Source organism: Ostrea edulis, chromosome 5, assembly GCF_947568905.1.
Source record: "Ostrea edulis chromosome 5, xbOstEdul1.1, whole genome shotgun sequence".
NCBI classification, from domain to species: Eukaryota; Metazoa; Mollusca; class Bivalvia; order Ostreida; family Ostreidae; genus Ostrea; species Ostrea edulis.
Genome location: NC_079168.1, coordinates 52309759 through 52453937, shown reverse-complemented (window position 1 = coordinate 52453937; position 144179 = coordinate 52309759). Strand labels below are relative to the sequence as shown.

General features: G+C 35.4%; 4 protein-coding genes and 2 long non-coding RNA genes across 9 annotated transcripts in view; 3 read left to right on the top strand and 3 right to left on the bottom strand.

The window, feature by feature from the left end:
* The window catches only part of LOC125652853 (uncharacterized), a 79342-nt gene extending 62074 nt beyond the window's left edge, over positions 1-17268 (top strand). The window contains exons 13-15 of the mRNA XM_048882293.2: positions 57-176; positions 3204-3293; positions 14973-17268. Coding sequence (XP_048738250.2) covers positions 57-176; positions 3204-3293; positions 14973-15072 — 310 coding nt within the window. The 3' untranslated portion in view covers positions 15073-17268. The remainder of the gene's footprint in view (positions 1-56; positions 177-3203; positions 3294-14972) is intronic.
* On the top strand, positions 8615-9946 carry LOC125646272 (uncharacterized). Its single transcript, XR_008802868.1, has 2 exons — positions 8615-8705; positions 9615-9946. It is a non-coding gene; the product is annotated as an uncharacterized LOC125646272 (long non-coding RNA).
* LOC125673368 (uncharacterized) lies at positions 9943-11087 on the bottom strand. The gene is made up of 2 exons (XR_008802869.1): positions 10862-11087; positions 9943-10301 (listed from the first exon to the last, which is right to left on the bottom strand). It is a non-coding gene; the product is annotated as an uncharacterized LOC125673368 (long non-coding RNA).
* Positions 17269-26842: 9574 nt separating the features above from the next.
* Positions 26843-94348, top strand: LOC125652850 (alpha-mannosidase 2-like). Of its 4 annotated transcripts, none has more exons than XM_056164779.1 (6): positions 26843-26879; positions 34595-34642; positions 37159-37294; positions 76973-79146; positions 89655-90265; positions 90725-94348. In XM_056164779.1, the coding sequence occupies exons 4-6, from the start codon at positions 79071-79073 to the stop codon at positions 93488-93490; spliced, it is 3453 nt and encodes a 1150-aa protein (XP_056020754.1). In that variant the 5' UTR covers positions 26843-26879; positions 34595-34642; positions 37159-37294; positions 76973-79070; the 3' UTR covers positions 93491-94348. The 4 variants fall into 4 exon arrangements, with proteins under 4 accessions (XP_056020754.1, XP_048738240.1, XP_048738238.1 ...); XM_048882283.2 differs by having other exon boundaries at positions 26845-26879; positions 76973-77033; XM_048882281.2 differs by having other exon boundaries at positions 26845-26879; positions 76973-77090.
* Positions 94349-96685: 2337 nt separating this feature from the next.
* Positions 96686-101367, bottom strand: LOC130054569 (uncharacterized). The gene has a single exon (XM_056164778.1). It carries the CDS (start codon positions 100169-100171, stop codon positions 99332-99334), a length of 840 nt encoding a protein of 279 aa, XP_056020753.1. The 5' UTR covers positions 100172-101367; the 3' UTR covers positions 96686-99331.
* Positions 101368-122802: 21435 nt separating this feature from the next.
* On the bottom strand, positions 122803-136078 carry LOC125651856 (aldehyde dehydrogenase 1A1-like). The gene is made up of 14 exons (XM_048880666.2): positions 135936-136078; positions 132444-132548; positions 129449-129589; positions 129187-129313; positions 129016-129077; positions 128662-128790; positions 128159-128272; positions 127878-127980; positions 127226-127410; positions 125845-126009; positions 125188-125345; positions 124185-124259; positions 123740-123779; positions 122803-122990 (listed from the first exon to the last, which is right to left on the bottom strand). Exons 1-14 carry the CDS (start codon positions 135984-135986, stop codon positions 122958-122960), a joined length of 1488 nt encoding a protein of 495 aa, XP_048736623.2. The 5' UTR covers positions 135987-136078; the 3' UTR covers positions 122803-122957.
* Positions 136079-144179: the final 8101 nt, after the last annotated feature.

Sequence of the window (144179 nt, the reverse complement as noted above, 5' to 3'; positions counted from 1 at the left end):
TACATGTATGTATGTTTTTTCAAAGACTGGTAATATGTATCACAAATCTTTTGCAGAGGTTCAACAGATGAAAACAAGAACAATGCTAGTAAACCAGAAAAAATAGATCACAGGAAGACAACCTGGATGAATGGATTTATGATGTTTAGCAGATACAATCGCAAGAAATTCATTGAGTGAGTACAATCACAAGAAATTCATTGAGTGAGTACAATCACAAGAAATTCATTGAGTGAGTACAATCGCAAGAAATTCATTGAGTGAGTACAATCGCAAGAAATTCATTGAGAGTTGATTGTGAAAAGGATATTGTTGTGAAAGTGCTTTTATATGGTATTCAATTTAGTGATAAAGCTAAGGTGATTTGATAACTAGAAAGATCCAGTTTGTAATTTAAAATAAATATGGTATTCAAACAAGGAATGTGGCTGTTTTTGCATTTTCATCAGAATTATTGATTTATGTGCATCCTGTCCGAGAATTTTATACTCCTTTAAAAATATCAGTTTTAGGTGAAGTGCCACTAGTGATGAAACGATTGTCGCCGATGATCGATTGTCGGTCATTGAGAGACCTACGATGCTACTAATCGATTACAAAATAAAAGTCACCGACATCGTTGACCAAAAAAAATCCGCAAAATCACTTCAACTTTGTTCAAATTTTATTTTCTGTATGTCAAAACCCGATCAAAAATAAGCAAACAAAATGGCGGGAGCTATGGAGGACGGCAACAAGAACGACATTCAACAGTCAAATAAGGAGCCTATCTCTGATATCTTTGATACATTGAGATTATAGATAAATTCCATTACTTGATATATTGAAATTCTGATTTATTTACCTGTGAACAAATGAAACAAAGAAGAATTCAAATGTTGTTTCCATACATTTAATGATTCTGTTCGGGAAACACTTAAATGCCAATTCCGATTATAATCGATTATTAATCGATTACATGTGTCCGATTATTGCCAATAATCGATTATGGTTTTTGGTCCGATTGCCCATCACTAAGTGCCACAAATTTTGACCTTTGCATGGCACTCAATGTTTTGGTGGTGAGAGAGAGTTCTTGTACTGGCACCTACTGTGACACAAAAACTATACTCACTTTTGCTTTTGTCCTTTCTGAGTTGTGTACCTTGATAATGTGAAAACAGAAAAAGTTGATAACTTAGTTCAGCTGCCATTTTCAAAGAAAATCATTTGGAATTTTTCGTCATTTTAGAGTTGTGTCCCTTGATAATTTGGTATTATTTGTGATACTAATAGAATCCTTCATTAGTACAAGTGTGGGATCGGGAAATTCCATCAAGGGGACAAGATCAGGGTTTTCAATTAACTTGGAAGTAGCAGGTGAAATCAGAAAAAGTAGGAGGAGAAATATATGAGCACCAAAGGTGCAATCTGCTAGGGTACGGGGGCATTCTCCCCTCCCCCAGAAAAAAATTAAAGCTTAGGAGGCATTTCCTTGTTTTTAGGCATTTGAATATAGCATTGATGTCAGCAAAATGTGTTAATTTACATGAAAAGAAAGAAAGAAGCAGAACTTGCTCATCCTAACACATTCATGCCTTCCTCTTGCTAGATAGTATCCCCTTAAGCCTAGTTACTGCAGAGGAAAAATGACGAAAAGAGGCAAGTAGTTTATAAAAGTAATGACCAACGGTTCACTTCTATTCATGTATGATGTAACAATGCTAGTATTAATTCACTGTTTTCAATGATAAATCTAACAATTCAAAAGTTCAACATAATATTATGATAGAAATTTTATCGTAAATTTGAACAAGATTCAACATCATGATACAGACGCTACTTTCGTTTTGCTTAAAAGAATATTGGGATTGCTGAAAGCAAAACTGGAAAATGGTATTTGTGAAGTGTTTTTGTAAGAATGCCTTACTCACCAACCACAACCGAACAACAATACGTGTTTCATTGAATTAATCTGATAGAGCACTACCTTTTTTGCCTTGACTATAGAAAGAAGGTGTCAAGAAATCGTTGGGTGCTGGCTCTTAATGAAAACTCTGAAGATTTGCTGTCTAGGATGGGGATTTGCTGAGTCCTAGATAGCAAGTCTCGTTCCAAAGGTGGAATTTCCCTATCCAATGCAAGTAGATTATGAAGGATTATTATACCCCCCCCCCCCCTGCAACAAGTTGGGGGAGGGTATACTGGAATCGGGCTGTCCGTCCGTCCGTCTGTAGACACAATGGTTTCCGGGCTCTAAAGCATTATCCTTTCCACCTACCGTCACCAATCATATATATGGACTACCCATGGGATGAAGATGTTCCCTATTGATTTTGGGGTCCAAAGGTCAAGCGCACTGGACATCGAAGTAGCAATATGGTTTCCGGGCTCTAAAGCGTTATCCTTTCCACCTACCGTCACCATATCATATATATGGACTGCCCATGGGATGAAGATGTTCCCTATCGATTTTGGGGTCAAAGGTCAAGCGCACTGGACATTGAAGTAGCAATATGGTTTCCGGGCTCTAAAGCGTTATCCTTTCCACCTACAGTCACCATATCATACATATGGACTACCCATGGGATGAAGATGTTCCCTATCGATTTTGGGGTCAAAAGGTCAAAGGTCACGTGCACTGGACATCGAAGTAGCAATATGGTTTCCATTTAAATTCTTTAATGGCTTTTTTCATCGCATGGAGATGCTGTGTTCCTAGATACCTTTTGGATCATAATACTGAAGTTTTACCTATTACCAACACCTTTTGGGAGATTGGGGTAAGCGGGGAGTATTCTTAGTGAGCATTGCTCACAGTACCTCTTGTTTTTCTCTGCATTCTATCTAGAGTTTAGTGCAATAGTGCAGGAGCTTTGAGAAGATTTAGAATTATCAAAATCCTCATTTGAACTTCAGTGCCAAAACTAATGAAACCGTCAGAAAGAGCATACCCCAAAATGGTTTACGCTTTATGTGCAACCAAGACTGCCCCTCAGAAAGCTATATATATCAAATTGAAATATGTAGAATTTTACTTCTAAATGTAACATAAATCAAAGAAAATACATGACATCATAATCAACATTACATCGTAATCTCACATGGGTAATGCTGGTCTCGCATTGGTGATATGACAAATTTGTATATGGGTAATGCTGGTCTCGCACCTGTGATATGACAAACTTGTATCTGATGCCCCATTTGATTTCTCTTTGTTTTAGAGCTAACCCTGGTGTTCACACCTCCCACATCAGCAAGATTCTGGGACACACTTGGAGGAATATGTCTGCTGAGGACCAAAAACCTTACAAGTAAGATCAAATACCAAGATTTTTAGGTCACATGAGTAAACTCGGGTGACCTATTGCAATTGGTTGTCGTCAGTCGTGCGTTAAACAATTGAACATTTTTAACTTCTTAATAACTACCAGTCCAATTCTTTTCAAATTTGGTATGAAGCATCATTTGGACAAGGGGGACATATATTGTAAATTTCAGGACTCCTGGGGCCCTAGGGGTGGGGCAAAAACTGCCCAAAAATGACAAATTGTCAAAAATCTTCTTCTCAAGAACCACATATATGTAAGAAAAACTAAATGCATCATGATGTAGAGCAGGAAGGCCTCTACCAAAATTGTAAATTTCATGATCCCCGGGGTAGGGGTTTTGACCCCAGGGTGGGGCCAATCTTGTTATATAGTGTATATGTGTAAAACACTTTATATAAAAATAACATTTTCTTTAGTGCTTTTGATACTAAATTGAAACTAAATGGATAGAGCTGGTAGTCTTTTACAGGCTTTCAAGCGGGCCCTTATTTTTCTACAACAGCCCTTATTTTCCTTATTTGAGCTTTAGAATCCTAAAAAAAAAAATCCCTAATTTTTTGTTGAAATTCCTACATTTTCAAATTTTGAAAGTTTAAATAAATTTGACATAAAGTAAGTGTAGGAATTTATTAAATTTAGTCTTAGTATACTTTCAGAAAATGAATATGTTGATTAAATGTACATCTCGGAAGACATCTTGATGGTTATCAGCTATATTCAGCATTGATTGTGAGCCATAGGAGTCCACCTGAATTATATCATGGTTTGCGCTGAATGCTGAATATGGCTGTTGATGACCACTGGTATGATCTGAGTGGGTAATTAGATTTTGTATTATTGCTCTTGCAAATGGTGAATAAAAACATTTTTTCTTTCCTATTGATTTGTAAATTTAACCCTTATTTTTGTCTAGAAAGCCCTTTAAAATCCTTAAAACGGCCCTTGTTTTTCAATAATTTTGCCCTAAAAATGGCCCTTATTTTTTGCAAAATGTCACTTGAAAGCCTGTTTCCACCAAAACTTGATGTTTCCAAAAATACTCTATAATATCACATCTGTAAGGGGAAAAAATTGCATCGTCATATAGAGCATTTCATGATCCAGGGTGGGGGCCGGAGCGTAGCGGATCAGAAACCCTTGATTTGGGAAGATGGGTGGGGGCCAAACTGGGTATAAAGTGTTTATGTCTAAAATATTTGAATAGCATAGCCTTTAATGCTATTGATTAATTGTATCTTGTTAAATGTCTCGATAATTTTTAATTCATATGGAAACGTAACCAAGACCGGTGAAGGGCTGCAAAAATTTAGGCCTTTGTTTGACGTATACTGGCCATTGAGCAGTGAGGGTTCTTTAGTGTGCCACACCTACTGTGACACCCGTTTTTAAGGCCATCTCCAAGGACCCGTGACATTCACACCTGATGCCGAGGGTTTGGCGATGGAATTGTCACTACCTGTTTTAGCGACCTAGGTCTGTCGCGGCCGGGATTCGAACCCCGACTGTCCGCATGCAGGGCGAACACTCTACCTCTAGACCACCACAGAGGTGGTAATGCTACTGATACTAAATTCTGATTATAGATATTTTTGAAAAAGAGCAGGTGTCCTTTACCAAAATTGTAAATTTCTTGATCCAAGGACAGGGTTTTTAAAAACATCATATAAAGTTTATATTTGAATAAGTTGAAAAGTTTCAGGACATTGTTTCCAATCCAATCCATATTTGTTATTTCCTTACAGGAAATGTATTATCTAGTTGTGCAAAAATAAAGAGTAACGCATGAACTGGTGGGTTGTTTTTTTTTACTATTGTTCCTGCTCATTAATATTACAGACGGAATTCATGAAGTCAGCTTAGCGCTTTTCAGTACTTTGATTTTCTCTTGCATTTTCTATATTCTTTTTATGTGGCAATTGGTGATTAGCCCTTCAGCTTTCACAAGTGGGATAAACCCCTTGAATTTGCTCAACTGTGTTATCTGCACAGTAAAAGCATATTTGAGGGAACATATACGATATATACCAGTTTGCTCAGATTGTGTCAAAACCCAGTGAATCAGATAATGCATTGTAATTTCTGTTACATGTGTATGTTTACAAAATGGAGTTGACAGATGAAAACAATAATATTGTTTTTTATTTAAGTGTGCTTAATTGCTGTAAGCCTATGTCATCTTTGTGTTTAAAGCGTAAATCACGTATCAAAACATGTCGTTCAGATTTCAGCGCTTCTACTTTCATTTTGATACAGCACTCAATTTTGCCGAGTTTGTTCAGTTTATTCCTGCACATACCATCCTTTATCGTCATTTGGGCGAGGTACATTATCGATTATCTCTAGAAGTTGATCGTAAACCCAAAAACGTTCTCCTAAAATCGTCCGTCTTTGTTTTTTAGACAAAATGTCGTTGCAAAGGCAGACCTGATTTTCTTATGCTTTTTAGCGGAATTCCACTCTTTAAATTTGTGAAATACGCTTATAAATTTGTATTCCGCTTTTTAAAAATAGTTATACATAACCATTTTTGTCCAATGAATCTATTTTAGATCCTTTTATACTATCTTTCATCATTGGATGTAACACAATTTCATTGGTTCATACATGCCAACTTTTGAAAATCCCCATGGGGGATTTTGCGCGCGACGACCTTTTTTCAATGCTCAAAATTCACGACATTTTACCATGAAAATAAATATTTGTCTTTTCAAATAAAATATCAATCTAATCATTGTACATGTATCATATATTAACACAACATCAAGTGTGTTTGGCCATTAACTTTAACAAAACTATTAAAAAAAAAAAAAAAAAAAAAAAAAAGAACTTTGAAAGATATACATAAATATTTTATTAAAATCATCTATATTCTGTGCAAAAAAATCCTCTCCAACAACAAGTCACATACATATTATCAAATAATACTTAAAGTTGCATCCTTTTACACCATATAAATATTGGCTGGTCTATATATCAAAATTTTAATTAAAGCACATGCATTTAGGTACGACTTCAAAGGCGATCTTGCTTGTCTGTAAACATGGGCTTGCAGAGTCTGGTGGAACAATCTGCATTGCAACCAGAAAAGGAGTGATCTGCCCTGCTATGAAGTTTGCGAACAAAACCATTGCACCCATGACATCTGAAATAATTACCAGAAAAAAAACCTCATCAAAATATACGTTTTTACTTGTAAATTACTACTTGCTAATATAAAATTCAGTACAGACTTGTGCGAATTACGCATCACAAAGTTTATTGAATACTACACTATATAATACATCGCGATAGACAGATAGATTCGGATAGCCTATATTATTATAGTTGGAAAAAAATTATATCTGACGTACCTTATTGCATATTTTGGGTGCTATCAGCGAGAGGCAAAATTCGGGAATGTCCGATTGTTTGGTGGTGACACTAGGCCTATCATCGTTGTCATTCACGTTTGTGTAAAGGATATGTCAAATTGAAATCCGTCTTCCCGATTGATTACTATCAAAACTTGCTTCACACTGTCCAATAAGCACCCCGACTATTGTCCCGATTTCTGATTGGCCAGTTCAGAAATGACACGGAATTTCAAATTCCGGTTGGAAATGGGGGCTTGTTGTCGTAAAATGGGAGATATTTTTAGAAAATCGGGATTTCAGGGTATTTTTGCAATCCCGATCGGGATATCGGGATTTGCCTTTTCAACTGCTTCAAATCGGGAGAATCCCGCACAAATCGGAAAAGTTGGCATGTATGTTGGTTCTTGGAAGCTAGTAGTGTATTGTTTAACCAATTGTTGTTAGTTTAATTGAGAATGTTGGTCGCGGTAAAAATCCGTAATGGATGCCAAAATTCTACGACCTGGGTTGGAGAATAAAAGTGTTCAAGAAGTCTATAAAGGTATCAAAACCCCATGGAGATGGGAGTGGTTGGAGAAAAGGTGAACGTTGATTAATGTTAGCGGGAAGGGCTTTTGCTAATTATGCCATGAAGATATCAATTACTCGTCACGTAGATGGTTGGCACTGGAACAGTACATCAACAAGAAAATTGCATGAAATCTGGTAGAGCCAATCAAAGCTTTTCTGGTAACTACAAAATAATATAAATCCATTGACTTACGATAATAATAAACAGGGATTTATCAGTACCTTCTCGCGGGAACCGAAATTCGTCTCCCTAATATTTTTTTTTTAGTCTTACCTTCGATAAGTGTACAGTACCTTTCATGAGAAAACAAAGTAAACCGGTCATGTCATCCGTAATTCCCCCTTATTCGCCTCATTTAGCAATACTTCATGATTAATATGTTATAAAGGCACTATGTAAAAATCTCCCAACTCTTATAACCCAAATTTTCTTAATTTCCTCTGTTATGGTAATGGCTATGAAGATAGCAAAAGTTTTGTATAAGAAATAGACAATTTGAAAGTGAAAAAGAAGTGCCAGGAAATGCTCAGAATGCAGGATTTTGCACCATTTACCCCAAAGCTTCTGGGGGCCTAGGCAGCCCCCAGCCTATTAGGGGTGATCTTTAAATCAGCTTTTTTTATTTGCATGCAAAATCAGGTCTGCGAAAGCGACAACATGGGTTAGATATGGGGGCCGCCATTACTCAAACCAAACTATTATGTATGGCGTGATTTGATTGCATGTGTCTGTATCATCCAGATGTTTGTCAAACATTTTACTGATGGGAGTCAAAAATGCGGTCGTGGTTTCCGTATATTTTTAGCACCTTACGAGCGCATGAGAGAAATTTTATTTTATTCATTTAATGATAAAAATGGGTAATGCACATTGTTAAAAGAGATGCGGGCAGGCCTGAGAACCAAGTAATTAATTTTTTTTTTTTTAGGCCTAACTGTCCAAAGTTATAACACCATGTGTCCAAAATAACGCCATTGTCCATAGTTACAACATTCTACCTGATTTGTTTAAGTGTTAATATGGGGCATAAATAGTAGAAAAAATCTGATGAAACCTGAGTATTTGTCAAATCAACCATTATACATATACGATATATATCTATGTTCAGTGGATATTGAACATTTCCGAAATACATGGAGTACTGTCTGAAATATCAACACCTTCCCTTAATTGCTAAATGTGGCAATCGAAGCAGAACTTTCCGCATGTACCGACTTTACAAGTTTGACTAGGAAACATGGAATGATGTGCTTCATGACGTTTTGTTATCAGGCTTTTTTGATGGTCATGGGAATTTCATACTATAGGGGCTGTAAGCTCGAAAACGAGATGACGCGATATTTGAGTATTTCCGGTGACAAACAAACCTTTATGGTTTGCATGAAATCATACAAGTTGGAAATATCCTGCAGTTTTTATCGTTGTTTTGGACGATGGAAAGAATTGGACGTTATGGGGAAAGTTTTGCAGGTCAGTATAAATGCATTCTAATACCGGTAGTAAACTTGATTTCCATTAGATAAATATAAATATCTTGGTTTTGTTTGTTACCACATCTAGGGCCTTCATACCGATCATCAGCCTTTAGTTACATATACGCTCAAGTAAATATAAATAGATTTACATGTATTTATTTACAATCCACAAATCAAAATGTATACAGTTATACGTCACATGCAGTCACGCTTGAAATTGTATAAATGAAATGTTTATAGGGGGAGGGAGCATGATTTTACGATCAATAGAGAAAATTTTTACAAAAAAACATTCCTAGACACAGCAGCTGTAGCACTACTAAATAGTACTCTTTCCATGACATATACAACAAAATTTCATCACTGATTTCTTATCGGTGTCGTGCGTGCATGACCTTGATTAGCTGCAATAATATCCTCTCCTTTAAAAAAAAGGGGGGGGGGGTCAGATTAATAAACTCGGAGAGGGCTACATTATTGCAGCTAAACCTTGATAAATGTAATATTTACACAATTTTCAAAAAGAAGTGATAGTATTTAATATTATAAAACAATAAATTATTGTTTTTAGAAAGTGGATTCATTGAGATTCGGTTGGTACTTGTGGAAAAAAAGGGGGGGGGGTTATAATTTGATAACATTCATGTAATATGTTATGTTTTAAGGTTCGTACAACTGTATTCACTGTTTACTGGGAATATTATTATTAAACAAACTTTCTCCATCTGCATTGAATTTTTCTATCCTCTCTCCCTAAACCAGTTTCGAATTGTATAAACACAGTTTTATGTATAGAAAAATATTAGTTTCAACTAAATTCAAGAATTAAGGCTTACAATAACTTCCTTGAGATAAAGAGAAACGTATTGCATGAAAATGATTTCTATTTCATTTTTTTATTTAGGTTAGATGCCATTGAAACCAGTCTCTTGAAATATTCCCGGACACCTTGATACCCACGGCATGACATACAGTTCCTGTAAGTGCTGACTTACCGTCAAAGCAGTGACTTGTGTAACACCTAATGGTGCAATCACTTATTTTTCAACTTTGAATACAGGATCAACATGTGCTCCACAGCAGAATTCCCGCAAAACCCACGACTGGAATTAAGCACTGTTTTTCTTTTAAAATTTGATATAATTTTCTTCATTTATTATTTTTTGCAAATCCTTTATGAATAAAATAATTCGTGTGTGTCAAATAGTTTAGTATAAATAAAAATGCACTGCTGATTGTTATTGTTTTATTAAGTATATTTTATCATACATGTTGATTTTAAATCCATCCAGGAATGAAAATATTGAAAGTATAATTCTGTTAATGGTATGTGTCCATTCAGAGTCCTTTATGATCCCAGATAATTCTGCAGTCAGCTGTTCTCCAAATAATCAAGTTGCAGCAATAAAATTCTATCACTTTGCAATGTTCTTTGTCCACTAAGAGTCCTTCATGATCCGGAGAATTTGCATGCAGTCGGCTGTAGTCCAAACAATCGAAACACAATAATGCATATTGCACAAAAGCTAGTCCTGTATCAGGTGATAGTAAGGATGGCTGGACTTGAGGGAGAAAATACTCTTCCTGAATTCTAAATGTAAGAAAAAGTTTATATATAATGTACAATGAAGACTATAAAAAGAGAATCCACAATAAAGAGGCGTCAGTTATTCTCGTACAGAAGATACACATTCTACAAATTCTCTACCACTGAAATTACTATCTCCGGCATTTGCCTCCTTATATCTTTAGACAAGAAGTGCCGCCGCCCCCCCCCCCCCCCCCCCCCCCCCCCCCCCCCCCCCCCCCCCCCCCTGTAATTTCTTGCTAAATATTTACAAACATAATCAAGTTATCTTAATATTACTATTTTCTCCAAATTGCTTAAATAATAATAATAAAAACCAGTGAAGTAAAGGGCAATAATATAACCATAAACCTCCCCCCCCACCCCACCCCCCAAAATTAGCCACATCATAAAATTATCTACTTGAGTTACATTGTACATTTGTATGTCTAATTATTAACGATAATAGGCCTAGTTGTTTGAATTAAAAGAGAAAAAGTCAGTTGAATTAAAAGTACAAATGAATTGCGTAATTATCGAATAATCATTCATGAAGGTGGAAATGAACGTATACATGCAGTTACCTGGTTGTTCTCCATCGACACTTGAACCACTGCATTGACAATATACGTCAACTTGTTAAACAGGAACATAACAAATGGTTGTGGTACACAGCGTTCTCTGATTTACGCATAAGCATTGGTTTTTCGGACGTGTAGTTGGCCCAATTCTATACTCGTATATACTGAATCCGATTTGTTTGTCACCGGAAACGCTTCACCGGAAGTGACGAGAAACGAGACTTACAGCCCCTATTCATACTAAATTCTGCTGGCTAAAAAAAAACTTTTTATCTACCTACTTACCCTCCTGAAATTAAGGTCGGGAGAGGGGAAACAAACATATTTTTATGCCCCCCTTTGAAAAAGAGGGGGCATATTGTTTTGCACCTGTCGGTCGGTCTGTAGACCATGTGTTGTCCGCTCAATATCTTGAGAACCATTCACTTGATGATAATGATATTTCATATGTGGGTTAGTTATGAGTAGAAGAGGATCCCTATTGTTTTTCAGGTCAAAAGGTCAAGGGTCAATCTACTCTGGACATAGGAATATAATGTCCGCTCAATATCTTGAGAACCCTTTGCTTGAAAGACATCAAACTTGGCACACTGGTACATCCTAAGGAGTAGATGACCCCTATTGATTTTGAGGTCATATGGTCAAGGGTCAAACTGGGCATAGGAATATACTGACCATTCAATGTCTAGAGAACCCTTTGCTTGACAGACATCAAACTTGGTACGCCAATACATCTTCAGAAGAAGATGACCCCCATTGATTTTGAGGTCACATGGTCAAAGGTCAAGGGTCAAACTGGACATAGGAATATACTGTCCGTTAAATATCTCGAGAACCCTTTGCTTGACAGACATCAAACTTCATACACTGGTACATCTTCAAGAGAAGATGACCCCTATTGATTTTGAGGTCACATGGTCAAAGGTCAAGGGTCACACCAGACAGGAATATACTGTCCGTTCAATATTTTGAGAACCCTTCGCTTGGCAGACATCAAACTTGGTCCACTGTACATCTTCAGGAGAAAATTATCCCTATTTATTTTGAGGTCACATGTTTAAAGGTCAAGGGTCAAACTGGACATAGGAATATACTGTCCGTTCAATATCTTGAGAACCCTTTGCTTGACAAACATCAAACGTGGTACACTGGTACGTCTTCAGGAGAAGACGAGCCCTATTGATTTTCAGATCACATGGTCAAAGGTCAAGGGTCAAACTGGTCATTGTAATATACTGTCTGCTCCATATCTTGAGAACCCTTTGCTTGACAGACATTAAACTTGGTACACTGGTACATCTTCAGGAGAAGATGACACCTATTGATTTTGAGGTCGCGTGGTCAAAGGTCAAGGGTTAAACTGTACATAGGAATATACTGTCCGCTCAATATCTTGAGAACCCTTTGCTTGACAGACATCAAACTTGGTACACTGGTACATCTTCAGGAGAAGATGACTACTAATTATTTTAAGGTCACATGGTCAAAAGTCAAGGGTCAAATTGGACATAGGAATATACTGTCCGTTCAATATCTTGAGAACCCTTTGCTTGACAGACATCAAACTTGGTACACTGGTACATCTTCAGGAGTTGATGACCCCTATTGATTTTTAGGTCACATGGTCAATCCACTCTTGACATAGAAAGATATTGTCTGCTCAATATTTTGAATTGATAATACTACTCTCAATCAAATGATGTGTGTGTGTATAACCCTTTTCAATTTTGCACCATGGGGGGCATATGTGTTTTACAAACATCTCTTGTTAAATATGGCCTGAGTTATATTGGTTGAGGCATCTCTGTGTTATGTGAATCCATTTATGATGTGATCCTTTTGGGACACAATATGGGGTCAACAAATTTCATGGGAATATTGATTTAAAAAAAATCTTTTAAAAATCACAACAGCTGAACAATGGCAGGGCCAGGGTGACTCAGGTGAGTGATGTGGCCCATTGGCGCCTTGTTTCAGTTTTTGGTCAGCCATTTGGTGAGTTTGTTTGCCATACACAAATGGAGACACCATGTGATAAAACATTTACACAGGACTCTCCTGCTGAACAAATGTGACTAGCAATGTGTGTCAATTGAAACAAAAGTAGTACTGTGGGTGGAATCGCTAGAATTCATGGGTACCCCTATATCTAAGAATGTCAAACCACAACAGAAGGGTTATGGTTAACAACTGAAACCTTGTTGGTCCCTGAACTCTTCAACTTCACAGGCCCACATTGTGATCCATGGGCCCACATTTCATATAATTTTGATCTTTAAAAAGTAATAAAATGTTCTTTGATATTTTAATGATTTTGACACCACAAACAAACCACTTTGAAGCATCTGATAGCCATGGCTGATACGGAACTTTCGGGATATGCCGGAACGACCAATTATATTTGACGTTTATACACCACGGTCACGTGATAATAGCCAATTGTAGGGCAAAGTTGACATCGATACATATGGTGTTTCGCTAACAGACGGTCCGTAAAGAGCTATGCGCAGTCCCACGATGACGATCCAAGTCATTATTGGTGCTTAGTACCTGGGTGTAAATTAGATGGAAGGGAAAAGGCGCATTTAGACGCGTACCATTGGATGCAAGGCGTGAAGTTTTACCGATATCCTCAAGATATTCCCTAAATTTATTTCCCGCGCCGACTCGCATAATTTAATCAATTGTATTTTCCTATAAAATGGTTGTAGTGATTCCTTTCTTTCAAAGATAGCATTTAAATGCAGGAAATTGATAGCAATTGAAATATTCCATGTTTGTTTACTTAGTTGTTATTGTAATCTGGAAGTGACATGCCCTACAACTACATTCCACGCGCGATAAAAGTCAGAGTGGATCCGTATCTCGAAAGTCCCGTATTGTAACACCATATCTGTGTGAATGACCTCAATCCCTGGTAATCGCTGAAATTCTAGCCTGGGGTTTTGAGACCCCTTCAAAATAAATGCCATGAGCTGCTCTGAGGCTCACTGAGAATAAATCACATACCGGTACATGTAAACAATACGAATTTTAGTTAATATAACATTTTATTAATACTGGATGCAAGATTATGAAATACAAAGAAAACATAACAATGTTTGGGAAAATATCGCTCACCGTGTGGATTACCCACAGAAAATATTGTTTAGATTGGTGAGTGCTTATCCACAACCCTGCTACATCTATCTATATGATGTTTTGAAGAAAAGATATTGTATCCCAACGAAACTGAAATCTCAACAATCCATGATAATGGGCTTCCATGAATTTAAATAATTCCACAGTAATTGTTATACCCCCCGAACAAAGTTCTGGGAGGTATATAGGAATCACTCTGTCTGCCTGTGCAGATTCGTGTCCAGGCCATAACTTCTTTGTTCTTTGACATAGGCATACCATATTTGACACACAGGTGGATCACCATGAGACAATGTGTCGAGTACCTTCATGACCTCTATATAACCTTGACCCTTGACCTCAAGGTCAAAATTAAAGGATTTTTACAATGGATTCGTGTCCGGGCCATAACTTCTTTGTTCTTTGACATAGGCATACCATATTTGACACATGAGTGTATCACCATGAGACGATGTGTCAGGTACCTTCATGACCTTTATATGACCTTGAACTTTGACCTCAAGGTCTTAATTGATTATAGGGTTTTGACAGTCGTACCATAAGACATGGGTGTATCACCATGAGACTATGTGTCATGTACATTCATGACCTCTTTATGACCTTTGATCTCAAGGTCAAAATTATAGGTTTATACCATGGGTTTGTGTTCGGACTATATCTTCCATTTTCTTCTACAAAGGCATACCATATTTTTACACTCAGGAAAGAGGTAATTTATACCTATTAACAACACCCTTTGGGAGATTGGGGTAAGCGGGGGGTATTCTTAGTGAGCATTGCTTACAGTACCTCTTGTTTAATTAGAAACTGACATTTATACATTGCAAGACTAAAGTGATTATTCTTGCGAATTATTAACAATGCATGAAAGTGGAAAAAATAACTGTCGGCTTTTTGAAATGGCTTATGTTACAAAGTTTGTCATGTGTATTTCAGAATATGCAATCTGTTGTCAATTTTACTAACTTTTTAGGGATGAAGCCAAAATATATGCAAAGGAGATGAGAAATGATCGTCTATTGTGCCAAGAAAGTAGTGAAACAGCATTTTCCAGTCCTGTGATACCTGAGTAAGAGCAACGCACTGTCAGAGAAAGTGAGATCCAATAGATTCATAAACACTAGCTTAAAGTGTGATATAATGTGAATTAATGAAGTATATACATTAATGTTTTGGCTCAAGTGAGATTTTCTGATCAATATTTGTCTGTCTGTATATACACTATGTATGCCTATTGTTATCTTTAAACATTTTTAGCTCAAGTGAGCTTTTCTGATCACTTGTCCATCGTCTGTCTGTGAACTTTTCATACTTTTGACTTCTTCTCTAGAACTATTGGGCCAATTTCAACCAAATTTAGTACAAATCATCCTTGGGTGAAGGGGATTCAGGTTTATTCAATTGAAGGGTCATTCCCCATTCAAAGGGGAGATAATCGCAAAAATAAGGTGAGATCATTTAAGAATCTTCTTCTCAAGAACCACTGGGCCTGGAGAGCTGAAATTTATGTGCAAGCTTCTTGACTTAGTGGAAATTCAAGTTTCCTAAAATCATGAACACAGGAGTAGGGTGGGGCCACAATAGTGGATCAAAGTTTTGCATAAAATTTTATAGGGAAAATCTTAAAAAATCTTCTCAAGAACCATTGGGCCAGAGAAGTTTACATTTACATAAAAGCTTCCTGACATGGTGCCAATTCAACTTTGTTAACATTATGGCTCCCGGGGGAAGGTAGGGGCCACAATAGGGGATCAAAGTTTTACATGCAAATATGTACGGAAAATCTTTAAATATGGGCCAAGGTGACTCAGGTGAGTGATGTGGCCCATGGGCCTCTTATTTTACTTTTCGGGTCATCCGAGTGACTTAGGTGTCCTGTTGTAATTGGTTCGCATTCATCATTATGTGTTAATGATTGAACATATTTTATTTCTTCTTGATAATTGCCATTCCAATTCTTTTCAAATTTAGTATGAAGCATCTTTGGGACAAGGGGGACAGAAATTGTGCATTTCAGGACTCCTGTTCCTCTGGGTGGGGCAAAAATTTGACCAATTTTCAAAAAATCTTCTCTTGCACATCTGTTAGAAAAACTAAATGCATAACCATGTAGAGCAGGAAGGCCTCTACAAAAATGGTAAATTTCATGATCATAGGGTAGAGGTTCTGTTTTGAGAGTGAGGCCAAACTTGGTATATATTGTTTATGTGTGAAACATTTACATAACATCTTTAATGTTATTGATACTAAATTGAAACAAAATTGATATTTAGAGTGAGCAGGTATCCTTTTGCCAAAATGATAAATTTCATGATTCCAGAAATAGGGGTTTTCACACAAGGGTGGGGCCAAAGTATCATAGTGATTATTGTCTTTATCATTTGAAAGACTTCTCTAATTTTACTGACACTGTATTAAAGCTAATTGCAAATTTAGGAAATGCAGAAAAGGATGTTCTAAATTTGTGAATTTCACAACCCCAGGGTTCTCGCTCTAGGGTGGGTCCAAAATAGTAATGTCTTAGTGTTAACATGTATTATGTAAAGTCTTTCATCAGGATGGGCACTTTTGGGGGCATTTGTGTTTTACATTGCTGCTGCATATTAGAATTTAGCTTTATAGATATGCAGAACAGGAAAATTAGTATCCATTTCATAGCTTTGGTTTGTCAAATTAAAATTTAGAATGCAAGCATCCCCATGTTCCGTAGATTCAAGTTTGTTCACACCTTAAGCCCTAGGGCTAGGGTTGGACCACAGAAAGGCCTTAAAATTCACACTCAGGTTAGGAATATGGCCTATGTGTCTCTTGCATTAACACATTTTCTCAACATACCATGTAGTTTATAAAAATGATAATTGTAATCTCTCTGAATACAGTGTGACAGCATCTCTTGTATCGGTTTTATGAAAATGCTACAAAAAGTCATTGTTATTGTTTTTAAAATATCTCAAAGGAGAATAGAGCTGTATTAGAATTAATGCTATATCAGTATTTTCATTCAAAAGCATATTGTGAAACATACATTGTATTTCATTTGAAGATATGTACTTACATGTTGTATATCTAATCCATGTTTATTAGATATTATGTTTACCCAGGTGGGCAGATTTATTTTTATACCTGATATTTTATGCAAGTTATGTAGACATTGTTTCTTATTATTTTGTTGTCATTGTTTTCCATTTCTGTTGTTATACTTTAATCATGTTGTCACAATATGCAAATATGTTTGGACATTGAATAAAAGATTATTTTGTTGTCATGTATATATGGCTTTGCTCATTGTATTTATTAGGTCACCTGAGTTGTTAGGTGGCCTATTGCTATCTGTTTTCTTCCGTAGTTGTGCATTTTTATGCCCCCGAGATCGAAGGGCACATTGTTTTTGTCCATTCTGTAATTCCGTCATTCTGTCTGAAACTTTAACCTTGCTAATAACTTTTGAACGGCAAGTGCTAGAGCTTTGATATTTCACGTTAGTATTCCTTGTGACAAAACCTTTCCATGGGTACCAAGATTTTTTTACCCTTGACCTTGGAGTTTGACCTACATTTTGAAAACTTTAACCTTGCTAATAACTCTTGAACGATAATTGTAAGAGCTTTGATATTTCACATGAGTATTCCTTGTGACAAGACCTTTCCGTGGGTGCCAAAATGTTTGACCCTTGACCTTGGAATTTGACCTACTTTTAAAAAATCTGACATTGGTCATAACTTCTAAATGGTAAATATTAGAGCTTTCATATTGCACCTGATCATTTCTTGTGACAAGATCTTTCTACTGGTACCAAGATATTTGTCCTTGTGGCATTGGCCATCTTTGGAATTGGCCATTATCGGAGGCAATTTGTGTTTCACAAACACATGTCAGTTTCTTCTTTTGAACGGCTGAACCAATTCTAAATAATTTTGGTATATAGCATATGTTGGTAAAAGGGAAGAAAAATTGTGAATTTCATGGTTTCTGCCTCCCTGAGGAGTGGGACCAAAACCATAAAATTGCAGTCTTCAAAAAATTTTATTCCTGGACATCAAGGTAGCACTTGAGCCTCTGCTAAAATTTGGAATTTCACTACCCCCATGATTTAGGGTTCATGCCCTAGAGTGGGTCCATGTTGGTCATATATTGAAGTGTATTGTATCACTATCCTAGAAAAACTTCTTTACTTCTGGACATGATGGCAAAATGTTTGTATGACTATAATGAACATTGAATCGTTTACTAATATTTAGTGAAGAGGAGCGGGTCGGGAACCCTTTGGGGAGATGGACCTCAGGTTTACAACTAGTATCCTTAGGACAGTGGATAACCCTTTAGCTTGGATTCAACCAGTGAATGTGTTTGAGGTAATAATTCAGTCCCTAGCAGAAGGACAGTAATGCTTAGTGTATTACGTTGGTCACATCAGGTAAACTGCATGGTACCCACGGAGCAGGTATGATGGAATGGTAGGTAATTGCAGGTAGTGAGGATGGCTGTGTGCACTTTAATTGTTTCATGTCTGACATTACATCAGAACAGCGACTTTCTCCATAATTAGGGCCACTTACTCTGTCATCAGTTTTGTGACGTGAAATTTTGAATAGTTTGCAACATGGATTTTTTCATATTTTATACAATGGTAGTTGACTATTTAAACAAAATCGTCTATAGATTTTGGTGTCAAAGTCACAACAGCTTCAGTCTTGCAAGTTAACGATGCTTACATTGTGACAGCGGAAAGGCATCAATAGATTATGTGGTCCATGGACACCGCCAACCTTGAAGGTAACTCCACTTTCTTGTTATGTCATGAAAAATTTTATATTTTCTATAAGCAAATTCAATGTTATGGAATTATTGCTCGCAAAATTCAATTTGAAGCTCTGTATGAATGATTTTATCTCTTTAATTCGATTGAAGATACCAATTCATTTGATGCACACAACAATTTAATACGCAACTTCCGATTTGCCCAATAGTTCTTTCCCTTTGTGGAACTTTTATGCACAGTGAGACGCAAAACATACTATTGTCCACATGCGGTGGGTACAAATGCTTATCGCTGCCTTCATATATTGCGTAAGGCCGAATATCGGACATCATGCAACCACCCAAACTGCAGGAACGCACAATATTAGTAAGTTAATTGATATTTGATAATAAAATAGCTCAAACAAAAATTGATAATCACAATTTTTCTTTGATTAAAATATCGCTCATGCAGAGGAGGAAATAAAAAATAATTTCATATTTAATTTAATGACCTAATTCAAACAAACATTGTTCTTGATATGGTCAGTTAAATGTATACCAATGGCTGATAAAACAAAATTTACACTTTCATTACTTTTATCCGTATTTACATAGCTAGCCTATAGTATATGTATTCATCTTGTACCCACCCAAGCATTCAACAGAACACTGAACATACCTCCATCACAGAAGAGCTGATATCTCGGAAGTTGCGTATTAGAGATCTTCAAATCTGAATGACTTCACGCATTATTCTGCTGAATTGATGAATGCTTTAATTGAACTGTTGCTCTTCGATTGAATTGTGGCACACTTCAATTAATGCGCACAATAATTGAATTATTGTTCTCTTAAAATGAATTAATAATATCATTAATTAAATTGATGCATGCAAAAATTCGTTTAGAGAGGGAGAGAGCAATTATTAGCTCTTCTGAGCCAAAGGCTCAAAAAGCTAATCATATGTCTGGCGTGCGGTGTGCGTCAACTTTTTGGAAAAAGGACTATATCTCAAGAACCCCTTGGCCAATTTTTGTCAAATTTGTCACAGGGTATCCTTGGCCCAAGGGCTTTCATTTGTACTAAAACTAGGGGAGATAACTAGGAAAATGCAAACAAAAGTAGTGGTTGCTTAAAAATCTTCTCAAGAACCACTGGGCAAATTATCACCAAACTTATGCATAAGGATGAGGATAGGTTGTAGATAAAAAATTGTTCAAGACATCATCCTAGGGCAAAGGGTGTGGTCTCGAGGTCACTTCAAAGTTGACCTTAAATTTTGTTTTGTTAAAACTTTGATATTTTGCTTAGTATAAAGACTAGGATCATCAAATTTTGTCAGTTGATGCATCTTAGGACCTAATATCATGTTGTCTCAAAAGTAGGTCATGGTGACCTACTTTTTGAATTTCGCAGGTAATTATTATTAAATGGATTTTGATGCATATCTTGGACACTTTTGAGCCTATGATCATCAAAAGTTGTCAGTTGATGGATCATGGGACCTTGAACTGCGTCATGTGAAAAGTATGTCACCATGACCTACTTTCTGAATTTAATAGCTAATCATTTATGAATACATTTTAGGTTGTTATTTCAGATACCGAGAGGTTTAGAATCATCAAACCTTGTAAGTTGATGCGTCTAGAGGCCTTGAAACATTTATATTTTTAAAAAGTAGGTCACAGTGACCTACTTTTTGAATTTTGTAGACATTCGAATTTCACATTTTCAATTTTAGATGCATATTTTGGACACTACGAAAGCTAGGATCATCAAGCTTTGTCAGTTGATGCATCTTGAGTCATCATAGTTTGTTGATCAAAAAGTAGGTCACCGTGACCTACTTTTGGAATTTGAGGGCTATATTTCAGATACTATTTGACTTACAATTATCAAACTTTGTCAGTTGATGCATGTTGAGTCTTCAGAGTGTGTTGACTAAAAAGTAGGTCACCGTGACCTAGTTTTGGATTTTAACAGCTATATTTGAATATTTCAGATACTATTTGACTTACAATCATCAAACTTTGTCAGTTGATGGGTCTTGAGTCTTCAGAGTGTTTCGACCAAAAAGTAGGTCACTGTGACTTACTTTTGGAATTTGACGTTCATATCTGAATATTTCAGATACTATTTGACTTCAATTATCAAACTTTGTCAGTTGATGCATCTTGAGTCTTTGGAGTGTGTTGACCAAAAAGTAGGTCACTGTGGCCTTCTTTTGGAATTTGACGGCTATATTTGAATACTATTTGACTTGTCAGCTGATGCATCTTGAGTCTTCAGTGTGTCGACCAAAAGTAGGTCACCGTGACCTACTTTTGGACAGTTACATTTAAATTTTCAGGTACTATTTGACTTAACATCATCAAACTTTGTTAATTGATGAATCTTGGTTAGTGAGAATTTTTGCCTGTTCTACAATGTATCAGAAGAGCGATTCTAGGCCCATGGGCCTCTTGTCTAATTAGAGATATCTTCAATTCAAGATATCCACAATTAAATTATTGATCTCTTTAATTGAATTGTTGCTATCTTTAGAATAATTGATACATGCATTAAATGATTAATTATATCATTGATGCGAGCAATAATTCTTTTAAAGAGAGCAACTATATAATTAGAAGTATCTTCAATATATCCACAATTGAATTGCACACAATTGAATGCATCAATTCAATTTTGAATTAATCATATCTTAAATAATTAAAGATATCTTCAATTATTTGAGTTTATGTTAATTTGGCACCCCATACATCAATATGATGGCATTGTTGCTTGTAAAATTTAATTTGGAGGCTGAGCTCATAGAAATGATGTTATGATCTCTTTAGATTCAAGATATCTTAAATATTTACAACGCTTTTGTATCAGGAATAAATGCTTGCATCGATTCTTTTAAAAGGACAATAATATTGAATTGAAGATAACTCTAATTAGATAGTTACTCTCTCAAAAAGAATTATTGTGTGCATCAATTGAATTAACGATATTAATTCGTTTCAGAAGAGCAATAATTCAATTACTGTAGAATCATTTAAATTCGAGGGGACCAATTTTCGTGGATTGCTGAATTTTTACGGTTCGTGGGGACATAATTTCGTGGATTTATATATTTGTAAGAAAGATAACTCTGGGATGTATAGTTGTCTTTATTCGTTGAGGATGTAAATTCGTGGGTGTGGGGTACCCACGAATTCCACGAAAATTGAGCCACCACGAAATCTAATGATTCTACAGTATTGTGAGTGTTAATTCAATTATTTTTCTCTTCAATTGAATTGTAATGAGCATCAATTCAATTGTTGATATCATTAATTCAGCAGAACAATTAATGCTATCACCAATTCATTTATGCACACAATAATTCAGAATGGAAGAATCATTTATTATTTGAAAATATTTTTAATTGAATTGTTGCATGCATCATATGAATTAATATCTTCAAATAATTAAAAATATCTCCCACCCTTCTAGAATTGTAGGTTCAATCTTATATTTGATTGTTGATTCATCAAATAATATATCTTGTTAACAAATAAAAATGATAAAATAAGTATGTTGCAGTATTAATAAAAGAATTTATCAATTAGCACAATATACCTGTTATCAACGTCAGAAAATTGCAATTTCCTTAAACAGCATCATCAAAATTTCACAAAAACTTGTTGTAACGATGTAATAGTATTCATAACAATACCATGAAACTTTCTTTAAAATAAAATAAATTACACAAAATATTTGTGAAAAATAAAGGAAATCCATTACTAATAATGTATTGAAAATAGAGTTATTGCCCTTGGATTCCATATTTTGAAACGTATAATTGATTATTCATACAAAACTATTTTATGGTTAACAAGATTTTTCACAATAACTATCGAAAAAGATTCCAACAAAATTTACTTTCCTGTCGTGCATAAATCTTATTAAATCATTGACTTTTACGGACGAGTTCATTGCTACATTGTAGTTAGCACTTCTATGGCATTCTGACAATAGAACATACAGCACTACATAAAATACTAGCATTTTTAATTAATTCTAAGCAGTAGCACTTCATAAAATGCTCCAAACTGATTTGGTGCCAGAACATCTTGCATGTCTGCTCGGGCATCACCCAATTATTCGGGAAACTTCGTATTTCATATATTTTGTAAACAAGAAGTCTTTTTTCTTTGTCATTTGCGTATTGTTGCTGGTGCTGTCCGGGATATGATGCAAGTTGTTGGGAGTTTTTGCAATACGTCCGTGTATGTATTTGGGTGTTTAGAATTGAAATGGGCATGAGAAGACTCGGGGCCCATTTGTGGTGCGCTTTCTCCCAGTATCCGGAGTTGCTGGAAAGCTAATATCAGATTCTGCAGACATATAAGACCTTATATATACTACTCAAAATTTGATAAGGATCACTAGGGTATATGTGTGTAATTTACCACTAACATAACAGAAGACATGAATTTGACTCAGAAACGTGTTTACTCAGGTTATGAATGAAAATTCATGAACTTTTATCAATACGGAATGCTTGAAATCTGATAACAACACCAAAAGGCATTTCATTACAAAAAGTTAACAGCAAACCAGAGAAAGAATTACACAGTTTGGGGGGATAGTCCATCATTACACTTAGTCGATGAAGTGTCAATACCGGGTATGGCCCCCAACGTCGAGCCATGCTGTCAATAAGCACCCGGATGTTTCCAATGGGAAGGTTGTTCCACTCTTCCACGAGGGCGTTTCCGAGCTCTGCCCAAGTCGTGGGTTGTGCTCTACGGCGTGAAAGGGCAACCTGCAGCATGTTCCATACATGCTCAATCGGGTTCAAGTCCGGCGAGCGCGCTGGCCAGTCCATACGGACAATTGTCTCCTGCTAAAGGTACTGCTCCACCACCCTGGCGCGATGAGGACGGGCGTTATCATCCATCAGGATGAACTCAGGGCTAACAGCACCAGCGTAGGGTCTGACGTAAACATCGAGGATCTCATCCCGGTACCGCACCCCCGTCATTGTTCCTCTCTCCAGGACATGAAGATCTGTTCTTCCATCCCTGCTGATTCCACCCCAGACCATGATGGAACCACCACCATAACGGTCATGTTCACTGATGTTGGCATCATGGAAACGTTCACGTTGTCGTCGCCACACTCGGTGCCTCCTGTCTGTAAAGTCCAAACAATACCTGGACTCATCGGTGAACAGAACTTGAACCCAATCGTTCTGTGTCCAAGTGACATGATCTTCAGCCCAGTCCAATCGCTCCCGCCGGTGTCGAACAGTCAAAGGGACTCGAACACATGCCTTCTCGAGTTGAGACCTGCATTGTGAAGCCGATTCCGTATCGTCTGAGTGGACACATTCACCCCCGAGGCGTTCAGGAGGTCGTTACGTAGGCTGGTTGCTGTCCAGAAGGGATGGCGTCGTGCCAGAAGAGCCACAAAATGGTCTTGGCGTTGGGTTGTCGACCTCTGACGACCACCCCCATGTCGTGTGCTGCTGTACCAAAAGTTTGCTGTCGGTTCCAGGCCCTGTTTACAACGCTCTGGCTGACGTTTAGTGCATTTGCAACGTCACGTTGTGAATAGCCAGCGTCAAGCATTCCAATACATCTGCCCAGTTCTGTCGTCAGGCGACGCCTTACACGTTGAGGGGGCATTGTGTTGATAAATGTAGCGTAAACACTCAAGTGAATTTGAAATTTTAAAAAGAATCAAATACCGATGCCTGAGTGAAAATCGTGCAATGGTAGCAAAAGCATAAACTGTGATGAGAAACGCATTTCCCATGGCATGAAATGCACGTGCAAGTTTGTTGAAGACGTTTTTGATTTCACTTGGACACAATATTACCAGTTATGTAGTTATTAATTTTTTAAACAGAAAAATATCTATGATCCTTATCAAATTTTGAGTAGTATATAAGCACCTGACTTAGAATTGTCACCACAGGTAAACGTGTGTACATATATGATAAATACGCGGGTTGCGTCGAAAATATGAGTTGAATAATCAACAGTGACGTGGCCTTTTTAGTGCTTTTATAAATTTCTTTTCTGCCTTTGTATCTTTTTAGATCCGACACTTTTAAGAAAGTAGGGTGTTGTTGGGTTTTTGTGCTTATATATATCGCATGCATGCATTTGACGTTTTGAATATCTATAATTAAAAAGATTGTCTTCCTGTAAACAATATCACGACACAAGTAGGGGGCCTATATATATAATATTTGTGATATTGTGTTTACAGGAAAACAATTTTTTTTTTAAATTATAAATATTTAAAACGTCAAATGCCTGTGATATAGATATATATATACAACACTGCGGAAAAGTAAAACGAACATTTTTTTCTTCAAAATTTGCGGAAAAGTAATACGTCCGTTACTTGGAGTACGGGTAAGGCTCTTAGCGTAAAGCAGCTCTCTCTCTCTCTCTCTCTCTCTCTCGCTCTCTCTCTCTCTCCGATACTATGACCAAAAACTTTGGTACCATAGTTTAAGAGAGAGATTCACTATGGTACATGCATGGCACTAAGAAAGCAAAACAAATGCACGTGCATTTTAAGCATCTTGGTGGTTTCTTAAAACAATTATATTTTCATACTAAACATGTTAAATCGAAATTTATCTGTATGCTATGAAACGAATATCTTTTTGCATTCCATTTCCACATAAAACACGCAACTATGAAATAAACAGAAGGGTTTGAAACAAACTTGTAATCATTTGATGCACAGGGACTAAGCCCGTTTTGGGCCTGAACTCTGTGATACCCTAAAGCCCCTTTGACAAGATGTGATTAAAACAAAAAAGCAACCACGGCCTCCATTATAAATGGTATTGAAATCTCACAAGAATTGCAAATATTCATTCGTATTAAACAAATCAGCATCTATTCTAACCACTGTTATTTGACAGTTGAATATTCCTATATAACTAAATCTGTGCATTCCCCCTTTTCCATCTATCGCGGCCGGTGACAATATATATATATTCCAATAGATGACAATATATACAATGACAGTAGGTATATATTGTCGCCAACGACAATTTATATCGCAATGCAGAAATATGCCTTGTATCTTGATGGTTCAATGAAGTTTTGTCACATGCAAAGACTCGGGCATGTTATGGAGTCCTCTGTGACGGTACACAGTCTCTGTCAATCTCTACCCAGAGTTGTCGTTCCTTGCTCTCACTTACACCTCTGTAAACGTCTCAAGGGTTTTACAAGATTTTTGCAAAATGGCACGTATGCTCAAATAAAGTATGGTTTTGACTTCAGTTACAAAAATATACGTAAATAAATAAATATTGAGCAGATGTCAAGTCTTTTTGTGACACAAGAAGCATTGATTTGGGTTGAAACGTAGATATTGGGTAGTTCTATTGCACCAGGCCTATAGATAGGTACATGAAGAATATATAGTAATGGGAAAAAAAATATATAAATAGTTGCTTGTCCTACATTTTTCAGATATTTTATAACATAGTTCTTAGTTTTATTAGCCGTAAAAAAGGTGGATTTACATGTGGAATAACATTGCTTATTTTGAGTGTAAGGAACGATAACTCTGGGTAGAGATTGAGTCTCTGCATATAGTAAAAACAAAAAATGAATACATGTACCCCGTATATAAATTAATTGTTGAACCTGAAATTTAGTGAAAATCAATCTATATAAAAAAAAAAAAATTAAAAACCGGTGGAATTACTTTAATAAATGTACAGTAATCACCCCCACCCCCACCCCGAATGTTACATATGTACGTTCCCTTACATTTGTTTTGCCTTTACACTAACGTGTATGTATTCTTTCCTAGACCTCACTTGACGAGTAGAGAGAGATCTTGCAGTTATCAGTGGCGCATCTAGGTTTGTGTGTGTGTGGGGGGGGGGGGGGGGGGGGAGGGGGGGTTACAAACTCCTCCCGATTGAATTTTAGATATATTCTTTTTACTATTTTAGATCCTACAGTACGATCCCTTCTTTGGGCGGAAAAGGTACATACTTGGGTCCTAACTCCACCCACCCCTACCACCATCCCGAAAATGCCTTGGTATATTACACCTTTCTTTTACCTTTCATTAGAATTCGGGATCGAGATTCAATTTTGTTTTGATGACAGTCAACTCTCAGGTGAGCTGATATTTCAAAAATGTTTTGTACTGAAATTAAAATTCTAATCATTTAAATCATACGACAGTCAAAACACAATTACGAAATCATAAGTAATATCTGCTAGTTCCGAATAAGTACTAAGTACTCGCATCTTCTGTCAGTGTAGCTTAGACTGGTAGGAGCACACCTGTCCATACCAGGCACAGGTGTGCAAGTTAATGTACATGATTCACGGGGAATAAAAGGGCCACTTGAACCAAATACTTGACATTGATGCCGGATATTTTTCAATTGTAGAAGGAGGCACAGGAACTGTTAATTTTGTCTGTATCAATGATAGTAAGGATCTATACCACACCACCCCCTAAATAAAAAAAACAAACTAAAACACACTACACTAGAGACGGTATGGTATAGACCTGTACTCAGTGTACTGTTATTATTACAGACAAAATTACCGGTTCCTGTGACTGGGGTAAAATATTTAGAGACATTTTATCAGAAATATTGATATATTAACATTTCAATATACATCACTAAGAATGTACATTACTAATAATACATTATGTTTATATGGGTAAGCAATGCAGTCATGTTAAAAAAGAAAGCAAAAATAGATATTTATTTTATTGTCCCAATGAAGATGTATAGAAATAATTTTGTAGCCAGGGTTGGGGAGTCCTGGGATCTACAAATTACAAAGTTCTGTCATAAATTTCTGTTATGCAGTCATATACACTCATTCACATAGTGTGCGAATATAAATATTGGAAAAAAAATGATTAGAAATATGTAAATATTATTAATGATTAGTCTAGGGATTTAAACATTTCCCATCCACTGTCAAATAGTACTTCTGAATTTTATTTTATTTTTTCTTCTAGATCCAATTTGTATAGAAATGAATTTGTGCATATTATTCTGTATAGTATTCTGAATTGGACCTCCCCTACTTGTATGTCAGTGGTATTCTGAATTGGACCTCCCTTACTTGTATGTCAGTGGTATTCTGAATTGGACCTCCCTTACTTGTATGTCAGTGGTATTCTGAATTGGACCTCCTCTACTTGTATGTCAGTGGTATTCTGAATTGGACCTCCTCTACTTGTATGTCAGTGGTAATCTGTGTAGTATTCTGAATTGGACCTCCTCTACTTGTATGTCAGTGGTATTCTGAATTGGACCTCCTCTACTTGTATGTCAGTGGTATTCTGAATTGGACCTCCTCTACTTGTATGTCAGTGGTAATCTGTGTAGTATTCTGAATTGGACCTCCCCTACTTGTATGTCAGTGGTATTCTGAATTGGACCTCCTCTACTTGTATGTCAGTGGTATTCTGAAATATCAGTTAATGACACTTTTCCACTAGTCATCACCAATATTTAACTGAAGAATATGGATTCTCATTTTGTTTCACTCTTTGGTTCACACTGAACTGAATTTGAATAAAATTAATGTTGTACAATTACCAGTAGAACTTTCCTTGTTTTCACATACATGTATAATGCTCATAAATGATGATGCTTAATAAGGTGATTTCTACATTTATAATGTAAATGATTTACATGATTTTTTTTATGCCCCCAACATCGAAGATTTTTCGGGGGGGGGGGGGGGGGGGGGTAGTGTTTAGCTTGTCTGCCTGTCTGTGACAAAAAACTTTACACTTTGTCGTGTTTTACAACATAAGAAGTACAGCTTTCATATTTGGCATGTGTATTCCTTGTCACTTGTTGTGGCAAGACCTAATTTTCATTGACAGCAAAATCTTTGGCATTGACCTTTGACCTACTTTCAGAAAATTTGAATATAAGCCACATCTTTCAAATCGTAAGAGGTACTGTTTTTATATTAAGCATGTGCATTTCTTGTGAGAAGACCTTTCCATTGGTACCAATTTGTTGACATTGTGACCTTGAAATTGACCTCTGATCTACTTTGAATATTTGCATACTTCTAATGGCAGGTGCCTTTACAGAAGTAACTTTCAGAAGTTATCAATGTTTGCAACCAGGTTCATCATTGTTCAAGATATTTTACAAACAAAAGTAAAAACTTAGCGAATCAAGTTGCATCATAAAGTCCATAGATTATATTCAATAAACACCATTACATAACTCAGTTACATAAATGACAACTCCACTATGTAGACATTATTCAATCAAACTAGGCACAAATTATTCTTGAGTTAAGGGAATTCAAGTTGTTCAAATGATGGGTCATGTGCCCTCCAAAGGGGAGATAATCAAGAAATGGCAAAACAGGTGGTTTCATTTAAAAATCTTCTTAAGAGCTACCGTGCCAGAAATTTACATGAAAGCTTCCTGATATATTATCCCATAGGGATCCGGGTTAGAATAGGTCCTCAGTATCCCCTTGCTTGTCGTAAGAGGCAACTAAATGGGGCGGTCCTTCAGATGAGACTGGGAAAAAAACGAGGTCCTGTGTCACAGCAGGTGTGGCACGATAAAGATCCCTCCCTGCTCAAAGGCCATAAACACCAAGCACAGGCCTAAATTTTGCAGCCCTTCACCGGCAGTGGTGATATCTCCATATGAGTGAAATATTCTCAAGAGGGACGTTGAACAATATTCAGTCAATCAACTTCCTGATATAATGCAGATTCAAGTTTTTTCAAATCATGACCCTCAGGGGCCACAATAGGGGATCAAAGTTTAACAAGAATTTATAAGGAAACAACAGCACAGCCATGATTAGTCCTATCAATATGCAAGCATACCCAGATAGTGCAGATTTAAGTTTGTTCAAATTGTAGTTCTGGAAGTCAGGTGGGACCACAATAGGAAATCAAAGTTTCATACAGGAAATTGATTAAAACAAAGTCTTTTCAAGAGAATCAGGGCCACTTATAAATCATATCAAAATGCAGATGTTCCCATGCTGTGTGGATTCAATTTTTTTCAAGCCCCCATGATTATAAGTCAGGAGAGAGAAGAGGGGGGCATATTGTATTTTGTCCTGTCTGTCTGTTTGTCAAAAACATCAAGCTTCCTCATAACTTTTGAATGGTGAGTAATAGGGTTATCATATATCTTAAGTGTGTTCCTTGTGACAAGATCTATTTTATGGCACCATAGTATTTAACCCAGTAACTTGGAGTTTGACCTACTTTTAAGAAAATCCAATTTATTCAATGTCTCCTGAACTATTTAAGGTAGAGTTTTCATATTTTGTGTATAGATTTCTTATGGCAAGACCTTTCATTTCATACTTTGTGTGACCTTAACCTCCAGAACAGCAAGGTGGTGTTAGTTATATTGGTGTTCAGGCATCCCCTTGCTGAGTGAATTCAAGTTCCGTTATGTCGTGACGCTTTGAGGCTAGGTTGAGGCAACAGTATTAGGTCAACATCTTTTATGGGAATAAAGTTTATGTAAACATCTTTTGAAAATCACAAGAGCTGAACAACAGTAGGGCCAAGGTGGCTCTGGCATGAACAAAGTCCTTTATATTAATTCCTAATGTCTGAAACATTTGCTTATCCTTCTGGTAGGCAATGAGGAAAGCCAGTTTGGGCAATGACCATGATTTATTATGTTGTGAAGGTATAACAAAAGATAGAAGAATTGATAATCTGTGTAACCTCTCACACATATTTAGCAAATAATAAATCATATATACTAAACTAAAACTACATTGCACATATGAATAAATATACACTCACACTCTTCATATATACTCTCACACACAAAAAAATTGGAAATTCAACAAAATCTGTGTCCGAGAGAATATCATGGACCTTGCCTCAAGCTAATTTTTTTTTTTTAAGTGATACTATTATGATCAGACCTATAGGGAAGTACCCCTAGAAATGAAATGATTGGCTACAACCATTTGTTATTTTTTAATGGACTAACTAGGGCATTTGATTGGTTATGGTTGGGGGACCTCACAAATAGTAATATCAGAAGTATCCTATGGGGTGCCCCTCCAATATTTTGACAGCTGATCGGCCAATCCATATCTCACTAGAGGGTATGCCTAATGGGCTATGGTCAATGACCACAATAGTGTAGGACCCAAAGTCAGTAATTAACAACCATTAAATCTTCATTTAATTTTTCAAGACATTAACAAAGTCTTTTATGAATACTATAGCTGTAGTATTGTCTTGAGATAATTTGAGGATATTCCTCAGATAGTTCTACTAGGATGCAAAGCCATCTTTTGATCTTTCTTTTTTCTTCTTCCTTTGGCTTAAGACTAATCTTGGTTAAAGTTTCATGAACATGTCAGCTGGACACTTATACAATTAGAATGTGTGGGTACATGTGTAGCAGTTATTTTGTTGAAGAGGTTTTTCAAAATTTTGCAGTAAAAAATAAGGCAAATATCAACATACAATTGCATGCTGATTACCCATATAAATAGCATTTAATACTGCAAATATTAAGAGACGAAAGCGTGCTGATTATCTAGGTGCTAAATCCACATATACAAAAAAGCCATGACAATAATTTATCGTTTTTATAAAAACCGCAAAAATTTACACCAGCAAAAAGAAAAAATTTATGCCATCAGATAAGAAAAATTTACACCTGCAGAAAAGTCGTAGTAATATAGGGTTATCTGTGTCTGTGTGTAGTATGATGTTATAATGTCTTGGAATTGGATTCAAATTCCCTCTCTCTTCCGCTGCTTTGAGTTGTAAGTAAAAAAAAAAAATGAACATTATCATAAATGGATATTTGAGTAAACTTTGTCAGTATATATAAAAAGAAATCAATATAACATAATATACTGTGCAAATCTAGATCCAATTTTCAATGGAGTTAGATTTCATATAGATAACTATTTGCAAACATTTATAAATTCGATCTTTAGAATTAAAAGACAAATTGACATTACAAGAACTCTCTAAAACTCTTAGAAACTTGAAATCTAACAAATTGCCAGGTTCTGATGGTTTCTCAGCTCAGTTTTTTAAAGTATTTTGGAAACTTTGTAGTGAGGTCCCTTAACTATGCTTATGAGAATAAACTTATATCTATTACGCAGAGACATATGGTATCATAACTTTGCTTCCTAAAGGTGAAAAACCAAGAGAGTATCTTAAAAACTGGCATCCAATAAAATTGTTAAACACAGTATATAAATTAGCTTCAGGTTCTATTGCCAATACCATATATGCTCGCCTATAAGTCGGTTCACCTGTAAGTCGGTTGTATAGTTTTTAGATTATTTTGGAGGGAATTGTCATTGACCCATTTATAAGTCGGTCTAACTTTTTTTCAAAAATCGGTTGATAATTTCAAATCAATGCTCTAATGTTTTTACCTGTGTTTCAAATAATATTTTGAAAAATGAGCTGATATTTGATATTTTTTTTCTCGACAAATCAATTTTATATCAATACTCTTATGTATTTATCTGTGTTCCAATAATATTTTGGGATATGACATCGATATTTCATTTTTTATTCTCAACAAATTAAACAGTTACTATTTTGTCCATGTGTTTGTTGTTTAGAAAATACTAGACTATACATTACGCCGTCCAGAAAAATACTAATGTTCTTAGGACACTCCTATAAGTCGGACATAGAGTTTTGGACCAAAATTTAACTCCAAAAAATCAGACTTATGGGCGAGTAAATACGGTAGATTAAAAACACATATTAGTAAACTTATAAATACTGAGACCAAACTGGTTTCATTAGCAATAGATATATCATTTGGTGAAAATACACAGTTACATTTGTAATATATGACATTATGCAGTTTACTGAAGAAGACATTCGTGGGCTTTTGACATGATATCATGGGATATTTATTTGGTGTTGACCTATAGACATATGACCATTCATGCATATCCTTTCAAGGGCTGGATATTTAGAAGAATGTTCCTCTGAAGGTGTGGGGGGGGGGGGGGGGGGGATGGTGGTAGGACAATAATTTTAAAAATAGTGAATTACTGTATTATTACACACTCTATTTACTATTCTACAAAATTGACCATTGGGGTTGGGTTTCTAGTGCCTAAAGTTGACAGCGTAGGGGTCACTGCGACAAGAAGTATGCGCAAAGACTTTTTTCAAGGTGTAATTTTCATCACCTTACTTTCTTCCATTCTTTTTTTACCTTCTGTTGAGTTTCTCTTTCTTCTGACACCTAGACTATGTGAGTGCCTATTAAGCAGAACCTATACCTGCTCAGTTTTGAAGGGTATGGAAATCTGCAAAAAAGTTTTCATGAAACTCCAATGCTTGTCACATATTTGAGGATCTATAGAATTAGACAGAATAAAGACAGAGCTTTATCATTTTAACAGCCATTCCTCTTACAATCCATTCTAAATATGTTATGATATCCTCTCCTGCGGCCTAGCGCAGGAGGTCTCAATCTATTTTTGGCCAATATTACACACTTTTGCATTGATATATATAGCCATCCTATCACTTCTATAATCTCTCAGTTAATTACTGGGTAAGCATGAAGTCTTTATCTTTGTAATTCAAAAGTTTATTATGAGCAGATTTAAAAAAAAAAATGGACAGGGCATAAAAAGGAAATTCATTCAATGGATAGAAGGAAGTGGCTCTCTCTCTCTCTCTCTCTCTCTCTCTCTCTCTCTCTCTCTCTCTCTCTCTCTCTCTCTCTCTCTCTGAAAGTTACTTCCCTTTGTGCACAACATAATGGACAAATAAGTTTTTTGGATTATTTTTTTTACTATGCCATTGCTGGCATCCGCTAATTCAACTTTTCTCAAGGACAGGTGCTTTACTTCAAGGAATACTGGTATACATACATTATGAGGTTCTGATACAGAAATCGCATTATCTTGTGTCCGTCTAATGTATTCCATTAATAAAAGGATAATTAAACTGAACGTTAATGTGGTAATTACAGCTTGTTCAGTGTTCCTTTTTATGAAGATAACACACTACCTGTAGATTCAGGAGGAAAAAATGTCAGCAGGCCTGCTATTAAGAGATAAAAGCCTCAAAGTATTTGGAAAATGAAGGACTTGTCATTTTCATTTACCACTTCCATTTCAATGTCAACTTTCATTATTGAAATATTTTTCTCAGAATGGAATATGATATAACCAGCATATTGAAAAACTGATATATGGAATAAATTTTCAACTGTGTTCTATAAAAAGTAGTCTGTTAATGGGAATATCGTGCATGGATATATTGTTAATCAATCATCCACATTTCTAGATATTATTATCAACAAGAAATTCAGTTTTATTCAATTTCTGATAACAATTATGTGATTGGCCACTTAGATTTTCATTGAAGTCATATTTAGTCCTGTGGGGAGGCTTGTAGTGAATGTGCAGTAAGAAACAAATTTCTTACACCTGTCAATAAATCTACTCATTATTTTCTTTACGGTCATCTTGATGTCCTTGTTTAAAGTACAGCAACACTTTTATTCATTGATAAGAAATATATTTTAATATATCATGGGAAATTATTTCAAAAAACCTTATTATCGACACTTTTAACTTTTGGGCATTAATTGAAAACTAAAGAGGTAATGTATTTTTTTTTGTAATTCATATTATAGATCTATATATCTGTAGACATTAAGAACATCTAAGTTATAAATCTTCAGCTTGGTGAGAACAAGTATTGTGTACCATACATTTTATATCAATCACTTCCCATTTTTGCATCAGATAAGTATGATCCTTCATAAATTCAACTTTTTTATCAGACAGAGAAGGGTAAAAATCATATTTTCTTGTATCGTTCTCTCAGATGATGTTGCACTAAATCATCCAAGGCAAAGACTGCAGAGTTCTACAGGTTTGTACGTTTGGCTTTTCACAGATAGATCCCGAATATTGGCATGGATAATGGTGAAAGAAAACCTATCAATTTCATTATTTCAGCAGATTGACAGAGATGGTTGGGTATTAGTTGATTATTCTTCAGCACAATTGTAACAACACAAATCATTACTGTTGTCTGTATACCCAATTAGATTCTCTGCATGGGGGTTCTAATCCTGTTGTATTCACCGACTTCATGTGAATACTATCTAAATGATTAAAACAGTTCCTTTTGTGATGAGTACAGTTTCCAAATTGATGCAGTCTATAATCCAGGGTGTTTTTTTTTAGAGCTTTGAACAAAATGCTAAGTTTATGTAAACCCAGAGCCCAGTAAGAAGTTCATCTACTGTTATCATCGAGTTCCTCCAAAAAGCCTTCCTATTACATTGTGTGTGTATGAGTAATGTTTTATAATCTCTTAAGGTAGCCCACTACACTAAAGCTTATGCTCTTTATGACACTATGTCACAAGATGGCGATTTAAATAAGCTATTTGTATCGATAGATTTATTTGTCTATCATCGTAGCTCAGTGGTTAAAGCATTAGGCTGGTAAGCCGCAGATCTCGAGTTCAAATCCGCCAGTCTTTTGTTCATATGTGTTGAAATAATTTTTTGGAAAATCATGTTTTTTATACAAATTTGCATATTTCCTGCCTTTTTGGCATATATACTTAATTACCATATATCATCATATCTTTTATGGTTAAATCAATTCATACTGATTTGAGGAATTATTTCAGGGTGTAGTGAGCCACCTTAATGTATTCTGGGACTTTGAAAATTTCAAACACATTTTGTCAAGATTCAACAATCCTTATATTGAATGCCCTTTATCGCTGAATTTTTTACAGACTGGACAAAATGCTCTGGTTGTGGTAGCCTAGTGGTAGGGTGTTCGCTTCCATTAGGTCCAGGATCAATCCTCAGAGTGAAGTGTTAACCATAAGACATTTAACATTGGTCACATTAACATCCTTTGCCAAGCACCTGGCATTAGAAGTGAAAGTCTCAGATCTTTCAAATGTGACCTTAAAAACAAAGGCCCCTTGTAGGTGTTGGCATAATAAAGAACCCTCAATGCTACAGCCCTGAGTGCCATGCATCAGTGATTATTTGTGGCACTTCAGTGAAAAGCTAGTGATGTCTCTTCATGAATGAAAAATTCTGAAATGGGATGTAAAACAATAAACATCTGTTATCTTGTCTAATTAATCAATTTAGTTTTCCACTTCTGATTGGTCATATTCAAATACTTCTCAGTACACTATCAGAATATTTGCACAGAATTTATTTTCAGTGCCACAGTTGAGGATAAAAAATCCAGTGTTGAACAGACTAAGATTTTGTAAATTGTAATATGAGATATTTTATACAATTACTGACATTTCTTGAAGTCAATACGATGCTTTAGCCCAAAGTGTGAGATGAATATAGTACTTCAAGGGTATCTAAACAACTGTACTGACCTAAAAATGTCAATAATATTTTTATCATATAATTGAATTATTCAAAACATCAAAACTGGCTACTAGAGCCTGATACCTGGTTGGCCATCTTTGTATACAGCTAGACTGCCAGACCTAAGTTTAAAGTGATGTGAGGTGCAAGTTTTTGGTTATTGTATTACTCAGCATCATTTTTCAGAGGGAGGGGGGGGGGGGGCAGCTGGAGAAGTAGATGACCTAACAACTATCTGAAAATTCTTGACAAGCAAAATATTAATAGTTTCTACAAGGAATATGTCCTACTGCAGAGCGATTAATGCAGGGAAAAAATGTTTGTTTTACATCCTGCTTGTCGTCTAATCAAATCATGAAATGCCTACATTACACAAACACAGAACATAAATCAGATACTTCAACACAAACCTCAAAATCCTAAATTGGGGGAGTTAGTTGTTCATCCTTCAGAACATGGAATTTTGAGTGAAACATTAGCTTCACTACGTTTTGCTCTTTATATCTTTCATTTGTTTGGAAGGGGGGGGGGGGTAATATACAAAAGAAATTTTGCAAGCTTCATGTATTGTGTGAATTTAGAAGAGGAAACCTTTCTTTGGAGAAAAGCTGGTGACTATTGCAAGAGTTGTGGAACCTGTATGTACATGTAGACTAACACTAGAGAAGTCAGTTTGCATTAATGAACTCTTTAACAAAGGCCGATTGAGATGTGAACATTTTCACACTCAGAACAAATTAGAATACTGAATTCTTGGTGTTATTTTGTGACATCAACAAAAATATTCAAGTTATGCAGATGAAAATCATGGTGCAGGTGTTGGATAAGAATATTGAATATCTGCGTGGGTAATTATACAGACACACCATCTTTGTATGGGGAATTTGGAGAGAATTACTCGTCTCAGGAAATCTCTAAATCTCCCAGACAAAGATAGTATACATATTTGTATATAATCCACTCTCCAATATTTCCTGTTATCAATTTTCCATTCTCTGAATCAAATCATTTTCTGTGATAATATTAGCAGGTACAAGTTGGGATGGTAGTGGAGATCTTGATAGCTCAGAAGACCACCAATATCTTCGAAAGATGGTTTTGTTAGAAACTGTTGAGAGCCTAAAACTTTGTATGACATACACAGAGACGCAAAGAAACTGAAGGTAAGAGGAATGTCCATGGATTGCAGAGAAATCCGCATGTACAGATACGCTGGATATGAAATGACAAATTAACATTCTCTCATATAATTGTAGTCCTCCTATAATTACAGTTGAACTTTGACATCTCGAATATCATGGATATGTTTAAGTGATTCGGAAGTCCCAACCACTTAATCTTTAAGTAATTTACTCTCAATATCACGAATCCTCGGATATCTCGAAGTAATACTTACTCATGTCTTCTACATTTTCAAAAAGTTTAATGCTGGAAGATTGGAAATGAATAATGACCTTTTTGCACTTAAAATAAAGACTTTGAGAAAAAAAGCATACTAGGAGTATTGTCAGTTTTTGAAATTGCACAAAAGTTTCAATGCCTTACCTCTGAATTTAAGATGGAACTTTAAAAAAGATGGGGTGGTGGATATAGAATATTTGAATTTTGGAAAAATATATCAACCAAATTAATGAATTTACAACATTTGATTTAGTTCAAAGTCTCTACTACTTAATGTATCATAAATTACAATACTAAAATACATATGTCTACAAGGGTATAATCACTGACAATATGTTACATGAAACAGAAATGTTAAAATTGTGCAGATGTAGAAATTTTTGATTAAACAATCCTTCCACCACTAAATGCAGGGCCTTTCCAAACCCTTTCAAAATTTGAATTGATATAAAAAAAATTCTAATTGATAGGTTGAAAAACTGTAAATGTGGAAATTAATTCATGAGATTATTTACACTGAATATGCGATTCCACGATTTTTGTATTATTCCCAAAGTTATGCAGTTTATTAATTTATGATACTGTCATCGAGTAATTAAACCCTATGAGTATAGTTTGCTAAAGAATGTGTAATTAACAATACGCAGACATATGGATATGTTTACAGGAATAGATATATATTTGGACCAATTGAATAAGTTTGAACCAGTAACTATGCAGTTATGGCATCCTTTGTAGTTTTGTTCAAAAGCTGAGGTGCTAATTTCCTTAAAAGGTGTTTTTTTTTTTAATCTATTGTGCTAAGCAATGGGTGTGCAGAAACATTGAAGAACACATCATAGCGTGTCGTGAAAATTGTCTGCAAACCTGTTTTGTTTTTCAGCACAATAATCATATGATGCATATGTTTACACTTCATGTGATATGTTTGAAATCCATGTAAATTTAGATTTCCTACAACTGTTTACCCTTGTGATTCAAGAAGATGCAACTGTGCACTACCGTGGCATAGCCAGGGCAGCATTCTGGAGTGTAATTTGTTAGATTTGCGATGTCAACACGATTGGTTGTTAGGCATTGTGATGTCATGCTGATGTTGTCCCATATTGTCATTGTGATTTTGAAGATTTTCAATTGGTAAACACACACCGGAATATCCATAGTGTAGAAAATTAATATAGCTCCAGGATCTGCAGACATTTTTTATTTAGTTGAATGTGCAAAAGTTGGAATTTGACCAAAAATAATTTGACACAGCTACTTACAAAAATGGTTGCTTTCGATGAATGTATAATTGGAGAAATAGAATGAGACTACTTTATGACATGATAATGCCGAGTTTTCACTAACTCCTGGGTTATGCAGAAAATATTCAGAATTTTAGCCTCTAGATGTCAAGGAAATCAATAGGGAATGGTGATCAAATACATCTGAGACTTTATTCATTTATCTATTTTGGAGAGAAATATACCATCTTTTTTATGTATACATACTCTCTGGAGGTATGCTCTGTAATTGATTTTCTTATGAAACCAATGAGGCCTCTGCTAATAAAATTATTTGTGTTCGCTACTTTTTTTCTCTTTGGATGAAATAAAGACTGCTTGTTGCTGCCATGGCACTGTACAGTGTATAGGTCATTATAGTGAAATAAGGCCCTGAAACCCATCATTGGAAATTATATGACCTGACCACAGGTGACAGGTCAAGCAATGATGACCATAAAGGGAGTTGTTGTTTTATTGCAGCAAGAAAAAAATCAAACCTAAACAACTTACTTTGTATATGAGTATTTAAAAATTTCATGAAAATTTTAATTCAGCATTATATTACAATTTATTCATTGAAACTGTCTGACTGACTTAATCCTTACAATTTGGAGACATTGTGATTGATTGAATAGGATATATTAGCAGTTTGCTAGAATCTCTTTACAGTTATCCCTCACTATAATGCCCTTCGTTATAATGCCAACCCTGCATATTGCCAATAATATTCAAAGTCCCATTTTCCTTGCTATTCAAAAGCCCGGTATATATCACGATGGTGAATTACGTGACTTTGGCATGACCTATTACTCAAAAAAATGACGACAAAAGTCAACACAAGGGGAAAATTCAAACGAAGAAGTAACACCTTTATCAATAACGAATTGTCACATAACTTATTGCAATATTTGAAGGATTTTCTCAAGAATAAATCTGTAATAGAATGGTAGTTCTACGTGCAATAGAAGCGGAGAATATTGACACCGTTTTTTGGCGCTCGGAAAGTTTTGGACTGAAAACAAATGCTGTTTTTTGTGTTAAACCCCAAATAATTATAATTTGACAAAAACTTTTCATGGCGTTGGCTTTTAGTCCATGATATCATTTGCTGTTTGAATCTATTGTTTCTTCATCATCAGGTGCCATAAAAAAAAATAATGAAACAACCAAGCTAACCATTGCTCATACAAGTTGTTAACAAATACTTGTAAGGACAGGAAGTTCATTAATTCACAAGTTTTAAGTTGTTGGAGTCATTGAACTGAATGAGGATCCATGCTTTTGATAAGGATAATTAATGAGTGTTGATGATTAATAAAATTGATTTGTTTATTGACATAGACAGGATTAAAGTATCTCATCAGAAGTGTGGTTATTAGATAAATTATTGCTATATCTGCATACCTATAACCTCAGCTGATATATTTAGACAAGATATAGTCTGTAGTCAGCTATTTCAGTATGGGGATTATTTGCTATTATGGATTAGGTCTGCCTAAGATCCCCCACCCCCACCCCCAAAGCTCTGATTTTATGGAAGCAGAATAGCATTCTGACAATTCCAGAGAAATGTTTAATCATGTTAATATACAGAATTTTAATTGTTCTTGATGAATTGTTTCCCTAAGACTCTTCTAATTACTTTATTAGATATCTGGATTTTGATTCGGAACCCACAGGTTTTCTCTCCATTACACTGCATTTAATTGTTTAAAAATGAAATGTAACAGAAAGAAAACCTGTGGGTTCTGATGTTGGATTTTAATTATTTTCAAAGGGGTATTTTAACCACTTGAACCCCCCCCCCCCTAACCCCCCAAGGCTATGAGTACACAGGTATGTTATGCATGAAATCACAAAACATAAGTTTAATGTAAGAAAATTAATCAAGTATGTTTTTTTTTTCCCCTGATATTTATATACATATTTGATAATTATCAAGATGCCATGCTAATGGAAAGACAATGTCATGTACCTGTAATTTTAAAATGTAGCTTTGTTAAAGGAAATAGTGCAATAGATAAGAATATACATTTTTGAAACTATTTATTACCAATGCTGTTATGCAATGCTATAGTTCGCCATGTACATGCATACAAAACGTGGTTTATATTGTTTGCAAACTTCTTTTTAAGGGGATTAGGATCCTGGCTGTTGAATGTGTACAACCTGATACTAATTTGATCCACAGTTTGACAACAATATAAATTGATGTTATATTGGGAATGTTTTTGGTAATGACTTGGCTAGCACATCTACAGAATCTTGGGATCGTGTAAAGCTTATTTCATTCTTGATGCATCACAGTCAAATCTTACATTTGATGAATTTTCAAAAACAGGAAGAAAGGTTTTGTGATTAAGTATTCATGACACAAGGATCAAGAATTTGTTCTTTTCATCAATCCAAGAAAGTCTGATAAAATCAAGTAAGCTGTTTGTGTATTTCAGAAAATTACTTTAAAGTTTAGGATTATGCGAGAAAGGTTGCATTGATTAGTTCAATGTTAAAGTCATATGACAATCTCTTTTATACACTGGCAACATGAATTTCTATATTATGTTATGGCATGTACTTGTATGTACAGATTTTGACCAATAAGGTTCATTGGCTGATGCAATTCTCATGAATTAATTGTTTATCATGCCAATAACATGCTGGTGTTTCAAGTCCCATTGGCATCATCCCTAGCTCTTAGTAAATGTGAATATGGGCGTGATAATTGATTTAACTTTAATGAGAGGATTGTTCTTTTCACACATTGAGTCAGTAAAAGTATTTGGAAGTAGAATAATTGATTAAATTCATTCCATTCAGGCATAGAAAATCCTTTCTGAGCAGAATTTCTTGAATACTCTGGTATATGCTACAGCAGAAAACTATCAGTGGACATTGAGACTAAGTAAATCTCAAGATGGAATGGCACATTATTGAACTTAAGCTGTTAGGTTGATACTCAAACTCTAGATGTTAAAAAGAAGATCAAATGCAGTGTGAATTCCCCAACCTGACCTGACTGATGATGAGTAAATAACTTACACTGAATATGTACGTACTTCAGCATCTATACTACAGTAGAAACCTCATCTTTGCTAGGCATGGCCATGATGGGTTCTGAACCACTCAAATGAAAGAAGCACATTGGACAGAACCCTTGGCTTGCCACGATGTTGTAACCTTAAACTATTTGACACGCTCATTAATTAGCACTGTAATCTGCAGTGTTGTGATATACATGTATCAAGTACTCAGTTATTCTTATTTAGGTTGATCATTTTTAAAAGTAGTACTCTATCAATTGTGTAGAAAGTGCCAAAATATACATAATCAATAATCACTACACAGATAAAAATAAGTACTGTATAACAGTAATCTCTACACAGATACTAATAAGTACTGTATAACAGTAATCACTACACAGATACTAATAAGTACTGTATAACAGAAGTAATCACTACACAGATACTAATAAGTACTGTATAACAGAAGTAATCACTACACAGATACTAATAAGTACTGTACAACAGAAGTAATCACTACACAGATACTAATAAGTATGTACAACAGAAGTAATCACTACACAGATACTAATAAGTATGTATAACAGAAGTAATCACTACACAGATACTAATAAGTACTGTATAACAGAAGTAATCACTACACAGATACTAATAAGTACTGTATAACAGAAGTAATCACTACACAGATACTAATAAGTACTGTATAACAGTAATCACTACACAGATACAGATAAGTACTGTATAACAGTAATCACTACACACAGATACTAATAAGTACTGTATAACAGTAATCACTACACAGATACTAATAAGTACTGTGTAACAGTAATCACTACACAGATACTAATAAGTACTGTATAACAGTAATCACTACACACAGATACTAATAAGTACGTATAACAGTAATCACTACACAGATACTAATAAGTACTGTATAACAGAAGTAATCACTACACAGATACTAATAAGTACTGTATAACAGAAGTAATCACTACACAGATACTAATAAGTACTGTATAACAGAAGTAATCACTACACAGATACTAATAAGTACTGTATAACAGAAGTAATCACTACACAGATACTAATAAGTATGTATAACAGAAGTAATCACTACACAGATACTAATAAGTACTGTATAACAGAAGTAATCACTACACAGATACTAATAAGTACTGTATAACAGTAATCACTACACAGATACTAATAAGTACTGTATAACAGAAGTAATCACTACACAGATACTAATAAGTACTGTATAACAGTAATCACTACACAGATACTAATAAGTACTGTATAACAGAAGTAATCACTACACAGATACTAATAAGTACTGTATAACAGTAATCACTACACAGATACTAATAAGTACTGTATAACAGAAGTAATCACTACACAGATACTAATAAGTACTGTATAACAGAAGTAATCACTACACAGATACTAATAAGTACTGTACAACAGAAGTAATCACTACACAGATACTAATAAGTACGTATAACAGAAGTAATCAGTGTCGCACAGTTGACTCATTCCAGTACTATGGATTCTTTATTTTACCCGAGTATTTAATATCGCGAAATATTCGCCCCCTGGGCCCCCACCAGGGCTTCGTCCCCACACCCCCTGCCTCATAAAGTGGCACCCCCCGTAACCGCAATTCCTGGATCCGCCCCTGATAAGCAACACGATCATGAGTCCCATGAACTTTTTTGATAATCGTCTACGCGGTGAGCAGTGCACTCGTGTCATCACTACAACCCGACATCAATATGACAATAAATTAATGTAGATGTACATTCTGATAAAAATGACTACCGGAAGACCAGGTAAAACATAATTTCTGATTTTCTTTAAATAAATGAATTACAAGAACCTCATACTTGTAATTTAATTTAATCACACCTATAAGGGAACAGGACTTGTGGCACATGCTTATATTTTTCATCATAATGCAATGTCCGACCTCTAAGCGTTTGTTTGACTTCAATGTCTTGTTTCTCTGGACTTTTCTGATCTTTCCATCGTCATCATAGTCGTTGTTATTTTAAAGGTTTTGACTTCTTTTTCAGAACCACTGAGCCAATTTCATTCAAACTGGCCACAAAGCATCATTGGGTAAAAAGGATTTTTATTAGGTCACCTGAATTCATTCAGGTGACCTATTGCTATCTGTTTTTGTCCGTCGTCATTCGTCGTGCGTTAACATTTGAACATTTTCAGCTTCTTCTCTGAAACCCCTGAACCAATTTCAATCAATTTTGGCTTATAGCATCTGTGGGTGGAGGGGAACAAAAATTGTGAAATTCATGGTCCCTGCCCCCCTGGGGCCTGAGGGGTGGGGCAAAAACCATCAAAATGAGTGTAATTTTAAAAAATCTTCTTCTTTACTCCTGGACATCAAGAAGCCAAACTGGGGGCATAATTATAATGAGCGTTGAGCCCTCTACCAAAATTGTGAAATTCATGGCCCCTGGGGCAGGGGTTCTTGTGTTAGGGTGGGGCTCTATTGGTCATATAGTGAAAATGTAGAAATTCTTTGAAAATCTTCTTCTCTGTCTCTGGGTATTAAGTAGACAAACTAATAGCATGGTAATGATGAGCAAGGATGCCTCTTTATACCCCCCACAACAAGTTGTGGGGGTGATATACTGGAATCGGGTTGTCCTTCTGTCCGTCCGTCCGTCTGTAGACGCAATGGTTTCCGGGCTCTAAAGCATTATCCTTTCCACCTACCATCACCATATCATATATATGGACTACCCATGAGATGAAGATGTTCCCTATCGATTTTGGGGTCAAAAGGTCAAAGGTCAAGCACACTGGACATCGAAGTAGCAATATGGTTTCCGGGCTCTAAAGTGTTATCCTTTCCACCTACAGTCACCATATCATACATATGGACTACCCATAGGATGAAGATGTTCCCTATCGATTTTGGGGTCAAAAGGTCAAAGGTCAAGCGCACTGGACATTGAAGTAGCAATATGGTTTCCGGGCTCTAAAGTGTTATCCTTTCCACCTACAGTCACCATATCATACATATGGACTACCCATGGGATGAAGATGTTCCCTATCAATTTTGGGGTCAAAAGGTCAAAGGTCATGCACACTGGACATCGAAGTAGCAACACTCAGAAAAGAGGTAGTTTATACCTATTACCAACACCCTTTGGGAGATTGGGGTAAGCGGGGGGTATTCTTAGTGAGCATTGCTCACAGTACCTCTTGTTAAAAATTGTGAAATTCATGGCCCCTGGATCAGGGGTTCTGGTGCTAGGGTGGGGCTCTATAAGTCATATAGTGAAAATGCATTATTTCTTTGAAAATCTTCTTCTCTGTCCTTGGGTATTAAGTAGACAAACCAATAGCATGGTTATGATGAGCAAGGATGCCTCTTTCAAAATTGTGAAATTCATGGCCCCTGGGTCAGGGGTTCTGGTATTAGGGTGGGGCCCTATTGATCATATAGTGAAAATGCATTTTATTTCTTTGAAAATCTTCTCCTCTGCTGCTGGGTATTAAGTAGACAAACTAATAGTATGATAATGATGATCAAGGATGCTTCCTTCAAAACTGAAATTTATGGCCCCTGGGTCAGGGGTTCTGGTGCAAAGGTGGGGCTGACCACATAGCTATTCAATGTTTCTTCCATCCAAAAGTAAAATTCTTATATTTAAACACAAACCTAATTCAAACATTGGAAGGTTGTTACATGATACTCAGGTGACCTATAAGGCCCCTGGGCCTCTTGTTTCTTAAAAAGAAGGATTATGTCCTCATTAAAGCATCATCGCTATAGCCGCACATACTGAGTGCAGGAGTACCTACCCTATCTCAACGTGTGGACGGAGACAATAGGCAAGGTTTGCGATGATGCATTTTAAGGGGATATACGTATGATTAAAAATAATTAAAATAGGATAGAGTGTTTATAAAATCCTCCCAAGAACTATTGAAAAACCAAGACTTGTGTGGAAGCGTCTTTATTCTAAATTTTTTTTTTTTTTATCTATGTCATTTCTGTCAGAAATTCCCAACCATTAGAATAGATCTTGTTTATTATAATGAAGATTCAAGTTTGTAATTCCCAACCATTAGAATAGATCTTGTTTATTATAATGAAGATTCAAGTTTGTTCAGACCATGAGCTCCAGGGCTAATTGATGGGGCCTCAGTAAGAATATAAAGTTTACCTTGGAATGTATGGGGAATATATTTATGAATTTTCTTCTTAAGAACAATGGTACAATTCATCAACAAATATGCAAACATACTCATGTAGTGTAAGAAGAGATCTAAAAATTCTGAATTGTTTTGGCAAACTTTCCTACAGCAATATGATACATGTTAGTATTACTGTCTATGAAATTATAGTAGGCAATCATCTGGAGACATATTAGTAATATAGTGATTGAATTGCAAGACTTGGCTTATTATTGATGTTCCAGTAAGTTCTCTGTATTAGCGTAAAGGTGGCTCAGGTGAGCATGGTGATTCCTTGGCCTCTTGTTGAATTTATGAATATTTCAGCGTATTAAATTACTATGCTTGCAAATAATTCAAATTCGTACAAATAAGTTAGATTCCTTGAACAGTGCTCTATAATGCTACAGTGTACATGTATAGTTTATTGTGATACTTAATTCTGAGGTTTTAGATTTTTGTTGTTCATTATCAAAGTGTCAGTGCTCTTTTTTCAAGTGTTGAATGGAGCAGTGATATGAAGATACTGAGAACGATTCTCTGGACTACTTAAGTGCTAGAAAACTTATTTATTTCTGTCAGAATTTGATACTATAATCTGAAATTTTTTCTTACCAGATAATATTTTGTTGCAAAATCTATTTAGCTTGCAATCTTGGGATTGCTCAGTGCATATAGAGTAGGTATTGCATGCTATAAGCTAAGGCCAGCGATTGTATCTAGGTAATGCTCATCGACAGGAAATAAGATTAATTGATATGATTGTCAATTTTTTCTGCAGAATTGTCTGTAGTAAAACGCATCGAGGATTGTTGATTAGCTGAATTCATACAGATATGCACATCAAATATATATGAACCTTCAACTATATTACATTAAATTAGATGAAAAAGTAAGAATTTTGTGTAAACCATTCTGGGATCTTATATGATTACTCTAATTTCCTCTTCAGACAGTTTGGTTTCTTTGGATCTCATCTAATTTATACTGATCTTGAGTGCTTCCAAACAACTGCTTTCCTTTCATTTTGGCTACATATATTTTATCCTCCCCATTCCTTTGATCTGTCCTGTTGGGCAAATTAACTTCAAGCTGATCTACCTCCAAATCTTGTAGGATGAAGTGTGGTCAAGGGAGATAACCACTGGTCACCTCCCCTGCCTCTTTAAGATAAGGCTAAGCCAGTAAATCTGAGTACAGCATTAGTTTAATTGAAACAGATAGCAACAGATTCAAGAGTCATTAGATTCAATGGCCATGAGGCAAAATTTCCTGGAAGATTTATTCTTAGCGATTAGAGATTTTTAAGCTAGCAATCATATTTTGTTGTGATGATGGAGGCATTCATTTTTTCTTGTCTCTAGCAATTTATGGTTAAACTTTATCCACAGGAGTGTATGATTTGAATCAGCAATTTCAACAAGAAAGAGGCATTTTGTACAGTATATACACTAGGGTCAGAGATGGATTTGTAATTGAAATTAATTGCCCATTTGTTCTCTTTCATCAGTGATGGTAATACCTCCCTCTTTAATGAATTAACTGTTTTAATTTTCCCTGTGAATTGTTAGATTTTGTGTAACTCTTTATTGGCCTGTCTATTTGTCTGACATCTTTTAAAATGCCAAAATTTGAACAGGTTTTTTGTGTGTGTTTATTAGGTTGTAGGGAAATTCTAGAATAGTGTATACAGATACAGTGGGCTCTACATGGAAACATCCATCTCTGTATGAGTATTAGCTAGACTACACTGTGTTAGTCTCACTCATCCTCAGTGGAATCAAACTTAACACTCCGATTCAGAATCACAATATAACAATTGTACGTTGATGCTGCGTTGTACCTATATATAAAACGTGCATGTAAAGAACATATGGCCTTTGTTATTTGAATGTTGCACAAAGCTATGTATTAAATTGGACTGTGTGTCAGTGAGTTGTACAAAGCTTTGTGATTTGAATGTTTGTTGATTGAGCTAAACACAGATCTATACGATTTTAGAGTGTGTCTGTGAGTTGTACAGAGTTATGTGTAATTTGAGTGTGTGTGTCTGAGTTGTACAGAGTTATGTAATTTGAGTGTGTCTGTGAGTTGTACAGATCTGTGTAATTTGAGTGTGTGTCTGTGAGTTGTACAGAGCTGTGTGTAATTTGAGTGTGTGTCTGTGAGTTGTACAGAGTTATGTAATTTGAGTGTGTGTCTGTGAGTTGTACAGAGTTACGTAATTTGAGTGTGTCTGTGAGTTGTACAGAGCTGTGTAATTTGAGTGTGTGTCTCTGAGATGCACAAAGCTATGTAATTTGAGTGTGTCTGTGAGTTGTACAGAGTTATATAATTTGAGTGTGTGTGTGAGTTGTACAGAGCTGTGTAATTTGAGTGTGTGTCTGTGAGTTGTACAGAGTTATGTGTAATTTGAGTGTATTTGTGAGTTGTACAGAGTTACGTAATTTGAGTATGTGTCTGTGAGTTGTACAGAGTTATGTAATTTGAGTGTGTGTCTGTGAGTTGAACAGAGTTATGTGTAATTTGAGTGTGTGTCTGTGAGTTGTACAGAGTTATGTGTAATTTGAGTATGTGTCTGTGAGTTGTACAGAGTTATATAATTTGAGTGTGTCTGTGAGTTGTACAGATCTGTGTAATTTGAGTGTGTGTCTGTGAGTTGTACAGAGCTGTGTAATTTGAGTATGTGTCTGTGAGTTGTACAGAGTTATGTAATTTGAGTGTGTGTCTGTGAGTTGAACAGAGTTATGTGTAATTTGAGTGTGTGTCTGTGAGTTGTACAGAGTTATGTGTAATTTGAGTATGTGTCTGTGAGTTGTACAGAGTTATATAATTTGAGTGTGTCTGTGAGTTGTACAGATCTGTGTAATTTGAGTGTGTGTCTGTGAGTTGTACAGAGCTGTGTAATTTGAGTATGTGTCTGAGTTGTACAGAGTTATATAATTTGAGTGTGTGTCTGTGAGTTGTACAAAGTTATATGTAATTTGAGTGTGTCTGTGAGTTGTACAGAGCTGTGTAATTTGAGTGTGTCTGTGAGTTGTACAGAGCTGTGTAATTTGAGTGTGTGTCTGTGAGTTGTACAGAGTTATGTGTAATTTGAGTGTGTGTCTGTGAGTTGTACAGAGTTATGTGTAATTTGAGTGTGTGTCTGTGAGTTGTACAGAGCTGTGTAATTTGAGTATGTGTCTGTGAGTTGTACAGAGCTGTGTAATTTGAGTATGTGTCTGTGAGTTGTACAGAGCTGTGTAATTTGAGTGTGTGTCTGTGAGTTGTACAGAGCTGTGTAATTTGAGTGTGTAATTTGAGTGTGTGTCTGTGAGTTGTACAGAGCTGTGTAATTTGAGTATGTGTCTGTGAGTTGTACAGAGTTATGTGTAATTTGAGTGTGTGTCTGTGAGTTGTACAGAGTTATGTGTAATTTGAGTGTGTGTCTGTGAGTTGTACAGAGTTATGTGTAATTTGAGTGTGTGTCTGCGAGTTGTACAGAGCTGTGTAATTTGAGTGTGTGTCTGTGAGTTGTACAGAGCTGTGTGTAATTTGAGTGTGTGTCTGTGAGTTGTACAGAGTTATGTAATTTGACTGTGTACTAGTGAGCTATATGGCTTTAAGTACATTTGTATTTTGATGTATTAAAGATTTATACATAAGAAGAATAGAAACTTAATTTGGTCTATTGTTATTTTGACATTTACCGGATAATCAGCATTAAATGCCTTTACAATGAAGAAGGAAGGGTTAGAACACATGTAATATGTACATTTGTAAAGCTTACCTAATACTGTGTATCACTTTACCTGTTGTCTGTTTGAGGAAGTCATGGTATGGTAAAAGCATTATAGTCTCCAGAATAGTCATTGTCAGTTGAAATAATCTATTGTTTATTGAATGTGTTATATTGTGATGTCATGTAAATTTTCAGACACAATTAATAAACGATTATGTGCTTTTAATTTCTAGTTTTTGACCAGATTACAATTTCAATTCAAAATACTGCAGCTGTCTGTCATCACTGAATTAACAGATTTCAAACTGCATCATTGAGGTAAATTGAATCAGGGTTCATTCTTTGTGTAAGAAGTCATGAAAACAGGACAAGAAGGTGGTGAACTTTAGAAGATTTTTCCCAAATTTTGCTTCTGGAAAAATCAGTGACTTTTAAGAACATTTCTGATCATTTCTCCAGGATGAGTACAATCAGCATTAAGTGACATTTTCTTCTGGTAAAGACAACTGCATTTCCCAGACACTGCTCCTGATCAAGTCATCATTCCCTTTCTTCTGGTAAAGTCGGCAACATTTAGTTACATCTCTCTCAAACAATACTACTGGTAAAGTTGGCAACATTTAGTTACATCTCTCTCAAACAATACTTCTGGTAAAGTCGGCAACATTTAGTTACATCTCTCTCAAACAATACTTCTGGTAAAGTCGGCAACATTTAGTTACATCTATCTCAAACAATAGTCTACTGGTAAAGTCGGCAACATTTAGTTGTCTCTCTCAAACAGTACTTCTGGTAAAGTCAGCAACACTTAGTTCCATCTCTCTCTCAAACAGTACTTCTGGTAAAGTCAGTCATACTTTATGAATAATACACCAGGAAAAAACTGATGTGGATGGAAAGTGGAGGATATGTAAAATAATATTTTGAAATTGAAAACTTGAATTTACCTAATTAAATAAAAAAAAAATGCAATTTTTAGTATAAAGTTACCCAATCATACACAAGAAAATCACAGCCCCTGCTAGACTCAAAACCCGCGATCTACTGCCTAACATGTGAACAACTGAGTTATCAGGCTACTCGAATTTATAGTCATAGTTTTACAGAAAGAAATACAGGTTTCATATATTGATGATATGAAGAACATCCAGTACAAGAGAATAGAGACATTTACAAGCAGAAGGTATTTATTTGTAAAATCCAAGATTGCCAGTGTAAATTCTTTGATTTATCATTGCTTTTGTGTCAGTGTAAATTCTTTGATTTATCATTACTTTTGTGTCCCATTTGATGCTTTATTGTTGTTGGGAACATTGTTTACATCACATTTTTCATGTTGCCATGAATGTACGATCTACGGTAAGAAGTTGAATCTCAAACATAAATCACTAATGGCATCGGGTTTAAAATGATTGGTCAATCAATATGAATTGAATCCAATCAAAACTCTGGGATATTGGAATTCCTTGGATAGCGAAGATGCATTTTGAGTGAAAACAAAGAAACTACTGGGAATGGTTTTTTGACAATAAACTAATGTCTGACATGTCACTCAAGTAATAATAAAATGATACAACCAAACTAAAGATAAGTATCTATAATAATATATACAGGTTTTCAAGAACAAATATCTTTTAAAATTTAGATTTTGCAGAGAAAATATTGGCTTCAAACCCACTCAAACTAGCTAAGATTCTCTGTCATTACCGACTTCTGGTTGGTAGGCCATTTTGACTACCATGTTTATACCATGTTAATACCCACTTGGCATTTAAGGAGGTAAACTACATCATCATAATTACTGACTTCCTTTAAAATAAGAATGAAAATATAGATATCAGCAATATTTGTCTCTTTCTTTTAGATTTAATTGCCTAGCTGGGTGGCTCAGTAGGTTAGCATGTCGACTGCAAATCTGTAGATCATTGAGGTTCAAGTCCAGCAGGGGTTTTTTAAAAAAAAAATTCAGATTACTTTCTACTAAAACTACATTTTTTTTTTACTAAATTTTGAAAGTTTTCAATTTCAAAATAGTGTTGTACATATCCTCCACTTTTCATCCATATCAAATTTCTCAGGTGTATTATGTACATGTGTAAACACTATCAGATGTAAATCAGGGCAAATCACTCTGCTAAACACACCTCTGCATTTCCTGTGTATTGTGTAGGATTCTTTAAGGTATTCCATGTATAATGAAAGGATAATGAACAATTTTGAAGGATTTAGATCAACATAAAACTTTATTGTTAAATAATGATGGAAGTGAAGCGGATGAAATTCACATGATTGGTAAATGATTAGAAGCTGACCTTTTTGCACTTAAGACTTTTTGGAAGAGTTGTCTGCCCTTTGTAAAAATAAGAAAAATCTAATTTTCTAAAAATGTGTGTGGTCAATGATTAATTTTATTTCATATTTTCATAAAAAGAAAGTGTATGTAACTTTCTACCAAGAGATTAGTATGAATATATAATTTGTTTTTAAAATATTGTAATAAAAGATGCTTTTCCCATATACTTCAATGTTAAATTCTAGGTGAAATATATCAAGCAGTAAACAAAATTTAGAAAATTCCTACCGTGGGTTATTTTTATTTGATGAACCCTTCAAAATGATACCATGATTACAAATATTCCACCATCCATTTATTAGATATGAAATATGGTCATTACACATTGAATACCTTAAATGACAGTAAATAAATCTATTTCTGATTCTTCTTTGATCCACCACAGAAATTATTAATGTTGAATCCCCATCACCATTAAAAATCATTACAGTACATAAGTGGAAACAAAGTAGCTGGGTTAAAGGCTGAGGTTTAATCTCATAAAATATAGCATAAACATTATACTGAGAATCCTTTGAAGTCTTGACAAAGCTGCATCTTTCTCAGTGTTGAAATACTGTAAGGTAATTCTGAAAAATTAAGTTTTAAATAACTTCAAAGTTATTTATCAAAGGTCAATGTCTTGGGATTAATAGAATCCTTCATCAGTACTAGTGTGGGATAGGGAAATTCCACCAAAAGGACAAGATTTGCAGTCCAGAAGTGGAATTTCCCTATCCACATAAGCAGATAATGAAGGATTATTTTTCTCACATTTTACCCACAGTTTAGTACATGAATTCAAGAGCTTCGAGAAAATTAAAAATTATTAAGATTCTTATTTCAACTTTAATGCAAAAACTAATTAGACAGCTAGAAAGAGCATACCCGAAAATGGTTTACACTTTAAGTGTAAACTAAAAAGCCCAAGGCTGTCCACCAGAAATCTAATATATCAAAATGAAATTTAAAGAAAACAGTACAAAATATTTTACTTCACTGTGTAACATAAATCATACAAAATATATGACATCACAATCAAATGATGTCGAAGCAGTGTGAGACAGAAAAATCACACATGGGTAAAGTCGATCTCACACTGGTGGTATTCTTCTGACCCATATCTTTTTATTAGATTTTAGAATTTCAAACATTTAAATGTACATTTCCATTGTTTTTTGCCTTTGATATATCTACAAATTGTAATGATAACCATTTCCTTATGAATACACAGCAGTTGTAAACAATGCGCATATTCTAATGACTCAGGGAATTTTGACAAAAATGAAAGTAATATGCAAATATATGAAATAAATTTTGAATTTTGAAAATACATGAGGGTATTTTAACTGTGCAACACTTCATTGCCAGCATATTTTTCTGATGTGCTAGCTTCATGAAGTATGCCAGCATGAACTTTCACAACTCATACCATCATGTATTTTCAAAAATGAAATTTATTTTTAAATGACTTCAAAATATGCAGTTTTTCATATATGAACTTGTTTGAATGTGCTTTGTGTGGCATATTCAAATCCCATTACGAGAGCTCTGGTTTTAAAATTCTACCAGGTAATTGACTTTTTCAGCCACTGACATTTTAATGATATACATTTCTCTTCCTCCATCTGTGTTTTCAACTACATTTCCTAATTAGAACAAATGAGATTGTTATTAGCTTAAGTACTCATTCAATTGAAGTTCTTAGTATCGTACTTTCAGCTAACATTGGGATTTTTTAAACAATATATATATGGAAATTGCAAAACCACTCCGTAAAATCAATCAGTTCCCTTTATTACTCTTTTTTAAAGAGATTGAATTCCGAAATTGGTTTTGAATAATAAGAGTGGCATTTCTCATCTACCTTCTTAGCCAGCAAGGAGCAAATGCAATATGGTTTTAAAAATCTGTCCTCAAAAATACTGAAAATGCTTTCAGTAAATGAGTGACTCCACTGTGAAATAAATGTTATGGACACAATATTTTACATATCGTAGTCATAGTAATCTAATTATGATGTCATAATCATGAATAATTTTTTGGAATTCTAAAGTTGTACAGATATTAGGAGAATTTTAACTGCATGGTGACCAAAAAAGTACTGCACCATATAATACTTTACACTTTGAATATAGGATCTCCCATGGATTGTAGTTTGAGATGATTTATATTCAACGAGTTGTGCATTTTCTATCCCTGAACCTTGGCGAGGGGATAGAAAACACACGAGTCGGATATAAATCATATCAAACCACAAACCATAGGAGATTCTTTTTATCACATGTTAACTCACCCCTCCGATTATTCATTTACGTTACTGTATTGTTGGGAATTTTGCTTCCTGACATTTTATAAACAAACTACAAAAATTTAACATTTGTTTGTGACGTCACAAATGAGGTAGGAAAACAGTGTAATAATTAAAATTTATGTAATAGGTGAAATCCACTGGATAAAGGAGTAAACGTGATAAAAGCAATATTTAACAGGATAAATGGATACAATCCTATCTTAGAATATGCAATTTGTAGGGGAAATGTTCTTTCTTTTCAAAGTGCAAAAATTCATTCAAGATTTACAGAGTAACACTGCATGAACTGCCAGAATATTTTGTGTAGAATTAAAAAAAATTTATTACAAAATTCAAAGTGAAACAAAACGTAAGCGAAGTTCAAAACCTAACTTTGAGAGGAAATCAGTGGAAGCTTTACATGAAGCTTGATTTGTTCCTTTGGAAGCCAGCCCAGTACATCATGTAAACAACTGGGTCAAGTTGACACTGAGCAGATAGCCAGCTAAACAGTCATAAAACAGTGAAGGATTAACACCTTAAGCATAGGAAACCAATAAAATCATTAAAGAAAACACCACAGAAACCAGTAAAATAATTAAAGAAAACACCACAGAAACCAGTAAAATCATTAAAGAATATTCCCTATATATTATACATGTATATAGGATGATAAATACTTAGAGGAAGCAATGTTTGCTATTAGTGTAAGGTAAACACAATAATGAATGATGTTTCTCACTCATGCTCTCTTAATATTACTAACTCCCTAGATTACTGATGTTCTCTTAATATTACTAACTCCCTAGATTACTGCAGTTCTCTTAATATTACTAACTCCCTAGATTGCTGTTGCTCTCTTAATAATACTAACTCCCTGGATTACTGATATTCTCTTAACATTACTAACTCCCTATATTACTGCTGTTCTCTTAATATTACTAACTCCCTAGATTGCTGATGCTCTCTTAATATTACTAACTCCCTAGATTACTGCAGTTCTCTTAATATTACTAACTCCCTAGATTACTGATGTTCTCTTAATATTACTAACTCCCTGTAGATTACTGATATTTTCTTAATATTACTAACTCCCTGGATTACTGCTGTTCTCTTAATATTACTAACTCCCTAGATTACTGCTGTTCTCTTAATATTACTAACTCCCTAGATTACAGATGTTCTCTTAATATTACTAACTCCCTAGATTACTGCTGTTCTCTTAATATTACTAACTCCCTAGATTACTGCTGTTCTCTTAATATTACTAACTCCCTAGATTGCTGATGCTCTTTTAATATTACTAACTCCCTAGATTACAGATGTTCTCTTAATATTACTAACTCCCTAGATTACTGCTGTTCTCTTAATATTACTAACTCCCTAGATTACTGCAGTTCTCTTAATATTACTAACTCCCTAGATTGCTGATGCTCTTTTAATATTACTAACTCCCTAGATTACTGATGAGATGTTAGTTAGGTCATTTGAAAACACTGCTGTATGTAATGGAAGTAAGTAGTGGTTAAAGCACAAGATCCTCATGACTGCTACCTAAATTTATGTGAAAGCTGGGTTTCCTCTAAATCAACTGGTTGTATGTGAGAGGGTATTTTCTAAATTGACTGGTTGTATGTGAGAGTGTTTGTTCATTTGTTCAAATCATGGCCACTGGGAGGGTGGTGGTGGTAGGGAATCTACAAGAGGGGAACAAAGTTTTAAATGGGAATATATCGGGGGGAAACCTTTAAAACTCTTTCTCTAGCAACTGGGTCATGATTAGTCATATTAGTATGCAAGCATCATAGCGGCTAGCCTACCTAGGGGCTAAGTATGGTGGTTGATGTGTACCAATTTACAATTTGTCATCTTTTCATGATTTTGAGGTGAAAAGTAGCTAATAGAATATTTTGTTGTCTTTTCGCCTTGAAATAATAGAAAGACGATATAGTGTAAAATGGCACAAATCAGCCACCATACAAAAAGATGATATAGTGTAAAATGGCACAAATCAGCCACCATACCCAGCCCCTATGCTAGTCGCTACAATCTTGAATGCAGCCCTGGTATTACAGATTCATGTTTGTTCGAATCATGACCACTGGGGTAGGGTGGGCCCACAATATGGGATTAAAGTTTTATATACAAGTATATAGAGAAAATCTTTAAAAATCTTCTTCTCAAGAACCATTGGGTCATAGAAGTTTACATTTACATGAAAGCTTCCTGACACACTACGGTGACTTTAAGAATTAAAAGCAACAAGACCATGGTTAGTAATATTAATATACAAGGCTTGTCAGAAGTACAGATCCAAATTTGTTCAATATTGTGGCCTTGGTGGATAGGGTAGGGCCACAATAGGGGATCAAAGTTTTACATGTGAATATATGATAAAAGGTCTTTAAAAATCATCTCATGAACTGCTAGGCTATGGTTAGTCATGTTGATAGGCAAGCATCCCTCTTCCACTTTATTCAAATCATGACACTGGAGGGTAAGGTGGTACCACAACAGTGGATCAAATTTTCACATGGCAATACATGGAGAAATCTTTTTTTAGCCACCTGAGCTGCAAGCTCAAGTGAGCTTTTCTGATCGCTTTTTGTCCGTCTGTCTGTCTGTCCGTCTATCTGTTAAACTTTTCACATTTTCGACTTCTTCTCCAGAACCACTGGGCCAATTTCAACCAAACATGGCCAAAAGCGTCCTTGGGTGAAGGGCTTTCAAGTTTGTTCAAAAGAAGGGCCATGTCCCTTTCAAAGGGGAGATAATCACAAAAATGCAAAAATAGGGTGGGGTCATTTAAAAATCTTCTTCTCAAGAACCACTGGGCCAGAAGAGCTGAAATTTACCTGAAAGCTTCCTGACATGTTGCAAATTCAAGTTTGTTCAAATCATGGCCCCCGGTGGTAGGATGGGGCCACAAGGGGGGATCAAAGTTTTACATACAAATATATAGGGAAAAACTTTAAAAATCTTCTTCTCAAGAACCACTAAGCCAGAAAAGCTGATTTTTACATGAAAACTTTCTTACATAGTGCAGATTCAAGTTTGTTCAAATCATGGCCCCCGGGGATAAGATGGGGCCCCAAGGGGGGATCAAAGTTTTACACACGAATATATAGGGAAAAACTTTAAAAATCTTCTCAAGAACCACTAAGCCATAAAAGCTGAGATTTACATGAAAGTTTCCTGACAAAATGCTGATTCAAGTTTGTTCAAATCATGGGCTCCGGGGGTTGGATGGGGCCACAATAGGGGATCAAAGTTTTACATACAAATATATATAGGAAAAATCATCTTCTCAAGAACCATTGAGCCAGAAAAGCTGATTTTTACATGAAAACTTTCTGACATAGTGCAGATTCAAGTTTGTTCAAATCATGGCCCCCGGGGATAGGATGGGACCACAAGGGGGATCAGAGTTTTACATACAAATATATAGTTAAAATCTTTTTCTCAATAACCACTGAGTCAGAAAAGCTGATATTTACAAGAAAACTTTCTGACATAGTGCAGATTCAAGTTTGTTCAAATCATGGCCCCCGGGGGTAGGATGGGACCACAAGGGGGATCAAAGTTTTACATACAAATATATAGTTAAAATCTTTTTCTCAATAACCACTGAGTCAGAAAAGCTGATATTTACAAGAAAACTTTCTGACATAGTGCGGATTCAAGTTTGTTCAAATCATGGCCCCCGGGGGGTAGGATGGGGCCACAAGTGGGGGGGGGGGTCAAAGTTTTACTTACAAATATAGGAAAAAGCTTTAAAAATCTTCTCAAGAACCATTGGGCCAAAGAAATTGACATTTACATGAAAGCTTTCTGACATAGTGTAGATTCAAGTTTGCAAAGGGTAGTTTGGGCCATAATAGGGACTAAGGTTTTACATGCAAATATATATGGAAAGTCTTCAGATATGGGCCAAGGTGACTCAGGTGAGCGATGTGGCCCATGGGCCTCTTGTTAAATCTTCTCAAGAACAGCAGGACCATGGTTAGTCCTAATAATATGCAAGTATCCTCAGGTACTGCAGATTCAAGTCCCTTCTGGGGATTGGGTTGGATTAGGTCTCAATAAGGGATCAAAATTTACATAACAGTATTTAGGAGAAAATCTTACTCTCAAGAGAAGCAGAATAAGATTGTGTAGGTTTACGCACATTACAAAAGTACGTGATGTAAAAATTCGTGGACGCCACCCAATGACTGTTTACGCATATGTTCATTAGATATTTATGTCTGCATGCTCATCACCCGTTTATGTATCTTGATTTCAGAGTTATATGGATTATATGGTGAGAAACCGTTTATCTTGATTTTATTGTCCTTATTATTTGCAAAATAACACTGTTGTGCATATAAAATCATTTGCAGTGTATTAAGTGGTTTGTCTTGATTTTGTATATTATTCGTTTTTGCAAAGATAATAATTCGTTTTGCAATTATGTCTGTTCGTTATGTACCAGGTTGTTAATTTTGCTTTTATGTATATTTGCTTTTCAAAAAGGTCCGTTGATTAAGCTTTTAATGTCATTTATTAAGTTTTCATGGTCATTGAAATTATATTAAGTGATTATTTTCTCTCATATGGTATTTTTTGCCCTTTCCACTGCCCATAGTACTCTTCTTAAACTAAAAGCAGAATTAGTTCAATATTAGAGCAATTAAATTTTACACTGCCCAACTGTTACTGATGCTGTTCATAGTCGTACAGAAATGGATGATTTTGGAGATCCAAGCACTGTCCTTGGTTTTATGCTCTGGTACACACATTTTTAAATGATTTGGAAGGAAACAAAATGCTTTTTGATTTAGATGTAACAATTGGTAGAATTTTTTAGCTCTTTGAGTTAAGTTTGTCCATCAGCATATCTTCAGAACTTCTTTCATATGTAATACACTCTATTAAAAGTACCTTATTGCCAAATTAACATTATCAGGGTATAATGTACGTTTATTGGTACAAGACCAAACTGCCTTGCAATGCCCAGGTTGCAGATTTCATTGTCATACTGTACTTGTTTCTTTGCTTAGAAAATTTTCTTTTAAACCCAAGTGACTCAAGTAAGCGCTGTAGTGGCCGAGGAATCTCACCTATTTGTCACCAGCCCCTCTGTGAGGGACCACTGATAGATGATGTCAACAGTTGCCCAATTTGTCTAAACAGTCAACACCCTTCTGTAGCACAGCTGATTTCTGTTTTATGTCAACACAAGCTATTTCTGATATGCCTTCTCTCAGTAACCTTCATTTGACAAGCTGATTTGTTCTGGTAAAGTGATTTTCTTGATTGATAGTCGGTCTCTCACATCAGCTTTGTATGTTTACATTTACATGTCTATCTGTAGAATTCCAGATGCTAATAGATGTAAACAATTTTCCAGTTTTCTTCTGAGATGATTTTTGTGCCATGCACATAGTGTATTAAGGCTTAATGTCAGAATGTAATCAGAATTAAGGGGAGGGGGAACTAGTTAGTCTTATAATACTTTCTTCATCATGTAATCAAATACTCTTCTCTCTTTTTCTTTTTTTTTAATGAAAATCCTTTAATTGTCATTATTTCAAAATGTTTATTTATATGCTCTATTTTTAAAAGGTGCATTTTTTAAAAATTTCACTCTGTGAAAGTCCTGGAAATCTGGTCCCAATGGGTTGTTTCTAGTACTAAAGTGGACTGCTGGATGTCAATATAATTCTTGTTGTAAAATATTAAGGAATTATTCATGTAGTTTGCAGTGTTTCTATTAACATGTATACTCTTCATTAATAAGTAAACTAGTCCTTGTTAATGCTTTTCTGTCTTTTTTTTTTTTTTCTTCACAGTTCATAAATTAGCACCTCCAATGGTTAAAAAAAATAATAATTTCACTAATTGACAAATATGTAGTAAATAAATCATAAGTTTAACTCTAAAAGATTTATTGATCAATTTTCAAAAGCAAAAAAGTGTATAAACTAGTGCTATCATTGTAACTATGTAACTGTCCTTGTAACGGGACCGTAAGGAATGTTCCCCAAACACCCCCTCCTCCAATTAAGCACCACTTGTTTGTGTCAGATATGATATGTTGTAACACAATAATCTCAAATAAGGATTTACAAAAAAGCTACTTGCATGGCATACCGAGGTGAGAGAGAGAGAGAGAAGGAGAGAGAGATATTCTAGAAAGATGAAAATTTTGACGTCTCTGATCTTGGGTAATAATTGAGAAAGACATTAATTCCCTTGCCAGACAGATTTCCTTGCAGGAAGATAGCAATATCATTGCACAAAATGGTAAATTGTGGCAAGGTATTGATTTTATTACCAAAGGTGGCAACCCCCTTAACAGAGCTTAGATATATTGTCCTTAAAATGTTCATACTTAAGCATCTGAGAGTCAGCTATTAGAAACTAGAGGGTTTTTTCCGTGGACAAGAAAAGCCTCCAGATCAAAATTGGCTAATTATGATAAATCTACTTTTCTTTGGTATTTTTCAGTCACAGAGAAACAATGAGTCTCTAAAACTATCACTATGCTTTCAAGTTGCTAGGGGTTGGGATATTAAATTTGTTTGTAAGCAGTGTTGCCATTTTATGATCATAAAGGGGATTTTTGGATCATCATTGTACCAGAGTTTTCAATCAAATATTGCAGAGGGAAGGAAATCTAATTTTTGGCTTGATCTATCCTACAAGTTCGCATTTACTCTTCATTTATTGATGTTTCCAGCAATGTCAGGCTTTTGTTCATGAAAGAATTATATAGCTTTATGATTAATGTGCATATTTCATGTATATTTCAGAAAAGGAGGGAGAAAAATGAACAAGAAATCTATTTGGGTTTTGTAAGATAATACCCCCAACACCCATTTTATAGATAATAACACTTCTATGACAGAATTCGGGCATAGAAATATATATATCTGCATGCAAAACAAGCATTCTGGGATGTTTGTCAAGATTTTTGGTCATTCTTGAGTCGGGTAAGTACCAACGGAATCAAAAGAGTGTGGGTTTGTCCTAGAGAATACTGCCTGATATTATATAGGATTGATATATAGGATTGGTGTTGGCTATATTTATAGCCATAATCAACATTACTGGATGGAAAGTGTTATACTAATAATGTGAAGTACATTTATTTTAGATTTACATCTACCTATATACATAAAATTGTTTTGCAGCACATTCATGAGGAAATGACTATCATTACATTTTGAAATAATTGTATAATTGATTGATTGAATGTTGTTTAACATCCCTCTCGAGAATTTCACTCATATGGAGATGTCACTATTGCCAGTGAAGGGCTGCAAAATTTAGGCCTATGCTCAGCACTCATGGCTTTTGAGCAGGGAGGGATCTTTATCATGCCACACTTGCTGTGACACAGGATCTCGGTTTTTGCGGTCTCATCCAAAGGACCACCCCATTTAGTCACCTCTTATGACAAGCAAGGGGTACAGAGGACGATTCTAACCCGGATCCCCACGGGATTAATTTGAAATGATGATCATTACAATTTGTAAAGATATCAAAGGCAAAAACATTGGAGATGTAAATATTTTTTCTGTCTGTTTTTACTGCCAATCTGTTTGTAACCTTTACTATTTAACTGTAAGAGAGAGATGAGAGACTTTGTATTTGCAACATGGATCTTACCGTGACTGCATATTTTAAAACTAGTATATGGTGGGTTAGGTCCATTCTTAAATTTAAATTCATATTTATAGGATACTAGTATATATCAAGCAAAATAGATTACAGAAAACTAAAAATCTACATCATGCATTGAAAAAAATGTTATGATCATAGTTTGAATTTTCTCCACAATCTTTATTTACATTATCCATGACCCGAGCACCTATGCTCCAGGTCACAAAGGGAATGATGCTCTTAAAGCACTGAGTACTATTGGATTCTTACAATTAAAAGTTTGTCTGCAATTACCTCTCGGGTTACTGGGTCAAAGGATGTGGCCTCTGTTACTAAAAATAAATATTTGGTTTCTCAGCATTAACTTGAGAAGGGTTTGGATTTGGGTGTTCATATTTCCACAGATGGTTGGTGCAATAAGCTTGTCTGGAATTTCCTCTAGATTAATCAGTCGAAGGATGTGGCCTGTATTTGGATTTTCAGTAACAACTTCAGCTAGAAGGGTTTGGGCTTTGATCTTCATATCTGCACCATGGGTTGGTCTGTCTGATATCTGCACCATGGGTTGGTCTGTCTGATATCTGCACCATGGGTTGGTCTGTCTGATATCTGCACCATGGGTTGGTCTGTCTGTGATATCTGCACCATGGGTTGGTCTGTCTGTGATATCTGCACCATGGGTTGATCTGTCTGTGATATCTGCACCATGGGTTGGTCTGTCTGTGATTTCCTCTAGGACTACTGTTACTTAAATTAGATATTGCAAATAGCAATTTTTTCAGTGAATCTTAAGTAAATAGGTCTACATTAGAACTAAATGCCCATGACCTGAGGGGCATTTGTGTGTAACAAAAACATCTTGTTCTTTTCTATAATTTCCACCCTATCCCTACACTGTTTTGCAAAAAAAAATTGCAGATACACTTAGAAATACTGCAGTCTCTTTCTAATTCATCGATGACAGTCTTCTGTGTGCAAATAAAAATAATGGAGAAAGAAAGTTTTTATCTTAAATGTAAGATTTGTTGTGAAAATGTCCTCTGGCAGATTGAGAAATTCTCAGTTCTTGCTTTACTCTTAGAGTTGCTGCACAAGGAGGACATGATCCGAGGTTTGGTGGCTTGAGATCTACTGTGGGATGTTGAAACGGGTCACTTTTGGATGTATAAGCTGGAATATGAAGGAAAATTCAAATACAAAATCCACTCCATCAAAGTCAGTCTTCAGGACTTTGAAATATGGTAGATAACAACGATAATCAAAGGCCTTTTTGATGTTTGATGCTCTCTCTTTCTCTTTCTGTGTCTCTCTCAGTGACCCTAAAACTCTTTATATTACTTTGAGCCAGGATCAGGACACATGCTTGTAGTGTAAGTATGAGCATTTGATCTTTCTCTTTGTAAGATATGACACTGAACAAGAATCCTCAAGTAACCTTGGGATAGTAAGACACTAGACACATCTCTCTCAGAATCCCCTTTCCCTCTTTCTCTCTCTCTCTCTCTCATATAACTAAAACTGTATTCAGATTGCATAAACAGGAATACCTGTAGGTCAGGCAATATATACCTAGCATTTATGTTGCAGTGCCTGTTTCAGCTATTCATCTATGATTCTGGTACAAGATGTGTTTGTCATGATGTGTTATCTTTGTGCTCTGTACTAATTGCTCAGCAGTAGTTGACGAATATTTACTTCATTTATCTGTCATTGTCAAGCAGCCCCCCTGGAGACAAACTATTGTTTGCATTTGATTAGAAGTGATTGACAAAAATGTGATGTGTTTGGTTTTAATTTTTTCCTTCTAATTTGCAAACTATCAAGAGAATGGCGAAACTCGGTGCAGATACGATTCAGACCGAATCCAATGGCTTCAGCAGCATGTCCCATACAGGGCAATGCTTGTCCCAATGCTACAGATATAGTAGTGAAAGGATGAGACTGGAAAATACTGGTGGGATACCTGTTCAGAAAGAAGGCTAACTGCTGTAGATTCTGTACATTAGGCGAGTACATGTACTCCTATATGTACTTCATTTGGCAAAATTGCCACCTGGTATCAATTGATGAGAATATGAAATCAGATTCACTATACTCAAATGGACTTAAATCAGTTTGAATTAGTGATGAATAAAAGTGAGAATCCTTATGCAAATAATTTTGTTTCATAAAGAATCTATATCTTTGGGATTTCGGGGGGGGGGGGGGGGGGGGGGGGGATCTGGTTGAATGAAAGACAAACACATATAGGTATATATGGGACACCTGGATGGGGGGATGAGGATGAAAATTGCACAGATGTTTCTTTATTAATTAGCATGCATCCTGCCTGAACAGATAGAGCTTTAATCAGTGTAAATGAGTTGCAGCCAGGAGACTAAAGATAAGAACTGTAACAGACAGCCATATATTACAGAGACTCAGTGTGCACCAATAAAACTGTTAGGCCTCCTCCTTGTGGAACCAATTGCATTTTTGCATCTCTTGATTGCATTTAATGTTGAAGTCAGCTTTGGGCATTATCACTCTATGGATTCCCAGTGATGGAATGATGCAGTGTGTCAATTCATTAATTTACCTTAATCATGAAAATTCTCTGTTCCTGCTTGATTTCCTGTCTTTGACTGCTTTCATGTGTTATGTACTGTAAATCTCCTACAAATTGTCAACACTCTCTGGAAAGTTTACAACTAGGGATATTTGTCCAATTTATTAAAGAATTAACAAAAAAATTTAATTAGCATATTTGACCCAATAACCACCCCCAAGAATAGTTCTATATCAAGTGGAATGGGGTAGGGAGAACCACTTTAGACAGTCAGGCAGGAAATGGGGTAGGGCCGGAGAACCACTTTAGACAGTCGGGCAGGGAATGGGGTAGGGAGAACCACTTTAGACAGTCAGGCAGGGAATGGGGTAGGGAGAACCACTTTAGACAGTCAGGCAGGAAATGGGGTAGGGAGAATCACTTTGAGCAATGGACGTGTGAAGAGGTCTGCAGTTAACATAAAATGATGTTTTTAACATAAAATCACTTTTAATGCGACTATATATGGTAAACGAGATCATTTACCTATGTGATATTTCTAATAATACTTTTCTCGTGCCATCAATCCTTCATAAATATGCATCAGAAAATCATTTTGACTGTGCAAAAAAAAAATAAGTCAATAATTTTTTGAAATTGCCAGATATTATTTTATTTAGTTTATCATACTGACTTTCAATAAAATACTGATCAATACGTCACATATCCCTGTAATCTAAAATTCACTTCTTCAGTTGTTTCCCTTACTCATCAATATCACCATGTGATCAAACACTGCCATGACATCACACAAATCCTAAAAATAAACAACAGACAGCTTCTTTGTAAAATAATCAAAAGCTCAACTTGTTCCTGTACCGTTCTGGAATATCTAATGTGACTTCAGAAAAGAATGTTTTATGTGAAAACTGCTCTGAGCCTAATATATAAGCAATGAAACTGAAAATAATGGCATTTAAATCATCACCTTTCACAAAAATTTAAGCTTTCTTGCGTAAACATTGGCTTTGTAGTCAGTAATATCTTAAACAATGTCAATGCTCCAAGCAGTTGAAAAATCTGTAGGCTTTTTTTTTTTTGGACTGATTGATATTAAGAATGATTGGAATCACTGCGAGGATTCAGTTTTAACTTTTTCTTCTTTTCACACCATCACACATAATAACTGCAAAGTTAGCACTCATGGTGATGTCATGCACAAGCTGAACATTGCATTGTGAGCATAGTGTATCCACTCAAACTCAATAAATAGGTTCAATTAATGTCGCCATGAAATTATAAACGTGATAATCAGCAGAATTGGAATTAATATAGTAATATAAAGTTGATACATGTGCCTTTAAAAAAATTGATGAAGGTTAAAAAAATTTGTTTATTTCAGTGAAAAAATTCATTGGACCTACCAGTAGCTCAAAATGTAATGTTCGTTACTGTCACCATTTTCATATTAGCATTTACAGAAGGGATATTTGCTTAAATAACTAGATCATGCATGCTGTATGTACCCATATGATATTTTTAAGTTTGAAGACGTCATGATTTCAAAGAAAATAGGAATTAGTTTACAAGTTTAAGAATTTTTTACATCGAGTTGAAGCCTGTCGCCAGTTTCAAAGTAAACTGTTGTTCATTACACTAGAAATACCTTACCACAAGAGTTGTAAGCTTTTTCTTTAAAATGTAGAAAAACTGAATTAGACACCATTTGGCTGTTTTGTATCGATAAATGTCAAAATATTGAACATGATTACTTTCATATAGTCGTATCACTATGCAAACCAAAAAAAAAAGTCTTGAGCGTAGATTTAAGATTGTAATTGTTTGTTACTGCCAAATATGAGAAATTATATACATTCACTTTTTAAAATCCTCTACGAATATATGAGCGTACTTGCTGCTATCAAAAATTGCCATTGATATATATTCCCATTTAATTTTTAAGCAAACTAGGAGAATGATTGTATGATTTCATAATGTTTGTTACCATAATGTTCGTTACCGCAATAAACGAAACTCTCTGTGAATTTAATCCTAGCTCGAGCCACAGCCTTCAGAAATGTTCAGAAGATTGTTTGTCATCAATAACGAGTATTGGAAAAGCTTGATGAATTTTAGTTAAATATGTACTCCAGGTAATGGACATTTCCTGAAATCGCATACTCTGAAGCGAGTACAACTTTTAGTATGTTTCTAATCAGGTATATGTGATGTTTTTTATGGCTATTTGTTTTAAATGTTTAAAGGGTTTCGATAAAATAAAGAGGTTTCAAATAAATGTTTAAATTCAACACTTTATGTGTCTCATAACGTACATTTCCCATCTATAAAGAAAATTACAGTATCATATGTTTTTAAAGTAATTTGTATATTTAGGATGTTTTATATGAAAGTACATGTACATTAAATCTCCATACTAGTATATTTATTAAAATGAATAATAATTGAAAATATAAATATAAGTATCAATCACGGTGTTGATGAACTGAATGTTGATTTTACATGAGAGATCCATTATCACCTGCATATGTTATTGTTGTATATCTCTCAGCTGATTAGATACGCAAGACCTTGTTCTGCGTTTGATCAGATTTTTACACTGATTTTGACTACAGGTTACTCAGTTTATGTGATCAAGAAATAGGACTACAGCGGGTGTGACTAGTCAACAGGGGATGCTTACTCCTCCTAGGCACCTGACCCCACCTCTGGTATATCTAGGGGTCTGTGTTTGCCCAATTCTTAATTTTGTATTCCTTATAGGAGTTGTGAGGTTGATCACTGTTCGTTATCTTCACCTTTTCATCTTTTAAGTATGTCCATAATCTTGAAATAAAAGTTGTTGAATTCTGTTAAATGTTTATTACGATAGGGACAGTATTTCAAGAGATATATTTGAAAGATTCATCAATGTGTTTTATTTCATTTACAAGGTGTTTTAGCTCACCTGAGCCAAAGGCTCAAGTGAGCTTTTCTAATTGAAATTTGTCCAATGTCTGACATTGATGTCGTAAACTTTTCACATTTTCATTTTCTTCAGAACCACTTGGCCAATTTCAACCAAACTTGGCAAAAAGCATCCTTTTAGGTGAAGGGGATTCAAGTTTGTTCAAATGAAGGGTCATGCTCCCTTCAAATGGGAGATAATTACAAAAATGCAAAGATAGGGTGGGGTCATTTAAAAATCTTCCCAAGAACCACTGGGCCAGAACAGCTGAAATTTACATGACAGCTTCCTGACATGGTGGAGATTCAAGTTTGTTAAAATCATGACCCCTAGGGGTATGTTGGGGCCACAATAGGGGATCGAAAATACATGTGAATATATAAAGAAAATCTTTAAAAATCTTCTTCTCAAGAACCACTGGTCAAGAATAGTGGAGATTTACCTGAAAGATTCCTGATATAGATTAGATTCAAATTTGTTCAGATCATGGTCACCGGGGGTAGGGTAGAACCACTATAGGGGATCAAATTGTTATATATGCTGATATATAGGAAACTTTTCTTCTCCAGAACCAATGGGCCTATTTCAATCAACCTTGATACAAATCATCTTTAGGTAAAATGGGTTCAAATGAAGGGCCATGCCCCCTTCAAAGAGGAGATAATCACAAAAATTCAAAAATAGGGTGGAGTCTTAAAAATCTTCTCAAGAACTACTGGGTCAGAAGAGCTGAAATTTATATGAAAGCTTCTTAACAAAGAGGAGGTTCTAGTTTGTGAAAATTGCGTCCCTTGGGGTATTTGGGGCCACAATTGGGGATCAAAGTTTTACATGCGAATGTATAGGTACCAAACTTGGCACAAAGCATCCTTAGATAAAATTAGTATGAAAGGCATTACCTGTCAACAAGGGCATATGACAATTAATGAATTTGTAGTCAAGTGTAATAATTAAGTTTGGTAATTAATTAATTATTAGTCGATGCCTTTGAAAAGTTTTCTAAACCAAGTTGCTTGTTTAATGAGCTTGTTTATTGCTATACTGCTGCTCAGGGGAGCGAAGTGGCCCATGGGCCTCTTGTTCTGTTTGGCATTGTGTAAATAAATAAAATTTGGGTAAAATTCAGCTTTAGTCTTTGTCTATCAAATATAACATGTATCTTAGAAGTATGCTCAGATCAGTTGAATTATAGTGTTGTGAACATATGCTTGAGATGTATATATTTCAACTGTCAGTAGAAATTAAATAATTGAAGTTTGGGTAATAGCTACTATGGGGTACAGCCAATTTATGTAAGTCACATGTAAAATAAAATATATCAAGCGCAGTTTCTGTATTATAATGTCTCTTTGTAGCATTTTTAAGTCATGGATAGATTGGTAATGGAGATTTAATTGCCCTTCAGTCACAGAAAAATAATCAATGTTTGAAATGAGCTCACAGATGTATGCTTTCTTTGATGTTAAAGAAAATTGAGAACAATAAACCTCACATATTAATCTATAGATAATATGTTACAAGTCCTGACACTGTTTCATTTCTCTTCCCATTTCCTCCATTGTTTGCACCCAATTGCTGAGTTCGGGTGATCATGCTTGCAGTACTTAACTGAATTAAGTAAGAAATGTCAGTGTCATTCACTATTTGAATTAATGATATTTATGTTGATTGTTTTCATTTAGTTATGTAAATATTTTAATAATATTCAAAAATTTATAAAATGTTTAAGAATTGATAAGAGATTGTGAGTGATGTCATACAGTCAGTGCACTATATATGTACTCAGTGGCATAGCTAGGTTTGAAATATTTGTAAGCAGGGGGTCTAGGGGGCAGTAGCCCCCCAGAAGCTGAGGACATTTTTCGTAATATGTAATAAAAATTTAATGAAAATATTTGTAAGCACGTGCATACAGTGCTACTGTGTAGCTTACGCCACTGGTACTGATTCAGAATTGTCTAGATTGATCACATCCAAGCATCTGGTAGTAGCTTTAACTCCCTGACATAAATGTATATGTACATGTTACATTACACATTGTGATGTTAATGCTATACAAGACAAGGGAAGATTACGTCCGTGTTTAAATTCTCACTATTAGGCCAAGTAAAATTAATTAGTAGATTATCATTCCTGCCCGCCCCTCGAAAATCGCCCTGCCCCGATTTTTTTGATTTTTCAAAATTACGATTTCCGGATATTTTTATGTCCGGTCCGGTATTGTAAACGTACTTTGTTTCACTTTGCCTTTTAGAAACCCAAATACACATGTAATTATGATTTATAAAGCCTTTTCTCAATGAGAGAAGGCATTTTCGAGGTCAAGAATACCATGGCGAAAAATAAAAAATAAAATCCTCCCACCCGCCCCATTTTACTTGGCCTTAAAGTACCGGTATGTATACACATTGGTTTGCTAAACTTCACGGTGGTTACATAATTATGGAAGCCTCCTCCTTGTTGCCAGTGGTAAATCTTGATTGTCATTGAAAGTGGTTGTCTTGACACTGTTTAAGAAAATACCTTTCTCAATTTTTCAAAAATAAGGTTACCATTGTTTCCTTTCATGGTAAAATCAGCATTTTTGCCAATGGGAGAATCGTAGATGGGGTACCATTGATCATGATAATGTAATCCAATGTAGTGTTGTTCAGTGTTATATGATCACAAAATGAAATATGTGACTCCCAAGTACATGTATCTTTAATGTTCTATCAATAAGTTAAATTGGATTAACCTACTAACTCATGCTAGCAACAAATGCTGGTATCCTATCAGTTACACTACATTCCCCCTCCTTTTGAGGGAAGACCAAGACTTTATTGACTTGTCAGGCTTTAATTGAAACAACTGTTGCAGCATCAAAGATGTAATGTCTAATGCTAGGTATCAAACCTGTAACTTCAGGATAGTATTATCATAATGTACATTATTACATTGCATTAATATTAAATATTTAATCATCATTACATCAGTAGTCTCAGCTCCATCAATTTATTGATATTCAATTTACCAATGTTTTGTCAGTATTAAACCTTTGATGTTTTATTGTTTATAATTCTTGATATGAATTGTGATACACAAGTGACTTTTCAACTCAACATAAAAAGCAAGATTATAAGTATAAAGAATGAATGTCCACTGGTAATTTGTGTGTACGTGTATTATATAGCGATATGAAAACAGTGAAACATGGGATTATTTCTGCATGTTCAGCTTCACATGTTATAAACAAACTTAATAGTATGCAAGGCTGGAGACATATTATGTCTGCACCAGGTCTGTTGTCTGCAACTTTATCCTTGGATTACATGTCAAGATTGACACTTCATACCTTGTGAACAGAAAGGTCAAAGTGAAAGCTATGTGACTGATATGGTCAAGGTCATTCTTTAAGGTTAAATTTGCACAAATATTGAATTAGGCTATGTTTTGGTCATATTTTTTGTATGTGAGGTGTACATATAGATTGAATGAATTTGTATGTGAGGTGTACATATAGATTGAATGAATTTGTATGGACATACTGTAAGGCAAATTTTATTCGCATGTGAGGAAATTTCGCAAGAACCTCTTCGCGAATATATCTCGCCATGAACCAGTCCTTGTATGTCTGTAATAAGCTCGAAAAATGCTTGATCACGAAAATTACTCCCCACGAACTAGTTTATCACAGGTGAATTGCAAAATAAAGTAGCCGCGAATAAAAGTTGGTTTACAGAAGCTTAATTAGCAATAGAGCCCCAATATAACAGTAAGGTGATGTGGCCCATGAGCCTGCTGTTATAAGTCTAATTAGTGTATTATAAATATTCCAAGTAGCCCACTAATTCCTTTCTCTGTACTGTCCCTTTTGATATGCAAGTTTATCTCCCCCATCAAAACTATTTATCTTCATCTGTCAGGTGGAAAATAACAAAAATGTAATGGGAAATGTCAATTGACAAACTGAAAAGACTCAAACCCCAGAAGAAAGGTGATTTGTGTTACAAGATAAGTGATTGTTCTTTTAGAGCTTTCAGGTCAAGGGTTGTTGTGAGGAGCCATGAAAATATTACTTTTTGTATCCTGTACATGGACATTATCAGCTGTTTTCCAAAACATTTGACATTTTCAATTAAATATGTGCAATATGCAGCCTGTTATACACTCCTCCTTTGAAAATCCATTCATCAAAGACTGAGAATTATTCAGGCATTGAGTTTTATTTTTATTAACATGTAGGTAAGTTGCCTTTTATCCTGAATGAAGGTTGAAGATTAGAGGAGCAGATCAGAGCCCTTGGCTGGCAAAAGATGGCCTTAAAAATAAAAGGTTTCAACGTAAAAAGTGATCAGATATTGCTTTATGGCGCATTTTGTCTTGATCATACTTGGATCAAAGTTCTACCATTACAAACACTTCTAATGACATGGAGGTCATTTTATAATCCTATCACAAAGACTCAGAACTCTTATACTGGTTTGAAAGGCCAGTTATAACAACTTACTTCGGGGGGGGGGGGGGGGGGGGGGGGGGGGGGCTTTTTCCTGTCTCCAGGGAAGCTTAGCAACACTGTCGTCTCTGTCACACCCTAGAACTTTGTAGAAGATGGGAATGTGATATTTGACATGTTTATTTCTAGTGTGGATTTGATATACACCAGTGATTAATGATATTGCAGGCAAGACACGTGCTCCTGGGAACATTTTAGCTGAAGTATTTTGTGGAAAACTTGCATTACAGCTAATAAAGGATATTGAACATGTGTTATCATAATGTGATTTATAGAACTGCAGTTTTATGTATCAGTCATTAAGAATGCTTCAACACAAGTAAAAATAATTTCATGTTGTGCATGTTTTTAAAAAGGAATGCTGTCACATTTGATTGCTCTATGCATTATTGAAGAGACAGTCAAGCTGAACAATGAAAATATCTCTATCAAATATGATGGAATCAAAAATATTTCTGTCAGTAAGAGTTTCACAAATAATTTGCTTCATTGCAACGTAACATTGAAATCTCGGCTAAGAAAAATGTATGATTATGGCATGAGAGCCTTAAGCGATGTTGATCTAAATACATGTATGGTTTCTGAACCTCTTGCTGCCAGTATCATCTCTGGCATTGGCATATTTATGTTTTTCTCACAAATCAAAAAAGGGATGTACATCAAATATTCTGTTAACAGGCAAAGAAATTTATTCAGACCAAAAAAATACAAAGAAATTGGGTCATCTCTGTTAAATTAATGTTGATCCTTGTAATCAGTAAGTCTTCAAAACATTGAAAAACCTGTCTTAAATTCTCAATTAAAGCATTTTATTAAGTCTGATGCAGAGATAAAACCCCAAATTTTTTTGGGATGTTTGATGTGTAATAAGCCTAATTGAGTGGGATGAGTGAGAATGGAGAATCATGCATTTCTAAGTAATCTTTATGTTTTTTGTTTATCTCACACTAGGTTTCTAGTGAACCAAGAATTAACGAAGTTTGAATTTTCCATGAAGTAGCTTAATTTTCTGTGGAAGCCATGATGCATTAGTTTGGAATCATCCAAACAGTAGTATAGAAAGGTTGTGGTGTTGAAATATTAATTATTCTTTTCCTTTATATATGTGGTTGATGATTCCACAGTGTTCCTCCTCCTAAAGATATGAAAAAGCTGTTCAGAATGTGTTAGCAGGCACAGTGTAATGGTTTTATCCTCAGAGAACAAGTTTATTTTTAAAATCCGAACTTGGTTGGTGAGGGTTTCCATGCAGTCAGCTTATCAAACTCTATACAAAGCACCGTAAAAATTGTAATTTAAAATTTATAGATTCATTAGATAATAGGCCAAAAAATATGTGGCTATTAAATATTAAGATTGGAGCATTTTAAAATATAAAAGAAATTTTTTTTATAAAATACTAATCTAAAAACATCAGAAGTGAAATAATCTAGAATATTTTTGCAGATGCTAATATTTACATTGTAAACTTACAGTAAATTTGAAATTCCTTGACATTCTAGACATGAAACCAAAACAAACACAACTTTCTCAAATGTACACAGTTTTAAATAAAACCAGATATGCTCTCTTTTTATATAAATTGGGCAGCTGTTTTTCCTCAGTTGCTGTTGTATTTTTATAGAACTGTTTCAGCACCTTGCATTTCTTATGATTCACGGTGATTTTAAAAAAAGCAGCCATATGTAACATATTGTGCAGTTTTTGGTTGCAAAAGATTTACTCGCCCTTTTGTTTATGTAATACCAACAGGGCAGAATTCGTCATTAATTCAAAATACACCTTCAGTTTTTAAAACTTGATAAATTTCAGAAATGATACACACACATACACACAAATTGATATGAAAAAATGTCTCATACATTTTTAATCTAATACAAATAGGAGTTAACATTAATTATAACTTTCACTTTCTGGGCTATTGGTTTTGTATTTCAGATTTTGAAGTAACAAACAAGAGAAAAAGGACACATTGTTCTAGTCTCTACAAATAGGTTCATTTGCTCCCTAAAATATCAAAAGAATGCTTTTGATACAAAAGAGAGCATCTAGAGGCATGACACATTATTTTTCCAATAATGAGTCGCCAGCCTCTAATTCTTCGTTCTTTCCATTGTGCTTCACTTTGAGAGAGAGAGACATGAAACAGTGACTTTGATCACCTTTGGGTATCTCATGCATTTCAATTATTAATGAAGCAACTGTCATTTGTTGCTGTTCTTGATGATTCTATACAAGAATCTGGATAATTAATCAGGATGAAAAACCCTCATTCAGTTGTCCATTGTTTTCAAAAGGTAAGGAAATAATTCGTTTGCAGAATTTCTTACTTTGGCAATTGCGCCAAGCTGTTGTCCATCTCTGTAAGTAAAGCTTAATTTAAATTTAAATCCATCCTGTGTACATTATCATCTTAAGAAGTTGTAAAATGATGAGGCAATACACACCCCAGTGCTAATTTTCACAGGATAAAGCAATCAGACCCCATGAATCTAAATGAGGGAAGCATGAAACTGTGAATGATACTGTCATTTTTATGAAGGCAGATGTTCTTGAAGAACATATTTATGAAATATTAGCTTGAATTGAGAGTATTTTCTTTATAGTCAATTCATTTGATAGTCTTTGATAGTAAAAAAAAAATTAAGAGGATTTGATTCATACATAGTTCAAGGAAAGTGGAAACAGATGTTTCAATTGCTATTTCTCACACAACTTTAAAGTTTTCTTCAGTAGCAAACTACTTGACTTGGATAAGTTAGATCCTATCTAATGGCCGCTTGTTATATGCTCTAAATTTTCCTAAACCTTTGTGAAAACAGTATTTCTAGCAATTTGTCTGCAATGTGTTTTACCTCAAAACTGAAGCTTCAAAAAGAAAGGTCAAAATTTGTTCAGATAACCTGACTACAATGTTGTTTTTTTGTTTTTTGTTTTTTAATTCCATTGGGGGGGGGGGGGGGGGGGGGCTTTTTAACGTAGCATAAATAACATTAGTCCCTATCATATTAAAAAAAATAATTATCAATTCTCTTTGGTTTGATGATTTTAAATTTTTGAACAGAAATTAAAAACTATTTTTTTTTTATTATCATGATGAATTAATTGTTAAATCATAAAAAGGCATTTTTGTAAAATTTTGCAGTGTTTTGCTTTTCCTATACTGACCAATTTTAATGCCTCTTGTCAATTCTTTTTTACCTTATGTACCAGTGTCTAGGTTTGAATGAATAAAAGAATAGAAAAGATCTTGATCAAACCAAACCCTGTGTTTTTGGTTTATTACTGCTGTGTCTTAATAACTATCTAAAGGAGAATAAACCTTATCACCCAATTATTATCAATTATGTTGGTCTGCTATGTCTAAGACCAGATTAGTACGTCTAACTACCATCACTAATTAGGCTTTAGAATTGCCCTCAACACCATTCCACTAATCATCCTTGGGTATGATGTTAGTTACGGTCTGTTCCAGTGAAGATTACAAATATTTCAAAAGATCATTGATTTATTCTTTTTTCCTTCCCTTTGTTGCTATATATCTTGGTAATCCATGGGGATTTTCAGACAGCCTTGCATGTCATCATTAATTTCATAATCTAAGACTTTTTTGATGAACGTATACAGCTATTTTCCTACATCATTTTTATAATTCTATTTATTTACATGAGGCCACACTGTCTGAGCCTTGGGCTTCCAATTTCATTAAGTATATATTAAAGGGATTTCTACCCCATAGCAAGAAAAAATTAAACAGCTACCAGATGGTTATATTAAGGCCCACTCTGTTTTTCTTGCAAAGTCCATGGAAGAAATTGACACCATGTTAGCAATGTACCATGGAATTCAAATAGGTGTTTCATCACCAAAACAGATTAACATATCAATTCATGTATTGTATGGCATGAAAAAAATATGTTGGACTTTAATATATTCAGCATGTTCAATTAGAACCTACAACATTAACACCAAACCAATCATCACAGAATATCCCTTCATCTTACATGATCTTGGGAGTTGGTATTTTGGTATTTTTTCTTCTTTTTTTTTTACTTTTTTTTTTTTTGGTTGAATTACGAAGTGTTGATGTATGTAATCAGAGATAGAAATGGTGTAGAGAAAGATATACATTTTCTTTGTTTCACCAAGCTAATACCATCTTTCACAGACATTGCAAAAAAGAAACAAAGTTTATTATTCTAAGAGAAGATGATAGATGCAAGAAAGAGGTCTGATCAGTTGGAAGATGACATGGCGGCTAAACAAGAAAAAACATAATTTTACGCTGCCTTACAACATGTATTTCTCTCGATGTATATGTGTTAGAAGTAATTAAAGGGTGGTCCTAAGTTAGAAAAACAGATGCACTGGCAGGGTTCTCAAAGAAAGAAAAACAGCTTCTGTTGAGAAAAAATGGATCTTGAAACAAATATGAATAATGTAGATCAGCATACCTATCAAAGAAACTGTCATTTTGAGAGTCATGGTTATGTTTTTCTAAGCAGTGGAAAATGTAGCCAATTGGGCAGATGTGAAATTAGAATACAGGGCAGGATTATCTCTTAACGGTCGAGATTGTAATGCCAAGTATTTTGAGCAATATAAGTAACACAGATACTGCAGAGATCACCTTGTTTTTAGGTAATAAAATGTCACTTTTCCTGAACTTCGGGTCCTGCCAAAAGAGCTAATGAACAATGAAAGACCTGTTTGGATTTATGTCGTGTCTGTCTGCAGTAGAACTTTTTTTTTATTGAAACATGTATTTCCATGTCATTCTGACAGTTCCCATTGCAGAACTCTGTTGATCAGAGAGCAGTAATGGCCATGGACGTGTTTATTTCAGCCATTTACTCATTAAATCATAAAATCCCCCTCTACACTTTACCTCTGATGATAACCACATGCCTAGCATATTGTTTGATGCACTATTGGTGAATAGGTTTATTTTCATTTTCAGACAATATAATAGCAGGCAGCAGGGTGACTCCCAGGTTCATGGCTGCCCCGGGTGATATATGGTCAGTTGCTAGACCTTCAGATTGCTGATTTTTAGAAGATACTGGTACATGTAGCAGGTCAGTGCTACTGACTTCCAATATCCACATTAAAATCTCCACTAAGATCATGAGTTTGAGAGGAAGAAATTAATGGCCTCTGTTGTATATATACCGTATACGAAAAGATTTTTCAGTTTATTAATTTATTTTTGGATTCTTACCCTTTTAACATTCGTAATTAGACTTCTTTTTTTTTAAATGACTGGATATGTGACACAGGACAAATTTAGCTGATACTAGGAGAAACCGTTTTCAATTTGTCAGACCAAAATTAACATGGGACAAAAAAAGTATATCCAGTGAAGCTGCAATTGACTTCTGTTGTTGACTTGTATGCAGTCATTTGCAAACTCTATTGAACATAGTATTAAAGGTTTATTATTAACAAAATGTTCTCTCATTGGGTGTATAACACTATATCCTGCATCAGACATGATTTAATATATTTATCAAGGAAATGATAGTGATAAAACTTGGACAGAAAACATACATGAATAATACTAATAAACATCCTATAGAGAAACAATGGAGTGTCATAAAATTGTCGGGATACTACCAGAGGGAACAACACAGTTTGATGCTGTTTTTTAGTGCATTAGGAAATGTGAGTTTTTATTATTTCCAGTGTTGGGTATTAGAGAACATATTGCACTCTGACATGGGAAAAGAATAGAGCATAAAACGTTGACATAGCTGGATGTACTTTGATGTGTTCTGAGAATTGGTTTTGTCAGTTGATATGGAGATTTGTTGTTTTTCATTTATTTCGTTTTGTTTAAGTTATTGCTGCTTAATGCCATTAATTCCATCTTGCTGACAAATTTGTCCAAATCAATGCCTTTAGAAGAAATATAAGGAAGTCTTCTATCAATTGTAAATGAGATGGTTTTTTTCTTCATTGAATGAGACATGAAAAAGACTCTGTAATGAAAGTTTTCTTGTTTATGAATTATTAAGTACACAAATTACAAATAGATATCATATTTTAGGTATTGACAATCATGGCAGAACCATTATTTGTGTGAACATTTTGTTTCAAATTGTTTCAAATGGAAAAGTACAAATGTGAACTATGATAAATATCTATGGTATATTTATGAATCTTTTGTCCTTGAAATCTAACATATGGTTGGCATTTGTGTTTGGAGATGGTAGCCATCTTCTCTCTGTTTTTAAGAACAAAGCATCACTTCTGGATTATATTGTAAATTTTATCACATGCTGTTATTTTATTTTTGGTCTTTTATTGGCTGTTATCCACTTTATGATAACACTTGCACATTTCCCCCTTACTTTAAAAATAGGTTTAAATTTATCGTTTTGCACATACAACCTGTGGCATTTTGTATTAAACAATATTATAATGTAAGTAAATTAGTTCACGGTGAGAATTGTTGCATCAGTATGATAATATCGGAGCTAAAACACACATAAAGCCTCATTTTCAGAGCAGAAAATCTGAGAGGGCCAATCAGAGGCCTGACATGGCAACTGGCTTATCTCTCCTTCCAATCCTAGAGAGCCAGAGATATAAATATTGAGGGGTTTTTTTTTTCAGGAAGAAAAAATATCCCACTCCAAGAAGAGTTTAAGAGGGAAAATTTTATATTTTCTAACATAGAGCAGATGTGCATCTATAGGAGCAAAATACAAGTTTCCAGATGAATATCAGTCTCAGACTTCTGATTGTTTTCTTATGTGGAAGTGGGTCTGTTTGTAACTCTATCTTGGTCAAATAAATAAGAATAGAAGAGTGGTATGTATATATATTGGGAATAGGAAATATATGATTTCATTGGCTGGCTTACTTTTGAGGTTGAATCAGGACACAATACCCCCAGTTGCTGGATCAGAAATGACATTTATGTGAAGAAAATTGCACTTTGAGGGCCACTGTGAATTCAGAATAATGTCTGATGTGGAGCATTTTTACATTTCTTCTATGATTTACTCTTAAAGATTCCAAGCTACTTTTTGCTTCCCTTGAGGGAATGACAAATGTGTGAAGAGCATGATAAGAAATTTCAAGGAATTTTGTTAAAAAGGATTGCTCCAGACACCATGAAATTATCAGGTTGGTTTTACACTTATTTTATCATTCTTTCTTGAACAATAAATTATTCATTTGCAGCAACCTTGTAAACTTCTATTTTTTCCATTAGATTTCAACAAGAATTGATTTTCTTTTAGGTAACTTAAAACTCAGGAGGGTGTTGTGCTAAAATTGATACTGGGTTTTCATAATTTTGATTTTTTAAATATTAACTCGCTACTTAAAATATGTCAATTGAAAAACAGAAAATACTTCCAGTATAATGGATATTTGTTTTATAAAATTGGAAATTTATTGACAACACCTCGACTGCATTAAAAGCTCCAGATAATCTGGTACTTTAGTTTTGAGATTGAGGTCACCAGCCTTTAAATTAAAGCTCACTTGAGATGATGTTTGTAAGTAATTGATCCACAGTTATCCTGTGGGGGTGAATTGGATTTACAATTAAGGAGCCATGTAACTTCACTTTGCATTCATCATTGTTGATTGTGTGAGTAGACTCATCCAAGTAGGCTAGACTTCCAACAAGATGCTGCCATTTAAACTTTAGCAACATCATCTTTTTTGCACCAAGTAAATCAGAAGAAGTCAGAAAAATCAGTAAATTAGGTTGAAATTCACAATGTAGCAAAAGATTAAATTGATAAAACTTTTTTTGGTCAATGTTTGCTTAATTAACTCTGGTAGGAATGAACCACAAAATTTATTATTTTAGTAATAGGGTGAAACTGTCTAATTCCCAAGTTGATATATCTGTAGAATTCTGTTTGCAGTGTTTAAGCTAATCTGCTGGAGATCCATGGAAAAACGTTCTTATCTAGTATCCTGTCTTTTCTTCAAGAAATGGTATTGAATCATTTTCGAATGGATTGCTTTGTTCTGACAAAAATAAATAAAGGTGTCTCATTTGAAACTAATCAGGTGTTTAGATATAACATAATTATAGTTTTCACAGGGTTTTTTATTTATAACACTGCTATCTATCTGGAAGAGAACATTGTCAATTACAATTTTCAAAAAAAATGAAAAAGTGTGTAAGAAAATCTTGTGAAACTAAAAAAGATGCAGATTTTTTTTCATAAAAAAAAAAAACAATGTTGAAATTTTTAAAGATCCACTTGTCAGTTTGTGGCCATTGATTGTTGCCAGGTAAACATGTTCATTCTCAGTAATTATCTGCTTCCCTATCTCCCAAGAGTTATCTCCTATTTATATAACTTTTTAGCAGGGCTTGTGTTTATCGCCACCTCCCCAGGGGGCATTATTTCTAATGGAAGGGACCATCCTTCCTCTATAATCTCACAATAAGCCCCAGTATTCATGTGCACTATATAATATCGCTCTATCTTCTTCGACTTGCACATGTCTGGTATAATTTCATATTCAAAATCTCATTCACCTTCTATCTATCTTTTTTTTTCTTCAGAAATTTCAAAACGTGATTTATATTTGGAAGCCTGCATCCCAGATCCTGCTGAGCTAACAACAGAATATTTAAATCTGAACATGCACATTATGTAATGATATTGAAGGTCCTATAGTGGTTCCATTCATTCAACTGCACTGTATCAGATACCAGCCCTTAAATCGTGTTCAGGATTATAATCAAAGGGTTAATAATAACATTTTCCATGAGTAAGAGGGCGTGTTAAGTAAGAAGGGGACCACAGTATTGTACTAGTCCTTGAAGTTGGGTGAAACAATATTCACTACATACTATCATTTCAATACTAGTCCTTGAAGTTGGATGAAACAATATTCACTACATTGTATCATTTCAATGGGAAAAAAGAGACATGTTTTCCCACTGTTGCCTGTTGTAGAAATTTAATTAATTTGATGAAAGGACACTTGGTATCAGAGAGCTGGTAGTATATCTGAAGCTAGGTGCAATATTAATGATGCAGCACAGGAATGGAGATAGCATTCACATGTTAAGACTTTAGTCTAATTAGCTCTGGTATGTGGAGAAAGAGCAACTCTGTGATGAGTATGGAAAAGTAAATGTCTTATAGATTAATTAATTAATGTTGGTAGTGGCCTTAAAATGCCAAATGCTTTGAATGAGTGAGTCTTTATCCTTCAATGAATTGAGTATCCTTATAAATGTTACCTAATGCAGATTTTTGGGTATTTTGCACATTTAATGTAATTACTTGATATTTTGTTGGATTTCATTCTCTTGTAGTTATGATTCTCAAACATGCCATTTACCGTATACACTCGCCTATAAGTCAGATTTTTGGGAGTTAAAAATTGGTCCAAAACTCTACATCCGACTCATAGGCGAGTCCTATAAAGATTAGCATTTCTCTGGACAGCGTAATATATAGCATTTTTCAAACAACTTTGTACTCCAACGATTACCGTGATTAAAATTGACTGGACATACATGTATTATATTATTCATGTATTCTAGGATTATATACATAAAGTACAAGTATTTACATATTTTAATGATTTTATATTATTGAAATTGATTTGTTGAGAAAATGAATAAATATCAGCGCATTTCACAAAAATATTATTTGAAACAGAGTTGAAAACGTTAGAGCATTGATTTGAAATTGTCAACCGATTCTTGAAAAAAAGTTATACCGACTTATAAGCGGGTCAATGGCAAATCCCTCCAAAATAGCCTACAAAATATACAACCGACTTATAGGCGAACCGACCTATAGTCGCGTATACATGGTACGCTATAACTGTACGTAAGCTCTTCTTCTTAGGTCACCAGAGTCACTCAGATGACCTATTGCAATATGGTCTGCCTCCTCCTCCTCTGTCATGTGTTGTGTGTTAACTTTTAACTTCTTTTCAAATTTGGTATGAAGCATCTTTAGGACAATGGGGAGCATAAATTGTAAATTTCAAGACTCCTGCACCCCTGAGGCAAAAACAATTGTAAAAAATTCACCAATTTTCTAAAACCTTCTCTACAATCCCACATTTTAAGAAAAACTAAATGCATAGTCAGGATATGGGGCTCACGGCGGGTGTGACCGGTCAACAGGGGATGCTTACTCCTCCTAGGCACCTGATCCCACCTCTGGTGTGTCCAGGGGTCCGTGTTTGCCCAACTATCTATTTTGTATTGCTTATAGGAGTTATGAGATTGATCACTGTTCGTTATCTTCACCTTGCATAGTCATGTAGAGCAGGAAGGCCTCTAGCTACCAATATAAAATGTCAAAAAATATTATTGTTTAATTATCATTTGAAGGGCTGATATTGCATAAAAACTAAATGCGTATTTAGGAAAAGCAGAAAGGGATGTACCAAAATTGTGAATTTTGCAACATTCTAACTCTAGGGCAGGTCCAAGACAGTCATTTAGTGTTGATATAACATATATATTATATTATGTTAAGTCTTTCATTAATATGGACACTTTCAGGGGCATTTTTATGTTAAAAAAACATCTTGTTTTATACTGCTGCTGAATATTAGAATGCAGAACAGGAAAATTATTTAAGATTTCATAGCCCTTGGGGCTAGTGATAGTTTGACCAATAAGGCCTTTGGGTCTCTTGTTTTAAAATCAAACTCAGCTCTACTGTATCTTTTTTTTTTTTCAATCAAACCATGTCTCTGGACCATTAAGTTTCCTCTTTGCGATCCACCGTTTTAGCCAGTGGGTCAGTACGTTTCAGAAACCCTTTCATACTTAGATATGATTAAAAATGAAAATTCTTTCCAGAAAAGACAAGAAAATGTTTTAAGTCAAGAGATTTTTTCTGAGGTCAGTGGGACAGGGGAAACAAACTAGATTTTTATTAAGCTTTATTAACCTTTAGCATTTGAGACTCCATGCTCTCCTGAGTCATAATGGGCCTCCCAAGGTGCATTACGGCTACCATATGCCACCAAATGTTCTCACTGCCTTTGGTTGGCCTTTTAATTAGTTTGTGAAGGGTGTTGCTTATCCTAGATTAAGCCAAGTGTGCTTTAGGACAAACGGGCAAATTAGTGCAGCATCCTATATATCATTGAAAGAGAAAGCTAATTGGGTTTTTAAAATTAATTTTAAAGTACTTAAATCAAAAATACCAAGGGAAAGGTCCTTAACTTGTATCATTTTTGTTTTTGTTTTATAATCCTTCAAGAATTTATTTGGAGATGTCACCAGCTGTAGGTGAAGTGCCACAAATTTAGACCTATGCAACCCATTGGCCCCAAGGGTTCTTCAACATGCCAGTGCTTGCTGCAACACAGGACCTCAGTTTTTAGGTCTCTTCAAGAAGACCCACAATTCTCACCTCTAAATGCAGAGGCAAAGAAGCAATCACTACATACTTTTACATCTTAAGTTTGACATGGCCAAGGTTCAACATGGCCAGGGCATGAACTGGCTCAAACCTATGACCTTCCAGTTTCAAAGTGACCGCTCTAACCACTGATCCGCTGGGACCAGTGCCTTATATGCAGTTCGCATCTGGACTTTCAAAAATATAAACATATTCATTTTTTATGATCAATCAATATTCAAAGTTACATCTATTTCTTGCAATCTTTATTTTTTCATTTATAGAGAACTAAATCATAAGCAGGAATACATGTGAATGTTTGCTATCAAAGAAATTGTGTTCTTTCTATTTTGTTCATGTTTTGTAGATACAAAAGATCATGCATGTCTTTAATTCATTCACTTCTCAGCATTTTCCATGTAATAGATATTTCAAAGATTATAATTTCATAAACTTCTAAGAATTACTTAATTAATACCATTAGACTAATTTGATGAGCAAGACCACCAGAAATAAGGAATTGCCTTGATAACTCACTTGATAATCACACACATCAGAGCAGGCAGCATTTATCTGATTATGTTTTAAGATTCAGGCATTTAGAGTTCAACATTGGTATCAGAAAATTTTCATACCATTTTTTCCTTTGGTCGAGATAAAAAATACACACATGCTCACCCATAGAAACAGCAGTGATCTGTATTTTTGAGGGGCATCTAGCTTTATCTTTATACGATATGCATCATTTCAAACTGAAACGATGTGAATCAATGCTCAAGCATTTTATTAAGTTCATTTAAAAGTCTTGTTTCTGGTGAATTTCACTTCCTACTTACTCTGTCAGTGGTTGTAAGGAAATAGTGATTACTTTGAGAGGGGACACAGAGGGCTATGGGGTTGTTTTTCTTTTATATGTGTTTTAAATCATATGCTTGCTGATAAAATGGGTATTTAGAAGGTAGAATTAAGGAATGACCAAAAGTTTGGTCAATTATATATCAATCAAAATACTAATGATTCGGAAACAGGAAATGTAAGTGATACACATGTACATTATTGACGAGAATAAAGGAACTGTTTGAATCCAGTTAATTCGGGGGGTGGGGCGGGGGACTTCATATGTCTTGTAAATTGCGGAAACTTACTAAAGTGAAATAAGTGAAATCTGAACTCGGTGAACAGCCTGAGCCTGTGTAATAGCCGAGATCCACCTGACAAGGTCCTAGGAATTATTCCTTAATTTGTGGACTACAGCTACCCATGACAGGAAGGACTGATTTAATCATATAATTCATGGGGACCTCGCTCCAAGTAAACCCACACATGAAGTGGATCACCTTGTAACAATCTCATTTCGTGCCCTATATTTCACAAGAGACTTCTTTCAATGATCTAAAAAGGTGTGATAAAGAACCAATTTTTTGTTTTAAAAAGTTTTTTTAAAAGAAAAAAAATGAGGAAAATATTCTATAAAAACTAGAGAAGACGTGTGAATGACTACAGAATGCCAAGTGAAGGGGAAACCCCAGGTACCTAAGGGTTTAATGGTTCTGTTCATCCACCATTATGCCAGCAGGCTCAGATGTAAAACTGTTCTCCCTAGATAAGTTTTCAGAGACTCGACTGTTTATATAATGGTCGAGTATCATGATTTATAGAGTGCTTACTGAGTTTTGTACAACCGGATGTAACACTGCTATCTTTTATGTCAATTAAATGAAGTTTTACACAAGGTGAACTGCTTATAAGCTTTTCTGAACAGTGATCTCATCACAGCCATTAATCAGTGGAAACAACTACTGATGACCTTGGATAGGGACTGTCTGATGCGTATAGGAATCCGAAGTACATAGGCATTCACTCCTCCACCCCCCAAAAAAGAATTTCTGAATTGAAATGTATATCATGGCAGTTGTACTGGCATGTAATTAAAAACTTCACATAATTTAGTCATGATAACTGAAAATTGTTGGTGTGAGCTGTAACAATGACAAGCTGATGAATTTTAATGGGTGAATTGACTTTCTTGCAATTTGATTGATGGCAAAGTCTCCAGAGAGGGATTATTTTTTGGAACTGAAATGAGGATCATCATTATTTTGTACAATAAACTGACCTTTCTCTTTAAATTTTCATGTAGAAAAGCACAACAACAATAAGCTGACAAAAATAAAGAATAAGCCATTAAGCTGCACAATTGTAGCCAGAGAAAAAATTGTGCTGCCACTTTGAAAAAATGTTTTTGTTTAGTCTAATATCCATCTGATAGAAATATTCCCAGTCCTCATGGTTTTTTAGGTCATAGCCTACTTGGCTAATAATTGAATTTATGAACTCGCTATTTTGTCTATAAACAGTACATCTATTGCCCCCTGGATAGTTGCCGAAATGACAGTTTTTGGAGGAAGTTGTCAAATTGGAATGTCATTTTCTTGACGGTGTTGGCAAATTGTGTTTTATTCTTTTGCTTTCAACTAAATATTCTAGACAAATAAAACAAACATCATAAAGAAAAACTGAACAAGATAATGTCCCTTTCGCATGTTGTGATTGTAGAAAGGTTCCATAATAATTACAGTACTGTGCATTTTATGGACAATTACTCATATTTGACTTTAATAATTGTCACATAAACCCAATGTTTTGTAATTATCTTAGATAATTGGAAGCAAACCATCAGCAAAAACTTCCAGAGAAATCTTTCGGATAACGTACTATGAACCTTGTGATAGTTATTTTGTACCTTTAGATATGCCATTGTATTTATACCAGTAATCATGATGATGACTGTGATGAGAAAGACTAGTAAACACTTGGACCCCAATAATCTCCCCATGGAAAGGAGGATCTCAGCCCCTTCATTTGAAAAGCCTTGAGTCCCCTTTATGCAAGGATATACTTTGTGTCTAGTTTGGTTGAAATTTCACATCTGGCATTCATATAACATCACATCTAGCACCCTTACATACTTGGCATATTCAGGGGCCTTGTAGGCACAAATGAAATTAGCTTTGTAAAAAAGTTGAAAATTACCTGTCTATCTGCAATGCATGCAATGTATGTAAAATTGTGTTTTTTACTAAGGGAAAGATGATAATAAAACATTTGTTAACAGAATTACAGCATATACATGTATGATCCAACTTTATGGATCACCTCACTGGTTTTCTGAATCTATAAAGTTTTCAATATCACAATAATTCATTACCATCTAAGCAACTGAGGATGTATAAAACCTCAGGGTGTATGGAATACAACACAGGATAATTCCCTGGACACCCATATGTTACCAAAGATATTACATGTAGTTATTTTAAGTGATTAAAAATAGGGACATTCATGTTGAATATTTTACAAGCCATGCCAGGTGTGAAGAACATGACATCACAATACATTCAGTGAGTTGTATGGAAATTTACACAATTAAGGCTTGTTGACCAATCAAAACTTATGAGTTACATAGGAAATTTTAAAAATATGCACTTCAGGTATGTAATAAATTGATCTTTACTATAGAATCTTGATCCACAGAGTTGAATAGCATACACGAAGAATTTGTGATTCTTTGGCTGCATTTGACCTACGTTTTCCAGATGAGTGACAAAGTTATAGGTCTTAGTTGTGTTTGCAGAAGGTCCAATCTTCGGGTGCTGCATTTCTCTATGTGATTCATGCTTGCACGGGCGATGCACTTATGGATACACTCAACCAGATATATGTCTCAGATGCTGCATTTTCTGGATGAGTGACCAGGTTATAGTGTTTGCAGTAGGTCCATTCCTTGAATAGTGTAAATTCTGTGTGGTTCAAAATTGAATTTTGGATATATCTATTGATGGTCACAACAACCATTCATGATTTTCAAGACAAGTGACTAGATTATATGTCGAAGTGAGTTGGAAGTCCCAATTACATTTTCTTTATGTATTTTAACCTCAATATTTCGAACACTCAAATATCTGGATTTTTTTCTTGATTCCATTGAGTTCAAGATAATGAGGTTTGACTATTTATTTGAAATTTTTCTAAAGTCCTAACACCAAACAACTAGACTGATCGTAAAAGCACAGAAAGTGACTGTAAATAAATAAAGAGTTGGAAACATCTGAAAATTTAAATGTGTGGTCCCTCGGGCAAGATTCTACACCCAAGGATAGGGAAAAAGAAAAACCACTGAATATATAAGAATCTTCTCCTTTACCCCTGAAAATAGAGCAAACAAATTAAGTTCAAAGCAATGATCCCTGCAAACAAGGTTTAGGTATACAGGAATCACTATGTCTGTCGATTTACATGTCCATCTTCAGTCCATTCCTCCTACTTCACATTTATTTGCCAACAGTGTAATACAGACAGGATCATACTTGGCACAGAAGTGGCCTATGAGTAGATACTGTGCGATATTGATCACTAAATCTGAAGCCCATTCCATTCTCTGGGTTGAAAGATGCACTCGTTGCACCATCAACATGCAACATTTCCTATATATATATGTAAAGGTTTTTGTGAGTGTTACTCGGGTGATAGACTTGCTCAAGTCTCCATGTTAAAGTTTAATAATCAGTGCTCTCTTTAATACTTTTTAATAATGCCAAACCTATGTTTGGTGACATTTGAGTATGGTAGAGAGCAGATATTTAGATTTCTGAAACACAGTAAAATTTGGATGAAATGATTAAGTAATAAAAACAACATAGAGACTTGAGCAAGTCTACTCGGGTTACTGTTAAGGCATATGGGCCTCTTATGAAATAAAATGTATATATGTCATTGATAACGTTCATTCATGGAAGTTCTTTGCATTCATCATAAATATCAACCCCCCTTCATCTTCTGATGTCTGATTATATATATATTTAAAAGGAACAAAATTTGAGGACTTTCAGTCTCCTGTGAAACATATTTCATAAAAGGAATATGAAATTTTACCAACCTGCAAAATATAATTTTTGAATAGTCATGATTTATGTAAAAGCACTTGTATGCGAGCAACTTTTCTTGTAAATTTATTTCTGCAAGCAATCCTGTATTTGCTTCGTTTTCACTTTAAAATTTATTTTCAAAATTATCCTTTTAAAATTGGAGGAAAAATCTTAAGGTAGTCATGACATAAGGCATTAGCTTGGCTCATTGCGTACCATAAAACTCACAAAGAAATTGGATGGCTTACAAGTCAGTTGTGTTCTATTTTCAAAATATTTTAGAGAAATTTGTCATAATGACCCATATTACTTCTTTGCCCAGTGATATTGTATGCTCTCAATTCAGCAACAATACAAAAAGATATAGAAACACTTCTCTCATCATCTTGTATTAATTAAATAAGAATTATATATTCCTGTTTTATACATTTTTGAATCTTATAAACTCTTACTACAATTTGTTGGCATGAAAAATTCCCTTGGCAGTAGGAAGTGCCTATATGTCTGACATGGAGTTTGTCAGAAAATTTAAATCCCATATATCCAACTAATAAATGAGTATATATGATAATGGCTATATATTTGGTTTTTGGTAAAATTTATTGACACTGGTGAAAGAAAATAAATTAGTTGACACAAATACTCAGTAGTTTCAGTCAGTCATACAAAAAAATCTGTCCTGGGAGTGAAATTGTGCAATTATAGACCAATCCATTACATGGGTAGGGGGCTTTAGAAAGAAAACCTATGAATTATTTCCTCCATTATCAAAATGTGTTTTTCACAGATGCACACTGCATGGCAATTTACATGTGGTTTATATATCACAAAGTATAAGGTGAACAAGCTTTTGGAAAATGTATCTAATCAATATTTCTTGTTCATGTAATCTACAATTGTTACTTAACATACTTAGGGCTTGAGTTCCTCTTCTTTCTGGTGCCAGTGTTGTTCTGGGTATTTTATCTAATAAAGTGTTACACCATAGTTGATTTCAGAGATGGATGTGTTTAAGGCTGTAATTTATTGCACATTTTATAACAATGTCTCACCACTTGCCAGCCAGATGTTTTTTCTCTTGATGATTAAGAATGGAAACAAAATTTACAAAAAAATTCTTATCCTTTCAGCTAGCTACTGTCATGGAGAATGCTCACTTTACAATTGCAAAACTGTAATCCCTGTATTCATTATACAATTCTCAACCACTTTAAATTTCCCAAATGATTTCATTTCTTTATAAAATGTTGAATTTTACGTGACACTGTGTAAATGTTAGAAGTATTGATTTGGATAAATTGTTTTACATACGCAACAGCACTGATATAAATTCATCCCACTTTGTCTTTCATTCCAGAGCAGGAATTGTCTGATGCCAGTGCTGCAAATGTCCCTTGGTTCCAATGGAAAGAAAATGACGACAGGATGAAATTTCATCAAAGACTTGTAGCCATTAGTGTTTTTCTGTTCCTGATAGCTACATGTTTATTGTTCTTGGGAGATGTGTTCAAACCCTTCCAGGGTAACCATGCCACCCATCATTTGACATATCGAGAATCTCCACTGAGGGGACTGAAATATGTCAGGGATGACCACTTGAATATTGACACTAGAAAATGTTTCCAATATGAACACTTAAAATCAGAATCTAACATTTCTTTGGTGGATTTGCGATTGAAGAACAAATATGATTTGGGGGCAGGAGGTGACTACATTCTGCCGACCTTGATCCCAGGAAGGGAATATGGTTCAAATATTCAACCTTTGAAAGTCATTATAATGCCACATTCCCATAACGATGCAGGATGGTTACGGACTCTGGAAGAATATTATGTGTACACAACCAAAAATATCCTCAACAATATGGTAGATAAATTAAGGTTATATCCCAACATGACCTTCGTGTGGGCTGAGGCAGTGTTCCTCAACATCTGGTGGAATGAACTAGAAGATGACATGAAAGTTCAGGTGCAGTACATGTACACTTTTGTTATTTTGAAATATTTGTGTGAAAGGTGTGTAAGGAATTTTGTATGATGGATGTTTATAACAATGGGTGAATCTTTTTAATCATTACTACTAAATTTTTCGATTTCTGAGTATGTATAAAATCGTTTCAAGTATTTCTTAGGAAGCCTTTATTTTGAGAATTTTAAACAATTGTAAAATGCTTCAAAAATGAAAACTTTTATGTTTCAAATTTTGTAACATGATATGAATATATACAGAGCAAACTGTCTAACTTTGACATTGTCTGGGAGAAATCTTTTGTTTTGAATTAGACAAAATGTCAAGATTGAACAGTTTAAAGGCTATGGAAAAAAAGGAATATTGAGAATGAAAATTAGGTTTGAAATATACAGTGTAAAGGATTACACAGGAGTCAGATTAGTTAGATTGACTTGTACATGGATATTTATATTTCAGGTGAGGAGATTGGTAAAGAATGGACAGTTAGAGATAGTCAGTGGTGGGTGGGTGATGCCAGATGAGGCCTCCACCTCCTACTACTCCATCATAGACCAACTTATGGAAGGTCACCAGTGGATTATGGAAAACCTGAAGGTCAAACCTAAAAACAGTTGGGCCATTGATCCATTCGGCCACTCAGGCACTGTGCCATATCTGTGGAAGAAGGCAGGACTGGAGAACATGGTCATTCAAAGGATTCACCAGGCTACCAAAGGTTCTCTGGCCCAGAAAAAGAGCCTGGAGTTTCTATGGCGACAACCTTGGGACAATAATGGATCATTGGATATCCTTTGTCATGTAATGCCATACATGTTGTATACTGTTAAACACACATGTGGGCCTAATCCATATGTCTGTATGATGTTTGACTTTCAAGTTCATAAAAGGAAATATAGGAAAACTTTCGCTGAACCAATTTCATTGAGTAATGTCCAAGAGCAAGCAAAACAGTTGTATGAACAATATCGTAGAAAAGCCAGTCTCTATAACTATGACGCCATTCTAGTTCCATTAGGTGATGATTTTAGATATGATTCTGCCCAAGAGTGGGACCAGCAATATCAAAATTACAACATGCTTATAAATTACATGAATGCTAGAGATGACTGGAAGATAGACGTACAGTTTGGAACACTCAAAGACTATTTTGAAATCCTCAGAAAGTCAGAGAAGCAGAAAAAACAGCAGCACAATGATAAGAACTTCCCTACAGTCTCTGGAGATTTTTTCCCTTATTCTGACAAAAGCAATGCATATTGGAGTGGATATTTTACTACAAGGCCTCATGCCAAGAAATTCAGCCGTGAAGTGGAAAGAAACTTGCATGCAGCTGATGTCCTCAATACCTTGGTAACAGGCTTTAGTCAAAAATGGAATGTGAAGTATCATAACTATCATGACATTTCTAATTTCCTGCAACAGTCAAGGAGAAACCTTGCATTATTTTTGCATCATGATGCAATTACAGGAACCTCAAAAGAATATGTTATGCAGGACTATGAAAATAAACTTTTCCACTCATTCAATGCTACACAAAAGGTTATTACAGATTCAGCCCAATTTCTCCTGACTGGAGGAAATTTGGATGCACCTATGATTCTGGAGCCAGAGGAAGTGAAAACATCCTATGATTCTGTCACTGAAAAGCGTGTTATACATGTCACAAAAACAGGAGTTCCCGTCATTTTATTTAACACTCTTGCTAAAGCCAGGGTGGAACTGACATCTCTGCTTGTGGATACTGATAAAGTCATTGTGAAAACACTAGATCACCAAGAGATTTCTTATCAACTTAACCCTGTTTGGCAAACTAGTGCATCGGTCCATCAGAGTCAATTTGAGATCATCTTTCTGAAAAAATTAGCTGCCTTATCATTGGATGTTGTGTACTTGTTTAGAGCTGATGAAGAAATAAAATCTGTTTATCCTGCAAAAATTTCTATTTTCAATTCCATGGAATTGAATATTGCTTCAGAATTGATGTTTGAGAGAGAAAAGCCAAAGTATTCTGGAAGTTATCATTCGAATATCCCACTTGAAAATGAATATCTGAGAGCAGAATTTGATCCCAAGACAGGTTTACTGAAATACTTGAAAGATAAAAGAACAGGAAACATCACCAGAGTTGATTTGACTTTCATGCACTACAAATCTCAAGGAAGTGGAGCATACTTGTTCTATCCGAGCGGAGATGCGAAACCTCTTCATTTAGGGATTCCCATCATTCATGTGACAGAAGGGCCCTTCATGTCTCAGATAGAAGTTGTTCATCCAAATCTGAGACACAGCATGAAACTCTTCAGTTTAGCTTCAGAACAAGCTCATGGCCTCCATGTGCAAAACTTCCTCAACATGCATGCAAACAAAGTGAGAAATCTTCAAGACACGGAGATTATCATGAGATTAAATACTGACATAAAAAATACAATCTTCTTCACTGACCAAAATGGATTTCAGATGATAGCTCGTAAAAATAATCCTAATCGGTATGTGGAGTCCAATTATTTCCCTTTGACCAGTATGGGCATCATGGAAGATGCTCATAAGAGACTGACCATTCATAGTGCCCAGCCACATGGAGTTGCTGGACTTGCTCCTGGGCAGTTTGAGGTCATGTTGGATAGAGAACTAATGTACGATGATGACCGAGGACTGGGAGAAGGTGTTCAAGACAACAGAGAAACAAAAAATGAATTTGTAATACAGATAGAATATCTAGAAGATGTTTCTACGGAAACATTTGTTCAAAACCAACAACAGCAGATCTCAAACGTAGATAGCAATTTAGAAACCTTTACATTCCCAACTATTCTAAGTATGCAAATTAATGACCTACTGCAGAAACCTATTATTAAAATGTTTACGTCCGTTTCCACAGACATTTTCAGGAATCGGTTCCTTCCGGTGGCTTCCCCATTACCATGTGATATAAGTTTAGTGCATTTGAGAAATCTTGTCAATTCAGAACTAGACTACACAAATTCCAGTATAGTTCTGCACCGCAGAGGGTTCAAATGTGGCTTCCCTACATCAGACGTGCAGTGTTCACTGGACTCATCAGTATCATTAATTTCCATTTTCAAAGACTTGCCTGTGCACAGTGTAAAAGAGGTCTCCCTCACACACATGTATGAAAAAAGAAAACTTTTACCCAGTTCAGACTTAAACATTCCACCCATGGAACTCACAACTGTGCAATTTTCACTAGAAAACAATAGGTAGCAGGTTATTATTGGGATAGATCATAACAAATCATTTTGAAGGCCTTCGAATTTTTGTGGTTTTTAAAAATGTATTGCAAATTTGTTTATATGATATGCCAATATTCATTTAGAATTAATGAGTGATTAAATAAGAATCTATGGGAACTTAGATTTTAAAAAAATAACGTATAAGCAGTCCTATATCAGAATTAAAGACAGATTTATATTTTATGCTAGTCAGATTACAACTTTTTTTTAATTTGTGCATCGTTCATTGTTCAACCATCTTTATATAGTAATAGACATGTGCATAGTGTCTGTCCATTACATTTTTTTGCCATTAAGATGCTAGTGTATATGTATTTATGATGTAGCCTCTAAGGTGGATGGTAAACATGTCAATAGTATATAATTTTCATCATTGTATTGATTTCTAGTGCTATTGTATGTTAAGGAAAGACAATTTTATTGTCTATACTTTAAGAGTATAAAATTCTCGTCTTTATGATCAGTTGTCACTGAAGTTACAAATCAAATTTTAATAAAATTGTCTTCTTTTATACTTGCACTTTTAAGTTCATAAATATTTGGACTGTTCACTTCTTGAATTCCAAACATTTGGAAACTCTAATTTCATCTCATGCTCTTTATTATGAATACGTGATTTTTATATCAACATGTGCTGTGTACATAGTACAACAATATGAGTGTCACAGTTTTTATTCGAAACATTCCACTCCCCCATATCTCTCAAGTTTAAACATGAAGGAAATTGTTCATGTATGCAGTGTTAATGAAATTTCATGTGTGATATTGCTACATATTTCATATTCTCTTTTGTATGAATGTCATTAAAATAAAGTAATCGGGAAAAAAATGTTTTTTGTGCTATGATTTTCTGTGCTGTACAAAGTTCCATAACTCTTACTAGGTCTGATGGGGATTCTCATCAGCAGATCCAGAGAGACGGTCCGGAGGTCCACCCCCTTTTTTGTCAAGGACACCAATATAGTTTTTTGTAATGGCATATCAGATATGGAGCTACAAAACTTGCAAACCTCTCCCCTTTTAATTACTACATTTTAGCAAAAATAGCTCTTTTGTGTTGGGAGGGGTGCAATCCCCTTTGTTTGGGCTAAAAAAGTAAAATCTTGGGTCACACTCCCTGTAAAAATTTACTGGATCCGCCCTTGTATTGAATCATCCTCATTTGATTTTGTTTTGTCAAATTTGTCGAAGTTAAGTCTCAGGTCAGGTGCTCTACCAATTGGAACTACATGTATCTGGTCACCTTCGATCGAACCTGTCTGACCATCACATTCCTCCCTCCTTAACTGTCTTCACATTGATGATTTCAACCCAAGATCTTTATTCCCTGGCAGGCATTTTCACCTGTCAGTTCCAGGGGCTGGTCTACGTCATCTAATGTAACGGGAAGGGAGAAAATGCAATGGACCAGACTGAGATTTGAACCTGGGCCCCCTGAATCTCTAGTCAGGTTCTTTACCAACTTAGCTATTTGGCCACCAGCAATCACCACACAGGTAACGTACATTTTAAGAACAAAACGTGATGTCTGATTCGTACTTAAATGCACCAACAAATAAATGTAACATGTTAAGTGAATAAAGAACAAGAGAATAACTTTTCCTAGTCATTGATTTATCCTGGACATTAAAGCTGACATAAATTCATGATACGTACACATTTCTCATCTTATCTGCCATACTTCTTTCAGATAGTCTATTTTACTCTACGCGTATATACCACAAATGTGATTGTCACACTGGAATTATTTTTCTAGCTGGACTTGACCAGTGCACATCTCCAGTAGTAATGTAAAGGGAATGAGAATCGAATAAAATGACATCTTAAAACATCATGCATTGCTAAAAATACATATCGTATATTAGTGAGACATTCTGAAAGTTTAACTTATTTGGACGAAAATGTGAAAAAAAAAACCAACTTTTCATGCATACTTGCAGGTATTTGCAGTTTATCATGAAATAAATGCAGAGAAAATTGCCAATTACACACTGAAATAATGGAATAAGCAAAGAGCAAAAGAATATCTATTATTCAAATCAATTTTTGCAAAATACAGGTGCATATGTATAAAACGTAATGCACATGTATGACAAGCCGTTTTACTATTTATTCGAAAAAGAGAGATCTCTTTCAACTTTGAGAGATATCTCTTTAACTTTGAGAGATATCTCTAAAAGGCATGGGGTTTAAGATATTGGTGAAATTTTGCATGTTCCAAAAAGGTGGCGAAATTTAAGATCATAACTAAAAAAACACAAAGTTCTTCAGAATGTTTACAAACACATTGGATACGATAGTACTACAAAATAATTCCCTGTTCTCATTTGCCTAAACTGGTACCCTGTTGACTTCGCATCTCTTATGTTTGTGTGTAGCCACCAATCAGCGGAGTACCAGTTTATTATATTGTCCTCCAGACAAAAATTTTATAAAGGGCTAAAACGTCAAAATGACTTCAATTTCAAAGCCCTGCAATTATAGATAACTCATAATTAATACTACAAATTTGTTTTTTGGAGTTCTTTTTGCAAAATATTGTGATGCCATTTTTGAGATAAAAGATAGACCCTATCCCTGGGATATCTCTCTCTAAGTGAAAGATATATCTCAAAGTCAAAGGGCCGTAACTCAGCAAAAACTCAGAGAATTAAAACGTGATCTGTAACATGTTATGAAAAATCAACGGACCGAGGTATTTCCACCCTCCTGTGATGTCATAAGATTTATGCATGACAGGAACATTAATTTTGTTGGAGTCTTTTTCAATAGTTATTGTAAAAAAAAATTCTTAACCATAAAATATTTCATAAAAACTCTAAGTTATAAATGAATAATGAATTATATGTTTCAAAATATTGAATCCAAGGGCAATAATTCTGTTTTCATTAAATTATTTATCAAGTTCATTATGCGATAGGTTTCCTTTATTTTTCACAAACATTTTGTATATTTTTTAAAGAAACCGTTTCACGAAATTGTTATGAATACTATTACATCGTTACAACCAGTTTTTGTGAAACATTGATAATGCTGTTTAAGGAAAATTGCAATTTTCTGACGTTGATAACAGGTATATTGTGCTAATTGATAAAAATTTTATTAAAACCGCAGTATACTTATTTTATCATTTTTATTTGTTACTAAGATGCATTATCCGAAGAATCATATAAGATTGAGCCTATAATTCTAGAAGGGTGGAGTTACCTTAAACTTGATTTGTAGCTTGTTATGCCAAAGCAATGTACTATATAGAAAATAAATATCTGCAAGAACATAAAAAAAACAAGTGTGAAAACTGATAATTCATACTACTCTTCCAAGTCCAAGGGCCTTAATTTAGTGAACAATCAATGGATGGAAACCAAATTCGAACTTGATCTGTAATTTGTTATGGCAGAGCAATGTACTAAATATGAAATAAATATCTGCAAGAAAAGAGAGAGAAAAAGTGTGGAAAACTGTTAATTCTTGCTATTTTTCTAAACCCAAGGGCCATAACTTGGTGAAAATCAAGGGACCGAAACCCAATTCGAACTTCATCTGTAACTTAAAATTTTCAACACTGCATGGTGTTCTAAATCGTGATTTCATTTCTTTTTGATGTCCTATACCTTAGTATTGTAGATGAACATGTTACCTTTAAGTAAATTTAGATTGTCCTTTCATAAGCTGGAAATCGAAAGAGAGATATTTTGATATACGGTTACCTGAGTGTAACAGAACGTGTAAATTATGTACAATTAGAGATATTGAAGACGAATATCATTTTATATTTATTTGTCTTTTATATGAAAAACTAAGAAAATTATATATTGATAAATATTATTATGAAAATTGGTCAATGTATAAATTATTACAGTAGTACTCAAATACAAATACAAGTGTTATGAATAATTTGGGGAATTTTTTGTATAAAGCTTGTAAACTGAAATCAGAGGCCACAACATAAAGAGGTTTATCCTCAATGTATCAATAAATATGTCCTTTATATTTGAGACACGTGCTCTATTTTATGCTTAAAAATTTTTATTATAACTTATTGATGTCTTTTTCATTGATGTTAGTATTGTAATATAATTATGTTACATGTATTTTCAGTACTGCTTTTGGAAATAAACAATACAGTACAATACCTGTCGAGGCTACCCGCACAGCTAAATCGGAACAACTGATGTGAAATAAAGCGAAGAAAAACTTATATACCATGCAAACCCTGATACATATAACAATATTGGCGGATAAGCGGACATAAACAATTTTACTATACAAGTATTGATGAATTCATGACAGCTTTAACAGATCTTAATGACAAGTCGACATATCATATTGACTAGGAAATGAATTTAGCTACCCCAACATTGAATCATAGTTTGGGAAGTTTCACTTTCACTTCTTCATCCCTCTGCGTGTCAAATAAAGGGGCTCTGGCACGGTTCTCCAGTATGTCGCGATCATATCTAGCGCTGGATTTCCTTCGAACACTTGACTTACGTCGGGAATAGGCCATTCCACTATGTGCAGACTGGTCCTGGTATTGTGATCGTCTGTTGAAAGTCTCCAATGACTTCTCTTTTGCCAACATATTTTGAGCCTCAATAGTGTAATTTTTTTCTTTTGAGCTTGTTCGCATAGGAATTTTTGTAATTACAAAATTGTTTAATTCTATCGGTGGAAGGCACAGTTCTTTTGTTCCTTGAGCGTGCGGCTTTTTATCTTTTGCATAACGGAGCTGTTTACTTAAAGGTTCTGTAGATTCAACACCAACAATTTTGGGTAGAGCGAAGGCGCTTTCCTTGGATGATACGAGTTCCTTGGGTCCCGGAGGAACTTTTGTGCGATGAGACTTTTCAGCATATGATTTCTTCTTTCCCACAGCATGGCCTCTTTTGGGGTTTTTGTATTTGAAGACGACGGAATGGTAATATTTCTGATACCCGCCTGCTTAGCGTTGCTCATGGATGATTTAATCTCATCGTCGCTTTCAAAATCATCTTCATACTCGTAGCTGAAGTTTTCCTTTGGGTGTTCTACAATCCTGGCTTGATCTTTTTCCGAGCACAAATCACTCGCTTCAGATTCCATTCTCACATGTAGCGTTTTACGAGCATTGCTATAGGTTACTATAGACTTCCTTTGTCCTCTGCAGACTGCTTTTTCATCTTCTTTTTTATGTTTGTTTCAGTGATAATCTCAGAGGAAGTTTTCCTATCCTTTTCAATGTTGTTTTTGATCTTTTTCCGCTGCGTCTCTTTAATTCGGCGCGTTGTTGCTCATCGTAAGCGTTTCGCCCAGCTAGGGATTTGACTGCAGCAGTTTCAGTTTCTCTTTTGGTTTCATTTTCTTTCTTTGATTTGTGGCTATTTTTTTTACCCCCATGATTCTTAACTACAGGTACACAGGAAATAGTTGTCTCTTTTGTTTTGGCCTGTTTCTGTTCCCCGCTCTTTATCTCTTCGACCATGGGTATTTGCAATTCTTCGCAAATATTAACATGATACCTCTCGTTTTTACTGTCTTCATGATGCCGCATTGCTAGTTTTGTTTCACTAACATCTAACATATGGGCAAAGTTTCCATTAAATTCGGCCGGCTTATATATGTTTTCTATGTTTGGGGCCACGTGGTGAGAATTATCTGGGGTTGCATCCTCATCGCTCTCGAAACACTCTTTTGATTGGAGATCTCCGGGATCGTCAGAACTTTTCGGCACTCTGAGATTCACAGTGCTTCTTGCATTGAAATCATTATTTGTGTTGATTTCACATGCGTATTCGTCTTCCTCTTCTGTGATCTGACTTCCAATTTTGACTCACGAGCGGTAGGGTTTTTGCTTTACAACATTGCTATAGATTGCAGAAGTGGTTCTTGGCTTTTTGGGTACAGCATGCATAGAAATATTGATGGTGGATGGTGTAGGGTCTTTTAGAAAGCCAAACTCTTGACCATTAACACGTCTTTCGCTGAAGGAATCCATGCTCGTTGAACTTGAAGATTTCAAGTCGAAATTTTCTGTATTGGACTGACAGTTGTGAACCAGAGTCTCATCGCTCAGCTTGGACAAGACTTCCATTTTGGAGTTTTCAGAAAAGTTTCGATCCTCTGGAGAAATCGGGCTTGTCTCCTTATTTTCACTCTCACTCCAAATGCCCTTTTTTGTTGCATCCAAAGAACAGCTATTTCTCTCTGAACTTTGATGAGGACCACCATTCACTAGTTTAGGCTTGTTCAGAATATCAATACCTTCGTTAACATCTGCTCTAATGTGGCTCAAACTCGGGTTTTGAGAATCGAAGATTCTGGAGTTCGACATTTTCGATGATAGACTTGGCTGAATCTCCTGACTTGTGTCAGACGCATTGTCAGATCCAGTCTGTGGACGACAGCAGGAAACCTTGGATCTTTCGGGTGACATTAAATGTGAACGTGTGCCCTTGGAGAGTGGTCTCTTCACGTGATCTATTTGATGATTTGTGGCATCACTGTGGTAAGCAGGGGGTTTAGGAGTCATGCGCTCGTACCCATATACAGACCTGTCCTTTGAAGACGAAGGCCTAGAAATTTGCTCTTCCTCATCACCCAGCGGCGACGGCGAGGGCAATACAAAATCGTTAAAACTGTACACACCTTCTTCTTCTAATGGGAATTCCATTTTTGAATACTGAAAATCCTGAAAACAAAATAAATAGTATGATTTTATTTATTATCACCATTTATTAGAATTATCCCGCCTTGTCCCAATGTGTGTTGGGTATGATGTAGATACAAGTCTATATGTATTATCATTCTTATCAATATTTTCAGAAATAGATAACACCTTTTCAACATCCCATACCAGCAAGGGTAACACCGAGAGCAACTTTTGATCTTGTATGAATGAAAACTGGATCATATACATATAGGCACTTGAAATCAAAATGAGATATATTTAAAACTTAGTTATACATCTTCTTTAGTCATAGAGACATAAGTACTTCATTGGTTTCCAAGTTGATTCGACCGATGCGATGTAAACATTATTCCAACCAAGTCCCTACCTGTCTGTCCTCAAATCCAACCCAGGAATTTTCTTTAGATACTTTTCAAAATTTAATTCTACTTCAATATTGAGAAAAACCCTTAAGACTCCACATAACCGCTAGTGATATCCTGGGTCCATCACGATAACTATGTTATGTACAGTATACGAATACTGCTTTACATATTTTCTTTTGTTCACTGTGATTAATTATCAATATGTATCCCCACTTAATTAATACAGTGTGTAAGACAAATAAACATCATGTGGTAATCAATAAAGTGAATTAACCTTCAAACTTTCAGTATAGATGTAATGTTTAAGCCAGACAACCATATGTATATTTTATTTCATCTCGGGCGAGAGTTTCTGATACACGGTACTCTTCCCTAAAACTGTTGGTACATATTTGCCATTAATAGGTTTTTGATCCCAAGATTCCAATTATGGGACCACAGAATTCTATGCAAGTGTCATATCCTGAACCAAGCAAGTTTTCTTACTCAACTGGTACAGACACCTTTCTATGTATTTAAAGGTTTTTAATTTCGCATTTTAATGCCGAGAGAAACTCTAAGACTAAGCCTTCAACGCGATCTTATTTTTTATTTTTGGGGTGAATTGTCATGTTGTCATCTGTCCGTTGTCATCTGTCTGTGATCCTCTAAATCTCTCAGAAATACGCCTTGACTTAGGAACATGTGATGTGGTAAACAATGGATGGAATAGAACAAAATTTGAGAGATGAATATATTCTTCTACCCTTTCTGCGCATATGCACAAGTTGTCAAAGCTAAAATGTGGTATTTAGGCCTAAACTAAAAAAAAAAAAAAAACACAAAAGAAAAAACAACTAATGCATGTGAGGCTTTTAGAATACCATCTGGGAAAGATGAAATGATTCCAAGGGAGGTTATGATACTTTGTATACAGATCTTGGCCAAAACTATGGTGTGTAAAACGTTGCTATATTCGATAATCTTGTGATGTATATTCTATATCTTGTAATGTATATTCAATATCTTGTAATGTATATTCAATATCTTGTGGTGTATGTTCTATATCTTGTGATGTATGTTCTATATCTTGTGTTTCCCGTGAGGATCCGGGTTAGAATAGGTCCTCAGTACCCCTTGCTTGTCATAAGAGGCGACTAAATGGGGTGGTCGCAAAACCGAGGTCCCGTGTCACAGCAGGTGTGGCACGATAAAGATTCCTCCCTCCTCAATGGCCATAAGCGCCGAGCATAGGCCTAAATTTTGCAGCCATTCACCGGCAGTGGTGACGTCTTCATATGAGTGAAATATTCTCGAGAGGGACGTTAAACAATAATCAATCAATCTATCTATCTATATCTTGTGATGTATGTTCAATATCTTGTGATGTATATTCTATATCTTGTGATGTATGTTCTATATCTTGTGATATATGTTCGATATTCTTGTGATGTATGTTCTATATCTTGTGATGCATTTTCGATAATCTTGTGATGTATGTTCAATATCTTGCGATGTATATTCGATAAAATTGTGATGTATATTCTATATCTTGTGATGCATATTCTATAATCTTGTGATGTATGTTCGATAATCATGTGATGTATGTGCATTAATTGCATTGTGGGTAATATGACACAACAGCGTTCTATTACAGTAAGGACAATTTCCATTGGTTGCAAATAACAAAAGTATCCGGTGATGCAAGAATAACGTCTTCTTTAATTCCAATGATATGAAATTGAAACTGAATGAAGCAGGGAACCCTTTGCCAAAATTGTAAATTTCATGATCCTAGAGTAGGGGTTTTAAAATTGCTACCTTGGTGGGACTAAAATTGTCCTAGTGATTAAATGTCTTTATCGTTTGATGGACTTCTATAATTATTCTGATACTATATAAAATGAAGCAGAGACATATGTAAGTCTGACAAAAGCTAAATTTATGCATATATAGGAAAACAGAAGTATGGATGCTACCCCCCCCCCCCCTTTTTTTATAATTTTGAAATGTGTATACTGGTTGAAGGCCAATCTCTATAGCTTACAAAAAGCGTGAAACGATTACATAAATCGAAAGAGGGATGAGATAAACAGGGAATCGACACATTTCGGAGAAATTATTGCTGCAAAAAATATCAGGGGGGGGGGGGGGTAAGCAGTATCCATACTTCAGGTGCCTGTGTCTAGGACAGGTCCTAAGAAGTCATACAGTGTTACAGTGTATATTTAACATACCAGTGTATCATATTTTGCATCACCGGATACTTTCGTTATTTCCAACCAATGAAAATTGTCCTTACTTTAATAGTACGCTGTTACATGATATTACCCATAATGCAATTATTGCACATACATCACAAGATTATCGAATATACATCACAAGATAATGAACATACATCACAAGATTATCGGAAATACATCACAAGATATTGAACATACATCACAAGATTATCGAACATACATCACAAGATATAGAACATACATCACAAGATTATCGATATAGCAACGTTTTACACGCCATACAAAACTGTTAGATAAAATATAAACTTGTTCATGCTTCGAAGTTTCCGATAGTTTGTACAAAAAAAATCTGCTTCCTATTATATGAATAGAGTACTGTAGCATGGCAAATTAAATAATCGGAGATAAAAGAAACCCTATCGTTGTATGTGTAACACTTACCGCACACTTGGAGATAGAAAATGGCTTTCCTAACAGTATTCGATGCAATCAACTTCCTGGAATGATTATGAAGTCACAACAGAGAAGTGATTATGACGTCACAACAATGAAATCATTATGACGTCACAACAGCGACATAATTATGCCACCATCCCCATTCTATTCTATAAACATGACCTTTTCTAATGGGGAGAGTCTATACGCCCGTGAACTCAAATGCCGAAAAGCCCGTGACTCCGATTGTAAACACATAATTTGAATACGTAAGCCGTTTATGTGTACTTTTTCTAAATGTATTGATAAATAGTAAAAACGTTAACATTCTTTCATTTTAAAGAATTTTTAAGTTGTAAAATATACTATACAACAAAACTATTAATTTTATCGACCTATTTAAACTTAAATTGAGCTTATAAAAGCATGATAAGAAGCCCAAAGTTTAGAGTATTTAGTACGAAGCCCGTGACTTTATCTACACCGTATAGTTTACAATTTATGAGGCCCGTGACTTCATGTACACCTTTTACAGTACTAAGTATGAAACCCGTGACTTCATCTACACCATATACGGTACTATGCATGAGACCCGTGACTCCATCTACACTCTATACAGTACTATGTACGAGGCCCCTGACTTCATCTACACTCCATACAGTACTAAGTATGAGGCCCGTGACTTCATCTACACTCTATTCAGTACTATGTATGAGGCCCGTGACTCCATCTACATGCACCCTAAAACGTACTACATGTATGTACGAGGCCCCTGACTTCATCTACACCCTATACAGTACTATGTACGAGGCCCGTGACTTCATCTACACTTCATACAGTACTATGTATGAGGCCCGTGATTTCATCTACACTCTATACAGTACTATGTATGAAGCCTGTGACTTCATCAACACCCTATACAGTACTATATATGAGGCCCGTGATTTAATCTATACTCTATACAGTACTATGTATGAAGCCTGTGACTTCATCTACACCCTATACAGTACTATGTATGAAGCCTGTGACTTCATCTACACCCTATACAGTACTATGTATGAAGCCTGTGACTTCATCTACACCCTATACAGTACTATGTATGAAGCCTGTGACTTCATCTACACCCTATACAGTACTATGTATGAAGCCTGTGACTTCATCTACACTCTATACAGTACTATGTATGAAGCCTGTGACTTCATCTACACCCTATACAGTACTATGTATGAAGCCCGTGATTTAATCTACACTCTATTCAGTAGTAAGTATGAGGCCCGTGACTTCATCAAAATTCTCGGTCATTTTATGATCAGTTGTCATTGATGTTTAAAAATTGTCTTCTTTTATACTTGCACTTTTAAGTTCATAAATATTTGGACTGTTCACTTCTTGAATTCCAAACATTTGAAAACTCTAATTTCATCTCGTGCTTTTTATTATGAATACGTGATTTTTATATCAACATGTGCTGTGTACATAGTACAACAATATGAGTCACAGTTTTTATTCAAAACATTCCACTCCCCCATATCTCTCAAGTTTAAACATGAAGGAAATTGTTCATGTATGCAGTGCTAATGAAATTGCTACGAATTTCATATTCTCTTTTGTATGAATGTCATTAAAATAAAGTAATCGGGGAAAAAATGTTTTTAGCTCACCTGAGCCAAAGGCTCACGTGAGCTTTTCTAATCAAAATTTGTCCGTCGTCTGTCCGAGTCGGTGTCGTAAACTTTTCACATTTTCAACTTCTTCTCAAGAACCGCTGGGCCAGTTTCAACCAACCTTACCACACAGCATCCTTGGGTGAAGGGCTTTCTAGTTTGTTCAAATGAAGGTCCATGTCCCTTTCGAAGGGGAGATAATCACAAAAATGCAAAAAGAGGGTGAGGTCATTAAAAAATCTTTTTCTCAAGAACCACTGGGCCAAAAAAGCTGATATTTACATGAAACCTTCCTGACATAGTACAAATTCAAGTTTGTTCAAATCATGGCCCCCAGGGGTTGGATGGGGCCACAATAGGGGATCAAAGTTTTACATACTAATATATAGGATAAATCTTTAAAAATTTTCTCAAAAACCACTGAGCGAGAAAAGCTGATATTTACATGAAAGCTTCCTAACATAATGCACATTCAAGTGTGTTCAAATCATGGCCCCCGGGGGTTGGATGGGGCCACAAAAGGGGATCAAAGTTTTACATACAAATATATAGGAAAAATCTTTAAAAATCTTCTTCTCAAGAACCACTGAGCCAGAAAAGCTGATATTTACATGAAAGCTTCCTAACATAGTGCAGATTTAAGTTTGTTCAAATCATGGCCCCTGGGGGTAGGATGGGGCCACAATGGGGATCAAAGTTTTACATACAAATATATAGGAAAAATCTTTAAAAATCTTCTTCTCAAGAACCACTGAGCCAAAGAAGTTGACATTTACATGAAAGCTTTCTGACATAGTGTAGATTCAAGTTTGCAAAAATCAAGGCCTCCAGGGGTAGGTTGGGGTCATAATAGGGACTAAGGTTTTACATGCAAATAAATATGAAAAGTCTTCAGATATGGGCCAAGATGACTCAGGTGAGCAATATGGCCCGTGGGCCTCTTGTTTGTGCTATGATTTTCTGTGCTGTACAAAGTTCCATAACTCTTACTATGTCTGATGGGGATTCTCATCAGCAGATCCAGAGACACGGTCCGGAGGTCCATCCCCTTTTTTCTCAAGGATACCAACATAGTTTTTAGCTCACCTGAGCTTTTCTGATAAAAATTTGTCCGTTTTCTGTCGTCGTCGTAAATTTTTCACATTTTCATCTTCTTCTCCAGAACCACTGGGCCAATTATAACCAAAGTTGGCCAAAAAGCATCCTTGGGTAAAGGGCTTTCAGGTTTGTTCAAATAAAGGGCCATGCCCCCTTCAAAGGGGAGATAATCACAAAAATGCACAAATAGGGTGGGGTCATTTAAAAATCTTCTCAAGAACCACTGGGCCAGAGGAGCTGAAATTTTCATGAAAGCTTCCTGACATAGTGCAGATTCAAGTTTGTTCAAATCATGGCCCCCAGGGGTATGTTGGGGCCACAGTAGGGGATCAAAGTTTTACACAAAAATATATAAGGAAAATCTTTAAAACTCTTCTTCTCAAGAACCAACGAGCCAGAAGAGCTGAAATTTATGTGAAACCTTCCTGACATAGTACAGATTCACGATTGTTCAAATCATAGCCCCGGGGGGTAAATTGGGGCCACAGTAGGGGATCAAAGTTTTACATAAAAATATATAGGGAAAATCTTTAAAAATCTTCTGAAGAACCAATGAACCAGAAGAACTGAAATTTATATGAAAGCTTCCTGACATAGTGCAGATTTAAGTTTGTTCAAATCATGGCCTCCGGGAGTAAATTGGGGCCAGAATAGGGGATCAAAGTTTTACATAGAAATATATCGGTAAAATCTTTAAAAATCTTCTTCTCAAGAGCCAATGAGCCAGAAAAGCTGAGATTTACATGAAAGCTTCCTGAAATTGTGCAGATTCAAGTTTGTTCAAATCATGGTCCCTAGGGGTAGGTTGGGGCCACAATAGGGGATCAAAGTTTTACATGAGAATAAATAAAGAAAATCTTTAAAAATCATCTTCTCAAGAACCAATGAGCCAGAAGAGCTGAGATTTATATGAAAGCTTCCTGACATAGTGCAGATTCAAGTTTGTAAAAATCATGGCCTCCAGGGGTAGATTGGGGCCACAATACGGACTAAGGTTTTACATGCAAATATATATGGAAAGTCTTCAGATATGGGCCAAGGCAAGGTAACTCAGGTAAACGATGTGGCCCTTGGGCCTCTTGTTTGTAATGGCACATCTGATATGGAGGTACAAAAATTGCAAACCCCTCCCCTTTGAATTAGTACATTTTAGCAAAAATGGCACTTTTGTGCTGGGAGGGTGCAATCCCCTTTGTTTGGGCTAAAAAAGTAAAATCTTGGGTCACACTCCCTGTGAAAATTTACTGGATCTGCCCTTGTATTAGATCATCCTCGTTTGGTTTTGTTTTTCAAAATTGTCGAAGTTAAGTCTCAGGTCAGGTGCTCTACCAATTGGAACTATCTGGTCACCTTCGATCGAACCTGTCTGACCACCACATTCCTCCCTCCTTAACTGTCTTCACATTGAAGATTTCAACCCAAGATCTTTATTCCTTGGCAGGCATTTTCATCTGTCAGTTCCAGGGGCTGGTCTACGTCATCTAATGTAAAGGGAAGGGAGAAAATGCAATGGTCCAGACTGAGATTTAAACTTGGGCCCCCTGAATCTCTAGTCAGGTGCTTTACCAACTTAGCTATTTGGCCACCAGCAATCACCACACAGGTAACGTACATTTTAAGAACAAAACACGATGTCTGATTCGTACTTTAATGCACCAACAAATAAATGTAACATGTTAACTGAATAAAGAACAATCAAATCTTAAAACAGAATAACTTTTCCTAGTCATTGATTTATCCTGGACATTAAAGCTGACATAAATTCATGAATACTTACCCATTTATCATCTTATCTGCCATACTTCTTTCAGATAGTCTATTTTACTCTACGCGTATAACCACAAATGTGATTGTCACACTGGAGTGATTTTTCTAGCTGGACTTGACCAGTGCACATCTCCAGTAGTAATGTAAAGGGAATGAGAATCAAATAAAATGACGTCTTAAAACATCATGCATTGCTAAAAATACATATCGTATATTAGTGAGACATTCTGAAAGTTTAACTAATTTAGACGAAAATGTGAAGAAAAAAACTTTTCATGCATTGCAGGTATTTGCAGTTTATCATGAAATAAATGCAGAAAAATCATTTGCCAATTACACACTGAAATAATGGAATAAGCGAAGAGCAAAAGAATATCTATTATTCAAATCAATTTTTGCAAAATACAGGTGCATATGTGTAATACGTAATGCACATGTATGACAAGCTGTTTTACTATTTCTTCGAAAAAGAGATATCTCTTTTAACTTTGAGAGATATCTCTTTAACTTTGAGAGATATCTCTAAAAGGCATGGGGTTTAAGATATTGGTGAAATTTTGCATGTTCCAAAAAGGTGGCGAAATTTAAGATTATAACTAAAAAATCACAAAGTTCTTCAGAATGTTTACAAACACATTGGATACAATAGTAATTACAAAATAATTCCCTGTTCTCATTTGCCTAAACTGGTACCCTGTTGACTTGGCATCTCTTATGTTTGTGTTTAACCACCAATCAGCAGACTACCAGTTATTATATTGTCCTCCAGAACAAATTTTTTTTTTTTACATTTTTTTTTCATCATTAAATCAGATACATATACATGTAGATCTATAACAAAGAATGATTTTCATTGTTATTTCCACTTATACCTATAAGCACACACACACACACACACACACACACACACACACACACTTATGTAAAGTCTATATAGAGTTATTTTGTTGCTTAAATTTGTATATATATGATACAAGTAGATAACGGGTTAAAAATCAAAAATATTTTTCCATAATGACCAGGATTTTTCAAATCTATATACATCACTGTTTTGAATAGGCTAGCAATATGATTTTCAATGTTGAATTTGAATTTCAAGTGAGATAATAACCCATTTATATTTGGTAGTTTGTTCTGTTTTAGACTAGAAAAAATATACTGTTTTGTGTAAAGGATAAAAAAAATTTAGTACTTTGTTTCTTTTTGTGAGTGGAAGATCACCAAATAACACATTTTGCACATTAAACCCAACTCTTTCTTTGGTTTTTACATATATATGTAAACTAAAACTACTCCATAATGACATAATTTTTTTACAATCAATAAAAATATGTTGTATAGTCTCAACAGCTTGTTTACAAAAAGTACAGGTATCAGAACTTATGAGGTTGATTTTCTTTAGATAGTAATTAACAGGAAGAATTCTATGAAGAATTCTATACTGTAGCCACTGAACTGTAGAATCAGTTGTTGTTTTGAAACCAACCTTAAAAACATCTTTCACCAACAATTCTTGTATTCTATGAGGAAATAATTCAGAGTTCCATTTGGAAATTGAGTTAGGATCAGTATAGTTCTCATTTAAAGGCCTATATATGACTTTTGTACATTTCTCATACAACATAATTGAATCATAGTAAAAAGGTATAAAAGGTTTACATACTATTTTGACAGAGTTTCTTTTAATGGACATTGTTTTCATAAAATTTGAAATGGCACTTATAACACTGTTGTATTGCATGATACATACATACTCAAAATTATATCATTTACAGACAAAAAATTGCTTTCATCATCAAATAGATCACCAACAACTGATATACCTTTCTCGTACCATGTTTTTATAAAGAAACCTTTATTTCCCACCTTAACATACGAGTTGTACCATAGTGGAGTACAAAGAAAATTATTTTCATTTATTTTCCTCTCCCTAACTTTCATTACTGTTAACCAAGAATTAAAGACATCTTGCCAAAAGGCATTATTTTCTTTTACCACATAATCTGAAATAAATGTATTTCCAAAATCAAAAATTTTGTTTATAATATCTCGACCATTAATAGCAATGAAAATATCTAACCATGGCTTAGAGTCACTTGTAGTTAGCCTTTTTATCCATGAACATTTCAGAGACATAATAAACTTAGTAATATCAACCATTTTAAGACCCCCTACCAAAATAGTCTTGGGTAACAGTTGTTCTTTTAACTTTATCTGTTTTAGCATTCCAAATGAATTGAAATAACTCTTTACTTAATGATAAAATAGTTTCTTTTTTAGGTGTTGGTAGAGAAATGAAAAGGTGATTCAGTTTTGGCATAAGTACGGTCTTAACAACTGCTACCCGACCTATTGGTGATAGAATCCTTCTTCTCCACTGTTGTATCATAGCTTTTATGTTGGGTATCTGAATTCCATAATTTAGTTCAATGATTTTGTCAAATTCTACCAAAAAATGTATACCTAATAAATTGAATTGGTGCATACCCAGTCCAGTTTCCATCTAGAATGATGAAACACTTCATCAGAATTTTTTTTTGATCCAATCCAGATAATTTTAGTTTTTGAGCTATTTATTTTAAGTCCTGAGAATTTTGAAAAAAAATCAATAGTATCAAGGGCAGCAAATAAAGACTTTGATGTACCATCAAGAACAAGAGAAGTGTCATCAGCATACTGAGATAGTTTATGATCTTTATCATTTATCACAATACCTTTTATATCTTTGTTTTGTTTGATCAGAATAGCCAGGATTTCTACACAAAGGAGAAAAAGATTAGGTGCAACGAGATCCCCTTGTCGGCAACCACGTTCAACATTGAACTGTTCTGATAGGAAACCGCCTTGTAAAACTGAGGCTTTGAAATTTGTATTTAAGATCTTAACCCATTCTAACATATATTTCCCAAAACCAAAATATTTTAGAGTTTTGTAAAGAAAAGACCAAGAAATTGAACCAAAAGCCTTTTCAAAATCAAGAAGTACTAGTAATCCTGGAATATGTCTATTTTCTGTGAATGACATCAAATCATATATAAACTGAGTGTTTTCTCCTATATATCTTCCTTTCAGGAAGCCTGTTTGAGTATCTGATATTAGATAATCTAGGGTAGATTTAATTCTGTAGCTTATACATCCTGACATGATTTTATACCAGACATTCAAAAATTTTATAAAGGGCTAAAACGTCAAAATGACTTCAATTTCAAAGCCCTGCAGTTATGGATAACTCATAATTTTAAAATACTACAAATTTGTTTTTTGGAGTTCTTTTTGCAAAATATTGTGATGTCATTTTTTAGATAAAAGATAAATAATATCCCTTTAAAGGGACTGGTTCACGTTTTTGGAAAGAAATATTTTTTATTTTTATGTTAAAAATCAAAAATATAACTCATTTAAAGTAATTCCACCCTCCTATGATGTCATCAGATTTTGCAAAATCAATTATTTATTTAGATTTATGCATGATAGGAACATAAATTTTGTTGGAGTCTTTTCCTATAGTTATTGTAAGAAATCTTGTTAAAAATAAAATATTTCAAAAATCTAAGTTATAGATGAATAATCAATGATACGTTTCAAAATATTGAATCCAAGGGCAATAACTCTGTCTCTATTGATTTCTTTATCAAGTCTATTATGCGATGATTTCCTTTATATTTTACATACATTTTGTATAGTTTTGTGAAGACACAGTTTCATGAAATTGTTATGAATGCTACTATATCATCATAACCAGTTTTTATGAGATTTTGATAACGCTGTTTAATGAAAATTGCAATTTTCTGACGGTGATATATGATTCTGATTATGTATGTCTCACATCTTAAAAAGTGTGATGACCTATGTATTTTATTTGATAATTTGTTAGTTTTAACTCTAATGAATGGGAATAAATACACATTTTAAACTTGTATCAGATAAAACTGCGAGTATGGAGTTACCTTAATGTTAACAATCAAAATTTGGACCGTCTGAATGCAACGATGAGAGCAATAATTTTTCTTTGATTCTGTGTAATGTAAAGAAATACTCAAGTCTTTTTATGTAAACAAACAAACCAGTGAAACGTTAATTTTGTAATTTAAAGGATCTTCATTTAGTACAATCACAAATTTTAACTATTAAATGACACATTTTACCTAAAGTATACTTGAGATGTGATACATGTATATCTAATAAACTTGGATCAATATCCATTTGTTTTGAAAACTTAGTAAACAATAACACTTCTCAATCTTTGTTTTCAAAACAAATAATCAACTCTCTATAATGAGCTTCTGTCATGATGAATAACCTTAATTTTTTTTTTGTGAAACCTTCTAAACATATTCGACTGTAGATTTTGATCATTTAAAGTGAAAAACAAAATTAGGGGGGGGGGGGATTGTGAATCAGTCCCTTTAAAGTTAAAGAGATTTATCATTAAATTAAAGGAGTATCTCTTTACCAATGCAAAAGAGATATCTCTTAAAGAGATGTCTCTTTCAGAAAATATGATAGAGATATCTAGGTATCTCTTAAATTTAAAGCCATGACCTTAATGAATTGACTACAATGGTTACTCAACGTTGAGAGATATCTCTTAACTTTGAGAGATATCTCTTAGCTTTAGGAGATATCTCTTTAAATTAGAGAGACATCTTTCAAAGTTAATGAAATATCTCTTTAGAATAAATAGTGAAACATCTTGCCATACTTATGGCAAGCCGTTTTACTATATATTCGAAAAAGAGATATATCTTTAACTTCGAGAAATGTCTCTTAAAATTAGAGAGATATCTCTTTTACCAATGCAAAAGAGATATCTCTTAAAGTTAAAGAGAAGTTTCAGAAAATGTAATAGAGATATATAAGGGGTATTTTTTCTGTTTTAAGAGATATCTTTCATTCAAAATCTAATAAAGATATCTCTTAAAGTGAAAGAGATGTCTCTTTAACTTAAAGAGATATCTCTCTAAGTGAAAAAGATATCTCAAAATCAAAGGACCGTAACTCAGCAAAAAAATCACAAAATTAAAACTTGATCTGTAACATGTAAAACTTATACGGTACCAATTTTGATGCACCATTTTGATGTATGAAAAATCAACGGACCGAGACGAAACTTTAGGTATTTCCACCCTCCTGTGATGTCATAAGATTTTGCAAAGTCAATGATTTGAAAAGATTTATGCATGACAGGAACATAAATTTTGTTGGAGTCTTTTTCAATAGTTATTGTAAAAAATCTTTTTAACCATAAAATATTTCATAAAAACTCTAAGTTATAAATGAATAGTGAATTATATGTTTCAAAATATTGAATCCAAGGGCAATAATTCTGTTTTCATTATTTATGAAGTTCATTATTCGATAGATTTCCTTTATTTTTCACAAACGTTTTGTATATTTTTTAAAGAAACCGTTTCATGAAATTGTTATGAATACTATTACATCGTTACAACCAGTTTTTGTGAAACATTGATAATACTGTTTAAGGAAAATTGCAATTTTCTGACGTTGATAACAGGTATATTGTGCTAATTGATAAAAAATTTATTAAAACCGCAGTATACTTATTTTATCATTTTTATTTGTTACTAAGATGTATTATCCGCAGAATCAAATATAAGATTGAGCCTATAATTCTAGAGGGGTAGAGTTACCTTAAACTTGATCTGTAGCTTGTAATGCTAAAGTAATGTACTATATAGGAAATAAATATATGCAAGAGCATAGAAGAACAAGTATGCAAAACTGATAATTCATGCTACTCTTCTTAGTCCAAGGGCCTTAATTTAGTGAACAATCAATGGATGGAAACCAAATTCGAACTTGATCTGTAATTTGTTATGGCAGAGCAATGTACTAAATATGAAATAAATATCTGCAAGAACAGAGAGAGAGAAAGTGGAAAACTGTTAATTCTTGCTTTTTTCTAAACTCAAGGGCCATAACTTAGTGAAAATCAAGGGACTAAAACCCAATTCGAACTTTTTCTGTAACTTATATTTTTCAGCACTGCATGGTGTTCTAAATTTCATTTCTTTTTGATGTCCTATATCTTAGTATTGTAGATGAACATGTTACCTTAAGTAAATTTAGATTGTCCTTTCATAAGCTGGAAATCGAAAGAGAGAGATATTTTGATATACGGTTACCTGAGTGTAACAGAACGTGTAAATTATGTACAATTAGAGATATTGAAGACGAATATCACTTTATATCTATTTGTCCTTTATATGAAAAACTAAGAAAATTATATATTGATTAATATTATTATGAAAACCCATCAATGTATAAATTATTACAGTAGTACTCAAATACAAATACAAGTGTTATGAATAATTTGGGGAATTTTTTGTATAAAGCTTGTAAACTGAAATCAGAGGCCACAACATCAAGAGGTTTATCCTCAATGTATCAATAAATATGTCCTTTATATTTGAGACACGTGCTCTATTTTGTGCTTAGAAATTGTTATTATAACTTATTGATGTCTTTTTCATTGATGTTAATATTGTAATATAATTATGTTGCATGTATTTTCAGTACTGCTTTTGGAAATAAACAATACAGTACAATATCTGTCGAGGCTACCCGCACAGCTACATCGGAAAAACTGATGTGAAGTGAAGCGAAGAAAAACTTATATACCACGCAAACCCTGATACATATAACAATAATGGCGGATAAGCGAACACAAAGAATTCTACTAATACAAGTATTTATGAATTCATGCCAGCTTTAACAGATCTTAATTACAAGTCGCCATATCATATTGACTAGGAAATTAATTTAGCTACCCCAACATTGAATCATAGTTTTGGAAGCTTCACTTTCACTTCTTCATCCCTCCACGTGTCAAATAAAGGGGCTCTGGCACGGTTCTCCAGTATGTCGCGATCATATCTAGCGCTGGATTTCCTTCGAACACTTGACTTACGTCGGGAATAGGCCATTCCACTATGTGCAGACTGGTCCTGGTATTGTGATCGTCTGTTGAAAGTCTCCAATGACTTCTCTTTTGCCAACATATTTTGAGCCTCATTAGTGTATTTTTTTTCTTTTGAGCTTGTTCGCATAGGAATTTTTGTAATTACAAAATTATTTATTTCTATCGGTGGAAGGCACAGCTCTTTTGTTCCTTGAGCGTGTGGCGTTTTATCTTTTGCATAACGGAGCTGTTTACTTAAAGGTTCTGTAGATTCAACACCAACAATTTTGGGTAGAGCAAAGGAGCTTTCCTTGGATAATACGAGCTCCTCTGTTCCTTGAGCGTGTGGCGTTTTATCTTTTGCATAACGGAGCTGTTTACTCAAAGGTTCTGTGGATTCAACATCGACAATTTTGGGTAGAGCGAAGGAGCTTTCCTTGGATGATACGAGTTCCTTGGGTCCCGGAGGAACTTTTGTGCGATGAGACTTTTCAGCATGTGATTTCTTCTTTTCCACAGCATGGCCTCTTTTTGGGGTTTTTGTATTTGAAGACGACGGAATGGTAATATTTCTGATACCCGCCTGCTTAGCGTCACTCATGGATGATTTATTCTCATCGTCGCTTTCAAAATCATCTTCATACTCGTAGCTGAAGTTTTCCTTTTGGTGTTCTACATTCCTGGTTTGATCTTTTTCCGAGCACAAGTCACTCGCTTCAGATTCCATTCTCACATGTAGGGTTTTACGAGCATCGCTATAGTTTACCAGCCTTCCTTTGTCCTCTGCAGACTGTTTTTTCATCTTCTTTTTTATGTTTGTTTCAGTGATAATCTCAGAGGAAGTTTTCCTATCCTTGATATCTTCAATTTTCAATGTTGTTTTTGATCTTTTCCCGCTGCGTCTCTTCAATTCGGTGCGTTGTTGCTCATCGTAAGCTTTTCGCACGGCTAGGGATTTGACTGCAGCAGTTTCAGTTTCTCTCTTGGTTTCATTTTCATTCTTTGATTTGTGGCTATTTTTTTTACTCCCATGATTCTTAACTACAGGTACACAGGAAATAGTTGTGTCTTTTGTGTTGGCCTGTTTCTGTTCCCTGCTCTTTATCTCTTCGACCATGGGTATTTGCAATTCTTCGCCAATATCAACACGACACCTCTCGTTTTTTCTGTCTTCATGATGCCGCATTGCTAGTGTTGTTTCACTAACATCTAACGTCTGGGCAAAGTTTCCATTAAATTCGGCCGGCTTATATATGTTTTCTATGTTTGGGGCCACGTGGTGAAAATTATCTGGGGTTGCATCCTCATCGCTCTCGAAACACTCTTTTGATTGGAGATCTCCGGGATCGTCAGAACTTTTCGGCACTCTGGGATTCACAGTGTTTCTTGCATTGAAATCATTACTCGTGTTGATTTCACATGCATATTCGTCTTCGTCTTCTGTAATCTGACTTCCAATTTTGACTCTCGAGCGGTAGGGTTTTTGCTTTACAACATTGCTATAGATTGCAGAAGTGATTCTTGGCTTTTTGGGTACAGCATGCATAGAAATATTGATGGTGGATGGTGTAGGGTCTTTTAGAAAGCCAAACTCTTGACCATTAACACGTCTTTCACTGAAGGAATCCATGCTCGTTGAACTTGAAGATTTCAAGTCGAAATTTTCTGGATTGGACTGACAGTTGTGAACCAGAGTCTCATCGCCCGGCTTGGACAAGACTTCCATTTTGGAGTTTTCAGAAAAGTTTCGATCCTCTGGAGAAATCGGGCTTGTCTCCTTATTTTCACTATCACTCCAAATGCCTTTTTTTGTTGCATCCAAAGAAAAGCTATTTCTCTCTGAACTTTGATGGGGACCACCAATCACTGGTTTAGGCTTGTTCAGAATACCAATACCTTCGTTAACATCTTCTGCTCTAATGTGGCTCAAACTCGGGTTTTGAGAATCGAAGATTCTGGAGTTCGACATTTTCGGTGGTAGACTTGGCTGAATCTCCTGACTTGTGTCAGACGCATTGTCAGATCCAGTCTGTGGACGAGAGCAGGGACCCTTGGGTCTTTCGGGTGACAATAAAGGTGAACGTGTGCCCTTGGAGAGTGGTCTCTTCACGTGATCTATTTGATGATTTGTGGGATCACTGTGGTAAGTAGGTGGTTTAGGAGTCATGCGCTCGTACCCATATACAGACATGTCCTTCAAAGACGAAGGCCTACAAATTTGCTCTTCCTCATCACCCAGCGGTGACGACGAGGGCAATACAACATCGTTAAAACTGTACACACCTTCTTCTTCTAATGGGAATTCCATTTTTGAATACTAAAAATCAAATCCTGAAAACAAAATAAATAGTAATGATTTTATTAATTATCACCATTTATCAGAATTATCCCGCCTTGTCCCAATGTGTGTTGGGTATGATGTAGATACAAGACTATACGTATTATCATTCTTATCAATATCTTCAGAATTAGATAACACCTTTTCAACACCCCATACCAGCAAGGGTAACACCGAGAGCAACTTTTGATCTTGTATGAATGAAAACTGGATCATATACATATAGGCACTTGAAATCAGAATGAGATATATTTAAAACTTAGTTATACATCTTCTTTAGTCATATAGACATAATTACTTTATTGGTTTCCAAGTTGATCCTACCGATGTGATGTAAACATTATTCCAACCAAGTCCCTACCTGTCTGTCCTCAAATCCAACCCAGGAATTTTCTTACTTTAATAATCAAATACTTTTTAAAATTTAATTCTACTTCAATATTGAGAAAAACCCTTAAGACTTCAACATGACCGCTAATGATATCCTGGGTCCATCACGATAACTATGTTATGTACAGTACATGTATATGAATACTGTTTTACATAATTTCTTTTGCTCAATGTGATTAATTATCAATATGTGTCCCCACTTAATATTGTGTGTAATATAAATAGATATCATGTGGTAATCAATAAAGTGAATTAACCTTCAAACTTTCAGTATAGATGTAATGTTTTAGCCGGACAACGATATATTTTATTTCATCTCGGGCGAGTTTCTGATACACGGTACTCATCCTTAAAACTGTTGATACATATCATATTTGCCATTAAAAGGTTTTTGATCCCAAGATTCCAATTGTGGGGACCAGAGAATTCTATGCAAATGTCATATCCTAAGCCAAGCAAGTTTCCTAAAACACCCCCCCCCCTTCATGCAAACCGCGAGTTTTCTTACTCAACTGATAACAGAGACCTTTCTATGTATAAAAAAAGTTGTTAATTTTGCATTTCAATGCCGGGAGAAGGTCTATAGACTAAGCTTTCAACGCACATGCACAAGTTGTCAAAGCTAAAAGGTGGTATTTAGGCCTAAAATTTTAAAAATCTGATGGATGCGAGGCTTTTAGAATACCATCTGGGAAAGATGAAATGATTCCAAGGGAGGTTATGATACTTTGTATACAGATCATGGCTAAAACAGTCAGATGAACGGTGAAGATAACGAACAGTGATCAATCTCATAAACTTTTTCATGCTTCGAAGTTTCCGAGGATAGTTTGTTTTAAAAATCTGCTTCCTATTATATGAATAGAACTGTAGCATGGCAAATTAAATAATCGGAAATAAAAGAACCCCTATCACTGTATGTATAACACTTACCGCACACTTGGAGATAGAAACAGTATTCGATGCAGTAATGTTCCTGGAATGATTATGAAGTCACAACAGGGAAGTGATTATGACGTCACAATAATGAAATCATTATGACGTCACAACAGCGACATATGCCATCATCCCCATTCTATTCTATCAACATGACCTTTTCTAATGAGATTGTAACTGAGTTATGTGTAAAATCTGCATATTTTCTTTTTGCTCAGTATACATAATCATCAATATGTAAGCTCATTCAATAAGTCCCGTGGGGATCCGGATTAGAATAGGTCCTCAGTACCCCTTGCTTGTCGTAAGAGACGACTAAATGGGGCGGTCCTTCGGATGAGACTACAAAAACCGAGGCCCCGTGTCACAGCAGGTGTGGCACGATAAAGATCCCTCCCTGCTCAAAGGCCGTAAGTTCCGAGCATAGGCCTAAATTTATGGAGGGTAATCGTGTTAAAAAATCCAAGCATGTAACCTTGTTAATCGAAACATGCAACCATGTTAATTTCTCAGTTTCAACTATGTATGTTTGTAACTCAGGATCAGGGGGTGTAAGTTATGTTTCTCAGAAATGTATACCTCAGTGTTGTATTCTTCATTTGTGTAATCGTTTGATTTCTGATTTTACATTTCTCTTTATAAAAATGCATCATTGTAGGTTGCTTATTACACTAAAATTTTACTTAATGGCTCGTTAAAACACCTCTTATGAAGTGTGATTTCACCAGCGAAAGACTGAAACAAGCTCTCGGTTATTTTATATGATTTTTTGTGCTTTGTTCCCGAATGATAAAAATAAAATGTTTTCCTTGCAAATAAAGGATTCTAGAGTCCAAATTTTGCTGTGATTTGGTGCATGATATGAATATCTAATCAAACATGCCTAAAACATTCAGATATAAACGTTCTAAATTTTTAGAATAAAATATTTATGAAAATTGAAAACGTTATTTATGGGCTGTTTATAGCAGGGAGACATCGGAAATTATCCCATCCTAGTAGGGGTATCACCCGAGGGCGCCTATGCGTATGTGTATGTAATATTAAAAGTGCAGTGGTACTGCAGTTTACAGGGCCAGTCAAATGGCTGAAAGAAACTGTAGTAGAAAGTTTTTCCACAATCAATAAGGGGCATCCCGTCTCTGTTAAAGTGTTCCTCTTTATAAATTTTGTGGGAGATGAAGTCTCAAAGAAGTTGTTTGAGTGGATAATCACATTTGATATCCTTGATTTCGACCATCTTATACTCAGGCACGTTAAAACAGAAAGGGGACATTTTTAATTTTCATAAAATTGATTTACCTTATTTTTTACGTGGAAAGGTATTTTCACATAGAAACTAAGGTATATTGGATGGCACCCCCCCCCCCCCATTACATGTACATTGTTGTAAATAATGAATTGAAGGACTAAGCCCCCCCCCCCCCTCCCTCAGGCTGTTAGTTTGGAATAGACAACATATTTTATGGGGTTCTTTGGGGGGTCCCCCTTTTTTGCTAGATTGTCAAGAATTTTAAACGATCTCTCCTCTGCCCCCACCCACCCCCTTTTCAGAAAAGCCACGTCATGTGGCCGATACTCTTTGTCATTCTTTGAGCAACAAAAATTAAGTTGAGTTAAATTTCTGACAACTAATTCCTTACATATTGCTACATATTATAATTTAAAAATATATACGTATTTTGATTTATTTCAGCCCTAGATATAATTGAAGAAAAAAATAGCCTACCAAACTAACATGTAATTTCAGTCCAGTTGTACCTCGTAAAATTCGCAATGTAATAAGATATGTAAGGTATTTTAGATCTAATAGATATGACTTTATTATGATTAATTTTTCGAATTTTTAAAATACGTTAACATTAATTCTATTCCGGAAATATATTGTTCATTGGTGACGTTTCACCCAAGTACGTACAATTTGGCGAGAATATACCGGTTGTGTTCTGCCCGTGTAGCACATGATTTTCTTTCGGTTCTCGGTAGTCAGGGGCGGATCCAGGAATTGTGGTTACGGGGGGCGCCACTTTATGAGGTGGGGGCCCAGGGGGCGAAGTCCCCAGAAGCTCCTGAATTTTACAGGTTTTATAGGGCCTGAAATACGTCTCCTATTGAGTCATTTGTACTATTTTCTCATTTTTTATAAAAATGACGCAAATTTTAAGGGTTTTTCGAAAAAATTAAGTTCTCCCAATAAAGTATTTCAAGAAATCAAAAGATTTTGTTCTTTATTTCTCCGGGAGGGGAAGAAATTATTGCTTCTTTTATCGTTTAATACATTTTTCTAAACAAGATACTACGATTTACCTTAAATTTGAAAATTTTAGGGCTGCGTCCCCCCCCCCCTTAAATCCGCCACTGGTAGTAATCATAAATTTCCGTTGTCTTTCCATATATGGTCATATCGAAATTCGCCAAACATGTAAACTTGACATTTGTTGACTTGTAACGTGTAAGATGCGATGTTGTAAGGTACAGCTATGTAAATACTAAGTTTACAAACGGAAATACCGTAGGGATGACCGCGTATAACTTAAGAAACAATGATGCTTTTTTATAAAGAGAAATGTAAAATCAGAAATCAAACGATTACACAAATGAAGAATACAACACTGAGGTATACATTTCTGAGAAACATTAACTGCATCCCCCGAGTTACAAACATACATAGTTGAAACAGAAATTAACAAGGTTGCATGTTTCAATTAACAAGTTTACATGCTTGGATTTTTGAACACGATTACCCTCCATATAAATTTTGCAGCCCTTCACCGGCAATGGTGACGTCTCCATGAGTGAAAGATTCTCGAGAGGGACGTTAAACAATATACAATCAATCAATCATTCAATAAAATATGCCATTCAAAATCTTTTTTTTAGAAGAGCATATTATCAGATACCTTTGGTCACAAAATTCCAATTTTGATTCCCAGAAATTCTATGCAAATCATTCACTTGCAAACCTAACCCTTGGTCGAGCAAATATACACTCATCCATACACACACTCTCTCTCTCTCAAATGCAAAATGTTTTGATTTTGCATTTCACTTCATTTTTGTGAATTGTCCCGTTGTGGTCATCTAGTCAGTGGATTGTGATCTGCAATATTTCTCAGTTCAAGTATAATAGATTTCAACCCCTTAACCTGGGAAAAATTGGCAAAATAGAATAAGAAAAAGGAAATGAGGGTACCTTACGTATATGTATATTTTCTTCCACAATGACTTTTCAAAACATGATTAAACTCCAATACACACATTCAAGTTGTCAAGAAAACAAAAACAAACGCATGCGAAGCTTCTAAAATTGTGTACACCGTATGGAATCCTGGTGTTGCCATGTGCTCCATCGTGACATCGCCATCCTAGCTTAGTACTATCACGGTGATGACACGATGGAGCACACGGCAACAATGGGATTCCATAATACCGTCTGTGTTCATTAATTCTTGGAGTGGATACAATTGAAGGGAAGTTATGATATAGTACAGATCATGACCAAACAACCATATAAAATAAAAACATTTTTTTATGCCTTGCCATTTCAGATAATTGTTGGTACCAAAAAAAAAATCTGCCTCCTAATTTAGTATTACAGACAATAGTAGATAATCGGAAATAAAAGTAGCCCTAGGGCTGTTTGTATAGTACTTACCAGACACTTGAGATAGAAGGTGGCTTTTTAACAATATTCAACTTTTACAGTCTTCCAACAAACTTCTTGTGAAGCGATAACAGAAACTATTATGACATCACAACAATGAAACGATTATGACGTCATAAGACAGTAAAATAAAACCCGGCTGCATGACCCACGTCATTTGCAACAAATGGGTATAAAATTCAAATAAAAGTTTCCAATGAGAATAATTCATTCGACATATGAAATTTAAAAAAGGAGGTTAAATATTTGTTGTTCCTAAAAAATATATTGCGCACATTAATTGATATACTGATATCATTAATTCAATCGAAGAGGGTAATAATCATCGCAGGCATTGGTGTGCTCAGTAACTCAATAGAAGAGAACAATAATTCAATTATTGCGCGCAGTAATTGAATCGATGTGCGTATTAACTGAATTGCTCTCTTCAGCTTAATTATAATACCCATCACTTCATCTGTTGATATCATAAATTCATTTGAAGATAGCAACAAATCAATTAAACAGAAAAATTAATGCTATCAAATGCGCACAGATTTAGATATTCTGGTGCCGCATCAAACATAGGACGTTGAACATAAATAGTCACTATTCGGTATTACAAGTGAAAGTCACGGGTCTTTAGGATATAACCTAAAAAATGTAGGTCCCGTGTCACGCCAGACGTTGGCACAATAAAGAATCCTCACAGCTACAGTCGTAGGCGTCATGAATAGGTAAAAATCTAAAACTGTTAAAAAATTCTCCAACATCTCTACAATTCCGTTTTACTTTGATTCATACATAGAATGGTGTACGGATAACAGAAATAATTATAGTTTAATTTTTATTCCAAGTAACTTCAAAAACAATGCTCCAAATATAGAGAATATCTTATATTTCAGAGTCAAACCAGTACACTGTACTGTATTCTTAACGCCTCCAACTGCCTGGAGAGGTCTACCACTGCTGGAAAGGGTCGTGTTGTCTAAGAATTCTTCTGGGGAATCTTTATCATTACCTGAAAGGAAAAAAAACACCAAATAATCCAGTCATTCTGGATTTGGGTTTTCGATTTCACGTTTGCATTAAAAATCGGACTACAACTTATAAACTCTTTGATTTCCTGGAAAATTCTCACATTATACAATTATTGCTGTTTTTGAGATACGATGATTTAGACACCTGAGGAATACAATATTCACCGAGCCCGAAGGGCGAGGTGAATATTGTACTTCGAAGGTGGCAAAATCATCGTATTGACCTCAAAAACAGCAATGATTGTTTTATTATATGATTAAATGATTAAAAAACCCTTCAAGATTGTTAATGTGAGACCGGAAAACAAACCTGCTGAAATCTTAGCCGAACCCAGTGAGAAACGCGGAATTTCATTGGACGGCAAAAATAAGTATAATCGATCGCGTCAAATTGGAAGTTCCCGACCTATTTTTGGTCCTATGTGGAAAAAATAATTCCTTATGTTCACCTGGAAGGTCACGTGCAGGTAAACATAACGTAGTATGATTTCTACATTGTTGGATCTCAGCCAATTAGAGAGCTAGGAATTATTCAATCATATAATAAACATTTTTATATGAAGGTCAAATACATATACTATATAGGGTGTAAATGTTTTGCGTCTACCAGAACAAATGAAAATTCTACCCGAGGATCACATACTGACAAAACAGCTAGTGAAATTTTTATTCAAAGATTACAAAATCGGTTATCAAAGATTTACAAGATTTCAAGGGAAGTGAAACTTACCGTTTTAACTTCCTGATACTGGCTTAAGTTATATTCACCCCTGAAAGTATATACAGTATACCTTGATATTCTCCTCATCATTAATATCATTTCTGGTATTCAAATTGAGAACAATACATGTTTTAAAAATGAATTAAATTGCAAAGTTTATTTAACGTTTGAAAATTAATATATTAAATATGCAATCTTCAGAGAGAGAGAAAGAGAGAGATAAAGAAATAGAGAAATTCGGCTTATAAGGGTGGAGGATTGCAGACCCCAATTTGTGGCATTAGATAACATTCATTTGATGAAAATTCTCTTAACCAAAATAAAGGGGGATTGGTATTGTAACACTCCCCTCTACCTGTTATACTGTTCCAATCGTAACTACTCGGCTATTTCCGTAACCGGTTACGGAAAAGGACGAGCGTGATCCGTTTAATACTATTCAGTCTGTACTCACATTTCTCTTCCCAAACCCGACATTTTGAATCCTCCAAATGGCGCTTGATAACATGGTGGATTGTAGCAGTTGACCCTAGAAAAGTGAATTTTAATCATACGATTATGTGCTTCTTAGTGTTTTGCTTTTATCATATCAATCCATAGTTGGGCGTGGGTGGGTGGGGGTTCTTGCATGAAAGGATCCAAGTCAAACATTAGCAAGTGCTCTCACAAAAAGGTGATCCAATTTCCATATACATGTACATCTATTTCTAACCTATTTCCATACAAGCACCACCCACTTGACGTCAGAGTAACTTTGTGAAGTAAACAACAAATGTATTTCTAATATTTTCGTATGTAAATTTTTATGCAACTATATAGGATTTGTTTTCATATATCAAATTCTATGTTGCGACAACACTTGCAATTCTACCATGTGTTTTGGTTGATTTGCTGATGTAAATATTTTTCGTTTCTTGAATTGTTTACATGTACACGTACAAAAAACTGAAAACCAACCGGAAAATGTAAAACACCATTTTGTATTTTGAAAAGTATGAACTTATTGACAAGCACTGACTTATCGATCTGAACATGGGAAATACATACAGGTAAATATTTGCCCCCGTTTTATTTTCGCCCTTTTCACCCTTGTTGTCGGTGGGCGAATTTAAGACTGGGCGAATTTCTTCTTCTCTTCTCTCTCTTTTAACAAAACTGTGTCTAGGCGAATTTAAAACGGGGCAAAACTGTCTGCAAGTGTATAAAGGCGAAAATAAAACGGGGCGAAAATAACCCTGTATACAGTATTTTATTGTCAATCAAACGAAGGGATTGATTACAAGTACCAAAACTTAGATAATCTTCTAATATAAAACGATATGTCATACAATGTATCAATCAATAAAATAGTCGTAAGTGTTGGTGATAAAAAAGACAGAGAAAACATGATACTATCACAATGATTGGAGCATACTTCAAAAGAATTAACAATCAACTGAGATATGTAGTTAACATACCAAACGGTGCCAGCCCTAACCCCCTGTACAAACAACATGGCGTTGTCGATGTTTCGGGTGAACACAGCAGCCCCTAAACCGTAGTGCGTGGCATTGGCTCGCTCGATCACCTCGTCCAGTGTACTAAACTTAAAGATCTGCTGGACTGGGCCAAAAATCTGTAAATTCAAAGAGCTAAAAGAATTCTGTAAATTCAAAGAGCTTAAGGAAGTATGCTACACCAGAGAAATTTGATATGGATGAAAAGTGGACGATATGTACAACAATATTTTGAAATTGAAACCTTTCAAATTTACTTTATTTAGTCAAAAAATGCAGTTTTAGTAGAGAGTAATCTGAGAAAAATTTAAAACTCCCACTAGACTCGAACACGCGATTTACAGTTCAGCAGTCGACGTGTTAACCCACTGAGCTACTCAGCTAGGCTAGAATTTTCTAAATGAGTAGACTAATATTGCTGATATTAATATTTTCATCCATAATTTAAAAGGAAGTCAGCCATTATGAGATGTACAGTACCTTCTTAAAGAATTCAAATTTTTTATCTGTTTGAGAAGACATTAGTGCTCTACAAACACCGCAAAGATACCTGTCTTTGATTTAAGGAGAATGAATAACAAATGCTTAAACCATATGAAATCAGCCGTAAGCACATACCTCTTCCTTGGCAATTCTCATATTGTCTGTCACCCCCGAGAAGACTGTGGGCTTGATGAAAAACCCGTCCCCTCCCACGGCTTCACCTCCACACTCTACCTTGGCTCCCTCCTTCTTTCCGGACTCGATCAACTCAATAATCTTACTATACTGTTCCTTGTCAACCTTTAAAAAAGAAAATATCCTGTTAAAATAATTCCACCATCCTGTGATGTCATCAGATATTGCAAAATCAATGATTTATTTAGATTTATGTATGATAGGAACATAAATTTTGGTGGAGTCTTTTCCAAAAGGTATTGTAAAAAATCTTGTTTAAAATGATATACTATTTCAAAAGTCGTAAGGTACAGATGAATAATCAATTATACGTTTTTGTTTTTTTTAAATGTTGAATCCAAGGGCAATAACTCTGTTTTTATTGATTTCTTTATCAAGTCTATTATGCGATAGATTTCCTTTATATTTTACAGATATTTTGTATATTTTTGTGAAGATACAGTTTCATGAAATTGTTATGAATGCTATTGTATCGTCATAACCAGTTTGTATGAAATTTGATAACGCTGTTTAAGGAAAATTGCAATTTTCTGACGGTGATATACAATTCTGTTTATGTACGTCTCGCATCTTAAAAAGTGTGATGACCTATGTATTTTACTTGTGAATTTGTTAGTTTTAACTCTAATGAATGGAAATAAACACACTTTTTAAACTTGTATCAGATAAAACTGCGAGTATGGAGTTACCTTAATTTAAAAAAAACTGCAAGTAATGGAAAATACCAAACTTTACAAGTTGTTCTTAGTTCAGTTAAAGTTTGGACAGATTCAAAATAATAAAGCTCAAAACACACAAAAAGCAAACCTAAATATACGCAAGCGCAACTCTTGCCGTTCTACAATGGTTATATTTCTCAATAAAAGTAATGTGACATGCAAGTGACTTGACGTAAAAACCGACATTTATGTTTGTTTGTTTTTTGATGTTTTCCGCCACACTCAACAATTTTTCAGTTATCTGGTGGCGCACAGTTTTTGTTGGTGGAAGAGAGAACCCAGATACAATGTACCAACTGGGTTTCCACCGACCTTCCGAAAGGAAACTGGGAAACTTTCTCACTTACCGGCGCGAGCGAGATTCGAACCAGCGCCGACCAGAGGTGAGAGGCCGTGTGATTTTGAGCGCTATGCTCTAACCACCCGGCCACGGAAACAAAGTAAAATTACAAAACAATATTAATTCATTTTCTTTTTATATGCCCCATTTTTTACCCCATTCTAAAAATATTAATTCGTTTTCTGTTTATATGTCTCATACTCCAACAAGACGTTCTAATAATAATTATAGTTGATTAGCATGTGATATAAAGGTGATGCACCTGTGGCCCATTCTTTGTAGATAGTTCGTACGGATCCCCGTATGTCCTCTTCTCCCCTAGTTCTCTGCACTTTGCTACGAACTGATCGTAAATCTTCTCATGGACGAACGTCCTGCTGCCAGCAACGCAGCACTGACCCATGTTGGTCATCACAGCCTCGTGAGACCAGGCAGCGGCCGATTCAACTTGAAAGTAAAATGGTGATTTAGCTATTATGTATTATGTGTCTTTGTCATGAATTAATTCTCTCAATTCTATGGAGCGCCAAATTAACATAATCTCAAAAAACTGAAGATATCTTTAATTATTTGATAGAATCGTTGATGGCATTAATCATTCTGCTGAACTGATGAGTGCTATAATTAAATTGCAGCTCTTTTCAGATGATATTCATGATATCAACGATTGAATTGATGCACACTACAATTCAATTGAAGAGAGCTATGATTCAATTAATGCGCACATCAATTCAATTATTGCGCACAATAATTTAATTATTGCTCACTCATTTATTGGATTGATGATATCTTTAAAGATATCTTCAATTATTTGAGTTTATGCTAATTTGGCGCTCTTGTAAACTAGAGCAAACCAACAACAAAAAATATGAATACAAGAATGTCGTATGCAGCAATTTTGCATCTATACACACTGTCGGCATCATCCATGATAACGTTTGGACTTTTCCCGCCAAGCTCCAGTGTTGTGCGTTTGATGTTCGTGGCACCTGCCGCCTGCATTATAATCTGTCCGACCTGAATGTGAAATCAAAATAGAACATTTAACTATATATCTCTCTGTTTGTTTCAATGCTTAACAGGGTGATAAGCAAATCAATATCAACTTATCATAGAGATAATTATTATTATTATTGTTGGCAGTTTCATATTCTACAAAAATCACGCTTAAAAAATCACGAAAAGCGATGCCTACCTCTGTGGATCCCGTGAATGCTATTTTGTCTACATCTGTGTTAGCGGTGATAGCAGCACCAGCGGTAGGTCCGTAACCATTGACAACGTTGACAACACCTGGTGGAACTCCAGCCTGGACAGAACAAACATTTTGAACTTCATGACGTTTTGAACTTAATGACGTTTTGGAATACATATTGTAATCGCGCTTTTTTTTCCACGTTTGCAACATGGTAAATATACAGACATTATATCGAATCTGACTTTACATGAAAAATGTTACAATGAAAATTTCAAAATACATTGCACGAACTTAAACGAAGTTTCTTTTAAGGTTGCGAAACACTTGAAGTCGACTTGCAGAATGTGTTCCCCGTGCTAAACACAGGAACTATCCTTGGTTAAAATATTGTCTCGCGGAAAAGGATTTAATGTTTGGTGGGTTTTTTTTTTTGGTTTTTTTTACAAAACACTCGAATTTGCTTTCTCCTGCAGAAGTTAGAAATACACATAAGCTTTTACCTCTTTACAAAGGGCCGCCATATAAAGGGCCGTCAGAGGAGTCTGCTCCGCCGGTTTGAATACGATCACGTTACCACAAGCTAGGGCGGGGGCCAACTTTAGGGCGAACATACACACAGGGTAGTTCCACTGTAAGATATGTGTTCAAAATAATGGCTTTTAGTACTTAGCTGCTAAAATAAACCATTAAAACAAAGGATTAGAGTATCAACTATTTTTCGTACCCGGATCACTATCCCCATTTGAAACTCTGGTACGTATTAGCTGAACCTCAAACTACACTACTTGAAATCATTATAAGTATGTACAATAATTGTGCATAGAGCTTGACTTGATTACGTCATCAGACCGTACCGGAATGACTGCGCCGCAGACTCCTACAGGTTCGTGTCTTGTGTAACACATAAAATCTCCATCTGTAACAAAGAAACACCAACATCTTGTTTGTGAAAGGTCTTTATTATCAACCTACCCATACCCAAAAAATAACAGACGCGAGCAGAAAATAAATACGAGGTTACATACCAACAGGTATCGTTTTCCCGCCAATTTTATCGGCACTGCCGGCGAAATATCTGACTATGTTAGATGCAAACATCATCTCCCCATAGGAGTTCAGGTACGGCTTTCCATTGTCGTAGGTCTCAAGACTCTGCATACACACATACATGTATATAAATATGCTTGTATGTAACTAAAATTCATGAAAATATCAATCATGTGACATATATACATCACAGGCGAGAGTTCACTTTCGTGGAGTTTTTTTTCTATAAAAATAACTCACGCCCAGATACTGTGCGTCTCTTTCCATAAGCTCTGCAATTTTGTAGAGAAGGGCACCCCGTTTGCTTGCGTCCATTCGTCTCCATGGAGATCCAAGTTTGAAGGCCGTCTTAGCAGCCTCCACTGCTTTGTCTACATCAGCCTAAACATCAATAAACACTGTCTATATCAGCCTAAACATCAATAAACACTGTCTGTGTCAACCTAAACATCAATAAACACTGTCTACATCAGCCTAAACATCAATGAACACTGTCAGTCTATATCAGCCTAAACATCAATAAACACTTTCTATATCAGCCTAAACATCAATAAACACTGTCTACATCAGCCTAAACATCAATAAACACTGTCTATATCAGCCTAAACATCAATAAACACTGTTTATATCAGCCTAAACATCGATAAACACTGTCCGTCTATATCAGCCTAACCATCGATAAACATTGTCTACATCAGCCTAAACATTAATAAACACTGTCTACATCAGCCTAAACATCAATAAATACTGTCTATATCAGCCTAAACATCAATAAACACTGTCTGTCTATCTCAGCCTAAACATCGATAAACATTGTCTGTCTATATCAGCCTAAACATCAATAAACACTGTCTGTCTACATCAGCTTAAACATCAATAAACACTGTCTACATCAGCCTAAACATCAATAAATACTGTCTATATCAGCCTAAACATCAATAAACACTGTCTGTCTATATCAGCCTAAACATCGATAAACATTGTCTGTCTATATCAGCCTAAACATCAATAAACACTGTCTGTCTACATCAGCCTAAACATCAATAAACACTGTCTGTCTACATCAGCTTAAACATCAATAAACACTGTCTACATCAGCCTAAACATCAATAAATACTGTCTATATCAGCCTAAACATCAATAAACACTGTCTGTCTATATCAGCCTAAACATCGATAAACATTGTCTGTCTATATCAGTCTAAACATCAATAAACACTGTCTGTCTACATCAGCCTAAACATCAATAAACACTGTCTGTCTACATCAGCCTAAACATCAATAAACACTGTCTGTCTATATCAGCCTAAACATCAATAAATGCTGTCTATATCAGCCTAAACATCAATAAACACTGTCTGTCTACATTAGCCTAAACATCATAAACTATACTGTCTGTCTATATATGCACTACTGAATATTAATGAAGACTGTCTGTCTATATCAGCCTATATAAACACCATAGAATCTAGAACCGCCGCGGTGTTCTAGAGGTTAGAGCGTTTGTCCCGCATGCGGAAGCCGGAAGGTCGGAGTTCGAATCCCGGCCGCTACAAACCTAAGTCGTTAAAACGGGTAATGCCAGTTCAATCGCCAAACACTCTCGGCATCAGGTGTGAATGTCACGGGTCATCGAAGATGACCTTAAAAATGGATGTCCCGTGTCACTGTAGGTGTGGCACGCTAAAGAACCATCACTGCTCAATGTCCGTAAGCGCCAAGCATAGGCCTAAATTTGAAGCCTTACACCGGTATTAGAGACGTCTCCATATGAGTGAAAAATTCTTGAGAGGGACATTTAGCATAATACAATCAATCAATGAATACTGTCTGTCTATATCAGCCTATTATGAGCACCAGATTCTCATTGAACTCTGTTATCGTGTGGACCCGGTTAGAATAAGTCCTCAGTACCCCTTGCTTGTCCTTCGGATGTGACCACATAAACTGAAGCCCCGTGTCCCAGCAGGTGTGGCACGATAAAGATCCCTTCCTGCTCAAGGGCTGTAAACGCAGAGCATAGGCCTAAATTTAGCAGTCCTTCATCGGCAATGGTGACGTCACTCCATGTGAGTGAAATATTCTCGACGTTAAACAATGTACAACCAACCATCAATGAACACTGTCCGTCTATATAACCACCATAGAATCTCTATGAGCGCTGCTTTGTTTAAATCAATGCCCTCTGAAAATACTATCGTTCCAATGGTAGCGTTTCGCCTCGCTTAATCGAGCGTGCAAATGGACGATGCTTCTCACATATTTCAATGAAACGGGTTTTACTTTTGTTCTCTGTGACCAATTACATTGAAGGAATGGCAAAGCGTGGTCATCCAAACTCACATTTATCGAAAACACCTGGCCAGTCAGTGAGTGAAATTTGGAAGCGAAGTGACACGCCGTTATTGGAACGATAGTATTTGAGCCGTTTACATTACTGAGCGACATAATAGACAAAAGTTCTACAGATTTCGTAACAAAGTTACAGCGGAGAGGAGAAGTGTAACAGAAAGACTGAAAGACATAGGACACGTGATGGAAGGACTGACATACACCGGATGTGTGACGGAAGGATTTACAGATCTAAGAAGTGTGCCGGAATGACAGACACAGGAAGTGTGACGGAAAGACTGACAGACACAGGAAGTGTGACGGAAAGACTGACAGACACAGGAAGTGTGACGGAAAGACTGACAGACACAGGAAGTGTGACGGAAGAACTGACAGACACAGGAAGTGTGACGGAAGGACTGACAGACACAGGAAGTGTGACGGAAGGACTGATAGACACAGGAAGTGTGACGGAAAGACGAAAGATGGTCATGCTGATTCTTATAGTCCGCCAAACTTGTGATGGGTATAAAAACATAATGGAAGTTACTACATCGCTTTATAATATACATCATCAATTTTCAAATTAGGCGTGATACCATACACAAATTAGATTCTACATTACGTTTCAGATGATCAATGGTTCTAAAGAACATTTTCGGTTTTGGTAACTATCATATTTCATTACATCTATCAAAATTTTCCTTCCACTATTTCCATATGCATGGAAATCTTCATCCCCAAAAATACGTCGGGAAAATTCATTTACTCACGTTATCCGATGGCCAATTCATGAGCTCACGTGAGCTTTAGGTTCAAGTGAGCTAAATATGAACAATGAAATAGAAGCAAGTAAAAATTAGATGTGTTTCTTTAAATCAAACATTAAATTGTCCGTTCAGTACCTTGTCGCCCTCTGACACGTCACATATTTTCTGGCCGTTGGTGGGGTTGATGGTAGGAAATGTTTTTCCGCTGATGGAATCCACGAACTCATTATTTATGAAGAGCTGAAATGATTATAAGAAAATTTTGCCAGGCGTGTTTCTCATCCATGCAATACTGTACATGTCATGTATAAGTCATTCTTTAGACACCCATGCAAGTAGAAGAAAACGCTCAGCGGGTCTTTTTACTGCATTTCGGCCTCCGTACTTAGGAAACGTCATTTTTTATTACTTTATATAGCCTTGGTGGCTGAAAGTGGCTGATATTTTTATACTCAGGTGGTATCGTATCATAGCCTCGTTTGTTAAAGGTCAAGTACGATGATTTTCCTAAAACTTGAGTTTTATACACAAAAATGCCTGTCGTTCACTTTAATATGGATTAAACACTTAGTCATTCTTTAGACATCCCTCCTTGGTTGTAGACAACATGCATCAAGTGGATGACGATGGGCGGTTTCCCTTCCCACCCATTCTTTATAAGTATTAAACAGACTAGTCATTGAACGCCAGTAGAATGTTCTATCGTTACAGTGATAATCTCCTACGCCCTGTCCCGAGACACGGTTAGATTATTCTAACTAAACGCCAGGGTACAGCATAATGATTTGTGAAGTCCCTGCTACCATAAGCTACTGTTACTATGGATGCAATGATTGGTATCGTTCTACATTCAGATTCCCAATTATTGACATTTTGGAGGTCAATACCTGCTTTAGCTACCCGAGAAGTACAATATAAATATCGAAACCGGCCTACGATCCCGTGGGGGTCCGGGTTAGAATAGGTCCATAGTACCCATTGCTTGTCGTAAGAGCCGACTAAATGGGGCGGTCCTTCGGATGAGACCGCAAAAACAACAGGTGTGGCACGATAAAGAACCCTCCCTGCTAAAATACCATAAGCCTCGAGCATAGACCTAAAATTTGCAGCCCTTCACCGGCAATTATGATTACTCTATATGAGTGAAAGATTCTCGAGAGGGATGTTAAACAATATACAATCAGGGGCGGATCCAGGAATTGTGTTACGGGGGCGCCACTTTATGAGGCAAGCTCCTGGATTTTACATATTTTATGGGGCTTGAAATATTTCTCCTATTAAGTCATTTGTACTATTTTCCATCATTTTGATAAGGTGAAATTAATAAAATGACCCAAATTCTAATGGATTTTTGTAAAACATTTAAGTTCTCCCAATAAAGTAATTCAAGAAATCAAAGGATTTTGTCATTTATTTCTCCGGGAGTGGAGGAAATTATTGCTTCTTTTATCGTTTAATACATTTTCCGAAACAAGATACCGCAATTTACCTTAAATTTGAAAATTTTTAGGGGGGGGGGGGGGCGCCGACTGCGCCCCCTCTAAATCCACCACTGACAATCAGTCAATCAATATTACAGCCTACGAAACGATACCCGATCGGTCATCCATGTAGCTCAGATTGCAAAACTTAATTGGCAGTGACTAGAGACACAAGTATTTGTTCATTATATTAATGAATAATTTGAATAATAATAATATAAATCATATTTTAAAAAATTGAAACCGGCTATTGCAGCTAATCAGACAATATCTGACCGGTCATCTCAGTCGTATCAATTTGGAAATTTTCCATTTCTTTTAAGTACAATGTTGAAAAAATCTTGTTTTATTCTCCTTGAATGCACGTAAAGGTGAAAGTTCTATTTTTCTAGTTTGTGAGATCTTGGCCAACAAAAAATCTCGGATGTATTCAATCATATAATAAAACATTTGATTTTTTCAACATCGTACCATAGAGAAATTTAATATGACTAGTTGATTTTATTTGCTCGCATCTCTAATCATTTTCGACTATTTTTGCACATTACATGCAAACAAAGATGGTCGATCAGATAGCCAGTTCAACGTTGATATTTCAAATTATTCAATCATACAATAATTAACAGCTCGCATCTCTCTAACTTTTAATTATAAGTTTTGCACTCAAACTGTAAACAAAGACAGCCAGGTATTGTTTCGTAGGCTCCTGAGGCCGGTTTCGACGTATTTTTAAATTCTTGAAAGCTTTTTCCTCTGTCCATAAGTTTTCCACTAATTATTGACATAATAATTATTCCATTAAGTTTATCAAAGTACGTGTACAATTTCTATAAAGTAATTACCAGGCCCAATTCTAAATCCTAGAGTAACTGTGTTAACATTTATCAGAGAGGACAACGTTGAGGATTATCTTAACACCTGACATAGTTGTTCTTATATATTGCTTACGTTCCTAGCCGTCCCATCTATTGCATGTAAAACTTATACGGTACCAATTTTGATGCACCAGATGCGCATTTCGACAAATAATGTCTCTTCAGTGATGCTCAATCGAAATGTTTGAAATCCGAAATAACTATGAAGTTTTAGAGCTAAATATAGCCAAAAATAGCGTGCCAAAAAAGTGGAGCCAAATTCGTCCAAGGATAAGAGCTATGCATGAGGGAGATAATCCTTAATTTTGAAATGAATTTCTAAATTTTATAACAGCAATTAAATATACATCCGTATTTTCAAGCTAGTAACGAAGTACTTAGCTACTGGGCTGTAGATGCGAAATCTGTTATCATGAGTATCAGTACTTCGACTCCACTCGAAGATAGGACAAACTGATAAACCATTTCTTTGACAACTGATATTCTCTCTCTCTCTCTGTGTGTGTGTGTGTGTGTGTGTGTGTGTGTATGTCCCTCTGTATATGTGTACGAGGTTTTCAAATCTGAATGTGTCCATTTTAGTGTATATGTCAAAGTGTGCGATGTCGGTCACAACAATAAAAATAGCTACCTGATATACTTGACCTTCTTATTCTAAAATTACACACAGGTGCTTGTGGACAGGACTTCCGGTACCCCCCTTCTTTTATTTTTAAATGTTCGATTCCTTGGGTATTTCGGACGTATTTTGGATAAAATATGTAACTTCAGAGTTTATCTATTTCAATGGAATACACAAATCTCACATAGAAACCGTTTTTAAAAATGTCATATCACCGATCATAATACATGAACATATATTATGATCGGTGATATGACATTTTTAAAAACAGTTTCTATGCGAGATTTGTGTATTCCATTGAAATAGATAAACTCTGAAGTTACATATTTTATCCAAAATACGTCCGAAATACCCAAGGAATTGAACATTTAAAAATAAAAGAAGGGGGGTACCGGAAGTCCTGTCCACAAGCACCTGTGAAATTACACACCAAGATGAAATCCATTAAATGTTATAAATTCTATGCACAAACTGGTTTGTTTATAGGAAAGCATTTTTTAAAGCGTCGAGTGCCTGTGTCACAATATTCCACAATCAAGTTTCTATTCATGCCCGGTTCATCATCTGTAGCTGACTATCCTTTGCTATACACATATAACTTGGGAACCATTTCAACTAGATATATTTGCTACATCAAATAATAGCTTACCTTGGTATATTTGACCTCAGGGTTACGTATAGGTTGTGGAAACTGGTCCATACTGACGGCACTCGTTTTGCGTTATGCTACGAAAGTCAGCTCTCACGCAAGTCAGGCGGCTTGTATGGCTGGCCAGACAGATCAATAAATGATATTAAAGGACTTTCCCATATGTCGCATGACAAATATTGTTTTGGATTGGTTTCTCGTGTCACATAATCTCATATGGATGTACATGCATTAAATTAAAGATAAAAATTGAGAATACACGAGGGTATGAACTGCCACCTTCACACCGTGACGATTTATTTCTTAATTTACATTATTTTCCGATTTCTGTCGGAATTTCCAGCCGTTTAAACATACATATCATATTTATCTAGTATTTCTGTATTTTATAACTGCAGCGCGTTCATGGACAGTTTAACGTTGTTTGGTTCGTTCGTTGGGATCTGGGATGTTGAAACACCATTTCTTAGAGTAAGTCCAGAGATGGCTGACACAATCAACCGAAATTTGCCGGACAACTATCAGACATTTAAATTACAAACTGTAGAGATGTGTTGTGTGCCAGACGTAGTTGCATTTTGAAGAATTTGAGTCTTGGCCATGTTTACGACTACCACAATTCGCAACTTCATCAGAACGTTTTTATGAGGGACCCGTAATGATGTACTGTACATTCGCCTCGATGTTTAGTGGATTTGATTATTCTTAAAAAAGTAATCTCTAGTCTCATACAATTGGCGAAAGAACCTAACTCACGGTGTACATATAAGTAACGATAGTTCTACATTACACAAACGAGATACCGTATAGAGGTAATCTTATCAGTATGTCCCGATATTTGTCAAGTTATATGTGTCTGATATAGTGCATGTATGTTTGCACTATGCAGTAACTAAGAAAGCTATTTACACAGCCGTCTAAGTAGACCGTAGACAGTGAATTTTACCGAGATGAAAATGTATCATTCCTATCACCAGGTAACACAGTGAATGAGCATTTCTCCAAGTCACCTTTCACATGATAAGTAATCATTCTTGCTGTACAAGGATAAATATACGTTCAAAATATTCACCCAGCCATGCTGACGCATTCACACAGAAATATACTAATACTGTTACACTTGCATTCTAGCCTTATGAAACTAATACGGCATCTTAAGGTCGCTTCTCTCACATAAAATATTCATTTCCATGCACATCATTTACCTAGGCTTCAAAACAAACCGTGTCTGAATGCATACCGGTATCTAACTTTAACGGTGCTTTATATATAACTCCCTGTTACCAGGTCTTCAACATCATGTTATCAAATACCTGTCCTCAATTCTACATTCTAGCTAGGGATTACAATAATCTCAACAAACATTAACAAATCTAGTCGAAGTCAGGCCATTAAATGACTAGGTCACCACTTTCATCTCATATCGGAAATCATCGATGCCCTGCCTTTTCAAGAATCCATGCTATGTTGGGCTTTTTCGACCTTTATAAGCATTGGAAAAATGTCCAAAGTTGGAAGCATGAAACAAACTTATACTTATTGGTAAAAACCGGTCGTGGTAGTTCAGTGGTAAAGCGTTCACTTTGTAACCGGTAGGTCGGGAGTTCGAACCCTGCTTGTGCCGTGGTTAGTCAAACTATAGGTGGTGATTGCTCCTTCGCCATACGCTCGGCATTTAGTCAGGAGTGAGAATCACGTGTCTTTCGGATATGGCCTTGAAAACCGAGGTACCGTGTCGCACAGGCGTCGGCACGTTAAAGAACTGCTACAGTCCTGAGCGCTAAGCATAAGTCTAAATTTGTGGTACTTTACACCCAGCTTGTGACGTCTCATTGTGAGTGAACAATTCTTAACGAGATGTAAAATTAAGATATATACTTGTTGATAAAAACATACCAATCTTTAAAATAGCAAACACTTCAATAGGGAATCAATGGGTTCAATTTCAATGTTGAAATAAAATCCCACCATTTAAATACTCAGCACTCTACGACATTGTACATACAGGCGAACTAACAAACCCATTCCATGCCCTTACTTATTGTTTCTATGCCCTTACTTATTGTTTCTATGCCCTTACTTATTGTTTCTATGCCCTTGTTTAGAACACAATTCTCTTGATGATTCCTTGTCTTCATTCACGTAGAGATCTCTAGGTATTTTTTACGGACTGTTGATTGTCTTCATCTTTGGTCGAAAATGCCATATCTTTGACACAACAATTTTTTAACTGTATTGTTTGCCATTCAGCAACTATTATACATTATATATTGTATTTGTCTTGTAGCATTGTTTAATCCCATTGGAGTAAATACTATTCTATGTGCTATGTTTTTATCCATTATGTACTCGTCTGTTTGCTAGACTCCTAAAATACTAAATAAAGTTATTTTGTTTGTAACAGATGGTTCACCCGGATATTATTTCAATATGTCCCATATGGTCAGAATGTTATCCTTAATAAACAATCTAAACAAGTTTCTGACGTCTATGTTAAAATGAAAAAGAAAAATGTTGTGCGGAGATTATATGCCCACGATAACTAAGATCAGTGTGGGATTACAATTCTTCAACTGATTTCTGTACGAGAAGTAAAACCAACACCAACAAGATGTCTACCACGTCTTTGTTGATTGCAAGAAGGTCTTTGATAGGGTGTGGCATGAAACGCTGTGGGCAACTATGAATAAATACATCATGTGTCAAAAACTGACAAATACCATCAAGCAGCAATATGTAAAAGCAAGCAATGCAGTGTTTGTTAAAGGCACAGCTGGAAATTGGTTCCACATTTCTGTTGGGGTCCGTAAGGACTGCCTCCTCTCACCAAACCTGTTCAACATCTTTCTGGAGCGCATAATGACAGAGGCTCTCGAAAATCACCACGGTACAGACAACCTACGATTCGCTGATGATATTGATGGGTTGGCTGGAGATGAATGAGAGCTGGCCAGTCTAGTAAACGACCTGGACAAAACATCTTCCAGATTTGGTATGGAAATCAGTGCCGAGAAGACAAAAATTATGACAAACAGCACAAAGCCAATTGAAAGAAAAATTAGTCAGTGGACAAGAGTTAGAGACTGTAAAGCAGTTCAGATATCTAGGAATCATCCTTGACAATCAGGGCTCCAAAACTGAAATCCTCGCTAGAACTGCTCAAACAGCAGCAGCGGTGGCAAGACTGAAACCTATATGGAAAGACAAAAACATCAATTTCACATCCAAACTGAAATTACCACATGCACTGGTCATTTCAGTCTTTCTGTATGCATGTGAAACATGGACGCTGACAGCAGAACTGCAGAGGATTGATTGATTGAATATTGTTTAACGTCACTCTCGAGAATATTTCACTCATATGGAGACGTCACCACTGCCGGTGAATGGCCTTATGGCCTTTGAGCAGAGAGGGATCTTTATCATGCCACACCTGCTGTGACACGGGGCCTCGGTTTTTGCGGTCTCATCCGAAGGACCGCCCCATGTAATCACCTTCTACGACAAGCGAGGGGTACTGAGGACCTATTCTAACCCGGATCCCCACGGGATAGAACTGCAGAGGAAGATCCAAGCAGTGGAAATGAGATGATACAGAAGACTACTTGCCATCTCGTACACAGGATATGTCACAAACAATGGAGTCCGGAGGACCATCAACCAGTATGTGAACCACTATGAAGAGCTACTGGCCACTGTAAAGAAAAAAGCTAATCTGGTACGGCCATGTCACCAGAGGTAGTGGATTGTCAAAGACCATCCTCCAGAGTAAGGTGCAAGGGAAAAGCCGACGAGGGAGACAGAAAAAGAGATGGACAGACAACATTGCGGAGTGGACAGGGGAAATTTTCGCCACAACCCAGTCCCTCGCCCATGATCGTCACAGGTGGAAACAGTTGATGTAGCGTTCAGTGATGCAATGCCATTACGACCCTTGAGGGTTAAGGGACCTGTGACACTGAGCTTGGGCACACTGGAGATAATAGGGTTTCTTTGTTCTTTTCTTAAAGCTGTTCTTTGAATATTGCTGTAGGAATAAAATGCATGTGCTTTATATCAAGCTATATAAGTTATACACTTTATGCAAAGTGTGCAATTTAACTCAATCAGATAAAAAAAAAAGTAAGATCCAAGACAATATCCTATTTAATCATGTATTCTCCGAGTCGGATAGTGAACGCCCCATTCATGATCACATGAGGTTGCAAACCGATTGTTAAGCTGTTCTTTACACACCGTTCTTTACACACCTGCGGATTACTCAGTTTGCCTGATCGGAATATAGGGCTCTGGGCGAGTTTGACCGGCCGACAGTGGATGCTTACTCCACTTGGAACCTGATCCCACCTCTGATGTATCCAGGAGTCCGTGTTTGCACTACTCTTAATTTTCTATTTCTTATAGGAGTTATGAGATTGATCACTGTTCGTTATCTTCACCTTTTCATGGCGACGTGAAAGCGTGGGCGGCCTGCAGGCTATGGGCGGAAGCCATTCAGCGATTAAAAAACCCAGGGTAGACAGAACCACCTTGAACAATGAAAGGGGGGGGGGGGTAAATTTCGTGTTTAACATGAAATCACTATTCAATATGACTATATACTGTAAAAGAAATTCTCATCTCCCATGATGTTTCTAATAATATTTTTCTCGTACGATTGCGCACATCCACCATAAACGTCATCTCTTCATAAATATGCATTAGTAAACCACCGTTTCCCCCTTACATTAGAATATCAGTACTCCTTTAATACCCGTATGAGATTTGTCAAATCGTATTATTTTTAATAGTTTATCGTCCTGACAAAATACACTGTCTGGTTTTTAACATCGAACAAATTACTGTTTAATACAGCACATTTTGGATTGCGTATATGTATTTGTTTGCCCAAATTAGCAATTGAACGCATCTTAAAGCTCTGATGATCTTGAGATTACTGATTTTGTAGGGGGACTTAACACGTTTAGAAGCCCTAGTAACATTTTATTTTGAGACCTGAAAATTTGATTTTTCCCTCTATAAAGGACCTCTCGACTTTAGCTGTAACATACGGCCCCCTTTAATTTAGTAAAACATCAAAGTTTGAATCATGCAATTTACCATGCCCCAAGATGTTCATTAATACCTTAACTTAGAGGCATTTTATTTTACTGAAAAGTTCCTTAACGTTAAGAGCTATGCCGTCTTTTGAAGTCGGGGTTGTTTGTTTTTGTTAAATCTCTATTGATATTCATCGAATGATCGGTCTGTTTATATCGAGCACAAGGTTGTCCAGATTTCTCTTTTCTATTATAACTTTTCTTTGTGATAAAGAATACCATATCCAAAATGCAACACTGGACAACCTTGTGCTGGTGATGAAATTCATAAAAATCTGCAAAAACTTTACGTTTACTTTCCACCTCATTTAACTGTATTGACGTTATCTTAACATGCTGAATTTTAAATCAGTCATGTGATTATCTGTGTCACGCTGGTGCTTGAAACTCGTCAGGCCGCACGGTATTGTCGTTTACATGTAACTATACCAAACAGGGGGCAATCCCCTTTTCCCATCATTATGTTCTTGAGTCGACAAGTCAACAAAGAATACACATTTCAACTCTCTCTCTCTCTCTCTCTCTCTCTCTCTCTCTCTCTCTTATTACGCACTTGTGTCGACAAAGAATACACATAATGTCAGGCATTCATTCTCTTTTATCCGTTCTGAACGTTGTATAAATAGCACATTGTTTCTCCGCAAAGCTGTGAATAAATGAAACCCGTATCAATTCGGGTAGTAATTCTGTAGTTTCAGGCTAAAGGTGACCATTTAAAAGTTTTCTTCCCTTATCTTCCAATATCCCAGGAGAAACGGACTCTACACTTATTGGAGATACATCAGTGTTTGAAAAAGTATAATAGATAAATCAACTTATGTTTGAAAAGAGAGATATATGGTAAAAAGGGACCACAAGCCAAAGTGGGGAGGTCCTTTAATAATTGTTCTGTTCCTGAACCATTTGAAATTGAAGCGGCCTTAGAAATCTGTTTAATCTTGGCCACTCACCCATTTGGTATTCGACTCGGCTGGATATTTGGACTGACGCCTTTACCGAATGCTGCATTACTTACTTACCGTCTAGGTATGAAATGAAATGAAGACTCCTATGGTGTAATTTGTTATCTCATATAGCAAAAGAAAAGGAGTTTAGTAGTGTATTCCAACTTATTTCAAGTTCAAGTCTACACCCAGTATTTCAAATAAATATAGTTCTACTATTGCATCCAAACTTTTTAATTACATATATAAACAAACTTTGCAGTGCCTAGATACAGACAATCTTATATTTAATCAACCAACATGTTCTTGTTCTTCATCTTCTTTCAACTATAGTCCAGCTGGACGTGTCATTACTGATGATGTTAATATAGTTGAAAATGAGGACCTCAAATCACTTATTCTAAAGGGTCCTAAATACAGAGAACCTCTGTCTTTCAACTGGCGATAGAACGTCGTCTCTATTATGAATTCTGTCGAAGATTATGCCAGACGATGGGCTAAATATGAAAAAGAAGAACTTGATACATTGTCAGAATGGATTAAAAGTGTAAGAGGAATATTAAAATCCCGCATTAGACATATTAAAACAGAAGTACGTATCATCTATCCTTCTGTGTTTAGTAAACCGGAAGTGATAAAAGAATTAGATAGGTTACACGAGGAATATGCTTTGGTTCCAGCTGACAAAGCTTGTAACAACATTGTCTTTGTTTGTAAGGCTCATTATCACAACTGAATTTTAAACGACCTTGGCATTAATTCCACTTTTGGTAATTGTAGTTATACTCCAACTGTCCTTTCAAACGACGAAATTCTTCAAAACCATGCTTCAGTTTTAGACACATTTAATATCCCAGTCAATGGGTCGAATGAATATGAGTTACCGTACCTATACTGGATTCCTAAACTTCATAAAAAAAAAACTTACAAAGATACATTGCTGCATCCAGTAAATCTTCTACCAAGTCCCTATCTTTGTTCCTCACGAAAATATTAACAGCTGTGAAGGAAAAACTTCAAACGTACTGTGCTACTACATATGCCAGAATTGGTGTAAATCAAATGTGGATTCAAAAAATTCTAACAAACTTTTAGTAAATTTGAAATCGCAAAACATATCTCAAATCAACAACATCAAAACGTATGACTTTTCAACACTTTACATGACCATTCCTCGCCATAAATTAAAGACTAGACTTTTTGACATTGTAGACAGCTGCTTCTTCAACAAAAATGAAAAACGCAAATATTGCGTTTCCTATTCCTATCAGTCATCCAAAAAATTACCTTGTTAAACGCTACTCTGATTCCACGTGCAAGTACTCTGAAGTTGAAATAACAAATATGCTGGAGTTCCCCATTGACAATATCTTCGTGGTCTTCGATATAGGGTCTTCCCGCTCGCGCCGGTAAGTGAGAAAGATTCCCAGTTTACTTTCGGAAGGTCCGTGGTCTCTTCCCAGGTACATTGTATCTGGGTTCTCTCTTCCAACAATAAAAACTGGGCGTCACCAGATAACTGAAAAATTGTTGAATGTGGCGGAAAACATCAATCAATCAATCCAACAGTCTGTTGGAATCTCCATGGGTACGAATTGTGTTCCTTTGTTAGATGTCCTGTTTTTATATCCCTATGGAGCAGAATTTATTCACAAACTTCTACGCGAGAAGAACAAATCTCTTGCTGTGGTCTTTAATTCGACATTTAGATATATCGACGACGTATTATCTATTAACAATAATAATTTTCATTCATATGTCGATTCGATATGTCCCAGTGAAATCGAAATAAAAGACACCACAGAGTCGACCACTTCTGCTTCATACTTAGATATTTTATTGAAAGTAGATATTAACGGCAAACTAACAACTCAACTTTATGACAAACAAGATTATTTAAGCCTTTCCATCGTTAACTTTCCATATTTATGTAGCAATATTCCATTATCACCTGCATATGGTGTTTATATCTCTCAACTGATTCGATACGCAATGGCTTGTTCTACTTATAGTTACTTTTTAAATCGAAGCAAGCTACTAGCAAACAAGTTGATGGTGCAGGGGTTCCAACAGCCTCGTTTAAAGTCAGTATTTCGCAAATTCTATGGTCGTTATAACGATCTAGTTTGCCAATACAACCTATCATTGGGTCAAATGCTGTCTGACGTGATTCATACCGATTATTAGGCCGTTCTTGGCAC

Coding starts and splice junctions, on each gene's coding strand:
- LOC125651856 (XM_048880666.2), bottom strand. CDS start 135,986: ATGGACCAGTTTCCACAACCTATACGTAACCCTGAGGTCAAATATACC. Junction 123,780..124,184: donor TCGGGTTTGGGAAGAGAAAT/GTGAGTACAGAC, acceptor ATATACTTTCAG/GGGTGAATATAACTTAAGCC. Junction 122,991..123,739: donor AGTATCAGGAAGTTAAAACG/GTAAGTTTCACT, acceptor TTTTCCTTTCAG/GTAATGATAAAGATTCCCCA.
- LOC125652850 (XM_056164779.1), top strand. CDS start 79,071: ATGTGTGAAGAGCATGATAAGAAATTTCAAGGAATTTTGTTAAAAAGG. Junction 79,147..89,654: donor AGACACCATGAAATTATCAG/GTTGGTTTTACA, acceptor CTTTCATTCCAG/AGCAGGAATTGTCTGATGCC. Junction 90,266..90,724: donor AAGATGACATGAAAGTTCAG/GTGCAGTACATG, acceptor TTTATATTTCAG/GTGAGGAGATTGGTAAAGAA.
- LOC130054569 (XM_056164778.1), bottom strand. CDS start 100,171: ATGGAATTCCCATTAGAAGAAGAAGGTGTGTACAGTTTTAACGATTTT.